Below are 144,179 nucleotides of genomic sequence, written 5' to 3'. Positions count from 1 at the left end.
ACATCAGCAATCGATTGTGTATAAAAATCTGCAATGTATGGGCTTCACAGATCGCAGATTGCAACCAAAAAGTGTTTGGAATTGTTATATCAGATTGTCCAACATGTTGGATTTCACAGATCGATTTGGGCTGTAAATTGCTAGTGTATGGACATGATCAGCAGATTTGCAGACCGTTACTAGTAAAATGATGGGCCTTTCAAGATTGGCAGATCTGTGTTTGCTGCAATCGATCTGCAAATCACTTAAAAATGATCTGTAATGTATGGGTGCAGATTGCTAGATTGGGAAATCCTAAATTCGAGCAATAAATCTTCAAATTGTTCAATTGTGGTTTTCTGATTGCTGATGTATGGGGGCCTTTAGACAATAAGGTTGAGTGGTGGTAATTCATTAATTGAAGCAGGTATTACATTTTAATTGTTATTGTGGAGGGTTATGATGGGCTACGAGAAAATGGTGACTGATCAATGATATAATTCTTCCTATTTGTGAAATGATGCACTTTTTAGTATTTTTATTATGTATAGAGAGTTGTGTTTGATATTTTTGTATTATGATATTGACACTGGGACATTGCTGCAGTTATATGTCAATTTATTCTCCAACCTGTATATGCGATTTTGAATAACGAGGGATATAAGCTGAACTAATCGGAGATAGGCCACATCCTCTGATGGAGGCCGTGTTAACGAAACCTTTTGGGCGTGGTTTAGAGAACGTTGGACGTGTTGATGTCACGAGCCAGGTTCCACCAAGCGGGAGACCAGGATTGTATTTTATCTCGATATATGTGAGCATTATTGCAGAAAGTTAGTGTTTTATACTTTATTCACAAGGTGCGCTCTCCATTTCTTTTTCTATATATATATATGTATATATAATGAAGATGAAGTATCTACACTCTTCTCATCCTCCTACTCTACTACCTCTCATCTTGATCCTCTACCCTCACAAATCAGTAAAGCTCTGTCTCCTGTGCTCTTCCCAACGTTAACTTTAATCTGTAATCTCTCTCTCTCTCTACTGGTATGTTTCCATCACTGCTCAAGCACAAGGTGATTACTCCCATTCTGAAAAAAATAAAATTCTGACCCTAACACTCTCAAATTACTGTCCCATCTCCCAGCTGCCATGCTCCTCCAAGCTACTTGAGAGACTTATCTACACCCACCTCACACAACTTATTGGACCTACATCAGTCAGGCTTTCGTTCCCAACACTCCTGACAGCTTTGACTAAGGTAGTTAATAATCTGGTCACTGCCAAGGCTAAATGCCATTATTCATTTCTTATTCTTCTAGATATCTCTGCTGCTTTTGACACTGTTGACCATTCTCTTCTAATACAAACACTACAATCCTTACGTCTTAAGGACACAGCCCTTTCTTAGTTCTCATCCTACCTATCTAATTGCTCTTTCACTGTTCGTTTTTCTGATTCTGCCTCCTCTTCACTACTTCTATCAGTTGGAGTACCGCAAGGCTCAGTCTTAGCTCCTCTGCTTTTCTTAATCTATACCACCTCTCTTGGAAAATTAGTCAGCTCTTTTGGATTTCAGTACCAATGGTATGGGAATGATACTCAAATCTACCTACCTTCCCCAGATTTGTCACAGTCTGTGTCACTGAATGTCCTTCTGCCATTACATCTTGGATGTCATTTCGCCACCTCAATCTTAACATTTCCAAAACAGAATTAATTATATTTCCACCAGACAATACTAGTTACCAACCTGATCTCTCTATCACTGTTGATAACTCGACCATCCACCCTACCCCACAAGCTTGCTATCTAGGTATCATCCTTTAATGTGAACTGTCCTCTGTTCCCCAAATTTAATCTGTCTCAAATTCATGTCACATACATCTAAAAAACATCCATATTTCGAACATATCTTACACAAGACACTACAAAAACTCAAATCCATGCACTCATTTCCCTCATTGACTATTGCAATAGTCTCCTTACTGCTGGTCTTTCCAAAAACAGGCTCTCACCACTACAATCCATTATGAATGCAGCTGCGAGGCTGATTTTCCTCGGCAAACATTCATCGTCTGCTGCCCCGCTCTGTCAGTCCCTCCATTGGTTGCAGGTTTTCGATTGTATTCAATACAAAATACATTTACTTACACATAAGACTATAAACCAAACTTCACCAATATACATCTCTTCACTCATCTAAAAATATCTCCCAACCCGACATCTCCGCTCAGCACAAGATCTGCATCTCTCATCCACACATATTACATTAATGGTTACAGAACTTTTTTTGCGCTGCATCCACTCTGTGGAATGCTCTCCCACGCACAATAAGACTTTCCTCTAGCCTTATTGTGCTAGACCTTCCAGCGTTCCCTGTAAACTCACCTCTTTAGACGAGCTTATCAGATTCCAGAACATTCCACATAACCTTCATAGCTTCCATATCCATTTACATCCCCTCTCACAGTTCACACATAACCTCACACATTGTCTTTCTTTCACATACTCATGACATTTGGCCAACATTTCTGTGTGACTGGATCATGCAGCCCACCAGGAAACTCTCCATTCTGGCTGGACCAAAATGCAATATATAGCAGCTATTCTTGTGTATCAATGCCTATTTCCCTATAGGTTATAAGCTTGCGAGCAGGGCCCTCTTACCTCTATGAGGGGAATTCAATATGAAACGTAAACTTCGCTGTCGAAGTTTACATTTCATATCGGAGCTTTTACCTGCGTTAAAGTATCGGGCGCACACCCGCTTATCCCCGTATTCAATATGAAACTAACGAAAACGGGAGCCTGCGAAGTGGGATTTGCGTAAAGTTACGAAATTTTCCTTAAAAAAATTGTAAGACCCCCCTAAAGTTGTAAAAACATGGGGGATCACTATGGGTACCCCCGTTTTAGCCTGTAATTGAAAGTCGGGGATTTAAATAGCCGCAGCAGGTGTTTTTTCCCGACATTGAAGAAGTGATGCATAAGAGCACTTAGGTTATTTTTTTCGTTTTTTTAAGTGGTCCCATCAAATTTGGGGTACTAGCATATTTTGATGTCCCTAAAGTAAGTTTTTAAAAATTCTGCAATTGTGCACCTGCCGCTATAAATCTTTTCTAGAAAACACCTGCCGCATACTTGCAGAATAGCCCTGAACCTATTTCCCTATTGTTATACAATTTTTTCCCGGTTTTTTTTTTTCACCCTAATTTTTAAATAAATTTTTTGGGGTGTCCCTATTTTTTTAAAAAACTTTTTTTGACACAGTTCTTTTTTTTAAATGTCATTCCCAGGGGTGCAGGCTATTTTTTTTAAGCCTGCACCCCTAAACCCCAATTCTGCACTTTTTTTCGACACCTATTCAATGGTGAAAAGTTATCCCCGTTTTTTATCAAAGACTTTTCGAACCTGCGAAAAGTCTTTGAAACTGAATACGGTGTAAAACTAAAATCTGCGATAATGACGTCATAGATGCGATATTAACGCAAAAACGATGTTTTCGCTCCCATATTGAGAGCCCCTATAAGTCTGTCTGTTATTACCCAGTTTTGTTCTATTAATGTTTCCAATTGTGAAACTCAATGGAATATGTTGTGCTATATAAGAAACTGTTAATAAATATATAAATAGTGGAGAGTAATATGAGTGCCTAAATGTGTCTAAAGTAAAAAAAAAACATTGTGGGGTGTATATATACATACACACGTGCTTGTGAAAATAATTACAACTCATCTGGTAATGTAATCTTCGGTCAAATGACCTTCATTAGATTCATGGTATATGAAATGAAACATAATAATTGCAACACAGTGTGTACAATTTTCAAGACTGCATACTTAGCATTGGCGGATCCAGAGGAGGGATGGGGGTGGGGGGCGATTGAGGCAATCGCCCGACCTAGCAGACAGAGCAGGACAGCACTCCCCGTCCCCAAAGCAACTAGCAGCCAGTCATGTCACACTGTTGCAGGTTAGTATCAGGGGGTAGAGATCCGGGCACTAGAGCATGAGATAGATCAGTAGCAGGTGTCTTCTGGCTGTGTCTGTGTGAAAGACACACAACTCCCATCAGCCCTGCTCCCGCTTCCCACACCCTCCCTCCTCCATCATTACTGACTACCTGTCAGAATTTCCCTGCCGAGAGCTCCCTGATGCTTAGTGCAGAGACTTACAGAGTCACAGGTCCGTCCCTCCTCCTCCCAGCTCACTTCATTGGCTGGCAAGGCAAGGTGTTAATTAAATTAATTGGAGAGGGGAAGAGTCCAGACTGGAGAGAGGAGGAGTCGGCGCTAAACAGTAAACTGGCCCCCCCTAAAAGAAAAGACTAGATCCGCCACTGATATTTAGCACATGTTTTGCGTATAACCTTTTTAGGAACATATTAGTTCCATGAATAATCCACAATCACGGATAACAAAAGTAAACAAATTTATTACAGCAGCGACATAAATGGCTAAAAAACACACATGTAAGGTGTAAAACATAAAAGAGCTTATCTGTCCATCCTTCAATGGTCAGCCTTCATCAAGGGGATGAAATATTTTATTTTTTATATATATATATATATATATATATATATATATATATTATATATACACACACATACATACACTCATATTTATATAGCACATACATATACACTTACTTTTGGAGCCAGAGATGCTTCAGGAGTTCATTGATGGGTGTGGGGCTGGGCAATTTACATAATGAGGCCCCACCGCCATGGCATGACTAAATTTGCGCATCTATGGGGAGTGGATGGGACCAAAATTATGCGATTCTCATAGAATCCGTTCAAATTGGCTCTGCCCCCTCCCCACAGACCAGCATATCGCGGAATAATGCCACAAGGAGATGGGGCTACAATTACGGTAAAAGAAAATAAATAACTGTTCTCCCGGGAGGGGGAGCGGGGGTTGTTCTGGGTACTCAGAACCCCTCCCTGACACCACAGTCCTTAACATGTTGCAAAATATGCATCAATCACAAAGGGAAGATTTGAGAAAACTTCATAATACCAGATAAAGGTTTCTATATTTCTTCATTTTCTTTTATGTTTATGACAGTGCTCAGACCATGTCATAGCCATACGTATTAAAGAAAAAATGTTACTATTTTTATATTGGAGCTTTTATATAACTTTTCTCAGACTTTATTTGAATTTTGTTGATTTTATGAAGCAGCTCTGATTTGGAAACGCACTTACCATATATGAGACCTCTCAGAGAATTGTGTATTTAATTTGAAATCAAATGAAACATACAGTACTAATTGTACACAAGTGAAATCCAGTAACTTTCCAATTGAACTGACTGCAACCAATATTTTTTTTTATTATTACTTATGTAATAATGTTTTGTCTGATTGTATTTGTGTGCAAAAAAAAAAGCTTTGCTATGAAAAATAATTATAAAAATAAAATTGTAAAGTATTTTCTGTTGCTTGGTGGAAAGAATTCCTAAATAAATTCATTTGGGTCTTTGACATTAAAATATGAAAAATGGGGGTGAATAATTTTTTATAGCCACTGTACCTGCACGTTTCTTTTATTTATAATACATTTATTTTATAGAAATATCCAAATGTGAAAGATAGTTTCAGTAAAGTTGCAGATCACTTGCTACAATTCAATGTGTTATTATTCATTTGCATCCTGGTTTATGTCTGCTTCCTGGATTCCGTTTCCACCCTAAATTAAAACTTCCTGGGTTTCCCACAGGTTAGCATTGCATTGTCCAGACAAAATAACTTGATAGGTGGAACAATGGGTCTGACACAACAAATTTAATATTGTACTTCTACTAGTGGCAGGACACGGGTCAGACCAGGATGTATATTTGAATAATTTTTCTGCTCTTCTATAGCATAGGAATAATAATTTCTCATGGGCCTTTACGAATGTTATTTTAAGTTCTTCTAGAAATGTTAATTCAGTTTGGTTGCTTAATCCTTCTGCTGTTTTGTTGTATCTCAAATGAACCAGCTATTCTTTAACTATTTTATTAATATACTGTATATCAGCAGGGTCCTCATTCCTGAGAATACACCAGTTTATCTCAGTTACATGGTCGGGCCAGCTGCCTTGAAGTTGCATACTTGCTCTACATTTTGTGGATATATCACTAGAAGAACGTCTTTAGTGCATTTCACAATTTATACCCCTTTTCCACCAAAAATCCTGTGTCTGACCCTGGATTTGGAACACTGTTCCAAGCCGGGTCAGACCCAGGATTTAGCCCAATCCCATTGCGGTGTCAACCTGGGAATATCCCAGGTCGACGCCGTTCACATTGCACCCGGGTGCAGTGTCGATGCTTGGGGAAGCTGTCATCACCAAGCACCGGAAACTCCAGCTCTCCCTTGAACACCGGAGCGGAGTGGGCCGGTGACCAGGGCAGGGGGCTGCCATTAGGGAGGCTGCCTGTGACAGCGGTCACCAGGCAGGGAGAGATTACAGCCTCCCCTTATGAAGCAGGGATGGGGTAAAAACCGGAACAGTCCAGACCATACGGGAACGCTGTAATCTCTCCCTTCCCGATGACAGCTGTCACACAGACAGCCTCTCGAATGACAACCAATCACCATGCGGGAAATGGGTCCCCCGTAAAACCCTGCTCGAGACCCAGGAAGAGATGCAGGGATTTTTTCCTAGGACCATTCTCCACTGAGCCGCTACCCGGGTTGACACGGCAATAACCCGGGTATTTTGGCTAGAGAAAAGGGTGTATTAGTGTGTTTGAAAAGGGTTCCACTGTTCCTCTAACAACCAAAAACCGGGAGTGAATAGTGGGATGGAGTTGGGTGGTGTTGGCGAGTGGCAGAACCAATCGCTAATCACAATGAAGAGATTGCGGCATGCAATTGGTCCTCTTGCTCACACACCCACTTTAATATATAGTAGACACCTTCCTGCACTCTGAATCATCCACCAGTGTATGTAGATTTCCTGGAATTCTGATTGGTGACTAGTGTCATCCACCAATCAGCTCGCTAGCAGCTGTCTACTGGGTATAACATTATATCTAGTAATTGGGCCAGGACTACAGCTGACTGCAGTAAAGCTGGTAGAGGATACCCCCAAGTGTTTGGACTGTGTTTATACTAGGGGTGTGCACCGGCCACTTTTCGTGTTTTGTGTTTTGGTTTTGGATCTGGATCCTTCTTCGCGTTTTGGATCTGGATTGGTTTTGCCAAAACCACCCTTCCATGTTTTGGGTTCTGGGTTTTGTGTTTTGGATCTGTATTTTTTTTTTAAAAAGCATAAAAACAGCTAAAATCACAGAATTTGTGGATTTTTCTGCTCGTATGGTATTATTAACCTCAATAACCTTAATTTCCACTCATTTCCAGTCTATTCTGAACACCTCACACCTCACAAAAGTGTTTTTACGTCCAAAAGGTTGCACCGAGGTAGCTGGATGACTATGCTAAGAGATACGAGTGGGCGGCACAAACACGTGGCCCATCTAGGAGTGACACTGCAGTGGCAGACAGGATGGCAGTTTGAAAAACTAGGCCCCAATCAGTACATAATGCAAAGAAAAAAAAGAGGTGCAAGATGGAATTGTCCTTGGGCCCTCCCACCCACCCTTATGTTGTATAAACAGGACATGCACACTTTAACAAACCAATAATTTCAGCGCCAGGGTCTGGCACACGACTGTGGCTCAAATGATTGGTTCGTTTGGGCCCCCACAAAACAAACTGGCTCTACGGAGGCAAGATGTTGTCCTCATCCACCAATTCCTCGCCCTTTTCAGTGTTGTGTACATCCTCATCCTCACAGAGTATTAACTCGTCCCCACTGGAATCCACCACCACAGGTCCCTCTGTACGTTCTGGAGGCTGGTCTCGCTGTAAGAGTTGATAATTCATTTTTATGAACATCATCTTCTCCACATTTTGTGGAAAACAACCTCCTACGCCTTTCGCTGACAAGGTTCTTGGCTGCACTAAACAGTCTTTCGGAGTACACACTGGAGGGGGGGCAACTCAGGTAAAATAGAGCCAGTTTGTACAGGGGCCTCCAAATTGCCTCTTTTTCCTACCAGTACAGGTACGGACTGTCTGACATGCCTACTTGGATGCTGTCACCGATGTAATCCTCCACCATTCTGTCAATGGTGACAGTATCATATGCAGTGACAGTAGACATGTCAGAAATTGTTGCCAGGTCCTTCAGTCCGGACCAGATGTCCAAACTTGGTCCTGCCTGCCCTGCATCACTGCCAGCGGGTTGCTTAGGATACCTAAGTTTCTTCCTGGCAGCCCCAGTTGCGGGAGAAAATGGAGAAGGAGCTGTTGACGTGTCACGTTCCGCTTCAGCTGACAGTGTTTTCACCAGCAGGTCTTTGCACCTCTGCAGGCTTGTGTCGGCCGGAAAGAGAGATACCACATAGGCTTTAAACCTAGGATCGAGCACGGTGGCCAAAATGTAGTGGTCTGATTTGAACAGATTGACCACCCTGGAATCCTGGCAAAGCGAATGAAGGGCTTCATCCACAAGTCCCACATGCCGAGCGGAATCGCTCCGTCTTAGCTCCTCCTTCACTTTCTCCAGCTGCTTCTGCAAAAGCCTGATGAGGGGAATGACCTGACTCAAGCTGGCAGTGTCTGAACTGACTTCACGTGTGGCAAGTTCGAAGGGCTGGAGAACCTTGCACAACACGGAAATCATTCTCCACTGTGCTTGAGTCAGGTGCATATCCCCTCCTTTGCCTATGTCATAGGTGGATGTATAGGCTTGAATGGCCTTTTGCTGCTCCTCCATCCTCTGAAGCATATAGAGGGTTGAGTTCCACCGCGTCACAACCTCTTGCTTCAGGTGATGGCAGGGCAGGTTCAAGAGTGTTTGCTGGCGCTCCAGTCTTTGGCACGCAGTCACTGAATGGCGAAAGTGGCCAGAAATTTTTTGGGCCACCCAAAGCGTCTCCTGCACGCCCCTGTCGCTTTTCAGAAAATTCTGCACCACCAAGTTTATTGTGTGAGCAAACCATGGGATGTGCTGGAATTTGTCCAGATGTAATGCCAGCACAATATTGGTGGCATTGTCAGATATCACAAATCCCCAGGAGAGTCTAAGTGGGGTAAGCCACTGGGCAAAGATTTCCCTCAGTTTCTCTAAGAGGTTGTCGGCAGTGTGCCTCTTACCGAAACCGGTGATACACAGCGTAGCCTGCCTTGGAACGAGCTGGCGTTTCTGAGATGCTGCTACTGGTGACGCTGCTGTTGCTGCGTAAGGTGATACATCTACCCAGTGGGCTGTCACAGTCATATAGTTCTTAGTCTGCCCTGTTCCACTTGTCCATGGTTAAGTGGACATTGGGTACAACCGCATTTTTCAGGACACTGAGGACACTTTTTCTGACGTTTCTGTACAGTCTCGGTATCGCCTGCCTAGTGAAGTGGAATCTAGACGGGATTTGGTATCGGGGACACACTACCTCCATCAATTGTCTAAATCCCACTGCACTAATGGCGGATACCGGACGCACGTCTAACACCAACATAGCAGTCAAGGCCTGAGTTATACGTTTTGCTTCAGGATGACTGCTGTCGTACTTCATCCTCCTCGCTAAGGACTGCTGGAGGGTCAATTGTTTAGTAAAAGTAGTGGTGTTCCTACTTCCTCTCTGGGATGATGAACGACTCCCAGCAGCAGCAGCAACAGCAGCAGCGGCAGCAGGAGGCGTAGCAATGCAGGATCCTCTGGAGGAATCCCGGATAGGAGAGTCAGTCATGCCAGTGACATGGCCTGCAGGAGGACTACTTACGATCCTGACTAAGGAGGAAATTGACGAGGAGGGAGTTGACGGTGTGGTTTGCAGGCGCTTGGATACAACAGGACAACGGGATTAAGGTGTCCTTGGACTGCTTACGGTCTTAGCCAAAGTTTCTCAACTTGACAGTAACTTTTTATGAACGCGCTGCAGGTGCCGTATAAGGGAGGATGTTCCTAGATGGTTAACGTCCCTACCCCTACTTTTTTCACCTTTGCATATGGTACATATGGCAAGACAGTTGTTGTCCGGATTTGGATAGAAATATTGCCAGACCAAAGGTCTGGGAAGGTCAGGCACCGCAACCGCCACCACACTTGGACTCTCCTTGGGGATTTGTGATATCTTCTTAGAATGCACAGTTCTTCGCTGTGCTTTTGCCAGCTTAACTCGTTTGATTTTTTTAGCGGGAGGAGGGCTTCCATCGTCATGTGAAGCTGAACCACTAGTCATGAACATAGGGAAAGACCTCAGCCGTTCCTTGCCACTCCGTGTCGTAAATGGCATATTGGTAAGTTAACGTTTCTCTTCAGATGATTTAAATGTTTTTTTCAAGGTCATTTTCCTGAACTTTGTCATTTGGGATTGTATGTGCCCTCTACTGTGACATTGGGCATCGGCCTTGGCAGACGACGTTGATGGCATGTTATCGTCTATGTCATGACTAGTGGCAGCAGCTTCAGCACTAGGAGGAAGTGGTTCTTGATCTTTCCCTATTTTATTTTTATCGGAGAAAGTTTGGTCCTCCATTCATGTTATATTGATATATATGTGCGGCTAAGGCGCACACAAACACAGAAAATAATTTTTTATTTTTGTTGGAGACTAGTGCACTTTGTGGGTTACACCACCCTTTAAGAAATGAGCCAGCCGGCTCTTTACTTATGGGACACAGGCGCACGCTTGGCTCTGCTCCTTTGTTGATGCACGTGCAGCTACAGCCCACACAATTCACAAAGACAGAAAAAAAAAGAAGAATTTTTTTATTATTTGTGGAGCGCACTTTGGGGGTTACACCACTGTCAAAGCTGGATAATTGGCTGAGACAAGATCAGTTTAAAATTGAAGCGTGCGTGATGTCATCTTGCGAATGGCAGCTAGACTCCATTTTAGAAACAAGAATCTGCAAGACGCCATTTTGCGACCAGCGTCACTTTAAGTTACAACTCACGAGCTAAGAACAGATGGCAATGTTTTTGATAATCTAAATAGAATAGACAATGCACCAGAAACTGTGAGTGTTTTACATACAAATTGGGAATCCCTGTTGGCAATTGTAATATAATCCAGGCATTGATCTACACAATTGGATTTGTCTGAAAACTAAACAGGTTTTAGTTTCACACCCAAACAGAATGGTTTAGCTTCACAGCTGGAGGTCACATTTGCATTGCAGTCTGAAACTGTGAGTGAGGAATGATGTGTGTGTGTGTATGCATGTGTATATATATATATATATATATATATATATGTTAAGTCCATCATAGTTGGAATCTCATGCATAAACACCGCACATTACGCACAATTGAGCTGCTAACATGACACCCAGTAGCGAATGCACAATTATTAGCATCACGCGATTGCATCTTTCACCATTTTACATACACACATTATGCTTAAGACCCCGAATGAAAATACAGTTTAGTAGCTAAATGCGCACGCATCTGTCCCCAGTTAACTAGCGTCTTCATATCAAACCCCGAATACTCACACATTACATATTCACTTACAAGGTTCCATTAGCTTTAAGATATAAGATTTAAGTTTGTTCGGTTAATATAAATGCTGTGAAATAAAGATATTTGGTAACTAAGGTTTTATACATGCTAAGAAAGCCGTGTTTGGTTTTATACTGATGTGTACTCTTTCTCTTTCTCCTGTTAAACACTTTGTAACAGATGGTTCCCCCATGGGAACCAATAGCATAAGCAAGAAACTTCTCTATTGTCCTGTCTATTCTGGGGGAGTATAAACATGTGTGCTCAAACACTGGGTCTTTAGTCTTCTTGCTGAATGCTGATAGACGGAGGTATTCTTTCTGAATGCCGGGATCTGGTCCAGAGCGCATGCGTATGTATACTGTACTTGGGGTCTGTATAATTCCTTTGCGTCTAATTGTGTATGGATCAATAGCGTGTAACTGACTGTACTTTTTACTTGAATAATACTTTGTGCTTCGGAACCACACGTTCCAAGTCTGGAGTCTTTTATTTACTGTATGACTGCGTACGCAAATTGGCGTCATCCTTAGAGGTTTATAGGTGGGATATTAGAAGGTATAGGCAGGGGTATATAGAGGTTCAATTTTAATATCGTCACCACCCTTTAACAGACAGACGCACGCTCGGAGCTACTGCTTTGAGGATGCACGTACAGTGCAGACAACTCACAATCACAGAAGAAAATGTTTTATTTTTGTTGGAGTGCACTTTGGGTGTTACACCACCCTTTAACAGACAGACGCACGCTTGGCGCTGCTCCTTTGTTGATGCACGTGCAGCCACAGTGCACACAATTCACAAACACAGAAAATATTTTTTTATTTTGTTTGGAGTGCACTATGGGGGTTACAGCACCCTTTAACGGTCAAGCCAGCCGGCCCTTTACTTATGACACAGGCGCAGGCTTGGCACTACTTTGCACTTGGGGGGAGCACCCCTGATGGACAGAGCACCCCCTGGACAACACTACAGCACCCCTTTAGGACTGGGACACTGCACAGGACTTTGGAGTGGACACAGCCCCTATGGACAACAGCAGCACAGCACAACACAGCCAGCCCCTATAGACTTTGGAGGAGTGGACACAGCCCCGATGGACAACAGCAGCACTACACTACACTACACTACACTACACTACACAGCCCAGCCCTAACTCCCACCCTCCCTCTTCACTGTCCACAGCCGAGTGAGAAAATGGCGCCGAAGCAGGTACCTTATATAGAATCCAAAACCCGCGAGACCCGGAAGGCGGGATGATGACGTTTTGCCTCGATTTCAGATCCGAGTCAGGCGGGAAAAGTCGAGCCTGACTCGGATCGGCCTCGGATCGGGGGGGGTTCGGATTTCTGAAATCCGAACCCGCTCACCCCTACTTTATACACAAACAGAACAGAACATCAGAGGAGCAGCCTCTGCCTATATCACAGCTGTGAACCCAAAATTGTACCATTATGGGAGACAGACACCTCTCTGCCCAGTCTGCCATTGCTGCCCATATGTAGTAAAGAGAGAGCATTAGAGGAAATTTCTGGTTTAGTGAGTGCATGCAGATTCTTTTGTAGCCCCCAAAATGATTTGATTCTTACATACTAAAATACCACTGATCTTGGCCATTACTTTCACTTACAGGCCTTGTGTACCATCATGACATTTATATGCACACAAACTAATTTAATAAAAATGTATGTCACAAAAATAAATAGACCTGATGACTTAAAAGAAAATGAAATGCCAGCAGCAGAGGATCTAAAAAATGGAACATTTCTAATTAAAAATTATGGGCTCTATTTATTAACATTATTTTTAATGTTAATAAAGTGAAAAGGGTGTTTTCACACGCTTTTCACATTATTTTATTATCACCTAAAGTTACTACAGGACAATTGGAGTAGAATTTGTAAAATTCTACTCCAAGCCCTAATTATCATTTATTTTTAGTAAGCACATCGCATTTCCCATCATTGTAATGGGAAATGTGATCTGGCCAAAGTTACCAAAAATAAATTGTGAAAAAATACCGGGCTTAGTATCGGGGGGCGGGGCTTTAGCGACGGTCGGTGCATGCGTCGGCACTTGTCACAGTATTTTTTGCAAAAATACTGTTCTAAGGCTGCGGAGGGGATTCGCAGGGACAGAGCTTTATCGCAAACTCTGTCCCTGCAAAGGATTTTTAGTAAATCCCTGTGATATTGCCTTGGTAATATCACACTACAATCTACATTACAAATGCGGATTGTAGTAAATAGAGCCATAAGAGTGGTAGTATGCAGCAGGGCTGGATTAAGGACTGTGGGGGACCCTAGGCTGAAACGCTGTGGAGGCCCTCTGGCAAGGCTGGCATCAGAAAATGTGGCCCCAATACAAAAGAAACAAGTAGGGCCCCCTCCACTACGGTCTCCCCCCTCCCACACATACAGAGCAACCAACCCCATGGACACAGAGGTGAAGCGTGCAGTCCTGACCTGCAGAGCAAGTGCATGCACTGAAGCGCCTTCCAAGTACTGATATACTCCTTAAACCTTTCCACATGGTGGAGAATGCAGGTGAACACTCTAAGCAAGGGGTGGGCAATAAGCGTCCTGCAAGCTGTTATTGAACCACAAATCCCAGCATGCCTTGCAACAGGTTTAGCATGGCCAAATAGCAAACCTGCGGCAGAGCATGCTGGGATGTATAGTTCTACAACAGCTAGGGGCCGCTTATTGCCCACTCCTACTTTAAAGCTGGGTACACACTGGCCGATCAATTGATCGGCCAATATATCATGCCCCCATCGGCCAGTGTGTACAGACGATATGTCTGTGAACGATGTCGTTCACAGACATAGCGCATTGGCTGTGCTGCACAGCCAATGAACAGATATGTCGGCAGACATATCTGTCCATTGGCAAGTGTGTACGGGCGATCAGCCGATCGCCCGTACACAGGCGTGCAGAGAGGGGGGTGTCGCGAGCGGGTACTACTTACCCGAGTCCGGCACAGCTCCCCCATCCACAGCAGCCCAGTACACGCTGCTTTGTGCTGGGCTGCACTGGGAGACTGTCCGAGGCTGCTAAAGCAGCAGCCCGAGCAGTCTCCTATGCGAAATGGGGGGAGCGATCATGCTGATCACGCCCCCCCTTTGGCTGTGTGCCGGGATGAGGGGCACACAGCGCCCCCCTCCCCAGCGCCGCAAATGTTTTTTGTTTTTTTTTAAGGGGACATGGCCACGCCTTCCACGATTAGGCCACGCCCCCTACATGCCCTCCCGGTCGCTGGGTCCCGCTGCAGCACAAATGATGGTCGTTCAGTGTGTATGAACGACCATCATCTGCAGATATATCTTTCAGGTGTGTACCCACCTTAAGCACTAAGAACAATGATGGTCAAAACAATTATGATAAACTCTACAATTAACATAGATAAGTGAGGTTCTAAGTACGTTTGGGCAAAAAAAACATGCCCATTCACTACGTCAAGGTGAATGCCATCAGATAGGTCTCCAACATCTCTGATACGGACACATTATATCAATTTATCTAGGACTTGTATATAATCGCGCCCATTCTAATATGTAGATAATGCAAGGACCGGTACTGAACACATTTATCTAAGGGCAGATGGGAGTGCTGCTAGCACACAAATACAGAGGAGAGGTAAAAGGTGTGTGTGTGGGGGGGGGGGGGTCTGTACTGCACACCTTAATTTTAAAAACAATAAGAGTAGCTAACATGCTGAGATGTGGCGGTGAAAAAGGAAGATGCAGACGCACACTCCAAGCACTAAGAATACGGAGAGTCAAAACAATTATAAAACTCTTCAATTAGCATGGAGTATAAATGAGAATCTTAGCACATTTGGCTAAAAATGCTTACCCACCTACCATGTTATGGTGAACCACATCAGATGGGTCCCTCGCACCCCTAATAGGGACACATTCTATTAATTCAGAACTTACCTACAATTGTCCCCATACTGCTCCTTTAAGGCGCAGTAATCAGTATGAATTATATTTGTTTAGATGTCACACTGGAAGTGTGATTAATATTTTAAAGTTATGTAAAACTGTAGAACACACAAATGTGTATATAGTGCCACTGCCAGCAAGCTACACCGGGGCTGATTCAGAGTCACACACAAAGCAGTATTTGGGGGCAGTCACATTTTGCACTAATGTGCCACCAGAAACCTGTGCCGCACATTGATTTTACCGTTATCATTAGTATTAGCACCAGCCCCATGCTATGTGCAAGAGAAATGTCAGTAATACCCCTTTCCACCTAAATTCCGGGTCTGACCCGGAGTTGGAACAAAGTTCCTATCCGGATCAGACCGGAATTTTTCCGGCGCCGACTCAGGATATTCCCGAGTCAGCGCCGCTCACACTGTAGTCGGGTCTGCATAGACCCGGCTTTTGCGGAGTGAAAGTGGTCGCTTGGAGATTACGTCATCTCTGAGCGCCACTGAAGCCGGACCAATCGGCCGGCTAGCAGCGCACTCCAGGTCATCATGACCCGGAGTGCGCTGTTCTCACAGCAGGGATTAGCGGGCTACGCCTGTGTTAAACCCTGCTAGTTACCTGGCTTGGATTGCCGGGTCACTCGACCTGGCGATCCAACCCTCACCCCTTTTACACCATGGAGCTGCCCGGGTTAACCCTTCAAAAACCCGGGTTTTAGCTCCGGTGTAAAAGGGGTATAACAGGCTTCCCTTCCCCGTACACATGACTCTGCATCGCACGGAGCTTAGACACACTCCCATGACACTTTTACAAGTCAGCATGATTCCGTGCGATCACTTTACCATTGGTTAGTTCTCGCCCGAAAAATGATTTCTGGGTGATTTTCTACAGTATTTGGTGAACTACTCTTCAGAAAGTTTATTTACATATTGTTGCTGGATATGGGGATACCTACATATGTCAGCAGAGAAAATCTTGTCATGCAGTATGCAAACAGGGGGATGTAGTTGACATTAAAGCTGTCAGAATGCTATCACTCTGAATGCCAGTGTCAGAATCCCTGCACCAGCATCCCGACTGCCGGCATCCTGGTGGAAGTATCGGGGTTAGGCACTAGGGGGAGGGGTGAAGTGTATGTTTAAGCGGCAGCATTTTGGGGCTGGTAGGTTTAGGGGTAGGTGCTGGTATCCTAACCCTCTCGGAACACCGGTGTCGGGATTATGACCCAGTATCCCGTACCCAACCAGTGAACAGGTACTATATGTCAACAGAGTACATGCAGACATGTCAACACTGCCACAATGCGGACATGTTTGATGAGACTTGTTGATGTGGGTGGGGAGTGTGTGAAGGTTATCCCATCTGGCTATGACAGAAAGGTGACAGAACACAGGGCCTGATTCAGACCCGCTCGTAAGCGGCCGCTCGTTCGCTCTGAGCGATGTTCGCACAACTGCGCATGCGCATGGGTTGTAATGTGCACGCGCAAACCAGTCATTGCGGTCGGAAATCGTGCGCTCGCAAAACAGCGAGGGGCTGCTAATTTGATTGACAGAATGTACAGTTTGTGGGTGGTAACGGGAAGGTGCTTAAAAACGGAGGTGTGGAGATCCGAACGCAGGCGTGCCTAACGGTAAAAAGGGCGTTTAATGGGAGTGCATAATTAGTAAAGGAGCGTCATCGACCACGTCACTTGGTGGTCTTTTAGCCTGAACTGCTCGCAATGATAGCGGTAAGAAAAAGCTACCACAAGCACACAAAGCTACCACATAGCAAGCGCATGTTTCGTTCGCTCGCTCGTTCAAACAGAGGCGTCAACAAACCGCAAAGAGCGAGCGCTCAATTTAAATAGCCGGCCCCTTTTTTGGGACGACCGTCCGTAAATATCGTCCGACTCTGAATCAGGCCCACAGTGCATTGCAGCTTGCTGTGTATGGGGCTATGTAGTGCCCATGCAGTGGTCTTATAAATCACATTTTATATTACATCATGTGGATTGTCGGGTGCCTGTGCATTATTTACCTGGGGAAGTGATAGCACCAGGATGCACTATGGGAAGAGGGCAAGCCGACAGAGACAGTGTGATTGTCTGGGCAATGTTCTACCTGGGAAAACCTTGAGTACTGCCATTCATGTGGATGTTACTTTGACACATGCCACCTACCTTAACATTGATGCAGACTAAGTACAGCCTTTCATGGCAATGGTATTCCTTGATGGCAGTGGCCTCTTTCAGCATGATAATGTGTCCTGCCACACTGCAAACACTGACAAAGACTTTAATGGGTTGACTTGGCCTCCAATTACCACAGATATGAAACCGATCGAGCATCTGTGGGATGTGCTGGAAAATCAAGGCCCCCACCTTGCAATTTACAGGACTTAAAGGATCTGCTGCTAATGTCTTGGTGCCGGATACCACAAGACACCTCTAGAGGTCTTGTGGAGTCCATGCCTCGATAGGTCAGAGTTGTTTTGGTGGCACAAGGAGGACTTACACAATATTAGGTAGGCGTTTTTAAAGTTATGACTGATGGGTGTGTGTAATATATATATATATATACACACACACACACACACACACACACACACACACACACACACATACACACGTTGCTTACAGCTAGCTGCTGCCCGTGGCTTCGCAAACCATAACATTTCTTTTGAAAACTTTTTTATCTGAGGTGTTTCAGTTGTATTGCTTTGCATAGGGACCCTGTCGTGGGAATGGTCCATGTGATCAGCTGCGCTATACAGATTGGTGGCAGCAGTGTCTTCACCCACCATTCACACCAATGTCACAGTGTGTAGCCAGCCCTGGCTACACTGCACATGCCCTAAGTCAGACACAATTCACAATTTTACCCTCAAGTTATTCCAACGGGTCAATGTTTTGTGGCTGTCTGTGGAAATAGATTGACTCACCTGTGCATGATAAAAAAAAATCCACAGAACATGATGTGTTAGTGGTAGAGAGTCCCTGATATAATAGATATTTCTATTTTTAAAAGGAGGTGTGACCCAATCTAATGCTTAAGCAGGGATCTGCAAATGATCCCGATGCAGATAAGCGCTGTAGGATGTGCGGATAGTGTGTAAAAGTTGTTCGGCTATCTGTAGTACACATGAAAGAAAGTAACGATTAGTGTGTCAGGGGACAGTGTCTGCAGAAAAACGCAGGGTAAAAGGTGTAATTTCAAGACAAGGGGGCATGGAAGGGGAGGCGACTTGGAAGGACAAAAGGCTGATGCATGGATCCAGCATCCTCTTTTACAAGAAATCTTTCCGTAAGCAGGATCATGTGGGACAGGATAAGTATCTGGGGCTTTGTTTGGGCAGATTGTTTAAATATCCCCTGTGGGCTTACACTGTTTTCTCTAGGGATTTAATCCACACCTCTGCGCATCTGCATTCTAAGCTGCCCTACGGCGGGCTAGTTCCTAAAGAGGCTCTAGCTGTGGTGGGAAACGCAATTGCAAACTAAATCATAATAAAGTTACAATGATAATCATGTGGTGTGAGGATGATATGTCCTCCGGGGGGCCGCATAGTGATTTTGCAAGTGATTTGGCTCGTCTGCCTAACGACGGGCAGCGGGCACCTATGTTGATGTGACACCTATGCCGATGCAGGCAGCAGTTCTGCAGTGATTGTCACGGCCCCCATTGATATTGAAGATCGTGAAGGCTCCTCCCCAAACGAAGCGGTGCATGAGTCTAGATACGGACCTTACACTGCATAGCAAGGGAGGAGTTTTGGCTGACTTCACGATCAGTGGGATTGGAAGAACCCAATCCGTGGGTAGGATTACCCACTTGGTTGACCAAATTTTGTGTAGTATAGTTCGCAATTGCTTATCCTAGGCGACCAACTTTATGGAAGTGATAAATAAAATTTGGACCAGCTATGGTGTGTAGCGTCTTTATTTTATTGGGTATTAAGAAGTAATGATGAAGAAATCTATAGGTGGCTAACAAATTATGCAAACACACGGAAGCCATCATGCTTAAGCGGCTTATGAAAATAACATTGGCAATAAAACCCACAGTGCAAAGTAAAAAAAAAAAAAAAAAAACAGTCTTTGGCAATGATGACAAAATAGCATCTGCATTGTGCCAGAGTGCTTTTGAACACTCTGGGGCTGATTCTGAGTCTCATGCTGCTGTAACCGCATCTGCTGTAGATGTGTCTGACTTTCTGCTAATGCTAGCATAAGTCCTGTACAACCGTACATCTGAGTGTGCAAGGACTGGAACACCCAATTTGAGCGTCTGCAGTCCCAACAATCGGAAACACCATCAGGACTTGAAACGGCCCCCATGCTAGGTGCAGAATCTCCATCAGAGTATGGCCTCCAGTGTATATGATTAAGTGTCTGAGTTTGCAACCACTCCTGCAATATGTCCCAGACAGAACATATTCATTGTGCCTCTGTTTATCCACTTCCCAGTAACATCCAATACATTAGAGTCAGTGCGGCTCAATCAGTCCTGTGACTCTACACACAAACACCATGCAACTTTTTAGGGATCTTGACGCATGCACAGTCACAAAAGAAATCGCCATCTTACGTGAACATTGGCATTGCGTGTGACTCAGAATCTATCACTTCTTTCCATGGCACTGTGTACACGTAAAGCTGGGTACACATTACCCGATATGTAGTCTGATCTGACAGATCGGGCCAACGTATCATCGACATCAGCAAGTGTGTACGCACTAATGACCAAGCGCGCTCCCGTGTGGTCCTCAGTCGCATCGTTAGATTGACCGTACATGCAGCTCAATCTGACAATCTGGTTGAGGACGACCCCATGCAGTGGTATGCGATTGGTGCTGAAATACAGAAGTGTCCACATACATCTAGCCTCATTGCGCATTAAACAACCCTTTTAGTTGTGCCATGCCGTGGCGTAACTTGGTAGCGCATAGCATCTTTTCGTACAACTTTTTACCTTCCAATGCCACTTTTTCACACTTCTGCTGATTAGAATGATATGAGACATGCCTATATTCTGTGTGGAACTGCGGGTGTATCTGCATACGAAACACTACATTAGTGTGTCACAGCCGCTGTAACGTAGCGTTTCGCATGCAGATACAGTCGCAGTTGCACACAGAATATAGGCATGCCGCTGATAAAACAGGAATATGTGGTAGTACATATTCATTCAGCAAATCACAAATATATGCATGCTTATGTTACCTTTTCTGTACTGCAATTTAAGGCATATGGAAAATTGAGATATTATTTTAATCAGCAGAAGCTGTGCGAATAAGACGCATTGGAAGGTAAAAAGTAGCACGAAAAGTAGCTCTGCGCTACCGAATCACAGAGCACTCACACTTTATGCGTAACGTGACTTGTAGCACAGAGGTAGATGGACACGTATGTGGACACGTCTGTATCGGGCAGTCAGGCACCGGATCATGTAATGTGTACCGGCTGCCCAAGATGTCAGCCCGTCGGTGGTGTGGTCGTCCATCGCTTCCCTGGGTACACACATCTTTAAGCTTGACGCTGCAGATCTCTTGTGTTGCCATATAAAAAAGGCAAATAATAAATTACTTGAGCACATAAAATAAGTCTGTGTTAAACTTGTGGCACAATCCAGCACCCACCAAACTAAAACGTATTTACAGGTCATGCCATATGCTGCACTGCAATTCTTTTTTACTTAACTGGTCAGAATTTTTTTATTTTTTATTTAATAAAGTTTAGAAATTATTTTTAAAAATATATTTAAATATTGAATTGAACAAGAAATATGCCCTGTGCCCCTAGGATTTAAAATCCCTCCATCCCCTGTATTTTTTTATTGGGGTGTTACACCCCCTTTCCCCCACCTCCAGTGCAAATAGAACCCTCCGCCCTCCCCTGTGAGAATTACCCCACAACTACTTGAGGCACTGACCTCTCCCCTAACATGCTGAGCGCAGAGATCAGCCAAATAGTGCTCAGGGTGGGGGGTACTAAGGTCCCCTCCTCGCAATTTGGTCCCCGGGGCATGCACAGCAATCTGGAGCATAGTTCCGTGTAGGGGATGTCGGCGGTCACATAACGCCTCATCACTGCTTGGGGGGCCAGAGAGTCTAGGGACGCAGAAGGCAGGTGCAGTTGCATGGGATGAGACCTTGGCAGCTGAAGCACAGCTAGTTGTGATCGCATCCCATGTGACCATGCCAGTTAAGTGGTTAAAGGCAAATAAGGCACACAGTAATTAAAGGGATAGATGCTCGATCACACCAAAACTGAAATATTGCTGTATCTAACTCTATACAGTATGTGTAGGGGAAGCATCATTCAAAGCTAGAAAACAAAACACAATGATTAAAGTAAAGGCAGCCCCCTATGTCTTCTATCATGAATTATGTATTACCAACTTAACAAAAGTCAGATGACAACTGTCAAATAGGAGGGGGGGGGGGGGCATACAAGCTGAATGGTGGCTTTAAATTTGCAAATACAGCGGTTGCATCATCATCTCTATTAATACAGAAGCATTTGCATGAGCCATTCAATATTATTTATATTTTTTTTACTTTTGTAAATGAGAATTTTCCAAGACAGGAAATGTATGTGATGCTATCTAATAGCACATAGGAGGGGTTGGGTACGGAATCAATGTGCTCAGGATCCCGGTGGTCAGAATCCCAACAACGGCATCCCATCAGAAATAGGATACCGACACCTGTCGGGCAGGATCCTAACCCTCCCCCTTCCTACCCGCTGCCTAAACCTAACCCTTCCCAGCACCCTATCCCACCCACTTTAGTGTCTAACCCTAGCCATCCTTTATACCCAGTACTTACTGTCGAGATGCCTGCACCAGGATTCTGACAGGTGTCGGGATTCCAATGCCAGCATTCTAAGCACCGGGATCCCAACCGCATCCCCATAGGAGGATACTTATCGAGTCCTCTGAATGGCACCTTTAAACCCTATTACATTTATTCATATGTATTAAAACAAACGTCCAGGCAAACTGAGATTGCAAAATATTAAAATGGGGTAGATAATAAGATATACTGTAATACACAAAGGAAAAAAATATATAAAAATAAAATAAGAACCTTAAATTTAACTGTAAGGCAGCTGGGGGGCACTAATTGATTGGATTCCTAAATTCTATAACACAAGTAATGTCTGCCTTTAATGGATGTATCAAATGAGTTATTACCTTTAGAGATTTGTATTTGATAAGGCTAAACATGATTTTTCCAAATGGTAGCAATAGAATCTACTACTGAAAAATAATAAGAGTCATGGTATAACATACCTTGGAACTTTTTTTTTTTTTTTCGAAGTCCATAGGGTCCACAGGAATTACCATGGGGGGTATGAAGTTGGAGCGATCCAATGCACCAAACAGCACAAGCTCTGTAGCGCCCAGCATGCACTGGTCCTCCTTCCTATATACCCCCGCCCTCAGCCACAGGCATTCAGTTCGTAACCAAGTCTAACGGCAAGAGACGGAGATAGGAGAAGGAAGTACAATGTACACAAGAACACGACATACGAAGAGGGAATCTGTGATCCAAAAAGGCTAAAGAACAGATCCCAACTGAGGCCAGGTGCGTCAGGTTGGGCACCCTGTGGACCCTATGGCCCTCAAAGAAAAATAGTTAACCAAGGTATGTTATACCATAACTCTTATTTTCTTCTTTAGGGTCCACAGCAATTACCATGGGGACGTCCTAAAGCAGTTCCCTTATGGGTGGGGACGATCCTACGCAGAGAGGAGAATCCTCCGCCCAAAGAAGCATCCTGGGAGGCAAAGGTGTCAAATGCATAGAATTTGATAAAGGTCTGGACGGAAGACCAAGTGGCTGCCTTGCACAGCTGTTCAGCAGAGTTGCCATGTCTAATCGACCATGATGGTCCCACAGACCTAGTGGAATGTGCGGTCACCTTGTTAGGGACAGGGAGACCAGCTTTTGTATAGACCTGAGATCCACGTAAGTACGAAGGGCTCGAACCACATCCAGGGAAGCTTCACCTGTAGACAAGTCTGGAGACTGAAAGGCCGGGACTACAATTTCCTCATTTATATGATAACGGGAAACAACCTTTGGAAGGTAGCCTGCCTTGGTATGGAGAACAGCTGTATTCTGATGAAAAATCAAAAATGGAGAACATGACATGACAGTGCAGCCAAGTCAGAAGCCCTGCAAGCTGAAGAAATAGCAAGGAAATAAAGTGTCTTCGATTGCAGTGCCCTGCGAAACAAAGATAAATCCCACGGTGCCACTTGTGGGAGAAATGGACGTTGCAACTGAAGAACCCCCTAAAAGAATGTTGTAACATCTGGCAACGGGGCAATCTTGCGCTGGAACCAAACTGTCAAAGCAAAAACCTGGATTTTCAAGGTAGCCAGGCGAAGACCTAAGTCTAATCCAGCCTGACGAAAAGCCAGTACTCTTGATACCTTGAAAATCTTAGGGTCATATTGTCTGTGAGAACACCATAAAAAAAATGAATGCCAAATTCTGTGATCGATGCGGGCGGAAGCAGGCTTCCTTGCCCTCAGCATCGTCTGGATCACAGAGGCAGAAAAACCTTTGGCTTTTAAGACGGTAGACTCAAGAGCCATGTCGTCAAAGCCGAGGTAAATCCTGATATAGGCAGGGACCCTGCATTAGCAGGTCTGGTCATAGAGGAAGTGGAAATGGAAGGTCTATGGATAGACAAGTCAGATCGGAGAACCAATGCCTCCTGGGCCAGACAGGTACTATTAGTATCATCCTGCCGCCTTCCTGCCTGAACTTTCTGACAACTCTGGGAAGGAGAGAGATTGGAGGAAACCGGTATGTCAATCTGAAGTTCCACCTCACTGCCAGAGCGTCCACAAAAGCGGCTGAGGGGTCCCTTGTTCTGGACCTATACCTGGGGGACCTTGTGGTTGTGACGTGATGTCATGAGGTTTACCTCCAGTAATCCCCACCTGTCCACCAGAAGTTGAAACCCGTCCGGATGAAGATCCCATTCTCCGGCGTGTATGTCCTGGCGACTTAGGAGGTCCGCTTCCCAGTTGAGTACACCTGGGATGAATATTGCCGAGGTAGCTGGAAGATGGCATTCTGCCCCATAGCAGAATCTTTGCCACTTTCTTCATGGCTGTCGGACTTCGTGTGTCTCCCTGGTGGTTGATGTTGTCGCATTGTTGGACTGAACGTGGACAGGCCTGCCCTGTAGGAGGTCCTGCGCCAGTATGAGTGCTCTGTGCACTGCACGAAGCTCCAATATATTTATTGACAGGTGACTTTCCTGGACCGTCCACCTTCCCTCAAAAAGGTGTGATGACCTGTTACTGCTCCCCATCCTCGAAGCATTGCATCCGTGGTGAGGAATATACACTCCAGCATCCATAACGGACGACCCTCGTTTAAATTAGTCATCTCCAGTCACCAAGTGAGGGAGAACCAAACCTCTGGCGAGATGGAAATCATCTGAGACCTTAGTCGATAATACTGACCAACCCAATGAGCCAGGATCCAATGCTGTAGGGACCTGGAGGGGAACTGGGCATAAGCCACCAAGTCGAATGTGGCTACTATGGAGCCAAGCACCTGCATCGCCAAGTGAACTGACACTGTTTGCTTGCTGAGTAGACTGCACACAAGATTGTAGGGTCACAATCTTGTCTTCGGGGAGAAAAATCCTCTGTCCGAGGGAGTCCAGCAGCACCCCCAATTGTAGCATCTGCTAAGTTGGAGAAAGAAAAGACTTCTTCCAATTGATTACCCAGCCGTGCTCTTGTAAGCAGACAATGGACATCCTCTCATGACATTGTGCCAATATCAGGAGGTCGTCTAGATATGGCAGTATCCTGACTCCTAGTCGCCTGGGATGAGCAGTCATGACTGCCATGATCTTGGTAAAGTCCTGAGGTGCTGTAGCTAGACCGAAGGGTAGAGCCTGAAATTGGTAATGTTGTTGATCTACCTCCAATCTGAAAAATCTTTGGTGGGATCCTGCAAGCAGGACATGCAGAAATGCATCTTGTATGTCCAAGGAGACCATGAAGTCTCCAGGCTCCATCGCCAGCATAATTGACCGTAGGGTTTCCATACGGAATTAGGCACCTTGATGAATTTTAGATTCAGAATAGGGCGGTGTGACTCATTGAGTTTTTGAATCAAACACAAATTTGAATAACCCCTTCCCTGTTGCATCATAGGAACGGGGACTATAACTCCTGATTTCAAGAGGGCCCCAATAGACTCCCGGTAGGCTGAAGCTCTGACCGGGTCTGCAGGAAGGGTTGTACCAACAAATCTCTGAGGAGGCTGCCTCAGGAACGTGATGGCATAACCATGAGAGACCAGCTCTTGCACCCAGGCATCTGTGGTCATCTGATGCCAGGCCTCGGCGAACTGTAGAAGTCGACCTCCATCCCTGACAAGGGGGAGGCCCGTCCCATCAGACAGTAGGCTTACCGTCTAGCTTGGAAGCAGGATGCTTGGTTGACCAAGATTTCTTGGCCTGCAGTTTCCTGTAAGAATGACTGTCTGGAGGAAGACTGTTTCTTGCTCCACTCTGTGGGCGAAAGGACCGAGATGACGACTGCCTAACTTAGAGGTAGCGATGGCAATTCAGCAGACTTCAGTGTTGCCAAGGAAGTCATTATGTGATCCAGCTCTGGTCCAAACAGTACCTTCCCCGCAAAAGGCGAGGATTCAAGAGTCTTCTTGGACCTTGCATCCGCCTTCCAGGTATTTAGCCAAAGTGATCTACAGGCTGCAACTGAATTTTCCCTAGAAGCCAACATACCTGCGTCAATAACTGCTTTCCCCATATACACAGCTGCTTCTCGCATCTGACCGAGAAGAGATAGTTGTTCTCTGGTTGCATCAGGCATAGTGTGTTCCAGAGATTTTGTCCATTCCTCCATAGCCTTGGCTACAGCCATAGCTGGCCTGGTAATAGCTCCAGATAATGAAAACATTGTTAGTAAATAATTATCCAGTTTTCTAATTTGTAACCTCTTTCAAAGAGGATGCTGCCGGAATGGGTAACGTAGCGCTCCTGATCAATCATGTGACATGAGCATCTACCGTTGGGAGAACTTCCCATTTGCTACACTCACCAAGTGCAAATGGGTATCGAGAGGTTATATTCCTTGTAGCATGAAAATGGTTACTAGGAGTTCCCCATGCATCAGACATGAGATTAGTCAGTTGCTTAGACTGAGGGAAATAATCCTTAGCCACTTTTTGATGTCTAAAGACCGGAGTCTTATATGTCAGTGAAACCTCCTCTTCCTCTATACGGAGGACAGCTCTCACCAGAGAAAGGGGACATCCACAAGGGACTGATGGTCTTCTTCCACTGACTAAGACCCAAAACTGAGTATCAGAGTCTGCTGAGGAGGCAGAGTCAAACTCTAGAGCCAACGACTGATGAGAACATCTTATGCCCCTGCTTCTGCAGCCTTGTCTACTAAGTATGACAAAACCTGATGCAATATGGCCACCCAGGGTGGCTCTAGTGCTGGTGGTGTACCTGATAGCCCAGGTGTCTCTTTACAACAGTTACTACACAATCTTGTATAAACATCCTGCTCCGACAAGCCTGCTGCACAGGACTTACAGGTCTTCAACACTGGCGGTACATCCTTCTCACCTCTACCTTTAGACATGACAAATGTGTAAATGGTATAAAAGGTGAACAATGTTATGTGACTTTTTATCAATGAAACCCCCCTCACACCTCTCGGAGGGATGATAGTTGTACACACAGTGATAGTTGTAACTGGCAGTTTAAATAAACAGGCAGTATACACACAGCAGCTAGCATACAGTCACATACAAATGCATAAATACGCACAATTGCTATTGCAAATGGACTATAAACTAACCAGCCCCGAGGGGGTTGTGGGAGGATGTAGAGTGCTATATACCAGACCCAGGGAAGAGGTATACAGAGAGACAGACCAACCTCTGAGACCAACAGCTACAGCAGTACTGCACACAAACGCTAACTGCGAGCGTCTCCTTACACGAGGTGGTCAGATATAGTGAACCAGATGCGGGAATCCGTACCCGGAAGTTCGCGCCTGGCGGGAAGGAGTGGTCGAGGGAGCACCCATCTCCCCATGCCTGCGATTTTGACGGCCAGGTACGCTGACCTCGCAGTAGCAAGACGTTGACTAGTGCTTCTTACCACCCGTCCCCGGTGACAGGCGATATGGCCCGGCCACCTTAGTGAGGACACGTTACAAGAGGCCTTCACCTGCAACCGCCTCCAATGCATCTCTACACCGAAGGCCAGGACTGCTGCGCACTATTCCCCAAGAGGAATCGCTTAACTGACATCTCCGTGATCCGACTGCAGTCCAGACCTCAGTTAAAGCAGCTAGCTAAGGCATGCCGAGAACCTCAGGGCGTATATCAGTACTGGTGTTTCGGCGTCGGTGGTGGTAGGAGTCGCGGTACTGTGTCATCATGCGCGCCAGGTACTGCTAAACTCTAAGCTTCAAACAAATGAAGGTAAATCATAAAATAAAAAAGCCTGGGACTACTAGGTAGTCCTGCTGTTATAACAGGTGCGACTGGTCTTGCCGGGCACCACACAAAAAAACTGAATGCCTGTGGCTGAGGGCGGGGTATATAGGGAGGAGGACCAGTGTATGCTGGGAGCCACAGAGCTTGTGCTGTTTGGTGCATTGGATCGCTCCAACTTCCTAGCCCCCCCTCCCAATGGTAATTTCTGTGGACCCTATGACCCTGAAGCAGAAATATCTATATATGATTAAGTAAAATTGTCAACATTTACCATGTAGACATTCATAATGTAAACATCACAATGTCAACATTTTTTTAAGTCAACATTGCACATGTCAGCATATGCCGAAAACATATTACATTGTAAGAAATGTGCTAAAGGTTTCATTTAGAAGGGTCTGTGTTTAGAAGGGCCTGTGTTTAGAAGTGTCTGTGTTTTGACATTTTCTTGCAGTGGTGTAAAAAAGAGCCATGGAACCCAAAGTAAGACCACAGTACTAGTGCAACACCATTGGAAGGAGAATGGCCAGCATGTAGATTGCCTGGAGAGCCTGCATGGGTAAATTGAGCTGGAGGATATTTGTGTGATGGACTATCTGTAGTATCCTACATCTGGTATCCATAACAAATATGTCAAGCTGCTATGCATCAGAGTACTTACATGTATGAGTTGATGACAAACATCCATCAGAACTCTGGAGTGACAAATTAGTAGTCCATGTGCCAGGACAGTGAATAACAGCTACTGAGCATACACAAGATGGTGGCCTTATCCTCTGCAATAATGTAAAGCACTTTTTGTCATATTGGGAGAAATTAACTACATAAATAATTATTACTTAGTTGAGTGCTATAGATATATAGAAATAAAATCAATATGTCAACAGATGCAGCGAATGATGAGCCATCAACTTCAGCCTACAAAAGATTTAGGTGGAAAATGCTCAATGAAAATAGTATTATTTAGTATGGTCTATTATCCACATACATAGCACATCACAACTGCCTTTCCATTTTCTATTCATCAAGTAAAAATTAAACATTTACAGACAATGCCTATTAGCAAAATACCAGACCTCACAGATAGCAGTGTAGAGTTCCAGCAATACCATGTAGCAAAACAAAATGTTGGTACACTTTTCTAATATTTAGTCCTTACCAGTAGACTGTATTACGCCTGTTACTTGTGAACCAAGCCTGCCCCCCTCCCTCGCAGAGGTTTCTACCTCCTGCTGCAGTGTCTTCTGAAGGATGGTTCTGATCTTCACTAGTGCTGCTAGCTGTGGAAAAGAATTGTGTGCATAGCATCACTGATTCCCATTGATGGTTCCATCGGTGCTCTGCACAGCCACGGTCTGTCTTTTGACAGCCGGCATCCCATCTGCCGGTCTCCCATACACAACCCCTTGGAGCAGTAGTGTGACCTGTGTAGTGCAGTACTTTGATCCCTTCTCCACCGTTCACCTCATCAGAGTAAGAGCAGCTGACAGGGGCAGTTTGAGAGAGCAGCATGAAGCAGGACAAGCCTCCTGACTATCCTTCAGTCCTGGAAGCAAAGCAATGATTGAACACTCTAGGCCTCCCACATCCCAGCATTAGAGCAATAGCACCCACATGTCATAAATAGACCTTTTTTTACACACAAGTAACTATCATTAAATTATTATTCCCCACATTAAGTACTAATAATGTTAATTACTCGACACTTACTTGATCTGCAGACTGCGGTGGGAGACTCCTCTGTCTGCTTCCTGCAGAGTTACTGGAGTGGGGGGAAGCTGGCCCATATAGAGAGGAGGAAATGGAAGATGTAAAACAGAATTAAAAGGAGAAGTAGCAACAGAAAAGAAAATGTAGAGGACAGCTAGCTTGATAATTAGTGAGGAGGAGCAGAACAGGCTCCAGACTGGCATCCTGCCCTAGGCTGGCAGACCGGGAACTAAGCCAAATCAGGGCAAGTTGCTGTAAGCAGGACATTTAATATGGAGGCTGATCCCTGAGGAAGCCAGCAGGAAAAATAAAAAAATGCCAATAAGCTTAGGCCAGCCATACCAGGACTCTGGGCCACTCTCATCATGCCAGCAGAACTATATGTATAGGGTGGACCTGTAGTTCAATGGGCATGTGTAGGTCTGCCAGGACTCACAGAGCTGTGTGCACCACACACCCTGCAACCATAATACAAAAGATCAAACTAATATTTGTATTCGTCAATTCCCCCCAAAAATTAGGAGAGACTAAGGGGCTGATTTGGAGTTGCACACAGCTCCGTATGTGGTCTCATTAGCTAAATTTAGGAAACTGGCCATGTGCCATAGCAAACAGACACATCTCTGAGTGATTCTGAGCCAGACAGATCTCTGCCTTTTCTCCCCATACATAAAATAGGTGTTTAAAACTGGACATTTGTATGGAAGACACAATGGGGCAGATGTATGAAGCTCTGGAAAGTGATAAAGTGCAGAGTGATAAACGACCAATCAGTTCCCAACTGTCATTTTTCAAACACAGCCTGTAACATGACAGTTGGGAGCTGATTGGTTGGTTGTTTATCACTCTGCACTTTATCACTTTCCAGAGCTTCATACATCTGCCCCAATGTCATGGGAGTGTTGTGGGCGTTTAACCAGAGTTCTGAGACATACGTCTCTCTTGTAACTACAGACTCCAGCCAGAGGTTGGGGCTTGTGTCGGCACACAAAAATGGTGCACAATGAATGCCTCAAAGCAAAAGGAAGCTGCACATAGAAATTCTGGAGAAGAGGAAAATGCTGCATGCTATTTAACACTTTCAATGTCAGAAGAATCTCAATGTCTTTTTCTAAAGTCTGATCTTTAATGGAATTCATAACTTGGCAAGTGAGCAGCAATAGCAGATCTGTGATGGCAAAATACGTTGTGGGAATAAATAAATTTAAAATACTTTTCAGCATTTCATGTGAACAGGAAATGACAACAGTTTGACAGACTATTTCAGGTATCATACAGTATCCATTCAAGAGAATGGGATTTCCACAAAGTACTGTTTCAGCTACAGGTCAAGAAGACGGCAACAAGTGAGAACCACAAGGCAGATGGGTACTACTCGCATAACAAGAACGTTGGTCCTCTAACAGTGGGGTGTGGTATGGTGTGTCGATATTTAGAATGTCAACAGGCAGAATGTCAGCACGTCATTAGCTCGATAATCCATATGTAAACATGTATTAAGGTTGACTTGGCTAAAATGTCAACATCTAACATGTCAACAACAAACGGGTTAACGTTTTAACCATGTCTACCTAAATAGTTTGGTCATTTTGTGGTCTCTATCAGCATAATATTGCAGGGTCTCCTGGAGCTGTGTGGATCATGTCAGTGTTCCACTGTGGTGCTCTTACACAGTGACAAGATGGCGTCTCGCATGCGCTGAAGACTAAAAGGGCAGCTATATTGGTACAGGAAAGAAGCTTCCCTAAGAGAACATCATGGAGACAGCGCAGTTGTGCACTCCATATTTTAAGACTTTTGTGGCACCTTGGAATCACAATTTTGTCCAGGCTGGTTTAGCATTTATTTCTGTTGCCACTTTAAATCCAATGGTCAAAGCAGTTTATCATCGGCGGCTTTAAAAAACCATATACAGTAAATCTTCCCCCTGGACTCTCTAGTTTAAAAAACTACATGTTTTATGGTGCAAGGAACAATTTTCAAATATTTATACTAGAAAAGTATTACTGCAAATGCAATAAATGCAAATGCATTACTGCATTATTACTAAAAGTCATTTCCATTTGTTAGTGAAATGAGGAGATTTATTTCCATCTCTTTGCCCAGACCCACCCAATGAAAAAATTATTGCATTCTGTTGACTTTGCCAGGACAATTTCCATTTACCTCTTGAAACAGAGAAAAAGGATTCAGATTTTTGTCCTCGACTCGTCAAGAACATGCTCCATCCAAATATTCTCTTGCAAGATGAATACAAGTAATAATCGCTCATGCGGGGATGAGATGTGATGTCCCTGAAATTCCGAGAGCACATTCTGCAAGGGAACTGGTGACCTCATGAGAACCCAGAGTTCATGTCTCATTGGACAATCAAAGCAGCAGCTCATGTTATGTTGAAGTGACTTGTGCACATCCCAATGGAGTCTGAGGAGGAAATAAGCCAATTATATTTACTGTTACTTTGATCGCTTTGAAAAGCTCCACTGCAGTTCATATAGTCCCACCCATGTTATCTGCTTATATTTTTCCATGACTGGTTGGGAAGTTAATGGAAGAAACCTAAGTAGGGAGGAGTGGCATTATTCCCGTCTCTACCCAACAAACCATGGCAGCCCTAATGAATGAGTAAACTCCTTGGAGTTCTGTGGTAGAATGTTGTGTTTCAAGGCATTAGTCAGCTGTGAGTCTGATCCTAACTCTAAATTTTCACCAACCAACTTCCCATTTTATAGAATTACAGAGTTATACTTAGTCACTCAGTTATATTTGAAGGGGGATCTACAGGTAAAAATAAAAACCACATGAAATGTTCTCTGTGCAACTGAATTCTTTAATCAAGATGAAAAATACAAAGAATATTCTTGTTTCAGTTTCTTTAAGAATGACGCCAACAAACCAATGAGAATAACATACAGTACAGATGCTACATTGCATGGAGTGACTGACTGAAGCTGTCAGTCTAAATAAATTCACCTTGGTAAAGTCTCAGCTGCTAACCATGCGGATCAACAAACAAACTTGATGATGCATGAATACTAGTAATTACTTCATTTTCATAAAAAAATGTTTTACCCGCCTATAAATACAAAAATACCATCTAAAGAAAAGGATTCATACGTGCAGAAACATTTGTACAGAGATCTTTCTTGTTAAACCTCAGCTATCACGAAAAACACATTAAACCTCCTCTTTTTATTTTTGGTCTACAGCAGAGGTAGACGACCAGTGGCTTGTCAGCACTTCTGGAACTAAAACACCCAGCATGACCGGACAGTGCGAATGCATACTAGTGAATAGTAGGCATACTGAGTATTGCAGTTTCACAAAGGTCTGAAAGTACGAGGATGCTCAGAGTTGGTTTACATGGTCAGCTTGATATAGATATTATGCAACTAGGCATAATGTAATAGTTATTTGTAAAAGTACATTCTGTACTCTATGACCTGGAGAATGTAGGATTTAAATATCTTGAAATAAAATGTTACACAAAACACATAGCTAAACGTCATTTTTCCAAACAAGAAATTCTAGTCTTTATAAAGACATTTTTTCCATAAAATCACAACAGGTAAATTAACTTATTAATAAATTAAGCTGTGCATCACAAATACATTATCAAGGTGAAATACAGGCACTTGACAGTATAATGTGCAAGGCAAATACCCTTTACTGATAACAGCATAAGGCAGTCTAAGTTACAGCCAGTGTATACATTCACTATGGAATTACTGGGTTTTTTTGTTGGTAAAACCAAACTTTCATTTCATTTTTCAGAGCGTAACGTAGGCACAATCAAGGGTCACCCTAACATTTCGCAGATGGATGTCATTTTTGTTTTTGGAAAGAAGAGTGATCTATTTTTTATTTAAAAAAAAAAAAAACTACGAGTGCAAATTTATTCTTGAAGGTCTCATTTAAATATAAAAGTACATAGGTATACAATACGTAAGATATTTTGGTATAAAATGACTTGGAATTCATGAAACCTGCTACTCTTAGAGAAAAGATATTGCATATTGTGAAACTGCTAAGATTGTCATTCTAACTCTTCCCAATTCTCTGTGAGGTTGCCTTTGCTTCGCCGTCTAATGCTAACCAGTTTGCCGGCTGATTTAATACTCCACCTAGAACTGTTTCCTGAACTTGTCAGGTTTGTATATTTAGAGGTTCCTTTGGTTTCATCCTCCCAGCCTGGCCAGGAATGGTTGTCATCATCTAGTGGGCCTTCTGTAAAGGATGGGTGCTCTTCTACCATAATTTGCGGGGGCTCCCAGCCCTCAATCTCATCTGCTTTCTTTGGTTGAACATTCTGTTTTATTGCCAAACTGTCCCAAAAACCAGTTTTTTTCTCAGTCTTCACTTCCTCTTTGGTCTTTCCAGAAGGTCTGCAGATAATGGGAATATACAAAGTGGTTACAAAAAGGCTTGAGACTATGTAAACAATTATACTCTTGATGACAGTCAGGAGTGGGTGCACACAGTGTCTTTCAAATGTAATGGTGGTGTCAGGCACTTTCTGCATGCAGTGCATAATTGTCACAGGAACCAAGTGTTTATCATCTCTTTACACTTAAACAATATCTGAAATACATAGAATGAGCCGTACAGTGACAGAAACTCATCTTACACCACTGCAAACCCCCAGCAATTCAGACAACCAATTAAAACAGTTCACTGGGCATATGAGCCCTCAGAGAACAGTGATTCTCACCAACATCTGACTGGGATACATAAGTTGTTCTTCAGGAATAGAGTAAAATGTGGTTAGCGCATTCCTGCAACCTAGCTATGTAGTTAAGGACTTTGTCCAAATGTGTTCCATAAGGCGATTGGTCATTTTTGCCAGAACTGTATGTATGAGCAGCCTTACAGTCAGAAAGTTTGATGTGCTTCGAAAAAAAGCTTCTCAAATCACATGCTTAATGTAAATACATTATATATATATATATATATATATATATGTATATGTATATATGTATATATATCCCCAAGACATTCTTTTTTTTTTTTTTTCATCATTAAATTTTTATTGAATATAGTACAAAATTTTTATGGGGTACAGAAAGAGAAAAAAAGAAAAAAAAAAAGGGGGGGGGAACATACATAAAATAAAAGGATGTGGCAGTACACTTGAAGACATCAAACAAACAAACAAAAAAAAAAAAAAAAAAAAAAGGAACCAATAAAGGAACCATAGCTGCCTGAACATGTACTTAGATGTGCTAGTCCCGCTCTGGAGTCTCATTTAGATTAAAAGGAGAGGCACCCTGAGGAACCGGAGAGGGTAGGGATAGGGGTGGCGGTCCTCCATTTGTGACATACAGATACCAAGGATACCATTTTACAGTAGGGGATGAAATAGTCACAGAGTGAGGAGCCTCCCTCGTCTCCATTTCAAAATGGGATTGTGTTTTAGTTATGACTTTGGCAAATGGGGGAGGGGAAGGGGATTTCCAACTCTGAGCGATAGTAGCTTTAGCAGAAATCAGAATATGGCCAAGAACATATCGGTCAGATTTGGGTACAGAGATTGGGTACCAGTGGAGAAGGGCGAGGGAAGGATCTGGGATTAAGGTGAGACCCAGGACATCTTTAATAAGATTGAACACTTCCTCCCAAAAGGGGCGTATTACAGGGCAATCCCAGAAGACATGAAAAATAGATCCTTCAGAATGACAGAGACGCCAACAGAACTTTGAGACTGTAGGCCAAATTTTATGCAATCTAGAGGGTGTCAAATATAATCTATTTAAAAGTTTTACATACATCTCAATATGGTTAGTGCATTTAGATATAGAGAAGGTAGAGAAATAGATAGTCTCCCATTGGGAGAAGGTAAAGGTACGTTGAAGATCTGCCTCCCACCGGAGCTGAGCAGGGGACTTAACCGTCGGGGCTATGGGGGAGAGTACGGAATACCAAAAAGATATTGCACCCCTAGAGGAGGGGTTATTAAATTTACTCAGAATTAGATGTGGTGGAGTCTGGAATACGGTAGGGCCGGTGTTCATCAGAGCATACCAATGTGTGAGTTGGAGATAGTAAAACCAGGCTGATGATCCCAATGGGTACTTAATGCACAAATCTGTGTATGATATTAAAGAGGACGGGGAAAGAAAGTCTGCGAAAGACACCATGCCCAAGGACATCCAGTAGGACAAATTGAGATTAGGCAAGATCCTGCTCAGCGCCCGAAGGGAAACATTTCTGGTAGGTAAGGCAAAATCGAAATGGGCCAAGAGACTGTTATCCCAAACTTTTAAAGTGTCCAATATTGTTTTAGGGAATAAAGGGGGTTGTGGTCGCAATCTATAAGGTATCCATAAAAGGTCAGGGAGGGGAAAGTGCCGCAGGAGTGCATGCTCCAGATCAACCCAGGGTTTGACTGCAGGAGGGAGAGACCAGTCACATATTTGAGAAAGAAGGGCCGCTTCATGATATCTAGTCAGGTCAGGGAGATTAAGGCCTCCCTGAGGTTTAGGACGAACCATGCGACTATAGGCCATTTTATGAGTTTTGCCTTTCCAGATATATGAAACCATCAAGCGGCGCATCTGTTGCAGTAGCCTCCCTGGGACATCATATGGAATAGCACGGAATAGGTACATCAGTTTTGGTAAGAGCATCATTTTGAACGCCGCTATACGGCCCAACCAGGAGATCTCGTGGCTCATCCAGGCAGTGGCTAGAGAGGACAATTGCAGCAAAAGGGGAGCATAATTTTCAGTAAAGACACCATCAATAGAGGAAGGTATATTAATTCCCAAATAGGATAGGGAAGACTTTTTCCAAATAAAAGGATAATGACTCTTTAATGATCGTAAATAAGAAGGTGAAATATTAATAGGTAAAGCTTCAGTTTTTGTAACATTCAATTTATAATAGGATGCTGCGCTGTAAGTATCTAAAATGCCTTGGAGCGATGGCAGCGAAATCTCCGGGTCGGTGACAAACAACAAAACGTCATCTGCAAACAGACATAACTTATGGGAGGTATCATAAACAGAGAGCCCTGGGAACTCAGATGATTGTCGAATCTTTTGCGCAAGAGGTTCTATGGCCAACACGTATATTAGTGGAGAGAGTGGGCACCCCTGTCTTGTGCCGTTAGAGATTGAGAAGTGTGAGGAGAGAAATCCATTACTAAAGACACGAGCAGAGGGATCAGAGTAAAGGGCATTAATGGATCGGAGAATATCGCCCCGAAATCCATACCGATGTAAAACCTGACGCATATAGTCCCAGTGAAGCCGATCAAACGCCTTCTCAGCGTCAAGGGATAAAAGAAGGCATTGTCCCTTATTGAACGATACCCATTCCACTAAATCCAAAACCCTTCGGGTGTTATCAGGAGCCTGGCGCCCATGGACAAACCCAACTTGATCAGGATGTATCAGACGGGGGAGCAGTGGGTTTAAACGATTGGCGATTAATTTAGCAAAAATTTTCACATCCGTATTAAGGAGCGCGATGGGTCTATAATTTTTACACTCAGAGGGGTCTTTACCAGGCTTCGGGATGGTGACTATTTGAGCTTCTACCATTTCGGGTGGGAAGGATCCAATATCGGAAGCTTCCGTAAATAAATTTAGCAAAATTGGGGAGAGGGCTTCAGTAAATACAGAGTAAAAGGAGTTTGAAAAGCCATCAGGACCAGGGGCTTTGCCCCTGGGTAGTTTCTGAATGACTTCCTGAATTTCCTTCAAGGACCAAGGGGCGTTCAGAGACTCCAGGTCGTCCGCATCCAGGGAGGGAAAAGATAGGTTATCTAAGAAAGAGGATATAACAGTAGCTGAAGGTTGGGGGATTGAGGGATCCTCACGTAGATTATATAATTTTGCATAATAATCCGAAAATAAATTGGCAATGTCAAGAGGATTAAGGCATTTCGCTCCCGAGGGGGTTAATAAACATTTAATTCTATTGCGAGCTTGCTGGCCCCTCAGCTTCCGGGCTAGTAGGCGGGAGGCTTTATTACCGGCCGTATAGAACTTGTGTCGTAAACGTGAAAAAGCCGCCTGCATACGTGAGATAAAGAGCTTTTGGAGTTGCGTTCGCACTTCTTGGAGTTGTTTGCGCAATGCTCTAGTGGGATGATTTTGATTTTGGGACTCTAAGGACCGAAGGGACGTTTCCAGATTATTCTGTAATTCACGAGAGCGAGCCTTAAATTGAGCTCCTTTTTGAATGGAAGTACCACGGAGTACTGCTTTTAAGGCACACCAATGTGTGAAAACAGAAGTATCGGTAGGGGAATTAGTTTGAATATATAATTTAAGAGAATCTGTTAGGGCCTGCCGAGTCTCTGAGTCTTTTAATTGATACTCAGGAAGGCGCCAGGGACGCTTAGAGGAAATGTGTTTGCCTATACTCCAAATCCACAGGACAGGCGCGTGGTCAGACCAAGCAATAGGGAGGATTTTAACCTTTTTAGTAGATTGTAGAGTTCGTTTATCCAGAAGGACTAAATCGATTCTGGAGTAACTATTGTGGACCGAAGAGTAAAAGGTATAATCCCTCTCATCAGGTAGATAAGTACGCCAAGCGTCATACAAATCATATTCCGCCAATAATTTCTTAAAGGCCAGCGATGGGCCCGTTACACGAGGGGAAGAGGAATGTCCCTGCGGCGAGGACCTGTCTAGTTTAGGATCGAGGACTAAATTAAAGTCACCCAGCAAAATGAGAGCACCTTGTCTAACTTTAGATATTTCCTCAAAGGTGTCTCGTAAAAAGGGAACCTGTCGGGAATTGGGGGCATATAAAGATACTAAAGTAATTAAAGTCTCCTCAACTTTCCCAATGAGAATAAGAAACCTGCCATTCCCATCTTCCACTTTCCTATGTAATTCAAATGGAGTGTTAACATGGAACAGTATAGCAACTCCATTACGTTTGAGAGGGCTTTTAGCAGTATAACATACAGGGTATCTATGATCCTTAAATACGGGGGGGGCTGAGGATGAGAAGTGTGTCTCCTGGAGAGCTACAATATTAGCCTTATGATGATGAAAAGTAGAAAGAGCCAAGCGTCTCTTTTGTGGGGAATTAAGCCCCTTGACATTTAGCGAAAGAACCTTAACCATTGGGACATTGAAAACAGTGCATAATGTAAGCTCCTCCAAGTATACATGTCAGACAGCAGCAAAACAAAAAGGAAAAGTTACAGATGTACATAAAAAAAAAAAAGAAGAAGGAGAAAAATAAAAAACTAAGGTAAAAAAGAAAAATAGAGAACCCAAAAGGCCCGGTATATCGGGCCACAGTAGTTGCCGTGAGAAAACAATACGGCAACATGGTTAACATGTGGGGCGGGTCGTGACAATACCCATCCCTGAGACCTATTATGAGACATAATATAAACATATAATGATATAACATATTTACCTACCCCTCTCCATCCTAACAACAGGGAGATAGTCCCAATACATATTATGATGGAAAAGAGGATAGGAGGAGGGGAAAGGGATTATTGTAGTCAAACAGTAAACCACTTATTGTAAACAAAACAATACACAGAAGTTGTAAATAAACAACAGACCTTTACACCAGTAAGTTCTTATGAAACGACATAACATGAAACGACTGCAAAAGAAATCCAAATCTGTATCTATGAAAGAAACAGAGTTCTGACGTTGGGAAAAAAGAAAAATGGAAGGGATTTCAGAAAAGGCAGCAAAAATCGGCTTCATCCCACTCGAGACCACTCCGATTGGATAGGGAGAGCTTGTGAAGGTGTAGGGATCGAGACCGGAATCTCCCATTCTGCTAGTAATTTAACGCCAGCTTCCGGGGAAGAGATTACAAATGTCGAGCCATCTTTTCGTACTAGGAGCTTCACCGGGAACCCCCATCTATACTGGATGTCGTTATTCCGAAGCGCCTTCGTAAGAGGTTGGAATGTCCTCCGTGTATTTATAGTATGAATCGAGAGATCAGGAAACAACTGTAGGTTATTAAGGACTTCCACATCTGTCGAATCACGTGCCGCCCTGAGTATCTCTTCTTTGATGTGAAAGAAGTGAAGTCGCAGGAGAACGTCTCTGGGAGAACCTGCTGGAGCTGAGCGGGGCTTAGGTAGGCGATGAATGCGGTCGATCAATAAGTCCCGAACTTCTACAGATGGCAATAGCTTCTGAAAGATATTTAAAGCAAAGGACTGAAGTTCTGAATTTGATACCGATTCCGGGACGCCTCTAATTTTAACGTTGTTCCTCCGGGATCTATCTTCTAAATCTGCCAATTTGTTTTTGACCGCCGTCAACTCCGTAAGGACCGAATTGTGAGAGGTTAGAAGGTCATTATGCGAGGAGACTAGTTCTTGCATCTTAGTCTCCAAGTTATTCGTGCGGTCTCCAATACCTGTCACTTCAGTAGTGAGTTGCTTAATAGACACTTGAAAGTCAGAGGTAAGGTCCGTGCGGAATGCCTGAAGCATTTGGTGAAGAGTGCGGACAGTAAGCGGAGCATCAGCAGAAATATCAAGGTTGACGTCAGGGACAGGAGAAGGAACAGCCTTAGTTGTCAGCGGAGATTTCCCAGTAGAAGAAGAATCGGTGGTTCTCTGTGCTACAAATTTAATAGGAGGCGCGAGAGTAGACAACTTGCCTCTTTTGTTGGGCATACTGGCGTCTTCGTATAGCAAATATGGGAAGATAGATGGTTACTGTTACCAACAGTGTAGTATTAGGTAAATATGGGCTGTGGAGGTCTCATAGGGATGAGAAAGTAAATCACTGAAAAAACATGACAGCAATGTATGCTATTATCCTGGTATGAGGAAGATATAGAGGAATGCAATGTTCATCCAATAGGGGGATTGTAGTATTGGAATGGATAGGGCATACAGAAAGTTGATAAGTGCAGAACCAGCAAGAAGCAAGTATGTTATGGGCATGTAGTCCTGATCCAAAATGGCGCCCTCGGCCTCCTCAGAGGCGTCTAATGGAGTCTGGTCAGCAGCAGCCCTGGGAGAGGAGAGAACCGGCACAGCTGAGGAAAGCAAGGACCAGGGGACGCACTCACCGCGACCAGGAGCGCCGGGCAGCGCCCGTTACAGCAGCGCCACGCGGGACCCCGCCGGAGCTCCAGGCCACGATCCGCGGCACCCGGATGGTAAGTAGATCCACTCAGAGGGATAAGGTCGGCCGGCGGGGGACAGCGGCTAGTAGAAGGCGACCCGGCATCCACGGCAGCCGCAGGGCAGCTCCGTGTGGAGTTTCGTCAAGCCGCGCGGCACTCCACGATCCGCCGCGGGCAGATGACCCAAAATTTAGGCCGCGGCTTCTGGCGCGAGAAGGCCTCTGGTCTCCCGCCTCCGCACCAACGATTCCGGGAAGGCTAATTTCACTTCCCCTGCACCTAGCTCCACCACAGCCAGTATGTGGGGGAAAAAAAAAGTCCCTTTATATGCTGAGGAAGGGGTTTACAGGCTTCCTCGGACGGAGCTCCCGTACAGTGCTGCCACTCAGGTCTGCAGTCAGGCCACACCCCCCCCCCAAGACATTCTTGAAATATATAGGACGGTTAAAAACTATACGTCATAAAAAGTACATTTTGTTGCTGTTCTGTGAGAAAAATAAACACAAAGACCGGATTACCAAGATTTTCTACTTACTGTTAGTAAGAAAAAATAGAACAATTTAATAAGCAAGGAAACACCAATCTAATCTCGCTCTATATTTCTATTTATCTTTATCTATCTCTCTCTATGGGATGAAGGCAAAATAATGGCAAATGGTAGGGTGGGTATGGAGCGACAAGGACAGAGCCATGACAGGGGGGAGGGCGCCGGGAACGGACAGAATGGAGGTTGGGACAGGACAAAAGTGTAATTCAGCACTCAATCTGCTGATTTATGATGCTTTGTGTACTGTCCTGCAGCATATCTCCTATATCTTCGAGTGTAGCAATAATCCACAAAAAAAAGGACACCGCTCCTGGGGTAAATGTACTAAGAATCGAGTTTTGGTCGCAAATCTACTGAGAAGTGAGTTTAGCTGAAAGTGAGTTTTCCGATGGTGAAGCAGATCGAGATTTCTCCCCCTATTTGCGAGTTTAGGCGAGATTAATCACTCGAGATTGCAGTGTTTTCTCTCTGGCAAACTCACCCGGAACAAGCAGCCTGCACATATCAGTGGGATATGTGTAAGTGGCTTGTGTTTTGCACCTGTAAAAAAATTGTTTAAAAAAAAAAAAAAAGACGTGAGGTCCTCCGCCAAAAGCCTAACCAGCTCCAGACTTGTCAGCCTGTCCTGGTACCTACAATTATGAGGAACAAAACCAGTATGGTTCTGCCGTAAATTAGGTACCAGCACAAGGCTGCATGGCCAGTCCTGGTTTTAATTATAGGGGGGTAAAAAATGCGTAGGAGACCCCCTATAATTAAAATTAGCACCGGACCCAAAACGACTGGGGTGTAATGCCACAGCCAGGAGACCCTTTTACCGGGTCTCCAGAGCCAAAGCATTCTCACCCCAAGTCGCTCAGGCCAAGCCGGGGATCTCAGGGGAGGTGGGGACCCCCAAAAAAAGGGGTTCCCCCACTCCCGAAACCCCAGGCCTGGTCTGAAGTCCGGGCTCTTCCCCGCACCCCTGGGATATGGGTACGGGGGTAATAAAGTGTTAAATTTAAAGAAAACTATTGTATTTTACAGTGGAACTACAGGTGCCAGCATGGCTGCCCTTTGGCACTTGTGGAACTATAAGTGCCAGCAGGCGGCCAGCACCCGTGCCTACACTGTAAAATAAATAGTTAAATAATGACATAACACAAACACACACCTTTTTTTTTCTAATCTAGGAGCCAGGATGAAAGTGTAGGAGCCAGACCACCGTCCCCCACAAAAAAATTACAGGAGTGAGTAGACAGCTATGTGTGTTATGCAACTGTTATACACACTATACTACTCCACAAAATAGTCACAGTTGAATGGTTACAGTAAAATGGAGGCCCCCTCACTGCTCTGCGCAGCTCCCCTGCTCCACTCCACACCCTCCATTAATAAAGGACCACATTTCACATAAAATAATGGTGCCAGAAAGTACAACAAAACCCCCCTCCCCTCATGGTCATACCATAGACCCTACTACCGGAGAGCTCTATGCAGCCGGAGATAGGAGACAGACAGCCGGGACCAGTGGCGGATTTACCGCTAGGCAACACAAGCGGTTGCCTAGGGCCTGTCGAGTCCCAGGGGGCCCGCTGACAGGGATGTAAAATAGACAGCATTTTTTCTTGCCCTGGGCTTGTTATATACTTCCGGGCCCGACAGGCTGTCAGTGCATTGATTGGACAGCTGCCAGGTGCCGGTTCTCTAACTCACGCCGCTCTATGGGAGTGAATCCCCCGCTGAAGCAAGCTGTCATTGCTGCCTTCAGGAAGTTGGGGGGGGAAAGTGGTGTGGGCAGAGTTACCAGCAATGATGGGGAGTTGTGGGCGGGTGCAGTGATGAGTGATGCCCGCCCCCTGCATGGATACCTGTGCTGTGGATCTCTCATCAGCCCATCTCTGCCCTAACCCGGGCCCCGGCGTTGTGACTGCTGCCTGAGATAGAATAGTAATATTGCCCGTCACTGATGCGGTGCTCGGCAGCGGGTGCCGTGCTGCTCTGCCATCACTCTTGAGTCAGCACAGCTCATGGTACGTGACCTGTTCCTCTGCCGTCCCCGGTGCTCCCCATCCCCCACCAGAGCCAGTCCCCCTCTCCTGTTATTCATGTCAGTTATCCTCCCTGGTGCAGTGTGTAAAGCTGGCCACACACTAGACCAACTTACATCCAACCAGCCAACTTGTTGATTGGTTGGAATGAAAATCTGGTAACGTATGAGAGTAAATAATGATCAGCAATTTGCTCCTAAATGCCAGAAAACAGATGAAAATGGTAATTCAAACAAGTTTGTTAAATGTTTGATCTAAACTATTTGTTCAAACAACAGTTTTGGTCCATTTTCCAGTGTTTGGGAGCAATTGCTGATTGAATTCCTTACCAGATTTTCATTCCAACCAATCAACTAGTTGGCTGGTAGGACAGATAATCTTTAGATGTGTGGCCAGCTTAAGGCTGCTGTGATAGCAGTGCTGTCAGATGGGAGAGAGGGGAGCTGACTTCTTACAGTAGCTGTTTCTCTCTGGGGACTCACTTCCTAGCTGTCTCTCCCTAGGGGAGCCCTTCCTAGCTCTCTCCCCCTAGGGGAGCCCTTCCTAGCTGTCTCCCCCTGGGGGATCCCTTCCTAGCTGTCTCCCCCTGGGGGATCCCTTCCTAGCTGTCTCCCCCTGGGGGATCCTTTCCTAGCCGTCTCCCCCTGGGGGATCCCTTCCTAGCCGTCTCCCCCTGTGGGATCCCTTCCTAGCCGTCTCCCCCTGGGGGATCCCTTCCTAGCCGTCTCTCCCTGGGGGATCCCTTCCTAGCCGTCTCTCCCTGGGGGATCCCTTCCTAGCCGTCTCTCCCTGGGGGATCCCTTCCTAGCCGTCTCTCCCTGGGGGATCCCTTCCTAGCCGTCTCTCCCTGGGGGATCCCTTCCTAGCTGTCTCTCCCTGGGGGATCCCTTCCTAGCTGTCTCTCCCTGGGGGATCCCTTCCTAGCTGTCTCTCCCTGGGGGATCCCTTCCTAGCTGTCTCTCCCTGGGGGATCCCTTCCTAGCTGTCTCTCCCTGGGGGATCCCTTCCTAGCTGTCTCTCCCTGGGGGATCCCTTCCTAGCTGTCTCTCCCTGGGGGATCCCTTCCTAGCTGTCTCTCCCTGGGGGATCCCTTCCTAGCTATCTTAATATGGGGACTCTCTTCCAAGCTGTTTGTCTCTGTGAGGCTCTAGGGGCTCACTTCCTTGCTGTTTAAATCCACAAAACTCCCTTGCTTAACTCTCCTTCAAAGGTAGGGATGGACAGAGTGGTTTATCATCGGTGGGGGCACAAGTGTGGACACTTAACCTTGGAGGGATAATCAGAGATGGAGGGTGGGACTAAGAGATGGGTAAAGTGCATTAACATCGGAACTCAGCCATGAATGGCGGAGAAACACTGGAACTCCGCCATTGATTGCAAAACATTGACAATCAGAATCAAATCATCAGTATTTACTAAACAACACTGGTCAATGGGCGCGATTCACCAAGGAACGCAGAAATCGAGAAGCGGTCGCAGGCTACTTGCACACAGGAAGTGGCCCATATGCTGAATGAAGTCAGGTCAACCACTATTGTGCGTATGAGTCCGATGGTTCTCGATGTTACCGATGTTTTCGCTGTCTTGCTAACTTCTCAGGCTGAGTACAGGAAAGAGGGTTGCATTATATAGTGCTGGGCGTCTGCATCTCGTGCTACGGCGGCGGTGCGTATGCATTCATTAGCATATTTTTCACAGCGACCCGGAGTATGCGTGTGCAGACTTGTGATCCGTGCTGAATCGGGCCCAATATCCTTAGCTGCCTGTATCTGGGGGGCTCCCTTTCTACCTGCTTTCTCTGGGGGGACTGCCTCTCTAGCTGTTTATCTCTAGAGGGCTCCCTTCCTTGCTGCCTCTCTAAGGGGACTTCCTTCCTAGCTGTCTCTTTGGGTGAAAAACCCTGTTGGCAGTAAAATATGGCAGATTTGGCCAGTGAAGCTACCCCATATGAACAGCACCGGTATTATGGCGGTACTTATATCACCACAGTACCTGTTCTTTCAGCAGATTAACATCCTTTATGTCAAATTTTTTTTTTTTTTTTCTTGTAGGGACGGGTGAGGGGGAACCCAGACCAGTAACTTGCCTAGGACCCCATGAAGTGTAAATCCGGCTCTGGCCGGGACATACAGGAGGATCAGCGTAGACTGGGACAGACAGCAGGGATCAGAGCAGGCCAGGATGGAGAAGAGTCGTCAGTGCAGGCTGGGACGGACAGAGGCACAGCAGTCACCGCAGGTGACACTCAGCACATGCACTCCTGTGCATGATATGAACACCGCAATACTATAAGCACAAATCTCCGCCGGAGCTGATGAGGATCTGCTTCCTCCCTCACTGCAAAATCTAGTAGCAAGGCAGCAAAATCTGCTAGCCATGGCGACCTGGCCCCCAGGATTTGTCGAGCCCTGCCTTAGACAGTACAGCTTTATTACACACATATATCAATCACACATACTTACCTGTACAGCTGGTCTGCCCACTTCTCCAAGTAGATATCCGTGTGGAATGACCTGCAAAAAAGATTGTATACTCATCCTCGCACTGGTCTCCGTAGCATCCAGGGGGGTCTTTGCAAAAAAACAGAGTACCCGATCCATATACTTACCATTAGCGGTGTATGTGTGTGACCACATACAGCGCTAACTGGCTCCCGACTGAACAGTGAGAACAGTCAGAGGCCGCCAGCCAATCAGCGGCCGCTAACGGTAGAGTGGCCGCTGATTGGCTCCGGCTCCTGACAGTTCCCACGTGGACAAGTCAGTTGTCTGAGCCAATCAGCAGCCACTCTACAATTAGCGGCCGCTGATTGGCTGCTGGCTTCTGACTGTTCTTACTGTTCAGTCGGGAGCCAGTGAGCGCTTTATGTGGTCACACACATACAGCGCTAACGTAAGTGGATGGAGCGGGTGACAGTGACTTCCCTAGATGCTACGGAGACCAGCGCCAGGATGAAAGAGTATAGAATCTTTTTTGCAGGTTAAATTCCTTATGGATTCTACATGGGACAAGTGGACAGTTCACCTGGCAGCAGGTTAGTATGTGTGAATGGGTAGGTGTATGGAATAAAGTTTTATTAGGCACGGTGTGTGTGGTGTCTTTATTTATTTTACAGTGGGGGTACGGGTACCAGCCACCTGCTGGCACTTGTAGTTCCACAAGTGCCAAAGGGCAGGCATCCTGGCACCTGTAGTTCCACTGTAAAACACAATAATTTTCTTTCTATTCTTCACTTTTTTACCCCCGTACCCACAGCCCAGGGGTGCAGGGAAGAGCCCCGGGCTTCAGACAAAGCCTGAGGTTTCAGGAGAGGGGGGACCCCTTTGTTGGGCCCAAGTGACGTCAGGTGAGAATGCTTTGGCCCTGGAGACCCGGTAATAGGGTCTCCGGGCTGTGACATTACACCCCAGTCGTTTTGGGTCCGATGCTGGTTTTAATAGGGGGACCCCTATGCATTTTTTTTCCCCTATAATTAAAACCAGGACTGGCCCTGCAGCCTGGTGCTGGTACCTAAATTACGGTGGAACCCTACTCATTTTGTTCCACATAATTTTAGGAACCAGGACTGGCTGGCAAGTCCGGAGCTGGTTATGCTTTTGGGGGGGGACCCTATGTAATTTTTTTTTTATAAAAATACTTCATATTAGGTATACAGACAGAAACATACACAAATCACACTGATCTGTGTGTGTTTCTGCCAAACTCGCAGCTCAGGAGGTGAGTGTTTAAAACTTCAATTTTACAGTGAGTTTGCTAAAATCTCACACGAGATTGGAAACTCTATTCTTAGTAAATTTTCCGAGTTGCATCTTTTTCGTGTAAAGTACTTCCTATTTTGGCCGATGGTGACTTTTTTTTGTTTGAAAACTCACATGAGTTTTAACAGTGAAAAGAGAGAACACTTCGAAACTCACTCGAGTTTGTCTTTAGTAAATTTGCAAAATGAAAAAAATGCCTAAACTCACCCAAACTCTATTCTTAGTAAATTTACCCCCAGGAATTTAACAAAGTATATTTAATAAATCCGCACTACATATACCACCAAAGTTTCAGTGTTAGTACCTTCTTGACTGTCTTCAGGGTAATGCACAAAATTACATAATACAATGGTGTTTTTTCTTTGCAGGGTTTTTTTTCTAACCATGTTTAGAAAGCATTAAAACATTGTTAATCAAGGTTTCTAATACATGGCAAATTTTCATGAAAACATTAATGCAAATAAAATTGGTTTAAAAAAATTTAAAAATAAATAAAAGTGTACACCAAAAAAAAAAAAATCCAACCCTGCTTCTTTGTATTATAAAATAAAAACAACCAAAGAAAAACAAACATTGGCAGACCTGCTTGGGAGGACTAGTGACTTTGGTATCTTTTTCTGTCCCCACTAGCCCTGTGCAGTACAAGAGAAGCTTTGTGTTGTGCGAGTGCACCTGCCAGAATCCAGCATGTACCTGACACCATACATACATTAACATTTGAGAACCGTAAAACTAAATTGTATCTTCTTTTACCTGGTCTTTTAATTCTTACCCTTTAGATTTAGGAGATTTTGATCCTTTCAACAGTTGCTGTTCATCATCTTTGTTAAATATGGATGTCACGTCCTTCCAGCCTCGAAAGCTGGCGCCCTGAACCTGGAGAACAAATAAATACAAATGAGGTTATTCAATTGTACTAGACTACAGGTTCTCAAACTCGGTCCTCAGGACCCCAAACAGTGTATGTTTTCCAAGTCTCCTCACAGAATCAAATGTAATATAATTATCTCCACCTGTGGATCTTTTAAAATGTGTCAGTGAGTAATGACTGCACCTGTGAACCTGCTGCGTGACCTGGAAAACGTGAGCTCTGTACTAGACAAAGAAAAATACACAGGCGATATGTATCACTACAGAGAAAAGGTTAGAAGTATTTCATTTACACTTTAAATATGAATTCTGCATACAACTCATTTCCAGAATCAACAGTCAAACATTGAGCATTTTAGTCCACTCTTTGGAAATGTATCAGTCTGAACGTAGCACATTTTGCAGCCTTCTGGAGAAGATATCAAAATTATATCATAACAAATCTTGATTAATTTCAAAAGTTTAGTACAATTGTTTATACAGTCCGGACTGAAACTTGAACTCTATTTATATTGGAAATTACAGGTTTATTTGTTCTGTACTCCTCCTGCATGTACTTTCATTTACCCCAGGACAGTGGCAGGTGGGGAGTTTGACTGGGGTGGTGCACCTGTCAAATCGTAACGCAGGTGTCATAAAGCGAGCTCAGGGAGGACAGAAACCTCCCGTGGAGCAGAAGGGCTTCTACTCCACGGGAGGTTTCTGTCCTCCCTGAGCTCGCCCAGGAGTGAGCAGGCAATGGCGTGGCTTTAAAGTGTAGACAGATGAAAGAAAGGTTTATATTTAGATTTTACTTTTTTTATTATGCATTTCCTTTTAAGGAGTTAAGAGGACTATCATTTCCATTAAGAAGAAGCAGCTAAAGGTACAATATTTGGATGAGGAGCGCTTCTGCTCTGCCTGTCCACACTACGTCCAGGTAACTGATCCGGCAGTCTCTAGGACCTGCCAAACCACAGCCGCACATGCGCACCCTGCTGCTGCGTTTTTCCTCACTAGTGTTCCAGGTTAATGGATGCGCCCGCCAAAACTCCCATAACTAGAGCCTGCAGAGTACTGCCATAGAGGAGCATAGTGCCACTAACCACTGGGGTTAGTATCATCATACTGCCTGCTGCACTACAATGTCCTCGCGCTCCAGGCTGCTCTATACAGTTACTATACCTGTATATCCCGGTCTCTCTAGGCAACATCTTGTTTCTACCTAGTAAAATAAACCTAGGACCTGGTTAAGCTGTACCATATGTGAACTAACCGCCACCAGCATCAACATACTGTGTAACATGCTTAACACCATTATACACTCAGGCCAAGTGCATTGTTTGAGCAAATATAATTGCACCCGGTGTGCTGAACCCAGACACGTCTTCCACTGTGACATAATCCTAACAGGCTACACAGTCCAGCAGCCACAAGTTAATAGGTTGCGGATTCCAGCGCCCTACCCCAGCTGCGCAGTATTCTGCCAATAATAACACATTATTAAAGGAAAAACTAACATAGGTTATAATAATTTCCTGTGATGTTTCTTGCATCTATTACTTAATTGTATACAGAGACTATTTTAAGTGCCCTGACTTTCCTACTCTCTTTGCAGGTAAAGCTAGTTGGTTTGCACAATGCACAGACTGACGCTATAGTGTTCATGCCCCTTAGTCAAACTTATTTACTTTTTAATGCTGTCCACTGGAAAATCAGAAGGGACCAGATCAAGTTGGGAAAAGTGCGGGGGTATAGTACAATAAAAAACAATATCACCGAAATGCATACTGTGGTTATTGAAAGAATTAAGCTAGGGGGACCTTATGACAAGATTCACAGGAAAGGACGTCATCATAATTCCTCGCTCCTCCCACTTCACTGCAGAAGTAGGCGGGATCTGGGAGGTTTGTCCACTATACCAGGAATTCCACAGTTCCCCAGGTATTTTGACAGAGTGGGCAAGTATTCCCTTTACAAATAATAGTTTATCATTAGCATATGTAAAATCACACATCCATGGGAATGTTGACCATTCAAATATACTGATTGTGTGGTCCTTAAAATATGCATAATATAAATTGGAAATGACTTGTTAAGCTTTAAATAATAAAAACAAAAACACATGAAATGGAAAACCTGCTGTATAAAACACTAAAGATCTTCTCCAGCAGATACATTTGACAGAAGCATACCTTTGTGACTCATTAAGATTGCATGTGTGGGTCAGTTTGGCTGTCTTAGCTATGTTGCTCTCTTTGTTAAATGTGAGCCCAGGATACTTCCTTCCTTTACTTCCTGCAAGCAGCGGAAAGCCGACAATACAGGATAAATCTCGTGTGAGCTCACTCCTGTTGAGAAAACTTGTCTCTACATCTCTTGCCAACTGTTTGATTGTTGCATGCTGCGAAAAAACAGCACCCACAATGGTCTGGAAATAGGAAAGGGCAAGAAGTGATGGAAATGGCCAGAGCACTTTCCAGGAATTCACAGTATTACGGTACAGTCAGGCACAAGATTTAAAAATATAAAAAGCAGGACTGCAACATACACAGATCAATGTTCTCTTCAATAGAACTAATAAATGCAATATACAGAACAAACACAGTCACAAATAAAAACCACAGTAGTTGTCAAGAAGGGAGCAGATAATAAAGTAAAAGAGGAACAAAAAAATAGAAAGGTAAAAGATCTGTGCCATCTACAGACTGGCAGCTGCGATGCTAATGGAGGAGGCTGCAGTAGTTACAGAGTAGGGAATATCTATTAGTTTTACTTGGGTAATAAAGGCATGGATCCCAGCTATATTTTGAAGATGGAGGTAACATAATGGGTGGAATCAAGAAGGACGCCAAGGCAGCAATCTTGGGAGACTGAGGAAATGTTGGTGTTCTTGATGGCGAGGGAGAATAGAGGGAGGAGGTGAGTGTGGAAATAGAGGAGATGCTTGGTTTTGAATATATTGAGCTTTATGTGGAGATAGACACATAAGAGAGTAGAGAAGAGGAGGATAGGCAGATTTGAGATGGTACTGTAGGACGAATGAGTGAATTATTTCCCCAAAAAAACTTGTGCAGTGATAATAGCAAGGGGCCAAGAACAGAGATTTGTGGGGCCCTAACACAGGACATGTTTTAGATGGGAAGAATGTGCTAGAGAGAAACTGAAGGAGTAGTAGCATGTAGTATCATGTGATCTTATAAAACATATCTATTAATTAAAAACGTAATAAGTTCAGAGCAGAACCAGATATCTGTATTTTGATCTGGATTGGGCAGATTTAACGTGGTATATAGAAATATATGTGCCCAGATTCCAACTAACATTTAAACTTACTGCGAAGTTTCTGTTTGCTCAGGCTGATGTCCTGCATAATATATAGCAAAAATACCTTTCCTGCTGTGAGGACCTGGTATACAGAATACAACCACAGCTGGAGAGACACAGGATGTCTACCTCTGTAGTATAGCATTAGTGTCTGTGTAATACACTCAGCAGCTATGGATACACACAAAAATGGAACATGAACCATTTTTCAAAGTAATTTTGCTTTGTCAATTGTTGCACATGACTTTTCTGTAGAGAATACCTTGTTTTTGTTCTAATTGACGGCATTAGTGCGAGTAGAACATGCCATGTAATACTATGCAGTGAGAAAATGAAATCTATAGAAAACAGTGTCACCAACTGGTCAAATTATAATCAAGAATCAACTATTAACCAAAATCTCTACTATTGTATGAGAATAGAAAAAAACGGAGTCTATCTTTGTAGAGCTACAAGTATGCAAAGTACAGATGGAAAGTATAGAAAACAACTTGAAGGGAGTATTAGAGACACCATGGACCATATCCCTAAATTACACCCTCAATACTTATGTTAGTAGCATGTATTCCTCTGGGCCTACTATTTTATCCGTAACCTGCTCTCGCTTCAAACTATGAGTTAACACAGGCGACTGCAACAGCAAAGCTAGAAGTAAATTTACTGCTTTGAGCCAGTACCACTATGCAGAAGATTACGTAAAGGAAGCGTTACAAAAAATAACCTTATAGATCACCTTGGCATTGTATATAGTATTAAATACTACTACAAGCATTGTACAATGCCTGGGCTTGGGCCTACATGTTATTTGGCCCTGTCCAATACTGCATCAGATTTGAGTACAGATAAGTAGTTTTCTTCTTAACACAATAGGGTATCTCTTTATTTACATAATTTGAATACTGAGACAAACGTCTAATAAGAACCTAAATGAAACAAAATGTCTTCAAGAAACAATATCTTACATCAAAGCACTTACAATTGCAAAATCAAGACAAAAAAAGACCTGACCCTGCTATTGTTGATTAACATTTATTTATATAGTGCCAGCATATTACAACGCGCATTACAATTTACATCACTGAGTAATAACAGAGGAAAGAGGGCCCTACTTGCAAGCTTACAATCTATAGGAGAGTAAGTATTTGATACATGAGGATAAAGCTGGCCATACATCTACAAGCCAATTCCCAGTTCTGTCGATCCGCTATGAAATATTAGGACATCGAAGATCGATAATTAGGAAGCGGATTGAATGTGGGAAACAAAGGACAATTCAGAACCAGCGCACTTGTGGAGTAGGGTTGATTGTTGTGCTTTCAACATAGATGGAGATGTTCAGAAGGTTACTTCTGTTGACTGGTGGGATTATTATTAGCCATGTTTTTGATATATTAAAGTTTGAGGTAGCGACAGTACATCCAAGATGACCAGTCAGTGACACCTGCCATTTAAAAGATCTGGAGAGGATAAGTAAACGTGTATATCATTTGAATAGAGATGATACTGCAATCCAAATAAGATGATCAGCTTTCCAAGAGACAAGGCAAAGAGAAGAGCTTAGGACTGAGGGGCCTATTCATCAACACTAAAATAATGTTTTTAAGGACATTTTCCTTAATTACAGTCATTTTAGTATTCATAAACACACTTAGCACAGGAGATAACACTGATATCTCCTTGCTAAGTCCCCCTGCGTTAATTTCCACATTCCCCATACATTAGTATGTGGATATGGAAATTATGGTATTCATCAAATTCCGAAAATTATGTATTTTCGGAATTTGATGGTGTTACTATACGCCACTGTGAGGTGGCATATAGTAGGTGACACTTACCTGCTTCCAGCTGGGCAGGTCTCCCGGCGTTTCCCTCCGGCGCTCTGGTCTCTCCTCTCCGTCTGCTATGCTGTCACGTGTTCTCCCAGCAGAACACAAAGTTTAGAAAACCCCCCCCCACTTTTTATTTTTTTCTAAACAGTACTGTGTTTTGCTGGGAGAACATGAGACAGCATAGCAGACGGAGCCGGAGGCTGCTGCGCGGGCAGGTAAGTGCTGGACGGGGGGGGGTGAACAAAATTACCGCATCTGTAGGCAGTGCTGCGCATGCGCTGGCTTTACAGATGTAACAGCGCATGCGCAGCTCTGTTTCCAGCTGCGGTAAGTTGGAGCAGGCAGGGAAAAGTATCTATTTCCCGAAAAGCTGTCATTGTAAAAATGACAGCTTTTCGGAATAGAGAGTTATGGAGAGGAGGAATGATGAATTCCTCCGGTAATTAGGTAGAACTCCATGCGAGTTCTAAACCTAATTACCTCCAGTTTAGGTATGATGAATAGGCCCCTGAGCCTTATGGTACTCTAACTTGTAAAAGAAGCGGAGGTGAAAAAAAAAGAAAGGTGGTGGATCCAGAGAAGGGAATACTGAAAGCGCAATCTGGTAAGTAGGATGAGAACTAGGAGAGGAAAGTGTCCTGGACCTAATGAATGCAAAGTTTGTATGAGATGAGTGTGTCCAACACTGTCAAATGCAGCAGGGGGATCCCAAATAATTAGAAGTGAGCAATGGCCACTTGATTTAACAGTGATCAAATCATTGGCCACCTTGGAAATTGCAGTATCAGAGTGTTAGGAACAAAACGTGATTGAAGAGGACCAAGTAGATTGTGTGAGGAAAGAAAGCAGGTAAGGAGAGGGTAGGCAAGTCTCTCTAGAAGCGGAGGGGAAGTGAGATGGTATGGTAATCACTGCGTGCTTGAATAATGAGGTGAAACTACCAGAAGTTTACAGATTTTAGTTAAGGTTGCGATTAGCAAAGGGGAAAGGCGCTGACAGATTTGTGAGGGTATAGGATCAAGAGGAGAGGTAGTAAAGTAGGAGTATAAGAGAAGAGTAAATACTTCACATTCATTTATGGAATCAAATGAAGAGGGGGTATCAGATGGTCTAGGGATGGATTTGAGCAGGCATCTGATTTACCCACATCCCAACCATGACCTGTACACAACTATACCTCAGTTTCAAATAAATGCCATCTGGCACCACCAATCAGGACAGTACCTCACGGCTATTGCAATATGCTAGGCATGAAAATGTAACAAAAAATGTGTCTCCTCCAATGACCCCACTTCAAGCCACTGGCTTCATGTATGTCATTTCTTCCATCACACACAAGTTGATTTCTATTACATGAATGTGTCAAGATCAATATATATATCTATATATCTCTCTATCCCAATGCCTGCCAGAATTTAATGGTATAATTCTCTAACCAGGGATTTTCCGCCAGATAAAATAGCTCATATATATTGAGATCACCGCTTTTACATTATAAAATGTCTGAAAATTCACTGAGATCTGCAAAATGTAAGTGATAATGCTCCCTAATTATTTCAGTTTGGTTTTTTGGGGGGTTTGCAAAACAATTTGAGGGAAAAAAGTGGGAGGTGTGACAAATGCCCCATATTATAGGAAATTCAGGTGAGGAGATCCATAAATGACAAATGTGTGTAGCATAATATGGATGAAAGACTGAAGAAAGATGCAGTAAATAGGAAAATGTACTTCTTTAGAACACCCATTATTTGTAACCTGCAAATGTACAATGGTTCTCTTTTCTACAACATTAGACACTCCGCCATTGTTGTGCAGGCCTGTATCACATCCAAAATGTAATTTGACAACTATAATTGCCAAGCATTAGACGCTTGTCATTTGAAATAAAATCACTTTTATTTAATGTAACTAATATTATGATAGGTGTTCACCTAGGGCAGTGGTTTCCATTCTTAATTGGAGTGGGAGCTACTTCAGAAAAATGAGATGTCTTGAAGAGCCACATTATATTTTTCAAAACTAAAATAGCCAAATTTTTCATAGAAAAACAAATGATGCATGTATTAATATAGAGATAAATATCAGTGTATTAACAAAGGCATTGTTGTGGTTATTAGCCAGATTTTAGTTTTCAAAAATAAAATGTGGAGAGCAGTCAGCGGGGAGCAGGGGGCTGCGGGTTGTCGGGGAAGGGGATTGTGGCAGGGGTTTGTGCAGACGGGACAGTGGATGAATAAGATACTTACCTTACCTCCCTTCTGTTCTGGCTGCTCTTCCGTCTAGAGTTGTTGCTAGCCTCAGTCCAGTCCTCACATGTCGCTGCTCCTCTTTCAGCAGCCTTCATGATGTCATGCACGCTGGCTCACAACAAGTAAAAACCTTATTGAACGGGCCGGCCGCGGCAGCCTAGGTAAGTGGCAGAGTGGGAGGGCAGGATGGAGCGGAAGGGCTGGTTACTTCTATTGTGCAGCCGTGGGGGCAGGAGCGGACCTGTCACAACAAGGGTATAATAATAACCGGATTCGAGCCACCATCCTTATGGCTGCGAGCTATCGGTGGCTCGCAAGCAACGGGTTGGCGACTGCTCACCTAGGGTTTGGGAGTTAAGATCATTTAGCTTATTTTACACTTTACAAATAATGTGGCTTTGTTTTGGTTGTAGTGTTAGTATAGGGCGAAAGGGTCAAGGGTAAGTTAGGCTTTTAAATACATTATGTGAAGCCTTGCTGTAATGAAAATTACATGACCACGGGACAAGGGTGGATCTAGAATTTTTACCCCCCAGGACTGTAGCTATGGTTATTAAATGCATCAGTGGTTTCTTATGCATACAGTATATATACACACAGTATGTGTACAAAAAACAAACAAACATTATATATATATATATATATATATATATATATATATATATATATATACACACACACACACATATATATACATATACTGTATATGTCACGTCTGATCGCTGACTGGCTCTTGGCCGGGGTATGACATGCTGAGGACACTGGTGGAGGGTGACTTGAAGAACCCCCACCTAGCCCCAGGAGACAGGCTCCTAACAATCCGCACACAGAATTATTACCTGGTTGGGATGAAGACTATCTCTGCTGCCTGCCTCACCCGCAAAATCTGCCTGAGCATCGGGAACTTTGAGAACATCATCTTCCATGTCAGTGGAGAAGTGGCGCTAGCAACAGAAGGTCAATAATGAGTAAGAGTGAATATGGTGACGTCACTAGGAGATTCCTGATGGTAGTGGTTGCCTGGGTTGTTAGTCTACCTCAGACGTGTGCCTCAGGCTGACTGGAAGGGAATCAGTATGAATGACCCGACGCCGAAAGATCGGCAGGAGTGAAGCTCCCGACAGGGTATTAAGGCATGTAAAACTAAACCTACTTCCCTTCCAACCCTCCCTTAGGGGTACATAACCCTAACCTCCCCCCAAGTGCCTAAACCTAACCACCCCGTCCTCGCAGCCTAAACCTAAGTCTCCCGGGGGGGTGTCTAACCCTAACCTTCCCCCAGGAGTGCCAAACCCTAACCCCCCTTCCCCTAGCCTAACCCTCCTGGGGGGGGTGCCTAACCCCAAGTTCCTTCCCCGGGAGCCCCTAACCTAACCCTCCCCCCCCGTGGCTGTCCGCACCCGCCGCCCGCCTTACCTTCGTTCGGTATGACGGGTGTCGGGCTCCCGGCGTAAGTCTAATGATAGGCGTCGGGATTTCGATGCCTATCATTAGACCCCTGCCGGGATTTACCAGTCGGGAAGCCAGCGGCCGGCATTTTGACCGTCGGCTTCCTGACTGCATCCCTACTGGAAGTACCTGCAGCTCACTCCTCTGCACGGAGCTGCAGCATCAAAAGTACAATTCAGGGTGATCGCCCCACCTGGATCTACCACTGCAACAGGAATGCTTGCCTTTTCCCAAGTGGTAGACATGCGTCTAGTGCACAGGGGAAGGGGAGGGTTTCTGTACTAGAAGTCCAGAAAAATGTATAGAGTATATTTATTTCACCCTAAAATAGTTTACAACTCCTTAGTGTCTCCAGGTGTTTCAAATATTAGCATTAGAACTGTGGTACTGCAGTAGCTGTAATTCCCGTTAATATTGCCCTGCGTTTGTAAAGCTCGAAGGGTATTTGGCATATTTTCATATCAGCTGTGAAATACATGTCTTGCATACAGTGTAATTCTTTAAGAGCTGATCACTGAACGGTACTTTGACAGAAAATGAATAACTCTCTCTTAAAAAATGCACTATGAAGGGTATGCAGTTGGGAAGCCGGCGGACATAATCCCGTCTGCCGGCTTCCCCGACTGTCATATCCCGGCAAGGGTCTAAAGACAGGCGTCGATATGCCGATGCCTGTCATTAGACATACGCCGGGAGACCAACGCCCGTCATCCCGTTCCAAGGGACGCCGGGCGCCGAGAGCGGATAGCCGCCGCCTGGGTGGGGTTGGAGGGCTAGGTTTAGGGTTCCCGGGGGGACTTAGGCACCCCCCGGAGGTTAGGTTTAGGCTAGGGGGGTTAGGAACCCCCGTGGGGGGGGGGTTAGGCACCCACCCGGGGGACCTAGGTCTAGGCAGCGGGGAAGGGGGGTTAAGTCTAGGCACTTATAGGGGGGGGGATTAGGTTTAGTGGGTAGAATTAGGTTAGCTAATACTTACCTGAGGACAATCAGGATTTCCACTGCTGCCGGGATTCCAACCGCTGGACATGCGGCCAGCGGTAAATCATACCGTTTCCCTATGAAGGGATCTCACAAGTCAGAAAAATGACCAATAGGTCAATGATTGTTTTTCTTTTTTAGAGAAATCAAATCTTTAAAACGGGATGGGTATGGGATGACGGCGCTCGGTATCCCGGCTGTCAGAATCCCAACACCGGCATCCCGACAGAGTTAGGATACAGCCACCTGTTGTTTGGTATTCTATCCCTCTCCCTAGTCCTAACCCTTCCCGGTGCCTGAACCTAATCTCCCCCCCCCCCCCTCCCTAGTGCCTAAACCTAACCTCCTCCCCCCTTAGTGCCTAACCCTCACCTTAGTGCCTAAACCCTAACGCTAACCCTCCCCCTAATCCCGTTACTTACCTTTGGGAATCCGGCGGTTGGAAAGCTGGCACTGGGATTCTGACAGGTGTCGGGATTCGGGAGCCGACATTCTGACTGCTGTAATCCCCGTGGTCGGGAGAATGACATCATCTCCTTTAAACACCGTCTGAAAAGCCACCTCTATATTACAGCGAATCCTACTCCCAGCTGTACTGTGCCAATCTTTATTTGGGCCACACTCACTCCTCTTATCTCAGCTCTCTCTTTTCCCACTAGACTTGAAACTCTCACAACAGGGCCTTTTACACTGATTTTATAGCTGCTTTTATTTGATCTACCTTACGTCACGGTTTTAAAATTAATTGGGAAAAATCAACCAAACTCAATAACAGGACACTCCCAGGATATTCATTTTAATCCATGAAAATGAATAGAAGACTTTCAATGTAACACGTAAATATTAAGCCAATTAAAAGAACATTTCCCAAATTTAGTTTATGCTGCTCCTACCCGTGGTTGGGGCTGTGAGGTGCACATTACATACCCATTTAGAGGGTGCAATACTGATGTCCCTCAAACCATTGGTCCAAACAAGATGGCCCATCGCTTGTTAGTTTGTATTCACGACAATGTTTCTGTACAACTACAAGTGTCATAGACAGTACTCCTTTGCCAGTAGTGTTCTCATGCATTACAAATGTGAAGCGACGTGGGTATTTATCTGCCGCTTATATAAATAAACAGCATAAAAATAGTTGGATAAACGGGAAACCTGACAGAGAAATGCACTAAGTACTTATTATAGACACTAACACCCAAAGTGTTTACATTGGCTTAGTCATTAATGGCCACTTAAAATTTGGAAACGTTGCAAGAAGCAAAGACAATATACAAAGCTTCTTCCAAACAGAGCAGCTACGGATGCACATGTGGATGACGCTGATTAGTCTCCTTTAAAGTAGCTCAACTACAAAATACCAGAGATAAGTTACTTCCAGAAGCCTGTAAAAATAATTCACTCCAATTTATTTAAATATTAAGTCATGTTAAAAGAGGAAATAAATGCAAGCTGACGTGAAATTACAATCAACATGGAGCAAAGAATAGTTAAATAAAATTAACCCTATGGAATAACGTTTATTATTACCCATTTCAATTACACACTTTCCAGGCATGGCTGTTTTACTTCACAAGATCCATATCAGACATACACAGTTTTCAAACTAAATACATTTTCCTGGATATACAGAACTGATCAGATAATACCACCATCTAAAATCACACGGTCTTGGAAGGATGAAACTTATAGCCCTGAGCCTTGCAAATACCCTATATAAAGTTTAATTTAAAAATGGTCATTTAATACATACGCAACCGGCACCAATGCATTACAGCAAGGGCTAGGTAGAGTACAGTATGAAAGTACAACCATCTGGTAGATTTGAGTGTGGAGTTTTAAAACATCACATAACTGACCCCAAGGGTGACATATTAGCACAGTTTACTTCATTTAATTTTTGCTGAATTTCTCAATAAGAAACTTTTAGCCCAGGGGTGGCGGGAAAAAAATGCTGATACTCTAGGGTGCTGTGATTCAGCAAGTTGTTTTTTTTTTTTTACCGTTCTTGGATAAGCCAAGACTGCCCATGGGAACAATACCTGTGTGTAGAAACGTATCGCAGAATAGAGGTTAGGGGCAGGAGAATAACTTTTGTGTGCAGGGATGAAGATGTAACTGTTCAGGATACTCGGCAAGACGTGGAACCACTTTTAAAGGGATCTAGTCTGCATCCTGGCGTGCGGGATGCAGACAGTCTAAATATCGGCACCGAAATTCCAACAGCATCAGAATCCCGGCACCAGTATCCCGACCGCCGGGATACCGAAGGTAAGTAGCGGCAGTTAGGGGAAGGTTAAGGTTAGGCACTAGGGGGAGGGTTAGGGTTAGGCACCGGGGAAGGAGTGTTAGGTTTAGGGTGCATGGAGGGTGGGTTAGGTTTAGGCACCGGGGAAGGAGGGTTAGGGTAAGTGCTAGCATACTTACCTATGGGTGTCAGGATTCTCACCAGCGGCATCCCGACCGCAAGCAATTTATACCCAACCCCTTCTAACATATATTTGGTCTTGTCAGAGAGATTGGGAAATGACTGTACACAGGATAGAGAGGATGTAGCCAAAAGCTCGACAGTAGCAGTTTAGGTTATGCAAACATGTAAAATGTATGATAAACAAGATCTGAATATATTTTAAATCCAATGTGGGGAGCAGACTCTTGTAACAATGTCACATATTCCACTGTTTATTTTAACAGTTTGAGAAAAAAATCAAAACAAAATTATAAAAAATTGAGCAACAAGCTCATGATTTTCCTAAATCAAAGCATTAAGGGGCCTATCCATTAGCAGATAAATTGAACAATATATCGTTTCATTTATCTACTATGTATAGGCCCTGAACAATGACAGATGTGCACTCCCACGGCCCATAAATTTTATCTTTCGTCTCTCCAGCATGTTGGTGAATTATCGCATATCGCTGCCAGATATTAGAAATATCTGGCAGTTCATATGCGGTAAACGACGAAAGATATTAGCAGCAACTACAGAGCACTGGAGAGAAATAAATCCACTCCCTGAATGATGTCATGCGATATCGTTCATCGTTTGTGCTGAATGATATCTGTCATGTACATGACAAATTTTGGCAGTCACCGGAATTTTCAAGGGATATCTTTTCTTTCATCGCTCAAAAAAACATCTGCAGATGGATAGGCACCTTTACATGTTCCCTGTAGAACTACACTTTTTTATATTAAAATCTGAAGAAAGATTACTACTATGTAAACACTGATAATGGATAGCATTATTGGGGGATATACTCTGATTCTCTGATGTATTTATACATTGTATGGAACCGATAGAGAGTTTTTTCACAACTGTTTAAAATACATATAAAGCAGATGTCAGTTGTGAACAGTTCTTCTTTACAATGAAACAGAGCTTTGGTCTGCTATTTGCTAAGGTATGTCAAGAAATGGATCATCATCAAGCAGTAAGCGTGGGATGATAATGAATGTAAACATCTGCAGTGAGATTTGGTTTCAGCAGTTAGTGAATCTTCTCTAGATCATACCTTTTGCAGGCAAATACCAATAAGGACCTGCCATTATTCAGACATGACCGTGATCAGACTTCTCTATGCATTGATCCCCATTTATGCAGTACAATAATGTTGAGGCACAGTACTACTTTGGATGTTCAGTGGCACAAATGTGGTTTATGGAAGCGCAGGACGGCAGTGCACTAAGCTGCTGGATGGAGTTGGTTGTAGCAGGGAAAAACAGATTTTAGTTTGAGGGCGCATATTTACTGATTTTCAGTTTGGAGAACACAAAGCAAATTTGAAGTTCGCAAAGGGACTTTATTTTTGCAACAGCTCTGAGCTTGCAGAAATTAGGGGGTCTATTTAAGAAGCCCTGGAAAGTTTTTTCTTCTCTATTTATCAAAGGCTACAGCAGAGTATCGCCAGAAGCAGCCATCTCTGTTGATAGCTTACACATGGTTTTCAGGGGCAATTTGTTTTCCTTCTACCTGTTTATATTTCTAAAAGAATCGGGATCAGTATGATTTACAGCCGGCTGCATGGCTCAAATCCCGACAGCGGCAGCCCGGCAAGGGTGAAAATCCTGATCGTTAATTAAGGTAGGTATCGCTAACCTGATTCCCTCCCTCCCCCCCCCCCCAAATCCTCCATTAGGGTTGCCTAACCCTAACCGCCCTTCACCGCAGCCTAACCTTAAGTCTCCGGGGGGTGCCTAACCCTAACCTCCCCCTGGGGCTCCCTAACCCCCCCCCCTTCCCCCATCCCAACCCTAACCTTCCCGGGGGGGTGCCTATCCCTAAGTCCCCAATCTCTTTCAGTCATTAGACCGTCGGAATACCGACTGCATACCAAAGAATCTGCTACTGGAAGCCCAAGTCTGTACTTCCAGTGAAAACTCATATGTGACCCATGAATGCATAGAGAACCCGGACTGGCTGTTGAAGTGGTAGGTCTCTACTTATGGCTGCCAGCCATTGTAGCCAGGGAGCTGAGCATTGCTCAGATACCTTGGCAAAGTTTTTCCAATAAACTGATTCGATAAAGATCATCACTGCAACAGAAAATTGATGATAAATAGGTATCTAGGTCTCATCATGTACTTCCAATTGGATGTGTCTTTTGCCTTCCAGTTGCACCTTATGTGGTGTTAAATAAGGCTTTAAATCTGCAAAAATGTCATATATACTGTAAATACATATTTTTCTTCTAACTGTCCATATTGGCAAGCCTATGTGTAGTGTAGTCTGTCCTGTTCTCAGCTGCCAAGAGTGACACCGAGATTACCGTTTTAACATGTATTTACATTATTTAGAAAATGACTAAGGAGTTGATTCTGTGTGGCAGGCAATGTCGATGTTCACGTAAATTAGCATTTTTTTTGCGACTGTGCAAGCATCTAATTGGATGATTTGTCGTTTTGATGGAAATCGGAACATCAAATGGTGCATATCGTGCAGTGTGTATTCCTGATAACGCTCTCCTGCAGGTCACATGCGACATCGTGCGATTGGCCGTACTCCACAGCCAATCACATTATTGCGGGCGGGGCTGTGTAGTTTAAGGATGGAACGAGTGATCGTTCCGTACCGGCAATCTTGCATGGTCTGGGCAAAGGTAAATAGACGCGACCATCGGCAAGACTGCAGGTTGTCTAGTGTGTACCCGGACTAAGTATCTAAAAGGTTGCGCAGTTCATGCATCCCACGATGTCTGCTTACAGTCGTAGGACCAATTAAACCACACTGACTCTGGAATGTATTAGCTGTTCGCTAAACAGATGCACAAAGATATTCTATCTGATGAGCGTTTATGGGAGTGTCACAGGCGTTTTGCAGGAGTAGTTGCAGACTCAGGGCCTCATTTATCAACGAGTTTTCACAACGAGGGATAAAAATTGTTGCGTATGATAAATGGTGCTTCAACCAATCAGCTCCTAGCTGTCATTTTTCAAACAGATGACAGAGCCGACTGGCTGTAGCAACATTATCATATGCAACAAGTTTTATCCCTCGTTGTGAATGATAAAACTAGTTGATAAATGAGGCCCTCAGACGCATACATTGGAGGCTGTACTCTTACGGAGATACTGCACCTAACATGGTCTGAACTGGTGCAAGTCCCGATGGCGCTTCTGATGGCTGCTACTGCAGACGCACAAAGCGGGCGTCCCAGCCCATGTGTAGGTAAACACTTCTACACCAGGGGAAGTCTTATACCAGCATTAGCATAAACTCACAGATGCGACTACAGTAAATGACGCATACAGGGTCGCAGCAGTGTGCGACCTAGAAACAGCCCCAGAGTTTGTACTGTAATGCCCATGTATTTCCTCTGCAGTAGACTGCTCACAGCAGTGAAATGAACCATGATATATAACTTTATATACCGTTAAAATAAGAAAATGTTCTTTCTGTGATGATTGGTGAACACAAAGCTAGGGCTCATAATTTATAGCAACCCCAGACCAAAGCATTTTCAAAAGAAAAATAAAATAAACCATGGATACAATATTCCCATAAGGAACTTGATCTAGTAAGAATAAAATTAACACACTTAACACAATGTCAGGAAAGTTAAGGATATATAGACTACAAAGCATTAACTCATTAGGAGGACACAACCTTGACTGTTACTAGGGAACGTAGTATGTCTCCTCATTATATGACATTCATATTGGTTCTAAAATGAAAATGTTATCCGGACAGTGTGTTCCTCAATCTTTATTTCCAGATACTGAACGAAAATAAAGCAGAACAGCACAAACTGTTTACATGATGTTCCAGCATCTATGTTGGTATTTCACAAAGATAAAATTCCTTTCTACAAGTCATGTGTTCACCTCACCACCAGAAAAGAAGCTACTTGGAGCTGCACTTTCCTGTTATGTTTATGGTTGTGGACATGAAATAATAGTATACCTTTAAATGAGTAAAGAGTGAGGGGCTGCTGTAAAGGAGCTGGTTGCATTAAATGTAAATAACAGAAGCATACTGTATAACACATGCCCTACAAAAACTAAGCATTTTGTGCATAGTGGCTAAATCTGCCATAGGTGGTAATTACGATAATTATGTAGTGTGGGAGCAAATGATAAATCAGCATTTTCTCCAACACAGCATGAAATGGTTGTTCAAACTAATTAGTAAAATCAAACTGGTTTGATGTGAACCAGGGGCGTAGTTAGAACTTAGTGGGTCCCATAGTAACATTTTAAATGGGCCCCTTCCAAATGCTTCTAGAGAGACACCTCTCTCTTCAGTGGTTGTTCACTTTATGTCCCATATTTCCCCCATTTAATTTTATTACCATCCTTAATTTATATGGCGCCACAAGGGGTCCGCAGCGCCTTACAAAGTACATAAACACTATGAACATAAGAAAAAGTGAATACCACTTTCAGATATACGACCCGGGAATTACCCTTCTCAGCCCCGGGATTTTCTCCTCTGCAAAATCCCGGGTTTTGGTCAAGACCCCCTTTCACACTACACCTGAGACCCGGGAAATTTCCATGTCGACCCCTTTCAGGCATAAGCAGGGTTTTTTATTGTTTTACACAGTTTTGTTATAAGTGGATGCTTTCACAGGTACCTATTAGAATAAGGGAAACAGTACAGCGACTCCTGAGACACTACAGATAAGGTCTTGTTGCAGCACAGCTACAGTCCACCAAGTGGTGCATGACATACACGTTCCCACCGCAGGATTAAAGCCCACACACACTGTACGCAGCAGCCACCCAGGCACCCAACACACACACACACAGACACTATAGGCAGCACCCGCTGGTAGAGTGCACACACACGTATCATTGCATGTGCGGAGTCTATCTCCCTCTCCGGTTGCCGCTGATTAGGTCATTAGCAGGCAGTGCTAGCCGGCCAATCAGAAACTGCTAGGTGCAGCCTGGGAGTAAAATGTCGGGTTGCACCATTCAGACTTAAGTCCCGGGAAGACAACCCTGCTCAAGTCCTGGGAAATACCTTGGTCATTGGCACGGGTGGCAATCTGGGAACGTATTCCCAGGTTGGTGCCTTTTAGACATACGCGAGACCCAGGAATTTTGGCTGGGGCAGCCCAAAAAACAAGGAATCTCAGTATGTCTGAAAGGAGTATTGCAGTACAGAAAATGGTTTATAAACATTTCTGCATCAGCAGTCATAATACCCAAAAAACGCAGGGTGGCAGAGCCCAAGGCTTTTGTTCTGTAGGTATTGGGGAAAAGAAGATGGTATAAGTGAAGGAAGAAAAAGCACAAGAGGGAAGAGGGCCATGCTCGTGAGAGCTTACAGTCTAATGGGAAGGGGCAGACAGGCAAGGATGACACAGAGGGTAAAGACAGTGAACATGGAGCATGGAGGGTTAGGATGAAGGCTATAAAGAAGTGGGACTTGAGAGCCAGTTAAAAGTTTTTTGGAGAGGTGGAGAGTCTGATAGGGAGAGAGAGTTCCAGTGCTAGGGAGCAGCACCGGCAAAGACTTGGAGTCGGGAGCGGGAGAAGGTAATCAGTGGGGAGGAGAGGTGGCAATCATTTGTGGAGCGAAATGGACAGGAGTGTGAAGGGAGAAAATGTCAGATGTAAATGGGAGAGTATTGGGTGAAGGTTTTGTAAATGATTGTGAGAATTTGGTTATGAAGGGCAGCCAGTGTAGGGCTTGTAGGAGAGGGGAGGCAGGCATAGTACATTTGGAGAAGAAAATGTGCCAGGCAGCAGCATTAAGGACAGGTTGGAGTGGAGAGATGTGGGAGACAGGGAGGACAGAAAATGTTACAGAGGTCCAGTTATTATTTATTTTCCTTTTATTGTTAAAATAAAAAATACTATATAAGTAGGCAGATTCTTTGAATGGTTTGATGAAAATGTTTGTTAGATGTAGAACTTCACCAAGGACAGTTGGTTAGTCGGATGAAGGTTGGTCTAGTGTATGGCCAGCTTTAGATGCGTAATGTACTAGGTAATAAATAATCATCACCGTACAGCAAAGAAACACCACCAAGCATGTAAATAGTGCATAATTGCTGGTCTGCATGAGCCCTATTTGCGTAAGTACAACCTCACTGTACCTTGTCTAAGCAAGATCATCCCGTTTCCACCACCATTCTGCCTCCCCAGCCGTAATATATGCAAAATATGTACAGATTTGCCATTGCGCATATGCATGCTTTTATATCCGCAAGTTGCCTAGTGCAGTCTGATGCATTGCCATGAAAGACCATGAAACATCCCTTTTAATAGACTTGGTTTCCACATACCTGTTACAGATATACCGTTTCTAGTATCACAGTAATGTGATGTACATACTGAGGGCCTGATTCAACAATTATCGCTATTCTGTTGTTACGAAGTTGCTAATTTCAGCGGTGAAATGCAAATGTTTGCAATCGCATTACGATCACAACCTAACATAAGAACGCCCACTTTCCCTTACTGTCATCCGAATACTTGGGCAACATAGCGAAATAATCAGTAACATCGAGTAACATCACACCCATACGCACAGTTAAGGCAGGTCTGACCTCCCTCAGGAATTCCTAACTTCAGCACATGCTATGAGGCCTCAGGAGTGGATCATTTATGCACACCCCTGCAACGGCGTTGCAATGCACTGGCACGTCTGCATTCGCCGACCACTGCCCACAAATGGCACTTCAGGTCAATCACTCTGCTCTTGGTCTGCGTACCCTCTGCAATCGCAGTTCGGATTGCAAATGCTAGTTCGTGCATGCACAGTGCAAATTAATCTACCGATTGCGTGCGTATTAGCATCTGCGTTCCTTGCTGAATCAGGCACACAAATTCTCTTTTCTTTGAGCTACGTCTACATGGTATTTATTACAGAACGCAGTATCAATGCAGCAATGTTTTGAATACAAGTATTGCTACTACAAGTATTGCCACTTGCTTTTATAATGTACATTAAAGCATTGTATTCACAGCCCAAAATGATAAGCCTATAAAGGTTGTAGATTCATGCTAGGTAACTCAGACTTTAATTTAAGTTAAATATAGTCCATGGATGAAGCAAGAAATGTTAATTCAAAGGCATCTGCTGCAGTCAAGTAAGGTAATCATCTTATCATATAACCTGATCTTCTCAAGCAAGTTGATCTGACTAGATCTTTTGGTACAGCAAGAAATCTTTGAAACAAAACCTGAAGTCTGATATGAGATAAACCTATCTAGGAAGACGCTTTACCTAATCCTCTAATCCTTAGTCATGCAGTTCTCCCTAAAGCAAGTGAGAGGGTTTAAGAAGGTACTCTACATAGCAGGATGTGAATATAAATTTGACTCACTCACTTTATACTGATGTTCAGGCTAGCATGTTCTTGAATTGTCAGTGCACAAATACAGACATTTCAGCACGGTTCAGAAAGATCTCAGATAAATGATAGACTGCACACATGCATACAGCAGAATGGAAAACAAAAAATATTTTATGTTGCAGGGATAAAAATAACAAGAGGTGGGGGGTGCTGTTTTGTTATCCATTTCCCTGTATATGAAACAATACAAGTGGTCATATTTCTTTGAAAGTATGTCCCACATCACTAATCACTGAAGTACAGAAATAATTACTTATAATAAGTATAGCAGACTCATATACACACACACACACACACACACACACACACACACACACACACACACACACACACACAGAAGGGCAGAACTATGGGAGACTAGGGAGGCGCCTGCTGCCAGTTCCAGCCCTGACGGAGCACCTCCTCCATTGCCCACAATATATTCGCCCCACTTAGGGCTATAACTATGTCCCCAGAGTGTACCGTCACGGTTGCCCAATACGTGGTACCTCTACTCAACACCTGAGAAGCCACTATACACTAGTGGAGAGCTCCGTGTCAGACCATCAGCTGACGCCACTATATATCTATAGCTTGTCCATACTCATTGGTGTTGCTCTCCTCAGTAGCTTCTTTTGTCAGAGTGACACGTTCGGTTCCCCCCTCATCCACAACTTTCTGTCTCACTCCCCCAGCCATGCCCATATTCTGTGTGCAACTGCAGGTGTATATGCTTGCGAAATGCTATATTACAGTGTCAGCGGCTGTGACGGAAAGGGGGGGGGGGGTACCAAATTATAACTTGCCTCTGGAATGAATTTACGCCACTGCACACACAGCAGATAATCTGTGGATCGGGCCGATAATTGCATAATGTATGCCCAGGTTAAGATGACAAAATGGTGAGAATAAAACATTTGCTTTCACAAATGATTGGATTGCTTACATTTGGGACATTTGCATTCTAATATTTTGTATGTTTATTCTTTTTGGGTGCCAGACTTTATCTGTAAGTCTATACTTAGGAGGAAATGTCACATTCATGGCCTGATAATACATAAAATAGCAGTGATGTCATTCAATGTTATACCAGAATCAGAGATAAAAGAAATATGAATAGGTCACTTAAAATAAAACAACAAAAATAAGAAAAAGTGTCACCATCTGTGTTGGTCCACATTACTGATAGTCTTACTGCCACTTCATCTTGGATGTCATCTCGGGCACCTGAAACTTAATCTTTCAAAACAGAATGAATAATATTTCCACTGGCCAATAGTAGTTACCAACTTCATATCTTTATCACTGTTGAGAACACAACAGTCAACCCTACCCTTCAGGCTCGCTGCCTAGGTATCCACCATGTTGCGGATCAACTGCGTGGACATTGGACATATGCATGACCCAGAGGCCGGTGTGTACTGCTTTTTACACATATAAACTACACAAACACACATCTCTCTCTTACCTCAAAATATCTCCCAGCTCGATCACTCTATGCAAGATATGTATCTCTCATGCATAATCATTACCTGCTCCCATTCAAGGTTTATGGGCTGCACCCACTCAGTGGAATGCCCTCCCATGCACAACAAGGCTTTACTCTAGTCTCTAAACCTTCAAGAGTTCCATGAAAACTCACCTCTTCAGGCAAGCTCATCAAATTCCAGAACATTACCTCCCTTCTACACAGTCCTTACATAACTAAGTATTTTCACTTTCTTCACTCACATATCCTGCTGACCTCAGGCCAATATTTCTGTTTGACTGGAACATACAGCCCAGCCCACCAAGAACCGCTGCAATCTGGCTGAAGCAATATCTAACACTTATCCTTGTGCCTATAGAAGTGGTTCCCAAACTGTGCGCCGTGGCACCCTGGGGTGCCTTGGTTGTGACACTTGCAGTGGTGTCAAATTATTTATGGTCAATGTAATGTAAATATATATACAAACAGAAGCGCAAAGTTGTCCACCACCACATACCTGAACCTAAGGATGACAGGTGAGCACAATTTACATTACTTTACAGCTTTTCTGAATGTTTCAACAACAAACTTTTGGCTTAGGGGTGCCGTGAAAACAATTTTTATATTCTAGGGTGCAGTGGTTCAAAAAAAGTTTGGGAACCACTGCATTATAGCTTGTCAGCTAGGCCCACTTAACTCCTTTTCCATTCTGTAATTACCAAATACTGTGTTGCTACTGTTTTGTACCCAATTATAGTGCAACAGAAAATTCTGGCGCAATATACGCAAATGTCAATAATAGTAATAAATAGATCTTAGTTTTATTATATAGTACAGCGGCTTCCAAACTTCCTTAAATCAAGCGCCCTAGAGTACAGTATCTGCATTTTTTTTCACGGCACCTCTAGACCAAAAGTTTATTTTTGAGAAATTCAGTAAAAATTATTACATTGAGTAAACTGTGTTACTGGTCATCCTTAGGTGCAGTTATGTGATGGTGGTCAGGGTTGCGCTCTATTTGTTCACATATTTTTTTGATAGGCAAAACCAGTGCTCGTGGATGTCAATTACATGGACCATACTTGCCTACTTTCCAGAGACAGCCAGGAGTCTCCAGAAAATTGGGTGGCGTTCCCGGATGCTTAGAAAAGTGGGAAAGTTTCCCAGCGGCTGCATAATCCTGGACCTCCCCACCCCCGCACCCACACAGTGCGGGTGGAGATTATGCGATTTGCATTGAATCACATCATTGTGACCCTACCCCCTGCTTCACAATGCCAGTAATCTCAGCATTGTGCAGCAGGGGCAGGGCCACTAAGAACTGATCGCATGGTCACACCCCAAAAAACGCCCCTAATGCCAGGTAGTCACCGGCCACGCCCCCATATGCCCCATCGCCCCCCCCACCTTGTTGTGCTGGTCTGGCTGCCCCAGACTGTCAGCAAGTATGGCATGGACCATATATAAATTGATTTGGTCCTGGTACATCAGCCCGTGGCACCCCTGCAAGTGCCCCATAGCATCCAGTTTGGGAACCACTGATATAGTACATTTTGGTACACGATTTACAATGCATCCGGAAAGTATTCACAGCGCTTCACTTTTTCCACATTTTGTTATATTACAGCTTTATTCCAAAATGGAATATATTAATTTTTTGTCCTCAAAATTCTACACACACTACCCCATAATGACTTGTAAAAAGTTGAGATTTTTGTAAATTTAATTTAAAAAAAAAAAAAACTAAAGAAATCATATGTACATAAGTATTCACAGCCTTTGCCATGAAGCTCAAAATTGAGCTCAGGTGCATCCTGTTTCCACTGATCATCCTTGAGATGTTCCTACAGCTTAGAGTCCACCTGTGGTAAATTCAGTTGACTGGACATGACCTGTCTATATAAGGTCCCACACTTGACAGTGTATGTCAGATCACAAACCAAGCATGAAGTCCAAGGAATTGTCTGTAGACCTCAGAGACAGATTGTTTTGAGGCACAAATCTGGGGAAGGGTACAGCAAAATATCTGCTGCTTTGAAGGTACCAATGAGCACAGTGGCCTCCATCATCCGTAAATGGAAGAAGTTTGATACCACCAGGACTCTTCCTAGAGTTGGCCGGCCGTCTAAACTGAGCGATTGGGGAAGAAGGGCCCTAGTCAAGGAGGTGACCAAGAACTCGATTGTCACTCTGTCAGAGCTACAGCATTCCTCTGTGGAGAGAAGACAACCTTCCAGAAGTACAACCATCTCTGCAGCAATCCACCAATCAGGCCTGTATGGTAGAGTGGCCAGACAGAAGCCACTCCTTAGTAAAAAAGCAGATGGCAGCCCGCCTGAAGTTTGAAAAATTGCACCTGAAGGACTCTCAGACCATGAGAAACAAAATTCTCTGGCCTGATGAGACAAAGATTGAACACTTTGGCGTGAATGCCAGGCATTATGTTTGAAGGAAACCAGGCACCGCTCATCACCAGGCCAGTACCATCCCTACATTGAAGCATGATGGTGGCAGCATCATGCAATGTTTTTCAGCGGCAGGAACTGGGAGACTAGTCAGGATAGAGGGAAAGATGAATGCAGCAATGTACAGAGACATCCTGGATGAAAACCTGCTCCAGAGCACTCGACCTCAGACTGGGGCGACTGTTCATCTTTCAGAAGGACAACGACCCAAAGCACACAGCCAAGATATCAAAGGAGTAGCTTCAGGACAACTCTGTTAATGTCCTTGAGTGGCCCAGACTTGAATTCGATTGAACATCTCTGGAGAGATCTGAAAATGGCTGTGCACAGACGCTTCCCATCCAACCTGATGGAGCTTGAGAGGTACTGCAAAGAGGAATGGGCGAAACTGCTGAAAGATAGGTGTGCCAAGCTTGTGGCATCATATTTAAAAAGACTTGAGGCCAATTTTTGCTGCCAAAGGTGCATTAAAAGTATTGAGCAAAGGCTGTGAATATGTATGTACATGTGATTTCTTAGTTTTCTTTTTAATTAAATTTACAAAAATCTCAAAAAAAACTTTTTACACCTTGTCATTATGGGGTATTGTGTGTAGAATTTTGAGGACAAAAATTAATTTATTCCATTTTGAAATAAGACTAACATAACAAAATGTGGAAAAAGTGGAGTGTTATCAATACTTTCCGGATGCACTGTATGAATAGCAGGTAAATTAAGAGTATAATTTTTAAAGTCTTTAAAGAGTTAACGCATGTAATGGAGTTTTACTAATACAAATGAACATAATCCGACAAAGTTAGTTGTTCCTTCAAAGAGATTAGTCTAGTGCTTAGCACCTAATTGCACCACAAGCTAAAATCTTTACTTCTGGCACCACAAAAAATAGACCTGAAACATTCCAGCTTCAATAGATCAAACCCATCTACTTTTCACGTAGAAAAACAAAAGATTACACAATAAATTCCTATACAGTATTCTCCTGCCAGAAAAGTCAGCAGTGCAATGATTAATATAAAAATGTTTATAACTAAAGCCTGCATTTGATTTCTGAATTGGTGATTTTTTTGTGAAATGCTTTTTTTCCCTGTCACTAAGTCATGTGTTGGTCTATTTTTAGGTGGGAAAGTTGAAATTATTGCCCGATAATACACAAAATAGCACTACTATCTTTCAAGGTTACACCAGAATCAGCGATTAAGTCAAACGTCACTTAAAATCAACAATAAAAAATTAAAATTTATAACAAAATAGGTCTTTGCACTTTGGCCACCATTCCTTACAAATCTCCTGCCTTCTCTACAATAGTACTACATTGGGCCCCTCCCCTGGAATTTGATGTACTTATCAAAGTCTGTGTACTTCCCCACACAGCTGTGACCTCCACTGCTCAACTTCAGTTCCGCATGGCTCTCTGGAGCTTTAGAGATCCCAGCAGTTGCAGAGTCACCATTGCAGATGGTACTATGGGACCCAGTGGTGAGTGCTGCCTGGAATGTTGGCCCAACAGTCCCTGCTCTGGTTGTCTGAGCAAGCAAGGGGGCCCGGCACATATACAATGAAGTCCAAAGAAAGGCCAAATGGGGCTTCAATGCACATGTGCCTTCACCAGCATATACTCAGTGGTGCAGAGCAAAGGCCTCTGGTTTTCCCTGACAAATTTTGAAATGAAGCCTAGTGATTATTATTACCAGTTCTTTATGTAGTGCACACATATCCTGCAGCACTTTGCAGGGAATATTTGGCCATTCACATCAGTCCCTGCACCAGAGGAGTTTACAATCTGTAGTAAGGTTGCCCCCCCCCGTCCTGTATAAAACAGTATCGTCCCTGATTTGAAAGACACATGCTACATCCCAACAATTGTTCTAAGAAGTAGTGGCAAAGTAAAACCTGCGCCTGACCAGCAGCCTGTGACCATAAAGTAATAAGTGTCACTCACACTTCACCAACAAGTTCACACAATAAAAAAATAGTTTTATCAAATAGATCTTTAGGTGCTATACTAAAATTCATCCTTATAAACGCTACAGTTCAAATGGATGATGACCTAAAAAAAACTCAAATGAGAGAAAAAAATCCAATAGTGTAATAAAACTTCCAATTCCCACACTAAGTTATTTAGGACTCGTACCAGAAGGGTTGCTCTACTATAGATAAAGTAGACAAAAACGCATAGATTAAGCTCCAAATAATATAATTCTGTTTTAATTCAGATATAGACAATTCCATTAATATAGTATACGGGGAAACAAATGGACTCTCACCAGACTGTAAGTCCCCCCTGGGAGCCCTAAACATAACCCCACCACCTTCGTTCGGTATGCCGGGCGTCAGTCTTCCGGTGGACGGTTAATGACAGGCGTCGAGTTTTCGACGCATGTCATTAGCACCACGCCGGGAGTAGAAAGTCTGGAAGCCGGCATTAAGACCGTCGGCTTCCAAACTACATCACCCACCACACACTGACAGCGCTGCTCACTTTTCCTGTTAAATAACATCTAGTTTTTTAATGTTTATGGGTGGCTATGTGATCTTATATACTTTCAAATTGCACTTGTTTCCTTACTTGATAGGTATCACACCTTTTGTTAATTTACAAATCATTTTCTTAATAATTCAGTGAACACTAAAATTATAGCGGATTATGAAACAAGTCAACTACCAATATATATCTGTGGCACTTTTGTAATGTTAAGAAGCAATTTTACTATATTTCAAGTGCTACTTTATAGACATTTGTTCAGGATTCATTGTAAAAATCTTTTTTTTATTTGTTCTTCAACCTTTTTTTTTCACAAGATTACTTTTTGATACTTCACATTAAATATGTTGCACCAGTCCTAATTTAACATTGTGTGGCATATATGGGCAAGTGGCATCTCTAAAGCATATATAGGGATATAAGGGGCCTCTGATGGCATATAAAGGGTCATGACCAATAGTAACCCTATTTTGGCCACTCCCATGACTACACCTCCTGATCACGCCCCTGGCCTGTTTTTTAAATGGAAAAAGGTGGTAACCCAAAATCTATAGTCCCTATCTCATGTACATACGTTCACATATACACAGGGCTATTTTTCAGCCGGAACGCTGTTCCTGAAGCTCGTTTGATAAATGACATCAGGAACGGCTTTCTGGAGCTGCCTGTCAGCAGGTAGCAATGGAATGCAGGCTGCAGCGGTATGGATTTGCAGCTTGCGGACCAGCAGTCATTGAGACTGGACACAGCGTCGGCATTTTGAATTTAGTACTGGTCGCGAGCCAGCAGCCAACCCCCATACAGCTGCGGCCTGCCACCCAATGCTTTCCTGGTGTGCAATAAAGGTTTTTTTTTTTTTTAACTTGCAACGTAACATCATGCCGCGCGCACTGAAGAGGTACAGAGGACTAGGGACTAGAGCCGTGGAGCGATGGCGCGAAGAGGAGGATGAAGACCCAGGGTAAGGTAAGCCACTGTGGGCTGGCTGGAGGATGACACACTGGGGTTGGCTGGAGGGTGACATCTTATAATGGGATCGGTCAAATCCCGACAGGAGAAAACCAACAGAAGGTGATCCCGATGCCGGCTGGCAAGTACCCTAACCCTCCACTCTCCCCCCCAACACTCCCTTAGGGGTGCCTAACCCTAAAACTCCAGGGGTGGTGCCTAACCCTAAGTCCCACCCGGGGGTGCCTAAACCTAACCCCCCCTTCCCGCACCCTAAATCTAAACCTCCCGGGGGGGGGATCCAACCCCTAACCTACCCCCAGGGCTGCCAAACCCTCCTCCCTAGGGGTGCCTAACCATAATTTCACCCCTAAAACCCAACCCCGCTACACTCCCTAAACCTAACCTCCCCCCCGTAGCTAACGCAAAGGACGCACCGGGCTTACCTCGTTCGGGCTGGTGTCTTCCGGCATTCCGGCGTCGGGATTAAGATAGGCGTCAGTATTTTGACGCCTATTTTAAGACCCCGTCAGGCTTCTCCTGTCGGGATATAGACCGGCAGCATTTAGTCCGTCGGTCTATAGACTGCATCCAGTTATAATAACACCTACCCCCACAGGTGAATGTCAACCAGACTGATATAAACATAAAATCTGTGATAATTACAATCATATCACACCTCAAACATTACTCACTACTAATGGATGAGGAACTAATTAAGCATCATTGCATACAATTATATATACAGTCAGGTCCATAAATATTGGGACATTGACAGAATTTTCAGACTTTGGCCTCTATTCACCACCACAATGGCTTTGAAATGAAACAAACAAGATGTGAATTAACTGCAGACTTTCACTCCATGACACTACCACCACCATGCTTCACTGATGAGGTGGTATGTTTTGGATCATGAGCAGTTCCTTTCCTTCTCTTCCCATCACTCTGGTACAAGTTGATCTTTGTCTCATCTGTCCATAGGATGTTGTTCCAGAATTGTAATGGCTTTTTTAGATGTTGTTTGGCAAACTCTAATCTGGTCTTCCTGTTTTTGTGGCTCACCAATGGTTTGCATCTTGTGGTGAACCCTCTATATTCACTCTTGTGAAGTCTTCTCTTGATTGTTGACTTTGACACATATACATCTACCTCCTGGAGAGTGTTCTTGATTTGGCCAACTGTTGTGAAGGGGTTTTTCTTCACCAGGGAAATAATTATTTTGTCATCCACCACAGTTGTTTTCCGTGGTGTTCCGGGTCTTTTGGTGTTGCTTAGCTCTCCGATGCGTTCTTTCTTTTTAAGAATGTTCCAAACAGTTGATTTGGCCACACCTAATGTTTTTGCTATCTCTCTGATGGGTTTGTTTTGATTTTTCAGCCTAATGATGGCTTGCTTCGCTGATAGTGACAGCTCTTTGGATCTCATATTGAGAGTTGACAACAACTGATTCCAAATGCAAATGTTACACCTAGAATCAACTCCAGACCTTTTACCTGCTTAATTGATAATGAAATAACGAGGGAATAGCCCACACCTGTCCATGAAATAGCTTTTGAGTTGATAGTCCCATCACTTTTGGCCCATTAAAAAGTGGGAGGCACATATTGAAACTGTTGTAATTCCTACACCGTTCACCCCGATTTGGATGTAATTACCCTCAAATTAAATCTGAAAGTCTGCAGTTAAAGCACATCTTGTTTGTTTCATTTCAAAACCATTGTGGTGGTGAATAGAGGCCAAAATCTGAAAATTCTGTCAATGTCCCAATATTTATGGACCTGACTGTATATGTAAGCTGATCCCTGAACAATTGGAATTTTTGAATGGAACAAGAAATCTCTGTTGGCCATACCTGCATCAGTTATATCCAACCCATCCTCTATTACATCATTCCCTAAAAGAGCTCTAGCCCTGAGCCAGAATATTCCCCTTCAGCAATTAAATTAATGTAGAAACTCCCTAATCCAGCACTTCCACTGATGAAGAAAATCTTCTAATCAAGCACATGCCAGATCCCACTTGGCTACTTTAGAAGCTAAAGTAGCCAATGTGGGACCTGGCATGTGCTTGATTAGAACTACAGTTTCTTCATCAGTGGAAGTGCTGAAAGTTTAGCCTGTACAACCTTTTATACACTAGTTTCCTTTTAGGTCCTTCCTAACCATGCTAAAATCAATTTATTAATAAACAAATATTAATACAAAATAGCTCCTTTCCACTATATTCCAAAAGACTGCATATTGGTCATTTACCTGCTCGTAAAAGGACAAAACTGTTAGCGGTTGTAGAAATTAAATAACACAGAAAAAAATAAAACTGATGTACCTCTATCACTGTAAAGCAGTTTCTTAAACTCAGTCCTCAGGACCCCAAACAGTTCACATTTTCCAGGTCACCTAGCAGGAGCACAGGCGTACTCATTACTTACGGACACATTTTAAAAGATCCACAGGTGGATCTCCGTGAGGAGACCTGGAAAACATGCACTTTTTAAGGTCCTGAGGACAGTTTGAGAACCTGTGCTATAAAGAAGAGACAGGCAAGTAATGACGGAACTTTTAGTTTCGTCACTGTAAGGTGGCCTAACTGTGGTTTAGAAGATCACTCATGCCCTGTGGGCCCTCTGAGGAAAGGGACGATGAAAGATCTGTACAAACAGTAACCTTAACTTGCTAGAGGATAATGAAATATCTACCTGTTGTGCCAAATTGGCTGCAATTTCATTATAGTCCATTGTACACCAAATGACAAGTTAGCCTCAAGGTAATATTGCAAACAACACATATAAGCCAAGTGACCTAGAAATGTATGTGTCAGACATTATAAATGGCTCCTTAAAGACACAGTAGCTAACCCATTGTAATGAAAATCCCAACAGTGCAGGTTTCAGGATGACAAAACAAGCACAATTGAGGCACTGAGTAAATTGATCTTTAAGAACAGAGGACTCTCTATTCATTTGTATCAGCTCTAGGAGGGAAATATTGCACAGCTGATGCAGGGCAAACATCAATAAATACTGGGGGGGAGGGAAATCACCATTTGTCTCACTCCACATCCACTCAGTACAGAAAAAAAAGTGTAAAGAATCCTAAACGCACTACAAACAAGCAAAAGCCAGTGCTACTTTATTGATATGTAAAGAACAGCTAATAAAATGTAATGAACGGAACAATAGCTCAGTTACTTGAATGTAATCAATACTCAAAGAAGGTCCCAAGTAGAAATGTTTTATAAACTTATTCACAGGATGTATTATTTAACCCCCGACAGGCTCCATAAAATCTGGCCTTCTCTTCCTAACCAATGTTGGCACCAAAGCGGGCAAATTGGGGATATTTATCAGGTCTTCTGGGCATGTCCAAACTTGAATATATTGTGGCGTCAGGTATCTATGTTAATCTCCAAGGTGAATGGGATTACTATACATCATCCAGATCCCTTTTTAGCATTATTCCATGTCTATTATGTTAGGGGCATATTTTAATTGCCACCAAGGGTCAGATTCAATTAGCGGCAAAAAGCAGAGATAAGCGATAAACGCGAAGTTTTCACCTACTTACACAATGTGCGCTCCCGCTTTTCGCCCTATTCAATTGCAAAACAGGCGATAACGCATATGTGTGAATGCAGCGAATAGCGAAAAGCAAAGGACGCCCCGGACTTACCTCGTTCGGACTGGGGTCTTTCGGTGTTCCGGCGTCGGGATTAAGATAGGCGTCGTTATTTCAACACCTATCTTAAGACCCCGTCGGGATTCTCCTGTCGGGATATAGACCGGTGGCATTTAGTCCGTCGGTCTATAAAACTGCATCCCGAATAACACCTACCCCCACAGGTGAAGGTCAACCAGATTGATATGATTGTAATTATCACAGATTTTATATTTAGATCACACCTCAGACCATACTTGCCTACCCTCCCGATTTGGTCAGGAGCCTCCCGAAAATCGGGCGCCGCTCCTGACCTCCCGGGAAGGCAGGCAATCCTCCCGGCTGCCAACCACCCCTCGCAATTACCTTAGAAACCCCCGAAGCGGGGGGGTAGGTGACGCGATTCAGGCCGATTCACGTCATTTTGGCTCCGCCCCGCTTCACAATGCCTGTAATATCTGCATTGTGTAGTGGGGCCAAAATGACGTGACTGCCTGGCCCCACCCCCCCGCTCCACCCACAATTACATGTCTGGCCGGCCCTGCCTACTCGTGATGGCCGCGCCCTCTGTCATGCCAATCTGGCTGCTCCCTCCCAAAAGGGGCAGCCAGAAAGTCGGCAAGCCTGCCTCAGACATTACTCACTACTAATGGATGAGGAACTAATTAAGCATCATTGCATACAAATATATATGTATGCGGATCCCTGAACAACTGTAATTTTATGTTTTATTGCCTAATTAGTAATAAGGTGGGGTGTCAAAAGGGTCCTGAACCAAATCCCCACATTTTTAGGCAAAAATAGGGATTTTGCACTTCTTTTCTCCTGCCTTTGAGTGGAGAAACTTGTTTGCCTGTTTTTGCCTATGGAGTTTTCGCACAGGCGAAAACGTGCTGGAATTGAATAGGTCGATACTTTGGAATGTGGCAAAAACATCGCATCGGTGAATGTTTTTCGTCGATCGCAGCTTCTCACCTCTAATTGAAGGTGCAGATTTAATAAAGCTTGGAGAGATAAAATTGGAGATAAATAGCACCAACCAATCATCTCCTAACTGTCACTTATCAGGATGTGTTTAAAAAATGACAGTTAGGAGCTGATTGGTTGGTTGGTGCCATTTATCTCCAATTTTATCTCTTCCCAAGCTTTATTAAATCTCCCCCTAAGGGCCGTATTCAATTAGAAGTGAAAAGCAGAGATCCACGAAAAAGTATAGTGGATTGCATCTTTTCACCACAGATCCCCAATATTTCTGCATCTTTTTGGGGGCTCAGGCTGATAACCCCGATTCGGATACCACTTTTCGCCTGTTCTGACTTAGCGTGTCATCATTTTCGCGTACTTTGGAATTGAACAGGGTGAATAGCGGGGACGCGCAAGATAAGTTTCCGTGGCCAAAATACGCGATGTGGGCGAAAAGTCCGCCATGCAAAACTTTATCACGGGTGCAAAACTAATTGAATACGGCCCTAAGGATAAAATACAAGCTAATTGTGATTTTGAGATAGCGGGAGTCTTAATACTTCACCTCAGCCAATAATCCATTAATGATATGGTTCAGTTGGAGTGAATATCGAGCAGAGTCCTGACGCACTCAAAGCACTACTAGCCTTATTTTACATGATTCTCAATTATGGGAGTTTATGTATGTGTGTTTGATATATGTTTTGCACTATATTGTTTATTTGTAGATGATTGTATAGTATGTTTACAGTACTGTATTGATAAGTTTATTTAGATGAACCCTGGCACTAGGGCCAACTTTTTCCCTGTTCCTATCCTGTTTATATTATTTTATTGCTTATTTTATTGTATGTTTTGTCAAATATATTCTGTGACGGAAATCAATAAAATAAGAATCTAATATTGAAGAAAAACAAAAAAGACTGCTCAAAGAATGCAAGGTTCCTATGTCAGATGAGCTGCTGCACCTTGTAAGTTTACAGCATTCATAACCCTTAACAGTTACCAATAAATGCTGAATCTTCAATACAGTACAATGCTAAATGCAGGGATCTAATTGGGATAGACTGTCTGACATTAAGGGGAAATACTGTCTGCTCATATATGTTGGGCTTATGTTATATTTCTGTAACTGTTAAATACACTTTTCAGCTGATTAGTCTTAACATACAGCCTTATGTTTGCCAGCATTTATTGGTAGCAGTGTAAGATGCTATACTGCTTTCTTTGCAAATGTACTAAGATTTGAATCCTGCTGCTATGTTTACTAACGTACTTTGCAAATTTAAGTCTCTCTCATAATAACCTAGGTGTCACTTATAATAAAGATTGTCCTCTGTTTAGTTTCAGCTACATCATACAAACAGAGGACAATCTTTATTATAAGTGACACCTAGGTTTGTTAAGTTTTTACTACATGGTTCAAAGTAGAGATAAGCGGGCTCGGATTTACTCTGTTCTCAAAACGGCATTTTATTGGCTATCGGCTATCACGTGTCTTGGATAGCCAATAAAATAAATCAGAACTAATCCGAACTTGCGGTAATGTGGCGATAAGAACTGAGTAAATCCGAACTCGCTCATCTCTAGTTCAAAGTGTGCTTAAAAATGTACTTTCATATAGGAGTGCAACTCGAAGATGCAAAATACATCCCATTAAAAGTAAAGAGCACATCCTTAATTCATGATATAACTTGATTTTTCTGTTTTGTATAGGTCAATACTTCAAGAATTATTTGATATTTCCGGAATTCTGATGTGCTTTGGGGTACATCCAACGGTGGGGAGGAAGAGACTGTACACCTCTCACGGCAAAACAAAATCTTAAACTACCTTAAGTACACATTATACAATTATTGGGCCATTTGCGAAGAATCGGGTGATCGGCTTGATTTATTGCATAGTGTGTATGAACGATCGTTTCACCAATAAAACGGTAATAAAACATTCACAAGCGCATTCTTTCTATCATCTGATCTGATGGTCAAGAAAGAAATCTCGGCCTCAATTCCCGATATGGAGCAGTGTGTGAGCATTTTCGATAATCTGTCCATATTTCCTACGTTCTCCTGTCACTATGTCATCATACTTGTGGGTGGACATATGCAAAATCAGTGTGGTGTGGTGACAAATCTGTAGCTTCTATGGAAAAATTGCATAAGGTGTAGCACCGATATTGGGGCTTTTAATTTTCAGAAAAATCGTCCCGTTCCTTGTCCTGATTAAAAAAATCTTACAGTGTGTAGTTATCTTAAGCTTTGAAGACTAGAACTGAGAACCACTGGTCTACAACATACTCAGCAAGATGTCATATGTCCAGTACCATGCTTTATTAAGATGTTAAATGCTTACTACCATGAAGTCTGATGTGCAATGTCCATTACGATGTAAAGTGACCTGTATAATGTCCAGTACAATATAATGTGGCCAGCACCATGCCTGGCCAGATATGCAGTGCTAATTCTCTGAAGATCAAATGTCAGTGTCATGTTCTATGTCAGATGTTATTGCCCACTACTATGTCCAGCCACTCGTAAAGTGCCCAGTGCCATACAGCACCAGCTGGGAAATGGGTAGTGCCATGCCCCATCAGATGGGAAATGTCTGCTACCATGCTCTACAAATGTTTACTTACCTGAGCCTCCTGTTGTGTCCTGCTTCTCCCAGATGCAGCCATATCTGCCATGTCCAAACTCCTAGCAGTACACTGCTTCATTCAGTAGTATACACCACATAACAATGAGTATAATGGTGCTTATTGCTGACTACTGATTGACATGTTATGTACAATACTACCACAAGAACAGGGTTACGGTCAGTGAATCCAGATGGTGCTCGAAGGAAATATTACTTCTGACATTAATCATCATAGAAATGTCAAATTGTAGTGTAGAAGGTGATATTATATTAATATATATATATATATATATATATATTATATATATATATATATATATATATATATATATATATTTTTTTTTTTACGCCAGTAGTGAAACAGACTGTCTGACATGCCTATTTGGATATTATCCCTAAAATAGTCATCCACCATTCTCTGAATGGTGACCGTACCAGACAAAGTCATGGTAGACATGTCACTCATTGTAGGCAGTTCTTTCAGACTTAAACAGATGTCATTAGGTTTTGCTGACTGATCTGCATCACCAGCAGTGGGTCTCTTAAACTGGGTACACACTGACATATATATCTGTCTGGTGGGAAGGAAAATCTGGTAAAGTATGGGAGCAAATACAAATAGAAATTTGCTCCAAAACCATGGAAGACAGACCAGATTTTTCTTTCCACCAGACAGATTGGACAGATATATCTGTCAGTGTGTACCCAGCTTTAGGAAAATTTAGCTTTTTCCTGGCAGCCGCAAAAACTGAAGGAGGAGATGCTGCCATGTCACGTGCCGCTTGAGCGGCCAATTTTTTCACCAACAGCTCTTTGCATCTCTTCAGATTTATGTCCGTCGGAAAGAAAGACTCAAGGTATTACTTAAAACTAGGCTCAAGTATGGTCGCCAAAATATAGTGATTTTTAAAAAAATGTTGCACCACCAAATTAATTTTGTGAGCAAAACATGGGACATGTTCGAATTTGCCCAAATGTAATGCTCGCACAATATTGGTGGCATTGTCAGAAATCACAAATCCCGAGGAGAGTCCAAGCGGGGTAAGCCATTTTACAATGATTTCCCTGAATTCATCTTAGAGGTGCTCAGTGGTATGCCTTAGTGAAACCGGTTATACACAGAGTAGAATGCCTCTGAATGAGCTGGCATTTGTTAGATGCTACTGCTGCTGTTTGCACTGTTGGAGGCAATACACATACCTAGTGGGCTGTCAGAGTTATGTAAACTTTAGTTTGCCCTGTCCCATTAAGTCCACATAACTGTGGTTAAGTGGACAGTGAGCACAACGGCATTTCGGAGGACACCAACAAGGTTTTTTTTAATGCCCTTGTACAGACTGGTAATTGCTGTTCTAGGGAAGTGGAATCTAGAAGGGACATGGTAGTGGGGACACAGGACCTCAATTAATGGTCTAAAACCCACTGCATTATTGGCGGTTACTGGACGCACAACTAATACCAGCATAGTAGTTATGGCGTCAGTAATCTGCTGGGTGACTGCTGTCATACTTGTTCCCCCGTCCAAAAGGATTTTTTGAAAGACAATTGTTTTGTTAAACTACTAAAAGTAGTCTTCTTCCTGGTACCCTTCTGGAATGAAGATCCACTCACAGCAGCAACAGGCCTAGCACTCAAGGATCCTTTTGAGGAATCACAGAGAGGAGAGGAGGCAGTCATTCTTATGAAATTGGATGCAGGACTACTTCCAATCACGATGCAGGTGTTGGTGATGGAGATTGCAGGCGCTTGGAGCTATCAGAGAAGGGAGCAGCTATGTGACACTGGACTGTTTTTAGCCAAAGTTTCTGAATTTGAAAAACATTTTAATTTGATGAATGCGCTGCAAGTGATGTAACAGGGAGGAGGTTCCTAGATGGTTAAGGTCCTTACCTCTACTCACTGTTGCTTGGCAAAGGTTACAGATGGCTTTACAACTGTTGTCTGGATTTGGGTGGAATAATTCCACACATGAGAAGTGGATTATTTTGTCTTTTGCCCCGGCATGACAACAATGGGCTTTGCCTTTTTCCTACCATGGGCAACAACTGCTGCCTGACTTACACAATCATCATCCTCGGCATCAACATCCTCATCATCCTAGTTAGCGCCAACTACAGAAATATCCTCCTCATCTTCCTGGTGCAATTCCACAGCCTCGATTTCTACTTCAACATGTTGACTTGTGATACTCATTCCCACATTTGCAGAGGGCACACAAATGGTGGAAGGAGGATCCTCTTCAAGTACAGTACTAGAAAGGTCAGGCTCACACATGGCAACCGTGGACACACTTTGATTCTCCTCGGGGATCTGTGACTTTTCTGAGCATAAAGTTGGTTCATGTGCCTTAGCGATTTTAATATTTTTGAAACTTCTACAGGGAGAAGGGCTTACATTATCATAAGATGCAGAACCAGTCATAAATAAAAGGCCAAGGCCTTATCCTTTCCTTGCAACTTTGTGTAGTAAATAGCATATTTCCAATTTTTTTGTTTCTCTGCAGCTAACTTAGCTTTTTTTTTTCTTTTTAACACTGTAAAACATTGCTTGTTTCATTTTGACTTAAGCCCTTGGGCATCGGCTTTCGTAGATGACGTTGACGGCCTTGCATCGTCATCATGACTGCTGGCGGCAGCTGCAAGACTGGTATGTGGTTCCTGCTCTCCTCTCATTGGATCATCCTCCATATCAACAAACTTACACTGCGGTCTGACCGGCAGGGTCACCGAAGAATATATATTTTTTTACACTGGGGAAGAGCACCCCTGAATGAGGCAGCAGCCCCTTGTTGAACAACAAACAGCACCCCTTTTTGATGGTCAACAAAGCACCCCTGCCGAGTGCGGACAGACCACCTGCAGAGTCACTAATATGTGGACGATAAACTGCGGCAGTATTACCGTACAATAATAGCGCAGCTAAGTTGCTAAGGTGCACACACAAAAAAAACACCTTTTTAACAAAAAAACACACTGCGGAAAAAGGACCCCTAATTGACAGAGCACCCCCCTTCCCCCCTGGACAACACAGCACCCCTTTATGGACTGCAGCCCTAGCCCAGCACCCCTTTATGGACTGCAGCCCTAGCCTGATGGACAGGACAAAAACACAGCAGCAGCCAGAGTTAATTGACAGGACAAGTGACACAGCAGGTGCAGCACCTACTGAAGGAAGTCCCCCTTTATATACTGCAGCCTAAGCCCCTTTATAGACAACACAGCAGCAGCCTTCAGGCCAAGACCACGACTGGACACACACTGAGTGACTGACAGTGACCAACTACGTCTGCTAGCTTCTCTCTCTACAGCCGGAGTGAATATGGCGCTGATCGCGGGGACCTTTATATAATTAAAAACCCACAAGAATTCGACAGCGGGAGGATGACATTTTGCCTTGTTTTGAGATCAGAGTCAGGCGGGAAAACCCGAGCCTAGCTCGGCTCTGAAAGTTCGGGTGGGTCCGATTCTCAGATAACCGGACCCGCTCATCTCTAGTATAAAAGTAGCAGATTAAAGTAGCAAATTTTAAGAAAAATCACAAGGCGTGGCTAAGTCACAGAGTCAATGGCATGGCAAATTTGTCCATATGACTAGATTTTAGTAAAGGTGTATATTAGATATCTATCATGTGTAAGACCAAAAAAAAAAAAAACCTCAACTACGATTCAGCCCATAATCACTTTAAAACTGGTGTAACTATGGTCAATGGATACATTCGGATTGTGAATCATCCTCATAGAGCTAAACAATGATACAGTGCATTCGGCCACTGCACATTCAGACAGACCGTGCACTATATATTTTAGAAAAGTGTTGAAGGTAATGGCTGAATTGAAATGGGTGTGGCATAAGAGATAGACAGTAATTAGTTAGACAATGTCTAGATAGACACCAGATGTTAGTCAACAGATAGACAGGGAAAAAAGTTAGACACAAACAAAAGTCAGATACATTAAAGTTAGACATGTAAAAAGTTCAACAGGTACAAAAAGTTGACAGGGTCAAAAGTTCAACATGAAAATAGTCGACACAAAAATGGTCGACAATTTTTTATTTATTTATTATTTTTTTAGCCCTAATCTTCACCCTAACCCACCCTTTGGTGCCTAACCCTAACCCTCCCTCCTGGTGCCTAACCCTAACCATCTGGGTAAGTGCCTAACCCTGACCATAAAAAAAATAAAAAATTGGGTGAAGCATTGTTGAGTCGATCTTTTTCATGTCGAACTTTTGACCCTGTCGAACTTTTTACATGTCTAATATTCTGACTTTAACCAGGCTGTAAGTGTAAGGCCCCTGAGATAATTCCTCTGTGTATATCTGTATTGAACCAGTACTTACACCAAGGGACTTTGTCAGACAGTGTCAACTCCACTAGTAATACACGTATGAAGAATCCAGATGAAGGTTTATTTCAAGCTGATATTCTTTTAATTATGCATAGCATAGTAGGTGAAAAGATGATAATTTGCCAGAACTCAAGTGCAGCTTGACACACACACAGAGCTACAGACAAGAAGAAATGAAGGCTGATGACATCGGACCCTAGCTACAGAAAACCAGGAAGGACAAATTTAACAAGATGCAAAGCCTTGCAACAACAACATAATAGAAAATCAGTATATGAAACACATATCGTGGGACATTACATCTAACTTTATTGTGTCTGACTTTTGTCTGTCGAACTTTTATCCTTGTCTAACTATTAACTGTCTAACATCTGGTATCTATATAGACATTGTCTAACTAATTACTGTCTGTCTATAGTCCGGGACTCAATTGAAACTGGATTACTTCACTGCAAGTCCTGGGACACAAATCACAAACAGATCAGCATGTTCATATAGATGGCTACTTTATGGTTTTCATTTATCATGCACAAGCTGACCTGTGATTATGGATCTCCTCTTGTATAGATCAATTTAATCTGTTTTAGATCGTGTATTATTATTACACTGCCAGCAGCGCCGCTTCAATTAGTATTTGTTTCAGCCAATGCTCCAATTACTCGCCTTTATCATAATTAGTTTTGTTACTCCTCATTTAAAAATTTGCTTTGCTATTTATTGAATAAATAAAATAAATTTATTGAATATCAAAGGGGGATATAAAATAATCCTCTAATTGTTTCTTTGGGCACTTTCTATTTATTGGATAATGTTCTTCTTCTTAAAGATGTCAACAAATGTATTCTTGGTGCCTACACACAAAGCGATATGCTCACAATCCCACGATGTGTACGATTTCCCCCTGAACTCTCCCCGGGAGCTCCATGGCAGTCGTGGGCACAATTTGGTCTGAAAAAGCTGCCAATTTGACACATGATCTATCGTGCCTCCTAAACTATCCAGTGCATCGTGACTTGAGATTGTTAGATCTGCCCTACAGCACGACAGATCTGAAGATGCGATGTGTGACGATTGCATCGTGATCGTGAGTGGGGACTCACGATTTGGGCATATTTTACACGATCTGTCGTTCGATGCGTCGGAATTGGCCAGATAGGGTGAAATATCGCCATGTGTGTAGGCACCTTTAGTATCCAGTTATACTTTCCATAAGACAACATTATTTAAAATCAATACACTATATATCTAACTGAATATTATGGAACTGTAACAGTAGAATTAGGCTGGGTGATTGCCCTGCAGTATTTGCTTTCCAGCCATTCTTGTGCCAGCGCAGGGCAATCACATAGCCTAGCGATAAAGTTAATTCATTAAAGCAATTATTAAAACGACAGTGGGAAAAAAACCTCAAGCATAAATCTAGCACAGACTCTTTACGAAATTAGGCATTTCTTTAACAATTACTTGGTATAGTTGACTTTAACTTCCTTAAAGAGCCAGTACTACTCTCATACCAGCATCTTAGGAAATTTACTATGTTGCCTTTTAAGCAAACTTTGTTTACCAGGCTCTCTAAAACAAAATCTGGGTACACAAATACTATCTATTGTGCCACATCGGAACAGTATATTGTACACATCATATAGTGTGTATGCAAAAATACGACATTCATTGAATAGTCCCATCTGCTGTGCTGAACATCAGATGGGACGATTGGACGGACGACGCGATGTTGTTACATGCAGCATGTTACGATACATTGCGTTGCCGTACGCTGGATTGCGTAATGTGTATGGTGACACAATGTATTGTTACATCATATTGCTGTGTTGCACCATCGTATAGTGTGTACCCAGCATTACATGGATGGCCAAAACGGAGATCAGAGTGATAACCTGCCTCACAGAAAAATATACTATACATTGGGTTATCTGTTGCCCTAATACTTGCATTCAGTGTGTATCCGTGATGGTCAGTCCAGTAAAAGCCCAATTCAAACTGAACTGCATTTATTCCCACTCAATGAAGGTTCCTGACCAGTCTGGTATAAAACTACCAGATTAGTCATTGACGTCACAGAGCGTGGGCACTTTAAGGTCACTGGCATAATGAGCTAATCAGATAAGTTCATAAATGTAAATTACTTTCTTACATAAACATAATTAATCATGAGAAAAATAAGCATTTTGCTTGTCTACGTATTTTGAATATAAAATATGATATCTTCATTCAGATCAGGATCCAGTGTTTATGCATCATTTACTCCACAGTTCATTCCCCCCATCAGGAAAAATAAATGTAAATTACACAGGGCAAACAAACTACTAGCAGGGAGGTGAAGGTCGAGTTCATCTGATCTACTAGATTCACAAGTTTTAATTAGGTTTTAGAGCTATATTAGAAAATGACCAGTCATTAGAAATGTAATAAAGAATAAGGGTAGATTAGGTATATCCTGCGGGGAGGGAGGCTTGGGTTTAGTGGCAAAGTACTTAGTGGCAGATGTCGGTATCCGAACCCTGTCGGGATGCCGTAGTCGGGATTCTGAGCACCAAGATACCATACCCAACCTGTACCAAGAGGTAAATAAATTTGCACTCTTCATAAGTGAACACTTGCTTCCCCTGTATGGTTCCTGAAGATCAATACCAATGGTGGGGGATATTTTATGCACCTGTATAAGCCTATAAATTGAATTACCAAAGTGCACTTTGTAAGCCACAGTTTTAGAGACATATATGGGATCAGTAGCTGGGAGGGAGTGCTGGTACTTCTAGTGCCCTATTGATGAGTTTTGGGGTACATCCAGGTCAATTTAAAACACCTGAATTTTCAAGAGTTAGGACTACTCTTCGCAGAAACGCCTTGATGCACCTTGTGGCTATTCATATGTTTGCAAATGTGTATCTGAGTCTTCTGCATTTCATTTACAGATAGATTGCGGGCCAATCGCAGGGTGCTGTGGGGGAGGATTCTTTTGGCGTGTTTTTTTGTTTTCTAGATAAACCCCTCCTTACTATCATCTACTTTAAACTGATAAATTAATAGGGAAACTTGTATTTTATGTTGTGTGGCTGTGGGGGTTGGTAGTTGCACAGCAATGTGGCTGCAGAGGTGTCCTTTGCCGGGGGTATCCCCTTAGTGTTGTGGCTTTGAGGTTTGGTTGCTCAAGGGGTAGGTGCTCAGTAATATGGCCCCGGGGAGGAGGGATTTGCTGGGGGGGGTTGTACTTTTGGCACCATTTTTTATGTACAAATGTGGTCTGTTATTTTGTTATTTGAAGGCAAATTAAGAATTACACACTCAGAAATTGGATGTGTTTGATTGAAGCTTATAAATTCCTATACTGCTTAACCGTGTGCAAACACCACTCCCAAATGGATATCTTGAACTACAGCACCTGGTATTCCCTGGAGGTCACCCTACCAGGTACTGACCAGGCCAAATGCAGTTTAGCTTCCAAGATCAGACGGGATTGGGCAATCACGCATAGTATGGCTGTAGATATATTAGGGAAAATAGCACCATTATCAGATCGAAGCAGTACATATGTAATCTACATAATTTGAGGCTTTGGCTCCCCCCCGCACACTTGACTACCATTAACTTACACAATCAGGCGAAAATGGAAGCCCCATTTATATTTGTAGCTGTGGTCACACAGGATCTTGGTAGTTCTCGTAGATCCCTGGTGGGGGCAGACTGAACACTCATAGTAAATTACAAAGACTTGTGTCTACAAAGTAAAAAGAACTACATTCTTTAAAAACCTTTATTAATTGTACAACATCCTATGTTGTATATGTCCTACAGTGTGACTGTGGCATTGCAATATCTGGGTCGTACCACTTGCCCACTTAAACAACGCTTTCTACAGCATTAGCGCAATATTCTTGATAAGGTAGTATCTCAGTGTCTCACGCCGCTTTAGAGACTACCCTTAGCCATCACTTAACCTGTTCTCGCTTATCTTCGTTCGAGATGCCGGCTGTCGGGATGTCAACGCATCTTTAATCCCCAGTCAGGTTTTTGACGGCCAGCATCCTGGCTGTCGGTAAATTAACTACATCCCCTTTTAGAGGAGGTGATAGATTTAGGAGGAGATTATGTGTGCAGCACATAGGATTCATGTTAGGAGTACATTATACCCGGATGGTCTGAATGAAGTAGTAGCCCATGAGTTTCTATAAACCCCTTACCTAATCTCCCCTCTCCCTTTTTCCTTGCCTAACGTGTTGGATCAGATGTAATTCAGCTCCTTATGAGGCAGATATTATATTTTGGCATTTATGATGATACAGTCAGGTGCATAAATATTGGGACATTGACAGAATTTTCATATTTTGGCCTCTATTCACCACCACAATGGCTTTGAAATGAAACAAACAAGATGTGCTTTAACTGCAGACTTTCAGATTTAATTTGAGGGTAATTACATCCAAATCAGGTGAACGGTGTAGGAATTACAACGGTTTCCATATGTGCCTCCCACTTTTTAAGGGGCCAAAAGTAATGGGACAAACTAAACAATCCTAAATCTAACTTTCACTTTTTAATACTTTGTTGCAAATCCTTTGCAGGCAATTACAGCCTGAAGTCTGGAACGCATAGACATCACCAGACGCTGGGTTTCATCCCTGGTGATGCTCTGCCAGGCCTCTACTGCAAATGTCTTCAGTTCCTGCTTGTTCTTGGGGCATTTTCCCTTCAGTTTTGTCTTCATCAAGTGAAATGCATGCTCAATCGGATTCAGGCCAAGGGATTGACTTGGCCATTGCATAACATTCCACTTTTTAGCCTTAAAAAACTCTTTGGTTGCTTTTGCAGTATGCTTCGGGTCATTGTCCATCTGCACTGTGAAGCGCCGTCCAATGAGTTCTGAAGCATTTGACTGAATATGAGCATATAATATTGCCCGATACACTTCAGAATTCATTCTGCTGCTTTTGTCAGCAGTCACATCATCAATAAATACAAGGGAACCAGTTCCATTGGCAGCCATACATGCCCACGCCATGACACTACCACCACCATGCTTCACTGATGAGGTGGTATGTTTTGGATCATGAGCAGTTCCTTTCCTTCTCCACACTCTTCTCTTCCCGTCACTCTGGTACAAGTTGATCTTTGTCTCATCTGTCCATAGGATGTTGTTCCAGAACTGTAATGGCTTTTTTAGATGTTGTTTGGCAAACTCTAATCTGGTCTTCCTGTTTTTGAGGCTCACCAATGGTTTACATCTTGTGGTGAACCCTCTATATTCACTCTTGTGAAGTCTTCTTTTGATTGTTGACTTTGACACATATACATCTGCCTCCTGGAGAGTGTTCTTGATTCGGCCAACTGTTGTATGAGCATATAATATTGCCCGATACACTTCAGAATTCATTCTGCTGCTTTTGTCAGCAGTCACATCATCAATAAATACAAGGGAACCAGTTCCATTGGCAGCCATACATGCCCACGCCATGACACTACCACCAACAGGCTTCACTGATGAGGTGGTATGTTTTGAATCTTCTCTTGATTGTTGACTTTGACACATATACACCTACCTCCTGGAGAGTGTTCTTGATTTGGCCAACTGTTGCGAAGGGGTTTTTCTTCACGAGGGAAATAATTCTTCTGTCATCCACCACAGTTGTTTTCCGGGTCTTTTGGTGTTGCTGAGCTCTCCGGTGCGTTCTCTCTTTTTAAGAATTTTCCAAACAGTTGATTTGGCCACACCTAATGTTTTTGCTATCTCTCTGATGAGTTTGTTTTGATTATTCAGCCTAATGATGGCTTGCTTCACTGATAGTGACAGCTCTTTGGATCTCATATTGAGAGTCGACAGCAACTGATTCCAAATGCAAATGTCACACCTAGAATCAACTCCAGACCTTTTACCCGCTTAATTGATAATGAAATAACGAGGGAATAGCCCACACCTGTCCATGAAATAGCTTTTGAGTTGATCATCCCATTACTTTTGGCCCCTTAAAAAGTGAGAGGCACATATAGAAACCGTGTAATTCCTACACTGTTCACCTGATTTGGATGTAAGTACCCTCAAATTAAATCTGCAAGTCTAAACATCTTGTTTGTTTCATTTCAAAGCCACTGTGGTGGTGAATAGAGGCCAAAATATGAAAATTCTGTCAATGTCCCAATATTTATGCACCTGAGTGTATATAATTTTCTGGTAGTGGTAAAATATATATTAATTTAAAGGTCTTTTTTTTATATAATCTTTGTATGGATGAGATTATTGTATTTTTTATAGATTTTTTTTATTTATAATACTGCTGCATTGGTATCATTTTATGTTGTCTTTATAGAAAGTTTATTATATGATAAATGATAAGTCTCATTTAAATACTTGTGGTAGAGAAAACTGAGAATGCAGGTGATCACTAATTAAGCAATTAGCCCACAAGAGCATTGATTGGATCCTTAAATACCAAGATTTAGGAATTGTGGACTTAACTTACTGAAGAAACTTTCTATATAAAGAGAAACGCGTCAAGGAGAGGCGTATCCTGCATATCACCCGCTAACTGGGTACTAACCTTCCATTTTGAATATACCCAAAAAAACACTATGGGCATGTGCTGCGCTCCTATCTTAACAGCAGAAACTTCCAGCACGCAGCCGCCGAAAGCAAGGGAGAAAGTCCCAGCACACAGCTGCCGGCAACTACAGGAGAAGTTCACAGCTCCACACAACTGGCAATGCTGCAAAACCATCACTGGCACTGTGACTGGCAATGCTGCAAACCGTCACAAAGCAGTGTTTTACACCTCATGCAGCTGCGCTGACCCACTCCAATGGCTGTGAAAACCAGCTATCGGCTTTTGGCTACAACACAGCAGGTATGATATCAAATTGTTGCTTTCTAGAACATACACATTTATTAGAGACATTCTGCATGGTGGTTACCTTGGTATAATTATTAATTACCTACCAGATGGTGTTTGAGAACCTATAAAGGCATTACAACCAGTGGTTCCATTGGGGTATATCAGCTCTATACCAGAGCTCCGCTGAATAATTATTTGAATACCACTTTATCCTTCCTTGGATATACATTATATTTGGAATGTGCTTATACAGTTACACAGGTGTCTATGACATACATCACAATTGTTATGATTGTATCTGGACTGATTAATGGTGAGCAACCTTGGAAAATTGAATGAGAGAATATATATATATTAGCAGTATATTACATGTCATTATATGGTGTTTATTAAAATTTAGAAACCTAAAGAATATATAAATGAGTTGGAGTTTAGGAGATATATTCAGGGTGTTGGAATGAAGGCGCTACCTTTTTTCTTATAACTTTAGGGCAATTGATTTGCTATGGTAAAAACCCTTGGTTAGCAGCCATTCCACCCCTTTTCTTCACTCAGAGCGTGCTGAATAGTTCCTTTTTATATAGTAATTACAAAGACACTGGAAAAGTGGGCGCGTGGAGAAGTTTCCCATAGCGACCAATTAGCTTCTAGCTAGCATTTATCAAGAACAATATTTAAAAAGATAGGCAGAAGCTGATTGGAGAAGTTGCCCATAACAACCACTCTTATGAATGCTTGATAAATGTTCCCAGCAGTCCTTAAATAATTTGAATAGTGAGTCACTAAGTATATACTGGAACAATGCACAGAAAATAAGATTTTTGGAATTTACCGTTAAATCTCTCTCTGAGTCCACTTCATACGTTAATTTTTTGTAGTATATAAGCTCCTCCCTTCCTCAGGATAAACATAAGCTCTGAGGATAGTTTAAAAAATAACATCCTTCTCACACACAATGAAGGGACCGTTGTGTTCCCCAGATGGACTCTGAGGAAGAGATGTAACGATAAGTACCAAAAATCTTATTTTCTCCTTCCTCCATATCTAGGGGACACTTATTGAACATGGGTATGTACAAAAGCTGTCCCTAAAGGAGAGTATGCCAAGTCTTTGCTGAACAAAATACTTTCCATCCAAAAGAAGCATCCCTGGAAGCAAAGTCATAAAATCTGTAGAATTTGGTAAAAGTATGAACAGAGGACCATGTAGTTGCTCTACGGAAACTCCATGCCAAGCTGCCCACGAAGTCCCAACTGAGCGTGTGGAATGAGCAGAGATCCTAGCTTCCTGATACACATGCTGAATCGTGGCCCTAATCCATCTGGCTATAGTCTGTTTGGGAGCTGGCTAACCTCTTTTCTTAGTGCTATAAGTAAACTATCACTTTTCCTTATACTGGCTGTCTACTCCAGATAAATTCTTAACACTCTCGCCATATCTAAAGCTGGGTACACACCTGGACGAACAAGAGCCTCACTGTTTCGATGTAACGATATATTGCATCACTGTACACACTGCATGATCCATTGTACGACGGTGTAATATCTCGTTACATGTCTAATGTAACTCTACCCCATTGGCTGTGGCATCGTCCCATCTGATGTGCAGCACAGGATACACACTTTACGATAGTCGTTCCAATACATATACATGTATAGTGCGGACCCAGCTTAACAGAGACAATCGACTGATCTGTTGTTTCACTTGATTTAGCAAATGTCATTGTTACACTATCTTTCTTTAAACCTAAAATGGTGTCCACATTTTATCGTAATCAAGAAATGGTCTGTAACACTGCCCTATCTTTTTGAATCCCAGAAATGGAGATCTACAAGATGAAGCACTAAATTTGGAAACTCTTCTTGCTGATGATATAGCTAAAAGAAAACATAACTTTCAAGTTACCCACTCCTGTGAAAGTCCAAAGTGTGGTAACTGAATGCTTTGTGGGATGCATATATGGTGGCTGGACATGTAATATGCCCTGCAATAGGTTACTTCTGGGATCAGAGAATCTTTTTTTCTTTTCTTTTTTTTTTTTTTTTAAAGGGAACCTAATGAAGCCCCAAATCTAGGCCTGTCTGAAGAACAGAAAGAACCCTTGGCAAGAAAAAAAAGAGAAAGAAGAAACTCATCTTCAAATTATATATTTCTAGGTCATATATTGCTGACACGTGAATCTCTTCTCAACCTATAGATTGTAAGCTTGCAAGCAGGGCCCTCTTACCTATATGTCTGTTTGTTATTACCCTGTTTTGTTCTATAAATGTTTCCAATTGTAAAGCGCAACGGAATATGCTGCGCTATATAAGCAACTGTTAATAAATAAAAAAATAAATAAAATAAACATAGGATCTGAAAAGATCCTCTCATTGCCAGGTAACTTTATGTCTCATCCTGATAATTTGTGTATGCGACTGCTGTAGCATTGTCTGTCTGGATTCTTATGGGTTATCTCAGGCAGTGCATAGCATCCAAGATTAGAGGAGATTGGGCAATTCCAGTGTGGTGTGGATGTAGGTCTGAATAAGAGAGAGTGCTTCCTTTAATGTGTTTAGAACAGCTCTTGGTTCCAACACATTTATTGGGATACTTGTTCCCTTTCTGGACCAAAGTCCCTGAAGATGATGGTTCAGTATAGCTGTCTCCCATCCTTACCAACCAATCCTGGGAGAGAAAACCCCTGCCTTTGTTCAAGTTTTCTGACTTGGTCCCAAACACTGCTGAGACACAGTCTTGTCTCTTGTGAAAGAATGATGAACTGGGCCAATAATCAATGGTTAGAACGCAACCAACTTCTTAGAATGTTTAATTGAAACAACCGGGAATGCGGTCTTGCATATCTGAAGAAAAGCAAGCACCACCAGTAGTATGTAAATTACCATGCGACACACAATAAAATCACTGTTGTTAATGGTTTGTATATGAACGGACAATTAAATTGAGTCAACTAGAAGACATACCTTTGTAGCAAGCTGTGACACAGGGGATTGCAGGTCAGCCTGGAGCAGCTGCTCTTTACTCTGTAAAAAAAAAAAAAGTTAAGCAGTCATACAATTAGCAGATCATTCCAAATAAATACATTCCGACCATGCTGTTAATCCACTGTAAACATTTCAGTAGGCACTAATTTTACTGTTAAGAATGGCTACTTTTTTGGTGTTGGGACATCCTTACAGACAAATACCTCAGGATGTCTTTTTGTCACAAACACATGTTAAATACTGTAAAATATAAATCCTGTATAACAAAAATACCGTTATGTTTGAAAACCACAATAAATAACCATTAGCATCTGCAATTAACCATTAGCATCTGCAATTAACCATTAGCATCTGCAATTTCAAATAAAAACAGTTATTATCTTGTGAAACATCTGTGGTGACATATCAAAGTGTCCTGACACTCATTAAGAATCACTCATTGATACCCCCTTTCACATCGCAACCTCTTCTCTGACCCGGGATTTTAAAGAAAGATCACAAAAGGGAGGGATGGGGACTGCTCACAGCATTGCAGGAATCATGGCTGATGGAATTCCACTATGCAGCCCTGAGTTCTTGAGTGTTTGTGCTTTACTGCTATTTGATTCAGCCAGTGAGAGCATGATGCAGCTTCTGACAGCATAGTGTACAGTTCACTTCTTCATCATGCCAATAAGCCATCACTGTAATGACAGTAGTGGTATTAACCCCATCCAGACTGCCAGAATACTGCCTCTGCTGTTGTCTGCAGTGTACTGCCTGTGCGTCTGGCTGCTGACATCATCAAGTGAGACCCAGGAACATCCAATCAGTGGTGTTTGCTGAGTCCCGGGTTGGATAACCCAGGTTGGACCTGTTCACACTGCACTTCAACCCGGCTTGTTCCAGAGTTCAACTCCGGTCGATTGCAGGGTTGAAATGCAGAGTCGCCGGACCTGACAATTTTTCTGATGGCGCGTTCACACTGCACCTCGACCAGGGTCGACCCAGCAATATACCGGGTTACTTTTGCAATGTGAAAGGGGTATGACATTCCTACAGTTTAAACATAGAATTTGATGGCAGATAAGAACCACTTGGCCCATCTAGTTTGCCCCATTTCATTTATCCTTTTGTCATGTTAAAGTTTTTTTGTGGTTATTCCTCTTTTTAATTAATGCCCTCCCTTTCTTGTTGGGCCAATGGACATTTACAGGGAGTCATGTAGGGTTGGGTACGGGATGCCAGCGCTCAGAATCCCGACACTTGTTGGTCAGTATGCTAACCCTCCCTTACTGATGCCTAACCCTAACATCTCCCCCCTTAGTGCCTAACCCACCTCCTAGTGCCTAACACCTAAACCTAACCCAACCCTGCCACTTACCTTTGGTATTCCGGCGGTTGGGATGCCGGCACCGGGATTCTGGCGCTGGTAATATAAGCGTCGGCACCCCGACCACTGAGATGCCGAATATATCCCGTCATGTAGTGTTGACAAGTCTAAATCAGTTCACAAAACTGCCCAAAAACATCTAGGGGGAATTAATTTTAGGTGTGGAATTCGCTGCACAGGGAAAAGCTCTGGGTCTCACTCCTTGAGCCATTCAATTAATCAGTATTTTCCCTGCACAGTAAACCATGGAGATGTGAGGAAAAATCTGCATTAAAATGCAGACTCCGCATTTTAACAAGCAGAGAAAGCTATAAAACCCAGGACTTTGTGAGGCATCTGTTGCTCAACGTGCGTTAACCCATGGTTTACCATAAGGGACAAATGCTGATTAATTGAATAACTCCATGTGTGAAACCCAGAGCTTTTCCCTGCGCCTAATGGAATTCCCCAGTTGATGTCTGATTTAATAATAAATAAGAAAAACACCAGTTCTATTCCATATGAAAAGTGTGGTTCTGCTGTTGGCATTCTCTGCCTAATGATAGGGTCTCCAGGGTGCCTGTTATAAGTCATTGGCATTCAACTTTATTCTGGGTGTGCAATAACATACATGGTAATCAAATGTATATTAATTATACTTGTCATGTCTATAGCTCAGATTATGAGTGGCAAATAAAAGCCAATTTATTAAAGCAGGTCAGAAAGAGAGACTGCCCATTGGGGTTTAGTAAAGTGTGCCTAGCAAGGATGTAGTTAATATACCTACGGACACGATGCCGCTGGTCTAAATCCCGACTCCTCTTGCCCAACAAGGGACTTAAGATGGGTGTCGAAATGCAGACGTCAATGTTAATCCCAATGCCAGAAGAACGACCCCCACCATCCCGATCGTCCTCAGACGGGTAAGTATAACACTTAGCCCGGGGATATGGGGGGGGGTGGGGGAGGTTTAGGGACCCACGGGGGGGGACTTAGGGTTAGGCACCCCCCAGGGGAAGGTTAGGGTTAGGCTAGGGCAAGGGGGGCTTAGGGATAATCACTAGGGAGGGACAGTAGGCATCCCTGGGGGGGGGGGAGGTTTCAGTTAGGCACTAAGGGGGGGTGTCAGGGTTAGGCACCCCTAAAGGAGGGCTATGGATAAGAGGGGGTTAGTGTACTTTTGCCTGTACCTGTCGGGATTTAGACCCGCCGGCCTCCCCCTGTTGGTATTTGATCCAGCGGCCAAACAGCCGCCGGCATTACATACAGATTCCTGTGCAGCAAGCCACTGCAACATCCCTCATGTCCTTCCATTCTGTAACCTGCACTAGATCCAAACTCATTTCAAGTAGGTTGTAAATGTTCCTGCACATCAACACTTTGTAAATAAAATGACCCTCTATAGTTTGCTTGCAAATAATTAATGCGATTTAAGAAAATAAAGTGCACACAGGCTTATTGTAGACTTACAGATGTCATGCAAAAATTATGTTAAGAAAACAGCGTTGCATTGCTGGCAATACATTTTTTACATAGCACATTATGCAAGTGTACAACTTTTATCATATGATCTTTTTAATGAGCATAGAAAAAAAAGCAAGTGCTATGTGTAAACATGGCATAGACAACTTTATTTTTAATACCCATTTAAAGTACTTGGAAAACAAAGCCATGTTCTTTTTAAACTACAGAGTGAGAAAGTACACTGCACTTACCAGGACACCACAAAAACAGTGTATGGGAAATGATCCACATGCAACATGTGATTGTCATTGTGTTCTCAGTCTGCTACTCTTTTCCCATGAGTTCAGTATAGGTTACTGTATGGGTAAGTGCTTCTGTGCTTTCAGCAGTCTCATGGGTTACTAAAATACAATATCACTGATGACTCTGATGTTTTTTATGATCACCACTAATTCTTGAAACTCATCGAGCTGCACAGTGTTCCTAAATCAGTGACCATTAAAACTTGTTTACTCTGGTGACCGGCTGCTGCTACTCCTAAGCTTATTTGGGTAATCATGTGCAATGGAAAAAGAGCATAATGAGAATGTCACCATTGTGTACCATGTGTTCCCTTTAGAGACACATACCCAGACATAAATCAGATTTCATTCAAGAACACATATCCTATTTCTGTAGTACTTATAACTACACACACAAAGATTATTTGTAGTATTATTTGTGGGCCTTGGACGGGGAACGCACATGGGCCCTTCCTCTCTTAAGACACCACTGCCCGATGGTATGTGTTCAACCCCTGAAGGGGAGAGATCTGCGCATGCGTATGATCAATACTGAGCATGTGCAGGTCTCATTCTGCAAGATTGCTTACAGTGCCCCCAAGCCACAGCATGATTCACATGCTGTGGTCATAGCTGATAACAGAAGTTTGCAGGAGCTGCTGTGTACATTGCATACAACTCTGAATCAGACCCTAAAGGTGGGTACACACCTGACAGATATATCTGCAGATCGAGTGATACACACTGAATGACCATCATCTGCTGCTGCAGCGGGTCGAGCCGGACTGGGGCTGGGTAGGGGGTGTGGCCTAATCAAGGTAGACGTGGCCACGCCCCCTTCGAAAAACAAACAAAACAGCATATGATCGCTCCCCCCATTTGGCATGGGAGACTGCTCGGGCTGCTGCTTTAGTAGCCTCGGACAGTCTCCCAGTGCAGCCCAGCACACAGCAGCGTGTTCTGGGCTGCTGTGGATGGGGAGCTGTGCCGGACCCTGGTAAGTAGTACCTGCTCGCGGTTCCCCCCCCCCTCTCTCTGCACCCCTGTGTACGGGCGATCGGTTCATTGCCCGTACACACTTGCCGATGGACAGATATGTTTGCAGACATATCTGTTCATTGGCTGCGCAGCACAGCCAATGCGATATGTCTGTGAACGACGTTGTTCACAGACATATCGTCTGTACACACTGGCCAACTGGGGCACGATATATTGGCCGTTCAATTGATCGGCCAATACATCGGCCAGTGTGTACCCAGCATAAGTGTACCAGGGATGTACAGTCAGGGGAGATAGATCCTCCCCTGTCATACTCCCTGTCAGACTGCAGAGTTTTGACTATAAAGATTATTAGAATAATACAAAGAAGATATTTATAACTTATAATCATGTACAATGGTAAAGAAAGCATAATGAGGCATTGCACACGATACCTTTTTCGTAGTATTTTGATAATAGGCAAAACTCACCAAGATTGCAACACTCTCTGGAAATATAGGGAGAGACTACAGATGAGGCAGTAAGAGCTCAGCCTCACCTCTGACACTGCCTGGAGCTGGGGACTGGGCCACGAAGCAGCCAATAAAACACAGAGAAAAAGCGCTTATGGAGGCATGCATCATTGTGAGGGCACACACCTTGAGCTCTGATGGACACCTCTGACAATCAGGTGACCAGTCTAGGAAGTACTCAGGCATCGGAGCTCAGCAGCAGCACTGAGGAGGGAAGGAAATTGGAATATGCAGACAGAGGAAATACACAAAGGAGAAAAAGGTGAGGAGGGTCTGCTGTGAACACCACCACACTGTCTGGGGGCTTGTAAATCACTGTGTAACAGGATAGGGGGGTTTCCCTGCAGACATAAGTAGCTGGCACCTCATCACTATGCAGGGACTAGCACCTTCTGTGTAAAACTGTACACAGGACATCGCCCGGATACTAGCCAGTACCTCCCCAGCCATTGACCTCACCGCACGTCTCTGAAATTTACTGATATCCAACTATAAAAGTAAGAATCAATTCCTAAACAAATTAACATAACACCCTATGGCAACTGGCCATTAACAATGACCTCCATGGCAGACGTAGAAGGGTGGGATATATTAGGCAGCAAGTGAACAGTCAGTTCCTGAAGTTGATGTACTGTGGTGTGCTCAGTGCTAAAAAAATAAATAAATAAAACAAACCATACCTGCTGCCAGTGTGCCTCTTTACTCCTCATGGCTGCTCATAGCTGGTAGCAGCAGATCAAGTGTGCATGAGTGGGCCCAGCAGGATGAAACGTCATTCTCGCTTTACATTCATAAGGCAGCAGCGACCAATCGATAGGCCCCAACACCCTTTTCCACTCTCCAGCCTCATGGGGTCCTGGGAAAGGAAACCTGGTTCTCTATTGGTCTTTTTGCAGTCTGCTATTGGGGCAGCCATTTTCCATTAGCCCCTGCTGCTCTGCTAGATCTCAATCACTTGGCCATGGATCACAAAAATTGTGTGTACTAGTCCGAGCGATCGGGAAGTGCTCACTCGCCCAGCAAAGACAGCCCAGTGGAATGAGTGACAGGAGAGGCCGTTTGTTGGTGGTAACAGGTGCAGGCCACTGGAAACGGGGGAGTGGAGTTGCAAACGCAGGCGTGCCTGAGCATCTTAACACCGTTTCAGAGGCGTGCATGATTAACAGGCAGTGCCATAGTACATGTCACCTGGCTGGATTATACACTGAAGTGCTCGCAGTGCTTTCGGTAGGGTACAGTCAATCGCAAGCGCTGCGGTCAGTTCCGATGAACCCCGATGTACCGATGGTTGCATACACTTCCTGGAGATGACTTGTGTAATTGGGAGTCTTATGAATGGCTGGTGGGCATCAGCATACACAAAGTGATCGCTCGCCAAAACATAGTTGGTGTGCTAATACCTTGCCATGCGATCGCCTGCCTTGCTGAGCGTGCGCTGGATTTGCATACGCTGGGAGCGAGCGTCCACATCTAGCGAGTGGGTCTGAATCAGGTACTCAGTCTAACACAGATATACAAGTGTCACATTGAATTTAATGAGTGCAGTCTTGTGAAGGGGTTTGCACATCCGACTTAGATGCATTTTCAGCCGAAAAAGATGCGAGAAAGGCTCTCGGCGCGGCTCACTCATGCCAGGCGTCTTGCACCACATGGCGTATTGAGGTTAGGTGTATGAGAACACATCTGTATATCAAATACGGGATGTTGGCAAGCCATAATGAGAAAGAATGTACAGACCACTTATTTTCTTTTAGTAAAATGTAGGTCTTAAAATGATGTACATAGGGAACACCCACAGAAGGTGAGGACTGTAGCTTTGACACAACCACAATGGTAATTAGCATTAATAGATAAATCCACAGAGGATGTGTAAAATAAATAAAAAAAAAAAAAAAAAGCTGATGCGGGAAGAAATGCACTGTAGCACTGAAAGAGATAAAGCCTCATTTACATGCAGATACTGGGACTTACTGGAGCCACAGGCAGTGAAACTGCAGTTGAGGGCTATTAAACAGGAATTCCCATTACATGCTCATTTTGTGTACAGACCAGCATGTAAATATATACATTTGAGAAAGGACTGTGGGTTAAACCTTAATGGCAAAGGAGAAATCATCCAACCATAGTAAATATTTACACACATTGCAAGGAGCACATACGTTTAACTTTACACACTGACAATATATGTTTTATAGATTCGCACTAAGTATTGTAGTAGTGCACAAAGTTATATGGTACTTTTTTTTTGTAGAACATGCAGGCCACACATTACGTTTTCTAACAAACTAGGCTATGGTAGCTCTCCATAGTCCAAGCCTTGTTACGGTTCTCGCACAATTGAGAGAGACCACAGGACTGCTGACCGAAATATAGACAGAGTTGAGGAGTGGCAGTCCTTCCACTAAAGGAACTAACTGGATTGAGGCTGCAGGTGAAAGGATACTAGAGCAAATGTAAGGACACAGTACACTAGCAGCGGCAAATGATGATGGTCTCGGGTGCGTCTTAGGGCTATGGCGCAGCTAGGCGGCCAAGCAGGGAGCGGACAGAAAACGCACACAAGCTGCGGGGCACGAGTGACCTGGACTGTGAAACTACAGGATTTACAGACAAGGACTTAACAGTCAATATACAAACAAGGACCAGACAGAAAAGACACAGACATGGACAAGACAGGCAATACACAATAATGTGGTAGGACCACAAGATGAAGGAACAGACTAAGTTTAAGGTGCGGCCTTGAGGGCCGTGGTGAAACTGGAACAACTCAATGCAGCCTTGAGGGCCAAGGTGCAAACTTGTGGGCTGAGGTGAGATAGGAACAGGACGGAGGTGACAGGAACAAGACAGAGTGGCCTTGAGGGCCGAGGTGTGACTAGAACACCACGATGCGGCCTTGAGTGCAGAGTTGCGACTGGAACAGGAAGGAGTGGCCTTGAGGGCCGAGGTGTGACAGGAACAAGCTGGTTCGGCCTTGAGGGCTGACTGGAACAACACGATGCGGCCTTGAGGGCCAAGGTATGGCCCTGAGGGCAGAGGTGCGACTGGAACAACATGACAAACAGTTGAACTCAGGCACAGTAGGAACGGTAGCAGAGAGGTAGGCCACCGCTGCAGAAGTTACTGCTGCGGGAAGTCCAAACAGCAAAGGTGTGAACAGATGGAACCACAGCAGATGACAAACAGGCGACTACAGGTCAGGCAGACATGCAATGGACACAGGAACTTCCGAACTAGGTAAGACCAGCGAGAACTCAGGCTTCCGAGTACAGGACAAATATACTCAGGATGTCAGACAATAGAAGTGTAAGGCTGGCTGTAACCTATCTGGAGCAGGGACCAATCAGAGCAATCCCTGCAGAGAGCCTCCCTAATGACCAGATTGTGTGCCTTGCCTAACTGGATATGAACAGACAGGAATGCAGCAATGAGCTGCATACAGAGCAAGACAGGATTTCAGCTGCCTGCAACAGCCGGAACATAGATCAAGACATGATGCAGTGTCTCAGTCGCAACTATGGCTGGGACCTGCCACCAAGATGATCCGCTGTTGCGAATACCAACAGGCATCCACAGAATGCCATGTGAGAATAAAGTAAAATGTAATGTATTATAAAAAATTTAGCCTAAAACAGCATTTACACAAATATTTACATTTTACTTTATATAACAAGTACATTTTAAGCGTGTATTTCATACATTTTTTAAGCCATTGTCCTACAATATCTCCTTTTTAAAATCTTTCAGCTCTCAACATGTGTGTCATATGACGAAAATGGGCAGGGGGGATTTTACACTACACAGATTGAGCTCAGTGGTCTTTTCCAAACAGCCTGTGCTCACTACATCAAGTGCTAGGTGACTGTGGTTGCCATAGTAATCACCTGGTGCTGTGCAGCATTATAAAGTATTTATAGAAGCCGGAAGAAAAAATGTAAATAAAAAACGGTAATTACCAAGATTCTTTTTATAGTCTACCACAATAATTTATGCTACAAAAACTCAATGGTTTCAAGGAATTGCTGCTTTGAGTCAAATGTTAATAAATGTCTAAATGGATGCATCCCTTCTCTAGCCCATAAAGAAATCCTGCGGCATACTACAGCCATGGCCAAAAGTTTTGAGAATGACAAGTATTGGTTTTCACAAAGTTTGCTGCTTCAGTGTTTAGACCTTTTTGTCAGATGTTACTATGGAATACTGAAGTAAATTGACAAGAATTTCATAATTGTCAAAGGCTTTTATTGACAATTACATTAAGTTTATGCAAAGAGTCAATATTTGTAGTGTTGACCCTTCTTTTTCAATACCCCTGCAATACGCCCTGGCATGCTGTCAATCAAGTTCTGGGACACATACTGACTGATAGCTGCCCATTCTTGCCTAATCAATGCTTGGAGTTTGTCGGTTTTTTGTTTGTCCACCCTCCTCTTGAAGATTGACCACAAGTTCTTAATTGGATTAAGGTCTGGGGAGTTTCCTGGCCATGGACCCATCATTTTGATATTTTGTTGCCCGAGCCACTTGGAGCACCTTGCCATAAGGCAAAAGTGATAACTATCTGCTGGAAAAGGCATTGTCACCAAACTGTTCTTGGATGGTTGGGAGAAGTTGCTCTTGGAGGATGTTTTGGTACCATTCTTTATTCATGGCTGTGTTCATAGGCAAAATTGTGAGTGAGCCCACTCCCTTGGCTGAGAAGCAACCCCACACATGAGTGGTCTCAGAATGCTTTACTGTTGGCATGACACGGGACTGATGGTAGCGCTCACCTTTCCTTCTCTGAACAAGCATTTTTCCAGATGCCCCAAACAATCTAAAAGGGGATTCATCAGAGAAAATAACTTTACCCCAGTCCTCAGCAGTCCAATCCCTGTACCTTTTGCAGAATATCAGTCTGTCCCTGATGTTTTCCTGGAGAGAAGTGGCTTCCTTGCTGCCCTTCTTGACACCAGGCCATTCTCCAGAAGTCTTCGTCCTGTGTCATGCCAACAGTAAAGCATCCCAAGACCATTCATGAAGTATCCAAGTGGAGTGGCATAAAGAAAAGGGAGTGTTTAATGGACGATTGGTCATAGGAGTCTGAAATGCGGATTTTAACAAGAAGTCTCTTCCTACCGACTATTGATACCATTGATGCATGCACTTTCTGACCGCTTCATTGCGAGTCTATACCCCAACTAGGGGAGCACAGAAACCCACCTTTGTATATTTGACGCATAGCAGTGATTGGTGTGTTCCACTTTAGGTTTTCAGTAGCACCCTGTTTTAATAGTACAACTGGTATACACCATTTTTGTTTTGAGTCCTCTAAAAGCTTTGCTGCCACCAGCCAAACTCTATGCACCTGAATGAAAAGAGGAGGAAAATCGGGCAAGTCCTCACCACCCTTTTCAACACACCAATCTGACTATTCACTTCTAAAAAGATATAATAATGTTTTTGCACATAGTACTTCTGCCAGCAAATTAACAGAATGTGTTGTGTGGGATTTTCTCACAATTCCTGAAGCTGCAATTTCAAAACATACAAATGTTCCTTGGTTGGCATCCTGCTCAAGAGGCAGAAGAACCTAAAGGAACAGAAGACAGCATTTGGGGTTCCCACCATTCTTCTAGTTAGAATAGGAGAAAGATATGAAAAATATCTGAAGGGAACCTTCTCTTCCACTTTCACAGACAGACAAAGGCTATTTCCACTTTAAAAAAATTGGCTTTGAAGAACAATTTCCTACTTATATCCCTTTCAGACATACGACCTGAGAAATTTCCTGCTCAGACCCGGAAATTTCTCCTGTGCAAATTCCCGGGTATTTGGTCGAGACCCCCCTTTCACACTGCAGCTTCTACCTGGGAAATTCCCGGGTAGACCCCTTTCAGACATAAGCAAGGTTTTTCTGTTTTTTACACAGAAAATCACAGTTTTCTCATTTACAGTTGACGTTTTCTGGCACACATTAATGAGGTCATGTAACAGTAAGTCAAGTTAGTGGTGTAACTTAAAAAAAATGATGGCATAAAATTTGTGTTTTCAAAACAAAGTTTTATTTAATAAAGGCCACTCTTCTCCTGTGCCCTCTCCTCTCCAATTCCAGATCGAGGTTCTGTTGCAATATGTCTGGCATCTCTCCTGACTCTCTCCGGCTGCTGCTGATTATGTCATCACCATGCAGCAGGCAGCCATGGCCGGCCAATCAGGAGCTGTTTGGTGAAGCCCGGGAGTAAATTTCCGGATAGCACCATTCAGACATGACTTAAGTCATGAGAAATTCCCTGGTCGATTGGAGGGTCGGCTACCCGGGAACAGAGGTACCTTTCAGACATACGTGACATTCCGGGAATTTGGCCAAGGCAGGCAAAATTCCCGGGAATCTCAGTATGTCTGAGAGGGGTATAAGTAACCTCAGTAGTGGGGACCCAGTCTTTGGTGCCATGGGGCCTCTCAAACAGTGTGCTTCCCCAGAGAGGCTCCCATTTAGTAGAGCAGGCAGAACAGAATGTAATGTTTGGAATGGCTTCTGCGGCTTCAGCTCAGTGGCCTAATTACACTTCAAAGTTCTAGCAGCAATAGTTCCTTCTGGGATTTTCAAATGTAAAAAGGAAATGAAGAAAGTTGAAAGGCTAAAGCATCAGCATGCCAGGAGGTGGGTTTAACAATCTTTTGTGGAATCCTGACTGGGGGTAGCAGCCAAGAAGAGAAGAGAACGATTCCTTCCACCACCCAGGTGACTGAAATGAAAGCATATAATTAGAACCGTATATTTGAAAATCACCCCTGCATATTAAATATGTCACAGACTATTATAGCTGGGTTGTGAACGTGTATATAGGGCCTCAAAACAGCAAGTGTACGAGTGATCCATAATTCTGGGGTTTCAAAAATAATCGGAGAGGAAGAGAAGTGTGAGGTTTTCTTCCTCTCCGAGCAGAAAGTGCAGCACAGAGCGGAGCACAGCAGAGGAAGCAGCCTGCAGGTAAGTGAAGGGAATTCAGGGGTGTCCCTTTCTAGAATCCTTGGGTTGTCCCTTCAAAACTTTAACTTTGGGTTCCTCAAAATCCAAAGTACACCCTGCATGTATGTATTGTATACAGCATTTATATAGTACAATTAAGCTAACACTCTTACTATAGTACATTTGCAGATATATTTTGTATATTCATCTTGCTCAATCAAAAGCTATACACTGCTTTGGCATTAGCATTATACAGTATAAGGAATGCTAAATATTTCAATTATGTTGCTAGTTTAGCTGGCAGTAGAAGAGATTAATAAAGAACTTTAAAGGCACACAATGGGAGTATTAAAAACCATGAGCAGAGTGACATTATTTAAGGCAGATTGCCACACTTTCCATTTTCACATTCATGCTCTAAAACTGGCACCACATACTAATACAATGTTAGCCATGACTGACCGACATGCGTGTTGATTTTGTCAATTGGCTGAATTGCCAATCGAAGTGATCTTTAAAACACAAATGTAAGTGACCATGTTAGATCCAGCAATGACCAATTACATAAGAAACAATGCAAGCTAACATTTGAACTAACCACAGCATATGATATATTGTTAATTCAGTAATTAAAAAGACTTCGATATTGTGAGCCTGCTATAGTGGCAATGTCGGAATCATCTCAAGCCTCACACACACAATCTTCATTAAAAATACTTGCGGTGCTCAATCATAATGGTACAGCAAAATTACCAGAGACTGGCACTTAGGATATTATAAAAACATTTTTTTAAGCTTATTGACATAAATTGAGGCCATTCACATCATCATGCGTGATTTCAAACATTGGGGGAGATGTATGAAGCCCAGAAGCGGTATCAGCACTGTCCCTGATGCGGCTGCCGGCTCCACACGGGGATCTCGCGATACTTGCGAGATCCAGCGCATGCTCAGTTGAGCCAGCTGGGACAGAGACACAGGGCATCAGCACTAGGCTTATGCGCTGTGATCTCTAGCGGGTAGCGCCGGAGGGGGGAGTGAACGCTCCCCCTCTCCGGCCGATGAGATGTTCTTACATCTCATCGGTAGTGCTTCCTGCTTCGCCTCGGTAAAGAGGTGAAGCGGGAAGAGTTATAGCGGCACGTTAAGTGCCGCTGTCATACATCTACCCCAATGTCTATGTGTGTGTGTGTGTGTGTGTGTGTGTGTATATAATAAATATATTTTATCTGTCTATCTATAGATATATATATATGAAATCTATATCACAACACAAGTACGGATCCTACCTCTGTTGTCTCCTCAGCAGGGCTCCTGCCAGGTGCATGGCGCGTGCACAAAACGCACACTTGGAGCATGTGCAGAAACATCGGCTTCTAGAAACTGCATTGGCTGCAGCCCCTAGTAGCTGGATAGGGCTCACAGCAAGGCAGAGAAGTGGCTTCCTTGGAAGAGCTCTCTCTGCTAATTGCAGTCCGTACTTGCAATCGAAAAGGGGAGAGAACACACCGTCCTGGGATTGGCTGCGATTAACAGATGGCGCTTCTAAAAGAAAGCCACTGCCAGTAAATACTCACTGGGAGGGTAATATAATACAAGGAATATACAGTATTTCAAATTGCAATAAACATGTTTATTTTTTTGTAGAAGTGACATTTCGGAGCTATTGTGATCCATTGGCTTGAAAAAGATCTGAATTATTGCTTCTGCTATTAAATAAACTAATATATTTAGTTCAATCTGCTTGAGCGCTTCTATTCCTTGGAATGTATGCCCAAATAAGTGAGCACTCACCAGCTTGTAGCCAAAAACACCAGGTAATTTAATTTCAAATGACAGGTTACTCACACATAGTGGTCACCATGTGAGAAAAACGGGATGTAGTTGGCATCCTGACGGTCAGAATGCCGATGCCAGAATTCCGACCACTGACATCCTGGCAGTAAGAATTAGTGACAGGCTTAAGGGTAGGCTGCAGGAAGGGAGAGTTAGGCTGCAGGAGGGGAGGGTTAGGTTTAGGGTTAGAGTACTTACCTAGGTGTCGGCATTTCAAACCAGTCTAAGTTCCTGGATTTAGAGCGCCATTATTGTGTGCCGCTAGATCTCGTACCCAACCCGGGAAAAAAACGGTGAGTTGGAAAAAAACAAAAACAATACCTGGTGTCTTTGGCTACAAGCTGGTAGGTGCCAGTTTCTTTGAACTTTCTATGTGTGAATCATACAGATCTTTAATTGAGTACCACCATGATGATTTCATTTAAGCAGGTAGTAAGTGCAGACTTTTGTGGAATAATATACAGTACTGTGCAAAAGTTTTAGGCAGGTGTGGAAACAATGCTGCAGAGTAAGAATGCTTTCAAAACTATAAGTGTTAGTTTATTTGTATAAATTAACAAAATACAATTAAGTGAATGCACAGAAGAGAAATCTAAATCAAAATCAATATTTGGTGTGACCACCCTTTGCCTTCAAAACACCATCAATTCTTCTAGGTACACTTGCACAGAGTTTTTGAAGGACCTCGGCAGGGAGGTTGTTCCAAACCTCTTGGAGAACTAACCACAGATCTTCTGTGGAAGTAGGCTTGATCAAATCCTTCTGTCTCTTCATGCCATCCCAGACAGACTCAATGATGTTGAGATCTTGGCTCTGTGGGGACTAGATAATCACTTCCAGAACTTCTTGTTCTTTTTTACACTGAAGATAGTTCTTAATGACATTGGCTATATGTTTAGGGTCGTTGTCCTGCTACAGTATAAATTTGAAGTCAGACACCTCCCTGATGGTATTGCATGATGGATAAGTACATGCTTGTATTTCTCAGCATTGAGGACACCATTATTCCTGACCAAATTCCCAATTCCATTGGCTGAAATGAAGCCCCAAACATGCAAGGAACCTCCACCATGCTTCACTGTTGCCTCCAGACACTCATTATTGTACCGCTCCCCAGCCCTTCAGCTCAGAACTGGCAGAAACCAGTGGGACCCAGGACCAGTGGGACCCATCTACTGTTCATAGAAGTCTGGCCAGAAGTGGTCTTCATGGAATAATTGCGAATACCTTAGACATGGAAACAAGGCCAAGCAACTCAACTAGCAAGAAAACATAGGAACTGGGGTGCAGAAAAATGGCAGCAGATGCTCTGGACTGATGAGTCAAAATTTGAAATATTTGGCTGTTACAGAAGGCAGTGTGTTTGCCGAAGGGCTGGAGAGCGGTACAATACTGAGTGTTTTAAAGGCAAATGGTGGTCACACCAAATATAGATTTGATTTAGATTCCTCTTCTGTTCATTCACTTTGCATTTTGTTAATTGATAAAAATAAACTATTAACACTTATAAATTTGAAAGCATCCTCACTTTGCAGCATTTTCTCCACACCTGCCCAAGAATGTTGCACAGTACATATACACATATATATATATATATATATATATATATATATATATGGTAATAGAAAAACAGAGGCGGTCTCATTATTTTTCAGTCCCAGGTAGACGTGGCAACGCGATGCTAGTTATTGTGAAGCTCATACATCGATGTGTCTGAACCTGCAATTGGACTGCCGTAGTCTTCTTTGTTTGGTCACGTTTCACATGGCGGATGAGGAAGAAGTGTCTGTGAGATTACATCAGAGATGTGTGATTGAATTTTGTGATAAACTTGGAAAAAGTGAAAATTAAACTCATGAAATGTTACGGCAAACATACTGTTGAGAAACAATTAGCCGTGCTGCAGTATTTTGGTGGTGGAAGCACTTCAAAGAGGGTGACTTGATGAAGCGCGTTCTTGGAGACCATCCAACGCGGTTACAGATGTCAACATTGCCAACGATGTGGAGATGTTGCAAAAGGATAGAAGGTTAACTTTACGCGAACCTTCAGCTTCACTTGGCATCTTATTCGAAAGGGTTAAGCATATTGTGACAATGGAACTTAAAATGCATTGCGTGTGTACCAGGTGAGTACCCAGAAATCTCCCAGAAAAGCAGTTGCGACGACAAGTTGAATCATGCAAGAATTCTGTTCGAATGTCGGAGAGGATGCCAGATTTCCTAACATCGATTGTGACAAATCGTGGATTCATCATTGTGATCCGGGATCCAAACAACAGTTCAGTGTATGAATACACGGAAATTCGCCCCAAAAATTCTGTTTGATTCCTTCGGCGTGTAAAGTCATGATTCTGCCGTTCTTTGATGCTCACGGTATGATCCTACAGTAAAAACTATTTGCGTGGAGCTGAAGAAACAGTGGTTTTTGCTCCAAGATAATGTTCGACCACATGTTACTGCTGTTGCGTTGGCAGCACTAACTGAAATTAATGGGACAGCACTGGAACACCCTCCATATAGCCCAGACTTAGCGCCCTGTGATTTCTGGGCATTCCCAACCCTGAAAAACAACTGTGCGGAAAGATGTTCTCAGATGATGAAGTGAAAAATGCCACAGCTGCAATACTAAAAGTAATGTCACGTCTTTGAATTGTTATTGAAACGCTGCAAAAAAAAAAAATTACATTTATTGAATGTGAAGGACGCTACTTATCAGATCCTGTGGAGTCATCTGATTATGAATTAAAAAAATGATGTCTTGTTACTTTTCAATCAGAATATCTATATATGATATACATGCACGCACACATATACACACACTGTATATATACACACATGTATCTATGGCAGTGCTAGTAAATCACTATTTCCTGCAACTTTCCTGTTTATTTACATTTCCATAACCCCTTCTGTCAGTCTAATTGAGGTGTGACATTTCTCTCTCAGTACAACAGCAGAGGCCATTATTTATTGACAAAACAGGTTTGTGACTTCATATGGGTATGGCCAAGTTTTGTCATCTTTGGAAATAGTACATAATGCTAATCGAGTGCACAGGGAGAATAAGGCATGACCAGCATATACATTTCTCTGTGCTAGCTACAATTTAGTGCCACAATAAAATATTTGACTATAACTGCAAGAATGAAAGTGACAGCAGTATGAAGGCATAGTTCAGTTGCACTGCGTTGTATTCTTACCATATATAGTTTTTTTTTTTTTTACCAGATTGGGAAAATTTTATTTTTTATGGACCATAAGAAAATCAATTGGAGATTGCAACTTTGAAGGAGTAAATAAAATCTACAATTCACAAAAGATTTATGTAACTGTATGTGTTCAGGCAACTTAAATCCGCAAGCTGAGAGGATAGCATCCTGATTAAAATACACTCTTTTTTCCTTTTTCTTTTTTAATGTAAATAAAAATGTAAGGGCGTCCGAACACAATGGCTAAAAGGAAGTTAAAATGTATGAAACTGGTCTTTGAAGGAGGGGGTAACATGTTTGTGCATCTCCATAGTCTCTACATGTCTCAACACTTCCCCTATAACCAAATACAATGTTGGACAGATCAAAGTAAAACTTCAAAAAGGGAAAAACTACTTAGAAGTAACAAGAAATAAGCAGTGCAAGGTTTTCTTTTCCTTATGTCAAGAGTTTATTATGTCAGAGCATTTCTCAACCTTCATTTTGTTTTATTTAATGTTTGACTTCATCTATAGATTGTGAGCAGGGCCTTCCTACTTATATATCCATCTGTTATTACCCAGTTTTGTTATATTAATGTTTCCAATTGTAAAGCACAGCGGAATATGCTGCGCTATATAAGAAACTGTTAATAATTAAATAAATCTCAGGATGGCTAGATTCCTATGGTAGTTCTCTGACATTAGCTGCCTAATTTTACTAAATGAACCGATTTTTAGATGGGACATTACAAATGTCACTTAATAGAAACACTTCAACACACTTATGGTATATTTACTAAAGTGCAGGTTTTTAGAAGTGGAGTTGTTGCTCATAGCAACCAGATTCTAGCTATTATCTTCTAGAAGGTGCTACATAATTAGAATCTGATTGGTTGCTATGGGAACAACACCACTTCTAAAACCCACACTCAGGTAAATATAGCCCTTACGACATCTGTAGGCAATTTTCCACCAATATAATAGAAACACTCCAACATACCTAGCCTTTCTATGATAAAGTGCTAATGAAAGATGCAGTTTATTCAAAGTACAGGTCGATGCCTAGTTTCCATCCTAAATGGACATGTGGCATTCAAGTTCTTCTGTAGGGAGAAAAAAAAGCTCTGCATCCGACTACTAAGCGGGCAATGCACCCCCACCAATAAACAAGAAATATCCCCCAGACACTAAGAAGAAATGCACCTCCCACCACCACCAAATGTGCCACCCCCCCACTTCCACTACTAAGCTGGGAATGCCCCTAAAGTTACCTTTTCCACTCTTTTCCTCATTTACAAAATCTCCTTCTATAAAATGTAATCTTATTTTTTGAATTTGGGTTCATAAGTAGACGCATCAAACCATTACATGAACATCTCCCATCCGAAAATTGCAACATTTTACACACACACAGATGCTGCCTCATGATGCAAAATAAGGATATTACAGCTTATTCGTCCTCTTTGTGTGGTTCTAATCTAAACAACTGAAACAGAAGAGCCCCAAGAAGAATGGTATCAGAACGTAGATATCACACCCCAGACTCCAGTCCCCTGATACCGGATCAGGCAACATTGGAGGCAAACCCACACTTATATGCCGCCTGCCTGGGGGGTGCCGGGTTGGCATCCTCCAGCACAGTTCCAGCACTTTTGGATCATAGGTGCTGCCTTTTCGGACATAGTACTTGTGGGAGGTAGTCATCTCCTCCAGGGAGTATCTTCTATATATTCTAAGACCTCATACGTTGACTTAGAGATCGGCCGTGTATATAGACCAAACCATACTGGTTCGTTCCTACAGAGATTTATTGCTATCAACAGTGATTAAATGTCAATAATGAATACACTATAGACCCACTTACTTTGTGGTCTCATCACACAAGATACACACACAACCCACTCCAAACTTTATGATACAGTTACATGTTATCATTCATATTGTTGTAGCGCCCCATGTGGGAGGCCGGAGAATTTGGGGGAAACCCACGCAAACACAGGGAGAACACAATCTCCATACAGTTAGGGCCTTAGTGGGAATCAAAACCAACACCTTAAGGCGGGCATCCACTCTCCGATTAAACAGAGCGATTGAACGATAACGACATCGTTAGCGTACAATCGCTTGTTAATCTGTCACAAATCGGGCAGTTTAATGTCCAAAACGACCAGCGATTGCGCACTCCCGCTGGTCATTTTTTAAATCTATCATCGTCTGAACATGCCGGTCAACCTGCCGATAATGGCAGATTTGCCATGTTCGGGGATGAGGGAGGGTGCCTACACTAAACGACTGTGAAATTACTGTACGATTACAATGTCGTAATCGTTCAATCGTTTCACAGTCTGCTAGTGGATACGCACCCTTAGAGCTGAGAGGCAGGAATGCTAACCGCTATGCCAACCATGCTGCCCCTTTCCAAATTCTAGTTAATTTAACCTAGAGTAAAAATCATAATTTATAGTAGGAGTGGCTGAAGAAAAAGAAAACAAAAACACTATCAGGTACAGTTTTTTTGAAACATTAGAACGACCTTCTTCACATATGTAATACCAGCCATTTACTCCATTGGAATAGTGCCATTAGGGTTTACATAACAAAGACAATTGGAGAAGAAAGATATTTGCTTGGCTTTATCCAGCAATAACTTCTTAGAAAAGCCATCTAGCATCTCCCAGAAAGTTTTTTTAAATAAGTAATTTTACACAGTAATTTGTTTTAACTATACTGCCCTCACTGCTACATAAACATGTGTCTAAATTATTAACTACGCATGTCATTTTCTAAAATGTTGAAGACTCATATTTACTTTCATTGTTACTTGATGGGATACAAATAATAGGTAGATTACACAACAATAAGAGATTAAGAAGTGGCCAAACAATTCATTACAACAGAACAATTAAAAAAAACACAATTACTTTTTGCTACAGGAAGCAAATAAAATTAGTGTCAAAGTATAGTGGACAGAATTACAAACAAAACCAATTGTGTCTGAGTGTGACTATATGTGTGTTTAATGTATAAAACGTCTGATAGGCAAAATGGCAGTATCACCACTACATGGAATCATTGTTGGTTTTTATCTGGTTTTCATGTCTGCAAGTACAGTAATAAGACTTTATGAGTAATGCTTCTAATTGAACACCACAGAGACTATGCTCTTGTTTTGCTTCCACAGCCTAACTGGTGTTAGATCAGTTAAATCACAGATTTATATGTGTACTATAGAAGCAGACCAAAGCAAGACTTAAGCCGCAAATCCACTTGCAAGATTAAAATGAGCAATTGAACGATAACGATATCGTTCATTAATTGTGCATGAATAGAGCATGAAAATGTCGAAAATGACCAGTGATGCATGCTCCAGATAATGACAGATTGACCATGTTCAGAGATGAGGGAGAGTGCCTACACTGAATGACATATCGTTCAGTGTAGGACACTGCAGGGGAAGAGGAACGGCTGTACGATTAAAATGTTGTAATCATACTGTAGTTCCACTATTTGCTAGTGGATATGCACCTTTAGAACAGATAGTGATTTATGGCATCTGTTGTGTGTCTGAAAAGCCCCATAGTTTGCTAGTGTCACCAGCGGATCTGAAGCTGTGCGAGTTGGAAAACTGATGAATGCACCAGAGGAAGGGGACGCCTGGCAACATTTGGCTGGAGGGGCAAGTGAACAAGTGAAGCCCATGAAGCATCAGTTCTGGGCTGTCCCTAAATGCAAAATTAATGTAGCAGATGGACGGATGTGACCCATATACAACTGCAACAGATTCCCTTAATGCTACAGATGCGGATTACATTTTCAGATAGAGCCTTTCCAAAAAATCTGTCCAAACACAAACATGCAGACAATTAGGTCAAGGTCTCACCTGCTTCCCATGTTACCACCACAATTACATACATCTAATTTCTGTGTAACTTAAGAATTAAATATGCATTGGGGGAGTTCTTGGTGTTATTACATAACATGTAGGGCCAAATATAATAGGGTGAGAGTTCAGAAAATGTTCTCACACTTTTTAAACTTGGCCAATGTAATAGAGTCCGAGAACAAAGCAACAGAGCAAACTTGCATGTTTTTCAGACTCAAAAAACTCACAATTCAAAATATCATTCAAATTTTTTCCTATTTTGAAGATACAACTGGACCAATGCGAGAGGTTACTGCGACTCTAAACTCTCACCCTATTACATTTGGCCCGACAGACCCGACAATTTATCAGGTGGCTCAGGCACCAACTTCACAAAGAGAAGAACCAATAATCATTGCCCTGTGATGGGCATTTCTGAGCGGTGACAGGGAGGTGGCTTGCGGGTGCACAGAGATGGTCCGTCTTATGAGCGTGTTATGGAGTGTCGTGGGTGCATCAATGAAAGTAGTTGTGTACACAGATGCTCAACTGCTCACACAATAGACAATACACAGATGGAGAAACTGCGCCTGCCATAGAGCTGGTGCAAGTTTTCATCTGTCTTTTTGCGCCTACGGATGCTCACAGTGGGCGTCTCACTTCTTGCACAGCCGGATGCACACCAGGGAAAGTCTTTGTAACAGCATTTGCATAAAGTTGCAGTCAGGCAATAGATACATACACGGGCGCGTCTGCGTCTTTATATATACAGTAAGTATATATACACGTACTGTACATATGTGTATTAAGGTTTATGAACTGGCAATATTTTCTGTATTATGGCTGCTTAGTAATGTAAAAGGACCCTTTTTGTATACTAAAAAGTGAAGATCCTGAGACTGCATTTGCTACCGTATATTATAAACATTGCAAAGAAATTCCAGGAATACTGTTCTACCAGGCAGGTGCTTAACATGTCACAACAACTTGCAAATCAGCGACAGTTGTCAACAATGCCGGAATGGACAATTAAAACACTACCAGTTATTTTGTTTTAGTTCTCCAACTTACCGTCAGATGGTGCCTTCTTCATCATCTATGTTGTATAAATTATTAAACCAACCCAATTGGTAAATAATTAACAGAAGTGAGCTAAAGAAAACCAGTAATGGTGATGTAAGCTCATGAAGCATCAGAAAACCATTTTTATGGACATAAATTCAGCCCAGAGGGTAGAATGACATCACCTCCTTGTTATGCGTGTCCTTGATTGCAAGAATAAACATTTTCCATTTAGAGGTGGTGTTAGAGACAATGGACTGCAAACAATGTAAGCAAAATACTTTTAGAATGCTACCCAAAGGCCATACAGAACATCAAAATGGGGTTTCATCTAAATCCCTTTTCTAAAGGCAATTTGGGGGTTCTCCCCTTTGATCCCCACTATTCACAGTATTTAGCAGGGTCTGAACAATAACAGAGACCTCTGCACATTACATTTTAGTACAGCTTTTTCTTCCATAGGAGGAGCAATGCAGCATGGGATGTACTAAGCAGCGCATCCACAATGTGGTACATCCCGCCTCTCTTTGTATACATACCGCCGGTGATTACCGCAGTATGTACCTAGAAATGTGGTGTACATCTCAAAGAACAGCTCTCCCGATAAGAGCGGTCCTTTACGATGCCCCCAGACAGAGGTACTTCCGGGTTTCACACCCAGAAGTGCGTCTGATGTCCTTCTGCGCAGAAGGATGCGGACCGTGGGGAGTGATCCGATTCAATCCCTCTCAGTGGGAGCATCCTGGAAAGAAGCCTATAGGTTTCTATTGGGTAACGCCACCTGTAGATGGCGTTACCCACTGGAACGAAGCACCGAAATGGCTTTGTACATATGGGTTATGCAGTAAAATCCCTGAAAACTGCGTTCTCGCATTATCCACTTTAGTACATCCCGCTCATAAACCCTAACCAAACAATACAGAATAAATGGCGATAATAAAACTAGATGGGATGTTATGGAATCTTGCGGATTGTAGTGGATGGTTGACTAGACTTTTAGACAGTGTTGATCTTGTAACATGCAACATATTTTGCAACCAAACCTGCTGCAATTAAATAAGGCCTAATTGAAGAAATAACTATACATAGCATTGTCAGTTGCTTTAATACAAATACGCAAAACTTCTTAACTGTTGAAGTGTATTATGGTATAATACCCTCAACCCTCCTAAACAGGTAGCTTTACAGGGTGACTTTTCACACCTCCCCCAAATCTTACAAACAGATTTGTTTTCATCTCAGCTAACAAGCAGGTAACCCTAGATAAAAAAAAAAAGGGCTTTGCACAGTCAGTGTCACATCACTAAAATGGTAATATACGGTTATAGTATTATATGTAATGTTTACAATCTTCCATTCAACTTTTACTTTGTGTACTTATTTATTAATTACTGTAGGTTTGTGTTTTTTCCAGCAAATAATGAGGAGTTTGCAAATTGAATATGAGGATAAGTGAAAATTGTGGCAAAAATTACGTAATCGGCGATAAATTATCGTCTTTAATGGACTTTTCGCTTCTAATTGAATATGGCCCTATATCTATAAAATTTAGTGTCACGTATATGTGGATATCACTCTTCGGTGTGTTATGGCACAAAAATGTATGCGAATCACTGCTTTAGTGTGTGGTGCAGTTTGGAAGGAACTAAATAATGCTAATTGTGTCCTGTGGGGAAAATGAGGTAAAGCTTGGATATCTCCTCATACACGCATCCAATAGTGCATCTGAGAAGGTGTGTATAGGACAGAGATCTGTAAAGCCACTGAGGATGCAGTAAGAGAGTCAGCTGTAAATCTCATTCATGAAATTTCATGTGTGTTTTCTGTCCATTTATTTGATTTCATTTCATTCCATGTAGTTATTCCATCCAAGCCTGTATTTTATTTGTCAAGTAATGTTGCAGCTGGAGAAGGATAGATATAAAGATCTTTCATAATAGAACTCAGTCAGCACAAATGAGACTAAAATAAATAAATGCTAGATTAGACAAGGGTAGTGCTTCTTTCATAGTGGGTCTGTGTAGCATATAACTTAATGGAAAGCTCGACAAGGCGACTTTCACATAACACGTACAATATATAGGCTTTGAGCTGTGTAATACAGTTTCATAGGCCTTAGTGTAGTGCTATGTAAATATGAAGAAAATAATGTGAGTCTATCGTGTGGGTTTAGCTGGAGTAACTTCTAGGCTTCCTGCCCACAGGAGAAAAAGACATTAAGGGTAGTGTAATCTGTAATACAGCCAGATCATCCATTGAGCAACCAAGGCCCTCATCTAGTGCCTAGATCATTTTTTTCCAAATGGAGTGTGGGAGGGCACCAAAATCAGTATACTACATATGGCTCCATTCAACCTTAATATTTTAAGCAGCATCATTCAGCAGATAACAGAGGTCTGAAAAAGTTTCCCCACAAGCTTTAAACCAGGATCAAAAATGAGGAGCCAGCAATTTTGTGACAACTTGTGAGTCATGTTTCATATAAGCAGGTAATATAGTATCATACTTGTCAGTAGCGATCACACTTTTTGACTCAAGCAAGAAACCCAAAAGTGACCTCTTCGGTATCCTCTGGATTTTCTCACTTTCTAGTGCATCTTTCTCTAGTGTCCCATATGTCACACTTTAAAAAAAGAAATCTGTAGCTGTGTATCTTTTAAGTTTTCAACATAGGTTCGTAAGTTAAATTATAGGGAATATAGGGAATAGCCCATTACACCTATGCGATAGGTGAGCATCATCCTGCACCCATTAAAGATACCTCCCCATCTTCCAGTGTATCCCTTAGGCTTTTTTTCTTTTTGTATCTGCCTACCACCCTTACGCTAAGTACACACTTTTTGATATATCAATTGAATGCATCGGCAGTAGTGTACACCCAATATGTCTGTGAATGACATTGTTCACAGACATATCAGGCTGGCCCTGCGGCACAGCCGATCCTGATATATCTGAAAGATATATTGGAGCATCAGTATGTGTGTACGGACAACCCGCCGACCATCTGTACAATTGTGGCAAGGACAGCCGACACAGACATCTCAATTGGAAGGGTAAATTCAAATATCTGCCCAGTTGTGATGTCAGCCAGACACATCATAGCCTGGTTGGCAAGTGTGTATCGCTTACCAATCGGCCACTCTGACAGAAGAGCGGTACTGACCGATCCGTTGTCCTAGTGTGTACCCAGCCTAATTCTAGCTGGGTACACAGCTGGTCAATTGCAGGATTGCGGACCCTGGACACCGACCTGGGTAATTTCTGATAACATATAGCCAAGATCTGGGTCGATGCCCGTGCACAGGAAAATAAAAAACACATGTTTTTATGCGTGTGTGAGAAAGGGGTATTACAGATCTGGACTTTAGTTGGGAAACTGTCGATGTGATATGTTACATCACTTACAATAGAATAAAATGCATTTACTAGTCCTAGCTCTCTGCGGCTATTAAAGGAATATATGCAAATGTTTTCGAGCATTTTGAACTACTTTTATGAAGATCACAATTTTTCACAATTGAACTACTACAGGGTGTTCAAAAAGTTACGCAACCGTATAGGGAAATGAATGTAATTGTTTTCTTCTTTCCCAGGTGGTGAAGAACTTTGAAAGCCAGAAAAGGAGGACCCAAGTGGGACATATGGCAGCAGTGTATATTAATTTTCACGCAGTACATCTACTCTGGCAGTAATGCTCGGAAGCAGAAGACCATCACAGAATAGTACGGAACAGTTGCTCCAAACAAACCCTCCATCAAGCGGCTGTAAGACAAGTTTCAGAAGACAGGGAATGTTGCAGAAGCAGCTAGAAGTGGTCATCCGAAGGTGTTAAATGAGGAAAAGCGACGATACAAGGATTTGTCAACACGTTGCCGGCAGAGAGATTGCAGAACACGTGGTTTCCGCAGGACAATGCCACAGCCCATACAGCCATTAATTGCAAGCAAACATTCAGAACTGTGTTGATGCAATTTCCCGGGAAACATTGCAAAGGGTGTTCAAGAACCATTTGGAACCATTTATGTGAAGCATAGAACAGCAGCCACTTCCAGCACTTACTGTGAAATAAATAGTTTCCCCATACAGTTGCGTAACTCTCTGAACACCCTGTATTATGTAGCTCTCAAATTTTAGTCAGCAGTGGATATAACTGATGGTGATTAGTTATTCACCAGCTAATTAACAGCTATGATCAAATACCCACTATCAAATTCTTGAATATATAGGTTCCAATATGAAAGAACTGAATTTTCTTTGAATACATCTGATTAGCATACTGATGTTAGAATAAGGAGAAGAAAGACCAAAATTTTGGCTTTCAGGTACAAGATTCCCTAACATTCACCGGGGTAAATCAATTCAGAGCGATATTGGGTGAATATGGGCAGCAACGCACATCGCCGATACTTAAGGTAGTCCTACATCAGTCATTATACTGATGCAGTTATGATGTGCCACCATTACGAGCGTTGTCTCAACATTCTGACAGCAGATAGCCAAAATTTCTCTGAACTGAATTGCAAAAGTGGATATATACAGAGCAAGTTATATTAATATATAGAATCTACATTAACATGTCTTAAAAGTTAACAAATGCTAGTGACGAAGAGCTGCAACTGTAGGCGATAAAAGTAATATATTTACAAAGAAGTATTTGCAGAAATAATCCGCACAGGAGAAAGGTTATATAGTATAAATTAATAAAGAAATAAACTAAAATATAGATTGTGAATACTTGTAGATATTGTGGTCAGGTATAAATCAGAAGAGCCTTGAAGTATTTATTAAACAGAACGAAATGTGGCAAGCTTTCAAGAAATGTTTTGAATGGCCAAGTTGAAAAGTTAAAAAATAAAAATGATAATGGCTAAAATCCAGAGTCCCAGCCTTATCTGCTAACATTCCACATGACCAAATATATAGTTTTAAATTTAAAGTAAACAGATTTTTGCTGGTTTTCAATTGTACGCATTAAAAGCACCTCCGCTCATACAAACTTAGAGGTGGTCTTGCTGCATCCAACCTGGAATTTTACCAATTTGCCAGCTTGCTGGCGCAATTATCTTATTGGCTTGTTCTCGATTCTCCTAAACCCTGGGTGGATATTGAACGTTCTCAATCTGTTGACATCCCTTTAGAGGATCTCCTCTGGTTGGACACTGGACATAGGCCGGTATCGAGATCTCTACTAAGAAGCACTTTAGATTCTCTACGAGTTTGGGATAAGTTGCTTGATATTACAGGAATTATTAAACTTCCATCAGCCCATTTATCTCTAAAAACGGTATCTAAACTTATTCCAGACCTGTCCCTGTCTCTCTGGTTGGATCTAGGCATGTCTAAATCTTTTGGATGATACTGGTGTCAAGACTTTTTCACAACTCCAGTCACAATATGGTGTCCCTACCCACGACTTTTATAAATACTTGCGTGTCCGTCATTTCCTCCAATCACTTTTTATAAAGGACTTGGCTCCACATCAGTCCTTCTCCTCTATTCTTTCCATTTTACATACCCCTTCCCTGAAAGGTGCTATTTCTGTATGGTATAAGATTCTTTTAGCTCCGGGCGAAAGAGATAGGTTGTCAATCCAAGCTAAATGGGAAGAGGATTTACATATTTCCCTTTCTGATCAAGAGTGGGACAAGATCTTTCAAAATATTTTTTAAATGTCTCAATGTGTTAATCATTCAGAAATGCTGGTTAAATTAGTACAGAGGATTTATCTTACTCCTGAACATTTGTGTAAATTTTGGCCGAATACTTCTCAACTCTGCTGGAGACAATGTGGAGAGGTAGGCACTCTCCTTCATATTTTTTGGTCTTGCCCAAAAATTCAAAGGCTCTGGCATGATGTAGTCGATCTTATAGATACAGTAACTGGTATTAAGTTACCACTACGACCTGAAATTCTTCATCATCATTATCCGCCGTCTCTCCAAACCCATTGTAGATATGTCACAGGACATATCATTATTGCTACTATATCAACCATAGCTCAACTTTGGAAAAACTCTCATCCCCTGTCCCTTTCTAAGATTGTAGGATATGTTCAAAGGAGTTATGACATGGAGACCATTGGTTTAAAATACTCCACATCTATTACCTCCCCATGAACCAAGTGGCGATTGTGGTTTGAATACTATTCTACCTGTAAGTAGTTTCGAAGTCAGGAAGGCAATTTTATAAAGACAGAGATTTTTGATTTAGATTTTATTTACAGAAATATATGGGATTTTGTACTTATTATAAGATGATTCAGGATTGTACCCCTGACCCCTTTTCTCCCCTTTGTAATTTTAATACATTTTTTCATACTGTATTGTTGTTGTAATTGATATGAAGATTGTCTATTGTTGTTTATAATTTTTTTGTATTTGTGTATAATATATATATTATTACACACACATACAGTATATTTGTGACTTCTGGTTGATGTATCTGATTGTCATTTCAAAAGGTTTAATAAAAAAATTTCAAGTTACAAAAAAAAAAAAAAAAAGCACCTCTGCTCATACACAAACACTAATTAATATAAAATGAAGTCTATTTACAGTATACTAAAGTTTATTTAGATAGCATCACCATATTATACAACGCTTTACAGATATAGTGAATAATTCTCATCATTTTGTGCACCAATGAGCTTACAGTCTAAGGGGCTAATTCAGCATTGCACATACAGATGTGTCCACATCTGTATGTGCGCTACAAGTCGCACTACACAACGTGGGAGCTCCGTGTGACTCAGTAGCGCCGAGCATCTTTTCGTGCAACGTTTTACCTTCAAATGCACAAACAGTTTCTGTTGATTAAAATGATATGCAGCATGCCTATGTTCTGTGTGCGACTGCGGGTGTATCTCCATGCGAAACGTTATGTTACAGTGTTGCAGCCGTTGACAGTATAACGTAGCATTTCACATGCAGATACACCCGCAGTCGCTCCCAGAATTAAAGGCATGCTGCATATCATTTTAATCAGCATAAGTTTGTGCTAACTATTCGCATCACTGTGCGAATATGACACATGTGAAGGTTAAAAAGTTTACACGAAAAGACGCTCGGCGCTACAGAGTCATGTCGAGGCATGGCACAACTAGAAGGGCTGTTTAAATAGGCTGAATGTATGAGGACACATCTGTATGTGCAATGCTGAACGCAGATTGGTGATTATCGAGAATCTGCGCGTGCGCAGGACCTGTTCGGTGAATGTGCAGAACGGGACCTGCGTGATCATACGCAGCCCCTGCAATGCCTCTGCCCGATTGACAAGCAGGGGCGGTATGGGGATGGCTGGCGTAACCAGAAATGGGGCATGACAGCCCTGTTTTCCGGGAGTTGCAAGGCCAGGGGCTGCGTCCACAGATGCAGTTTCCTGGCCTTGCAAGTTGGCCAGACTGAGTAAGCTGAGGCTTACTCAGCTGGCTGGTGCCCGGAACCGTCCACCATCGCAACCAATGGTCGTTGCAGTGATGGGATTGCAAATGCAGCAGGGGGTGTCATACACCTGCTGCTGCATTTGCATATTAAAAAGCACGGAATTGCAAAGCTGCTTGCGTGCAGTTCTCCAATTCGGTCCTAAACTGAATCACCCCCTAAATTCCTTACACACTCATACACATAAGGTCAGGAGCCAATTAACCTAGTAGTTTGTTTTTGGACTGTGGGAGGAAACTGAAGTAGTACAAAATACGAGAAAAGAAACAATACATAGAACATGGTTGACATGTTACATAACACAAATAATTTATAACTTTAGTGTCATTTATGAAACAATTTGTATTTTTGGTTGCACTACTACATTACAAAGGTTGTAGCTATTCAGTTTTTTAGCCAAGAAATGGTGCCTAGTAGCGAATCTTTTTTTTCACAATCATACAAATCGTTAAAAGCATGCCTATATGTGATGTATAGGTTCGGTGTATTATGCTCACCATGTCAATATTCATATATATTTTGTCAGCAGAAAACATGTAGACACTGATAAAATGTTGACGACGTCTATTCCAGGTTAGGCTTTATGCTAAAAACAACACTAACACCTATAGCGAATGCTAAGGTCAACATTTTCACTATGGACATTCTGTCCATGTTAACATTATCCAGATGACGAGATTTTGACCATGCTGATATCATAACTGACATAGCAATTGTTGTTTTAGTCACTGCATATCGTAACAAATGCCTAATGTAAACCTGGAGCATATGCTACTGGTGCTAACCTACATGCATCTTGTGATAGGTGCAACAAGGCATATAAATTCTAATATATGAGGCGGTCCTCATACAGTCCTCAATGAGCATTATAAACAGAACAAAGTCAATACCTATCAAAAAGTTATATATCACATAATGACCACATTTACTATTAAAAAGGGGGGGGGGGGGAGGTAGAGGAGTGGCTGCGTGGGAGACTGTAGTGAGGAAAAGGAGAGTAAGAAACAAAGAAAGTAGAGGAAAGAGGAGAAATACCTGGACGGACACCAGACTAAAACAAAGAAAAAAAATTGATAAGAAGGGAGAAGAGAAGGCAAATTATCCTATTTCAAATTGAGAAGGGGCAAATGGAGTGAGGCGAACTAGGGGCCCTAGACTTTACTGAATGATTTAGAGGAATTATTAATAATACTGGTTATTATGTGTTACGTACGGTACAGATACGGGATAAGTGAGTGCAGAGATGGGGGAAGCAGATTGCTTCCAATCAGCGGCAATCTGACAGGTGGTAGCAGAGGCAATGTGACGTATTATTTATTTTGATACAACATGGCATATTTCATTGTAGAAGATTAGATGGAATACCTATGGCTTGTGCTACAGCTCTGGAGGTTCTTCACTTCTCAGTCTCCTTATGGTTACTTTAGATAAAGGCAGCATCCCCGGGGCACAATAACAGTAAACAGTGCTATTGCTATTTTTCACCAGGAACCTCTCATTAACTAGAACAATCAGAAACTGCGTTCCTGAACCTGTCCTGGGTCAAAATGTATTTTCCATAAAATATGTTTTATTTTAAAGTCCCTTTTGCATGCCAACTTTACTTAATAATATCTATCATGTTTTTTTTTCCTTCTCCCCCAGACCTGGCGTTCCTGTACCTATTCTTCCAGAAATATAGCACTGACCATAAATACAGAAAAGATCGGAAGGAAAAGTAAACAGCAAAACTAGTAAAATAAAAAGGGACCTGCTAGGAAATAGGGTGGTCCTGGTTCAGCTTCCTTTGTGGTTGTTATGAATGATAAGTTACAAAATAAATAACCGTCTAGAAAAGTGGTGTCTCTGTATCATGGTCCCAAATCTTTCACTGCAGTGCAGAAATGTGACTGAACTTTTAGAATAACCACATGGAATCTGAACTGGAACCGGCACTACTCCAACGTCCTATTAGGCCTGCGGGAGGGGACCCAAGAGCCAAATTTAGCAATACTAAAACCATGTGACTTTACATCTTCAAATGCTGCAGACATTTCATTGCGCAAATACTAACAAAATACATTATTTTAAAGAATTTTTTGTTTTGCTAAGCACTTGCTTATTTCTAGGTTTATTGCCATTTATATCCATATCTACCTCTTATACCAAACTAATTTCAAAACCTGGTAGGTGATGTAAAGGATGAAACTTCTGTAGGAATGAAGCTGCCTATTGAAATTTCTGTGTCTCACAGAACTCAAGTAATACAATATGTTATAACATACTACAGGGTTCAATAGAAAAGATGCTCAATTGATCTAGTTAATTAATGCTGCAATGAAGGTTGATCTATGTGCATGTATAGAAGACTATGCAGGGATTCTTGTACTTTTCAGAGAAACTGTGTTCATGTGTTTGGGGATTAAGGGCCTGATTCAGAGTCGGACACTCTGACCAAAGCGCTCGCTCTGAATCAGGGCCCTCCTCCATTAAAATGGAGCGTCCTCCTGGACGCTCGTATAGCTGTGGGTCACCACCCACAGCATATACGAGCGTCCAAAAAGATGGTTGCGATGGTCTTGACCATCATGACCATCGGACTTGCGATGGAAACCCTGCGGTAGGGTTTCCCAGCCACAAGCCCTGGAGTGATTTTGGCTCTATCAGAGCAAAAATCACTCCCACTGACATCACCATGGGAACGCCTCCGTCTGGCAGGCACGCCCCCGGCACGCCCACCAAAGGGGCGTGCTGTCAGTCACCATCGACAGCACGCCCCCTTTGGTGCGAGACCCGGAGCGACAGCTTGGCTGTCGCAGTCCGGGTCTCGCGCATGCGCACGACGGAGCTCCCTCCGTCGTGCGCATGCGCAGTGGGGAACATCGACCCACTTGCGAGCGTACTGCCGCTTGCGAGTGGGTCTGAATGACCCCCTAAGCTTGAAGCACTAAACGTCTCTTATCACGTGGTCAAATAAATAAAATAAGGATGCATATAAAAATGTACTTAGTAGACTGTAGAGGAATTGTTTACTTTAAACAAACCTCATTTGTAGCCACCGTTAAAGTTCAATATTAATCACTATGTAGACAAAAGTGATCGGTCACTAACAGCAAATAGATCAATGAGATTTTATGGATGTCAGTACTTTGTAGGGTATACGTTTAGGATGCCGGCTGCCGCAATACCGACCGTCGGCTTCCCGACTCCTCAATCCCGGCTAGGGTTGAATGACAGGCATCTAAAATCTAGACGCCTGTCATTACCCCTACGCCGGGAGACCGGCACCCGGCATCCCGATCGAAGGGATGCTGGGCGCCGCGAGTGGACAGCCGCGCGGGGGGGGGGGGGGGGCGGGGGTTAGGTTTAGGGCTCCCGTGGGGGACTTCAGGTTAGGCACCCCCCCTTGAAGGGTTAGGGTTAGGATAGAGGGAAGGGGGGTCAGGGTTAGGCACCCCCCCGGGGGACTTAGGTTTAGGCACTTGAAAAGGAGGGTTAGGGGGGTAGGTTAGGTAGTACTTCCTGGGGACAATCAGGATTTCCAGCGCTGTCGGGCTGCCGGGATCTCTTCCTCTGTCGGCCTGACGCTGCCGGGATTCGAACTGCCGGCCATGCGGCCGGCGGTGTTACATACCGATTCCCTTTGTAGGTCCACCACGTGCAGGGATTACTGCAGACACCCTTCTTGGAAGACTGTCCACAAGCTCCAGGACAACAGCAGGTGGTATGTTTTTGCCATTCCGCCTTAAGTACAGTGACACTCAAGAAGGTTGAGTTAGCCTAGAACGTACCCGTCGCTCCAATTCGTCCCAGAGGTTATCAATGGAGTTAAGATCTGGACTCTGAGTCAGACCATCCGCGTTACCGAATCTTCTGTATACCAGTCCAGTGTCGCCCTGGAAACATGACAGGTGGCATTGTCGCCCTGATAAAAACATTTGTTGTTTCCGTAGAACCACGTGCATGGGCCTCCCTAAAAAGTGTTCATGTATAAACCGCCACATTAGGGGGCCATTTGGAACTTGTGTGCAATGGTATGTATTTCACTTGCGCAGGAGTGTTCAATCACTTTTGTCTACATAGTGTAGCACAGACAGCCTGTTATCCGTAATAACGATATCAAAAATTATAGTTTTCACATTTTCTATAGAAACACCTTATTAATTTTAGCACCGCAATTAAGCACTAAGTGATGTAAGGCACAGATAAAATGTGGTTATTAGGGTACTATTGCTAGTTAGATCTGATAGTGCTGGATGCTGTATCTGAACACATTTTAAAGCAGCTGTCCATAGAGTTGTTAAAGGTCTGAGCACTTTATGGCATGCAAAATTTGAATTCTTCCTTTCTGTTATACACCCAGTCCAATCATCCAAATGTTCACAGCAGCTCAGAGTATTTCAGCAAGTATGCTTATCCTGTTCACGCATGGTAATGTCGACAAGGACAGCGTCATATTTTGATTTGGGTCATCAAATAGAAGTTTTACAAGACAGTTAAGTCATAGAAGCGCTCCTAGCAGATCAGAAATGGAAAATATTATTTTTCTAGGCCAATTACACCACATTTGTGATCATTTCTAAAACAAGACATCTCTTTCCGTAATCCTTTATTGTAGGGATCCCATCCCTCAGACCACTGTACCCTGCACAGTGTGGGTCTTTCATAAATAACTACCATGTCCACAACGCCTCCTTCCTTGTCACCACACCAACAACTATTAATTCAAACTGCATCTTTATAATAATAAAAACGTGTGTACCTGATGGATTGTTGAATAAAAAAAAGGAAACCACAGAAATTTAATTTAAAACACTTTTACATTTTTGTCAAAAAGACTATTTACTGGGATTGATGCACAGTTGAACGTAAGTCGGCCGTAATTACTTGCGCATTGCATGCATGGAGCTAAATATATATTCTCAACCAGATGCAGAGTTGTACACATCTCCGCGACTGGACCACACTAATCCCTAAGCTTGGCTTTTATAGTCGTTAGCATTATCAGTGCACACCTGAAATGTCCTGTCCTTCTTGCAAAAATCATGTGCATTTACACATACATACAATTCTGTCAACCACTCTTCTCTGAACCTTACCTACAAGAGAACGTTCCGTTTACAGCCCATTTATACTTAGTCGCACGAGGAGTTTCATACAACATAGCATTGCCTGTAGTTGTGTGTGCTCGGTACCAGAGCATGTGCAGCATGGTTTCCATACAAGATACACTCACTTGTGCCCAACTTAGTCTCAGCTCCATTTTGTTTATGGATATCTCTAATATGCATCTACAAAGATGCTATCTAATAACTTGCATTAGTAATACAGCAATGCATCATTTTAATGTAGTTTATAAGCTAGTAACAAGGGCCACCTTTAATTTACAGTACATCCATTCCTGCTAAGGAGGTCTTCTTACCCTCTCATTTACATACAATGCCACAGGCAGGAAATGACAGCAAAGTAAAGGGAGGACAAGAAGTGAAAATAAATGGGACATGTAACTAACACACTGTAGTTCTCAAAAATTCATTAATTCCAAATGTCATTGCAAGGGGACATAACCATTTTAATCATGCTTACTTAAAACAAGTGTACAGCGTCCTTTAAAGTAACAAACGTACATATATATATACATATACACACACACACACACACACACACCCCTGTTCTCAGTCATGTATCTATGGGATTTCTAAATAAACAAATCTTATATGCAATATGTTCTGTGCAGAGTTAATGCAGAAGATGTTGCTTTGTTTACAACATCGGGCACCACAGAACAGCATAGCCATGTGGCACAGATCCTCTGGGTATTGTTGGGGCTGATACACAGTACAACTGATGATAACACTTTAGCTGCCAGCCAGAGATAAGCTACACTGAGAAAGTCATCATCTGTGTGCCTCAGGCGTCACACCAAAGCATGTTCTGGGACGCACTCCTGCTAGCAAAATACTATACACAACTATTTATACTGTAAACTACACAACAAGAAAATCATTCAGAGAACTATGCTGGCTGGCTGCGTGACAAGCAGGATAAATATAGCACCACTGTACATCTCTTGTGACATGTAATAATGATTATTCCATAAAACGTGTTAGATGCACACTGCAATTATTCATGACCATCTTGTATGTGTATGTACAGATTAGGAAAATCATTGTAAAAGCTTCATATTATAGTTGTATGTACAAGACACGTGTGAAAATAATATATATTACATTGGATAGGAGTAGGCTGATTAGTGGGAATAATTGCCATTAAGTTGCCGGCCCCAGCATAGAAACATAGTAATAGCATGTTGTTACCTGGGGTTCTGGCTGAACCTGGACCTCTTCATCAGGAGAGTCTTCTATCAGAACTTTGCTCTTGTTCAGTTTCCACATATCGCCAGGTGCAGAGATGCCACGGCCTGCGTGGGGGGAGAGTGGGGTGAGTGCTGGTCTGCGCAGTCACACGGGCAGAGTTACACTTTATACAGACAACAGTAACTTCATCCTAGTAACAGGAGACCTCCAGCGCCTGCTCCGCTTCTCTAATGGAACTAATCATCCTGAAGAGGAGGAGGGGAAGTGCACTGCTGCTGGGACTGAGAGGAGGAGGAGGAGGAGGGGGGAAGGTGGGGATAGGCAGGACAGGAGGGAGGTGCAGATTGGGAGAGAGAGAGGATACTGCTAACCAGATACAGAAGCAGCAACAATTACTAGTAGAGGGGAACAGGCAGAAGCACGTGGGGTGCTGGGGTCCTAATGCTGCTGTGTAGGTTATATGGCTCTCTCTGAAAAAATGGCGACTGTGAGAGATTACAATCGCAGAACTGCAAGAAAATGAGGTCAGGAAATTAGGACGTGGAAACCGATCCTGGATGGGTGCATAGGAGATAGGGCAGAGCAGTGTCTTATTTCCCTCCTGCATCATGTAACTGAGCCCATTGCCTGTCTCTTCATAAACGGCTTCCTATACAACAATGACAGTATAACGATGAGAATAAAAATGATATATATATATATATATATATATACACACCACTGGGACAGCTACGTGTAAGGCAGGAACACTGTATTCGTGGTGGAAGTAGGTGCACTGCATCACCCCAGAATAATACCGTTTTATGTTTTTGCTGGAGGTGGTGTTGCAGCCAGGAGAGCTTTATACAGAGAATATAATGGACACCTGGGATATCAGCTCCCCCTGCATCACTGGCTGACATAACAGCTACATTCCTTCATACCTGCTGTAAAGCAGGATAGTAATTACCTACTACAATAGTGCTTCTCAATCATTTCTCACTTGGGTACCCTCTTGCAATATATACCATATGCGGCATTTGTGTACCCCACACATTTGCAAAGCAATACATTTGTAATGAATATAATTGCTAATAGATAAAATGTTTAAGCGCTGCTCTCTCATATATATATATATATATATATATATATATATATATATATATATAAGTAGTGCATGTGTGTGCTATAAACATAAAATGACAGAAGAATAGAATGAATTGTACATATATATTTCTCACAAATTACAATTTATGAAAAAATTTGAAATTTACAGTAGAACTAAAGTCCACATATGGTTTGTTAGTACTTTTTTAAAAGCTAGATCATGTTCTATCAATTGTTTTTTACAACTTTATTTTGAATTAACTATGAACTGTTAAAACATACATTAACATGCAGCATCAGAGGCTTATATCTGTCACAAGTTCAGATATTAGTGGAGTGATCTGGATTTCACTAAATCCAGATAATCTCTTTTATGCATGAAAGTTTCCTGCATGAAAGGGATTATCTGGATTTAGTGAAATTCCTGATGAAACACCAGTGATCATGTCACTGAATTTTCTTGTGTGTTATGAGGGATTGGTGATGATGCTTTGGGGGAATGGGATTGAAATGCCGGCGGCTGTATACAAATCCCGACAGCGCTAGCCCGACGCGGAGGAAATCCCGACAGCGGAGGTAAGTATCAAACTTTCCCCTCTTCCCCCCTAACCCTCCTTTAGGGGTGCCTAAACCTAACCTCTCCTCCTAGGGCCTAACCTCCCCCCGTTAGTGCCTAAACCTAACCCCCCTCCTGCACCCTAACCCTCCCCTCCTAGTGCCTAAAGCAAACCCCCCTTCCCCTAGCCTAATCCTCCCGGGGGTGGTTGCCTATCCCTAAGTCCCCCCGGGGGTCACTAAACCTAACCCCCCCCATCCCCGGCTACATCGCTACTTACCTCCGGCGCTGGACGATCGGTTCGGGGTCCTGGCGTTGGGATTAACATAGGCGTCGGTATTTCGACACCTATGTAAAATCCCCTGCGGGATTGTAGTGTCGGGTTTGAGACTGGCATAACTACATCCCGCTTTGGGGTAGAGATCCCACAATAGTGCTTTCCCTATGTTACTAATTATCAATTCTACAGGATTGCAATCCTGCGCATCTGCACAAATTAAGATAGTGTGATAGGATCACTGGTAAAGTGGTCTGTGGCAGGTACATTTATCCCAGATTCCTGTCTTTTGTGTTTTAAACCCCCAGGAGAAAGTCTGCAGTGTAGCAGGCTTGAGTTTCGGCTTTTTGAAAAGCCGGTTTGGGACCTGGGGGTTGTGGGTGAGAGGGAGGGCTCCACCTACGGCCACTCCAGGTTTTGGTTCTCGCAGCCTGGTAACAGGATTGTTAGTTTTCCACCTGAGAGTGGCAAATATAAGCCTAGTTTGTTTAGGGCTGATTGTCTCACCTGGGAGAGCAGACAGGGAGTTTGCTCAGAGACACTTGGATACCTAACTGTGAGTGTTGTGCTGTGCTTTTGTTGCTGGCGAGGGCATTAGGCCCTGCCAGGTTCTGGTAGTGAGGGAACTACCTGTGAAGTTAGTGCCCCGACAGGGCTAGGATTTATATTTATGTTTTCTTTGTTTCTGACATTGTACAATAAAGACTGGCGCCGACCAGCTTGTACTTGCATCCAGACTGGTGTGCTGCTTCCCTGCTGCTGTGTGTGTGTGTAAGGAAGGAGTCCTCTACCCAGGAGAGGGACCCCCTAACCTAACTGTGTCACAATATGGTGGAGAATGCGGGCACCCACACACACTGAAGTTGCAGCAAGAGGAAAACTTTCCATTTAAAAATTAAAGGGACAGACACCCAATTTGTGAGTGTGGAAATAACACTGTGTCTTTGGAGTCCCATAGAGGAGGCGTCAGCCAATGCTCAGAGAGGCAAGGTTCAGCTTCCAACCTACACCCCGGGACAAAATGGAGGACATTATTAAAGCCTTGCTCCAAGCTACAGCAGCTCAGCAGGAGACAAACAAACTTCAGCAGGAAGCTACAGCAGCTCAGCAGGAATCTACCAGGGCTCAGCAGGAATCCACCAGGGTGCAACTGTTGGCCTTGGAGACAGCCCAGAGGCAACAACAGGTCGCCATTGAGGAAACCCGCCAGGCCATAAGAGAGGTGGTACAGCACCTGGTCGCCCGGCCCAGAGATGTTAATACTGGTCCTCCCACCACCACTCACTCCGTACGAGCCAGTCACTTCCTCCAAAAGATGACTTCGGGCGATGATGTGGAGGCCTATCTCGCCGCATTTGAAAGAACGGCCGAAAGGGAGAGTTGGCCCAAGGAGCAGTGGGCAAGTCTGGTGGCACCTTTTTTGTCTGGGGAGCCACAAAAAGCATATTTCGACTTATGCCTGGCTGATGCCAAGGACTATAAAAAACTAAAACAGGAGATCCTAACTCGCTTGGGAGTCACCACCTTTGTTCGTGCCCAACGGGTCCACCGCTGGGAGTTCCATAAGGACAAGCCTCCACGTTCACAGATGCATGACCTCGTCCATCTGTCCTCAAAATGGCTACAGCCCGAGACGCTGACGGGACCACAGATCGTGGAAAGGGTCGTGATGGACCGGTACCTGCGATCATTACCTGTGACTCTGCGCAAGTGGGTGAGCCATGCAGACCCTAAGTCCGCGGACCAGTTGGTCGAGCTGGTGGAGAGGTACGTGGCGGCTGAGGAGCTGATGAGTATGCCACACCGAGCCCCGATGGCGCACCGGCGAACTCCCAGAGACACTGGTAAGACTGTTCCAGGGGAGAAGGGTGCTGGGCGGTGGAATATACCTAAGACTGAGGGTGTAGAACCTGGAGACAGGCCTGCCAGGCCAGGAAGGTTCTTGCCCCGTAAACGACTAGACATTAATATGACTCAGTGTTTCCGATGTGGTGGCTTCGGCCATATTGCCGCTAATTGTTCACTTACAACTGAACCTATGCAATGTGATACTGCTCATGTCTACCGCAGGGGGTCTTTCTTTGCACAGATAGCTTGTACGGCTGACCGGCAGGCTGAGACTGATAAGCACATGTGTGTACTCACTGTAGATGGCAACCGAGTAGAGGCACTGTTAGACTGGTAGCTTGGTGACACTTATAAAAGCTGAGCTGGTGAACCCCTTGAGGCATACAGGGAAAACTGTTGGTGTGACCTGCATACATGGGGATACTCGATATTATGTTACGGCCGAGGTGAACATCGAGATACCATGTGGCTCTGCTATAGTTTCTGTGGGTTTGGTGCATGGTCTGGTGTACGATGCAATATTGGGGAGAGACTTTGCTCACTTCTGCAAGTTGTGGGAAAGCTGTTTTGTTCCAGAGGTGAACAACCCCGATCCATTTGAGAAGGTTGTCGATGTAGTGGAGGAGGGAGTTTCTTCTGAGTCAGAGTTATTCCCTTTTTCTACTATGGTTGGCGAACTAGAGAATGCGGAACTTGACGGTGGCCCGCCAACTGATGTGCCTCCCATTGAGGTGGGAAGTGTTGTTGGGCCAGGTGATCGTCTGCCTGATTTAGAGGTCAGAAGAGAGGTCTTTGCCGTCGAGCAGTTGAATGACCCTACTTTGGTAAAAGCCAGGGAGAATGTAAAAGTAGTTGATGGTAAACCCGTAGACCCTGATAGTCCTTTGTCCTATCCCCACATGGCAATGTGTCAGGATTTGTTATATCAGGTGACTAAGAAGGGAGAAGATGTTGTGGAACAACTAATAGTTCCCAAAGCCTACAGAAGAACAGTGTTGGATCTGGCCCATGGTCATATAACGGTAGGCCATCTAGGGGTAGAGAAAACCACTGAGCGAATAATGCAGAGGTTTTTCTGGCCCGGGCTTCATAAAGAGGTATCTGACTTTTGCACATCCTGCCCTGAGTGTCAGTATCATGCTCCCAGGCCACATTTTAAGGGTCCACTAGTTCCATTGCCTATCATAGAGGTGCCGTTTGAAAGAATAGCGATGGATTTGGTTGGACCCTTAATGAAGTCTGCCAGGGGACACCAGTATATTCTGGTCATAATGGATTACGCTACCAGGTACCCGGAAGCGATCCCGTTGCGCAATACGTCAACCAAGACCATTGCCAGAGAGCTAGTTCATGTCTTTAGCAGGCTGGGTATACCTAAGGAGATACTAACTGACCAGGGTACACCGTTTATGTCCAAAGTCATGAAAGAGTTATGCCGCCTGTTCAAAATCGAACAGTTAAGAACTTCGGTTTATCACCCCCAAACCGATGGGCTGGTCGAGAGGTTTAACAAGACGTTAAAACACATGCTTAGGAAAGTGGTCGACAAGGATGGTAGGGATTGGGACTACTTATTGCCGTATTTATTGTTGGCCATAAGAGAAGTTCCCCAGTCCTCCACCGGGTTTTCACCCTTCGACTTATTGTATGGGAGACACCCAAGGGGGTTACTAGACATTGCCAAAGAGACATGGGAGGGGCAGTCTAGTCCTTACAAAATGGTGATTGAGTATGTTTCTCAAATGCAAAAGAGAATTGCTGCGGTAGTGCCGATAGTGAGAGAGCACCTGGAACAGGCTCAACAGGCACAGCAGAGGGTATACAACCGCAATGCTCGGTTACGCAGCTTTGCTCCTGGGGACAGAGTGTTAGTATTGGTTCCCACTGTGGAAAATAAACTTTTGGCTAAATGGCAAGGGCCCTTTGAAATCTTAGAAAGAGTGGGGCAGGTCAATTACAAAGTTTACCAGCCGGGGAAAAGAAAGCCGGAACAGATATACCATATAAATCTGTTAAAGCCCTGGAAAGATAGAACGGTACTGACGGCCGTCCGAGACCCTCCAGTAAGTCTAGGGCCCTTAGTTCCCGAAGTGACAGTGGCAAAAACCCCGTCGGCAATTCAACAACAAGAGGTCAAGGAGTTTCTGATTAGAAATAGGGTGCTGTTCTCTGACGTACCTGGGAAAACCTCGGTCATTAAACATGACATCATCACTGACCCAGGGGTTAAAGTTAATCTAAAGCCCTATAGGTTACCAGAAGCACAAAGAGAATTGGTGTCGAAAGAAATTAAAAATATGCTAGAGTTAGGGGTTATTGAAGAATCACATAGTGAATGGTTAAGTCCCATTGTGTTGATTCCAAAGCCCGACGGGAGTGTGCGTTTCTGCAATGACTTCCGAAAGTTGAACAGTGTTTCAAAATACGATGCCTACCCGATGCCAAGAGTGGATGAACTGATTGAGAGACTAGGGACGGCAAGGTATTTAACTACTCTTGATCTAACCAAAGGGTATTGGCAAGTACCGTTAACCGAGAGCGCCAAACAAAAGACAGCTTTTTCAGCGCCAAAGGGCTTGTTTCAGTACAAGATGTTGCCCTTCGGGCTACATGGGGCACCTGCTACCTTCCAAAGAATGATGGACAGGGTTCTAAGGCCCCATAACCGGTATGCGGCTGCTTATCTGGATGACGTGGTCGTTCACAGTCCTGATTGGCAGTCTCACTTACCCAGGGTGCAAGCAGTGTTGGACTCCATCTATAAGGCAGGTTTGACAGCCAACCCAAAAAAGTGTTGTCTAGGCATGGAGGAAGTAAAATATCTGGGATACACCATTGGCAGAGGCCTGATAAAGCCTCAGCTCAATAAAGTTGATGCCATACAAAACTGGCCACGGCCTCTGAATAAGAAGCAGGTGAGAGCCTTCTTGGGAATTACGGGGTACTACAGGAGGTTTATACCCAACTTTGCCACCATGGCAGTCCCACTGACTGACCTGACCAAAGGCAAACAAAAAGTCATGGTAGAATGGAGTCCTGAGGCAGAGAAAGCTTTTCAGGAGTTGAAAGTAGCGTTGTGTTCCCAACCAGTCCTGATGATTCCTAATTTTGAAAGGGAATTCATAGTACAAACCGATGCATCAGAAGTAGGTATAGGAGCGGTCCTGTCCCAGAACAAGGAGGGTGAGGAACACCCTATTTTCTATCTTAGCAGAAAGTTGAATGTACATGAGAGAAACTATGCCACAGTGGAGAAGGAGGCGTTAGCCATAAAGTGGGCGTTAGAGGCTCTCAGATACTACTTGGTCGGAAGAAAGTTCAAATTGATCACTGACCATGCCCCTCTGAAGTGGATGTCTGAAAATAAGGACAGTAATGCGAGAATTACAAGATGGTTCTTGGTGTTACAAACTTTTAAATTTTCAGTGAAACACAGGCCAGGAAGCCAGCTGGCCAATGCTGATGCGTTGTCACGCGTTCATTGTTTGGGGGCTTCAGTTGTTCCGCCCCACAGGTCGAAACAAAGGGGGGGGATATGTGATAGGATCACTGGTAAAGTGGTCTGTGGCAGGTACATTTATCCCAGATTCCTGTCTTTTGTGTTTTAAACCCCCAGGAGAAAGTCTGCAGTGTAGCAGGCTTGAGTTTCGGCTTTTTGTAAAGCCGGTTTGGGACCTGGGGGTTGTGGGTGAGAGGAGAGGGAGGGCTCCACCCACGGCCACTCCAGGTTTTGGTTCTCGCAGCCTGGTAACAGGATTGTTAGTTTTCCACCTGAGAGTGGCCAATATAAGCCTAGTTTGTTTAGGGCTGATTGTCTCACCTGGGAGAGCAGACAGGGAGTTTGCTCAGAGACACTTGGATACCTAACTGTGAGTGTTGTGCTGTGCTTTTGTTGCTGGCGAGGGCATTAGGCCCTGCCAGGTTCTGGTAGTGAGGGAACTACCTGTGAAGTTAGTGCCCCGACAGGGCTAGGATTTATATTTATGTTTTCTTTATGTTTCTGACATTGTACAATAAAGACTGGCGCCGACCAGCTTGTACTTGCATCCAGACTGGTGTGCTGCTTCCCTGCTGCTGTGTGTGTGTGTAAGGAAGGAGTCCTCTACCCAGGAGAGGGACCCCCTAACCTAACTGTGTCACAATAGCTACACACTGTCAGATTTGTTTTAATCAGGACAAGGAACGGGACAATATTTCGGAAAATTGAAGCCCCAATATCTGTGCTACACATTATGCAATTTTTTCATAGAACTTAGCTATAGATTTGTCACCACACTGATTTTGCATATGTCCACCCACAAGGATGATGACATAGTGACAGGAGAACGTAGGAAATATGAGCAGATTATTGAGAATGCTCACACACTGCTCCATATCGGGAATTTGAGGCAGAGATTTTCATTTTTGACCGACAGATCAGATAATGGAAGGAATGCGCTTGTGAATGTTTCTTACCGTTTTATTGGTGAAATGGTGAAACAATCATTCATATACACTATACAATAAATCAGGTCGATCACTCGATTATTTGCAAATCGGCCCAATAATTGTATAATGTGTAGGTAGCTTTAGCAAACTGGCCGGCTTCTAGGGAGTACATTGGCTGCAGCTTCGAGAATTCGGGAAGGGCTGGCATGATAGCAGGGGAGTTGCTTCCGATGGGATGCACTCTCTGCTATCGCAGTCCAGACTGGTAGTCTCAGCAGGAGAAAGCACCTCCCCCTGGGACGGTCTGTTCAGCTGTGATTAGCAGGGATTGATTCCAAAGGGAGTTCACTTCCAATCCTAGCAATACAGCCCTTCAGCTCCTAGGTAAAGTCCGCCACTGCTCCCATCTCATAATCAGACCCTAAATGTTGAAGTTTAAAGTGTGTAGAGTTCATAAAACACATATATCTAGACTTAAACTTGTGCACACTTGTGAAACCAAAACATAAATAGAAATATAACACTAAATTATAATCCTGTCCTTTGCTATTTTCACATGATTATTGTTACCATAAATATATACCCCTAAATTTAGTCTGTAGCCTCTTAAGCTGCGTATCCTCTAGCAGATACCAGCACAACAGTGCAATTACGACATTGGAATCGTACCGTCGTTCCCCTTCCCCCTGCAGTGCCTACACTGAACGATTGATCGTTCAGTGTAGGCACATTAATCATCTCTGAACATGTGAAATCTGTCGTTATCGGCAGATTGCATGTTCAGTAGATAATTGATGTCGGAAAAAAACAGCAGGAGCGCATATCGCTGGCCATTTCCGACATAATAGTGCACGACTTGTGCACGATTACTGAGCGATTGCACAATTACGGTGTCGTAATCCTGCAGTCGCTCAGTAACATCGTGTACTGGATACGCGGCATTACATTTATAGGTATACTAGATATTTATGGAGGTTTTGTCTAAATTTATGGGGCATATTAGTATGTCTGTGTATTTTCTTTGTATTGTTTTGTTTGTAACTTTTTTTCCCTTTTTTATTTATTTTTATCTACCTCTCAGGGAAGGATTAGATGACTAGAATGTTCACACTGGGCTGTAGTATATTATCAGGGGGCAAAATCTTCCCTTCCTCATATAAATGACACAAAGCTAGCACCTATTTATTTCAGGAGTGAATAGACAACCAGAAGATGGTCCTTTCACTTCCAAAAAGCAAACATGTTAACCCATGGCACATGAGCAAAAAACCACTGAGCCTGGAAATAAAATTATTGGAATGGTCATCCAATCACTTTTGTATAGTGAGCTAACTAATACCCCTTTTACACTGGAGCTAAAACCCGGGTTATTGCAGGGTTAACCCGGGCAGCTCCTTGGTGTAAAAGGGGTGAGGGTTGGATCGCCGGGTCGAGTGACCCGGCAATCCAACCCAGGTAAATAGTAGGGTTTAACACGGGAAACCCTGCTGTGCGTACGGCGCACTCCGGGTCTTGATGACCTGCAGTGCGCCGCAAGCCGGCCAATTGGTCCGGCTTCAGTGGCGCTTGGAGATTACGTCATCTCCAAGCGTCCACTTTCACGCCGGAAAAGCCAGGTCTGTGCAGACCAGACTGCGGTGTGAGCGCCGCCGACTCGGGAATATCCCGAGTCAGCTAAATTCCGGGTCTGATCCGGATAGGAACCCTGTTCTAACTCCGGGTCAGACCCGGAATTTTGGTGGAAAAGGGGTATAATCAAGGCAGTCCATGTTGTTGAAGCCAACCACAGCCCTAAGTAAAGCATATAATGAATCTCAGCAATTGTCATTTACAAACTGCAAGGATTATATTTATTAAAGTACGGGTTTATAGAAGTGGAGTTGTTTCCAATAAGCGGCCCCGCAGCTGTTGTAGAACTATACATCCCAGCATGCCCTGCCTCACTTTTACTATTTGGCCATGCTAAAACGTTTGCAAGGATGTGTAGTTCAACAACAGCTGGAGGACTGCTTATTACCCACCTGTTTCTAGAAGGTAATAGCTAGAATCTGAATTGTTGCTATGGGCAAGACCTCCACTTCTATAAACCCGCACTTTAGTAAATATACCCCCCAAAAATGCAAACCTGCACTTCTTTATGTGCAGGGCTGGTACAAGGTTTCTTGGTACCCTAAGCAAAATTTCAGCCCACTTGCCCCTCCCCCCCATTACCCACTTTCCAGCCAGCTAGGTGAAAGTGTGGCATCTTATAAGTTCCAAAGCCACCTGCCACCATAGAGCACACCGGCCGCCGCTAGGCTAGCACAGTGCAATTTTTTTATAAAACAGATTCAGTGGCGGTGTGTGGCGCACTACAGTGGCTGGCGCCCTTAGGTAGTTGCCTAAATGATGGCGCCGGCCCTATTTATGTGCACACTTATTTCTCCATTTCAGTTTTAATGCCAACTTCCTGTCCTTGGAACCGTCCCCAAAAATTAATCTATGCCTAGTTTTTCAATACACCTGAATGTGCATAGTAGAAAGCCTGAATTCTCAGTTAGAAGTCTGGGAATATATATGTTACACCGCTGGGAATACATATGTTACGCCGGCAGCGCCAGCCCGACGTGGAAGGAAATCCCGATCGTGCGAGAGGTAAGTATTTCCTAACCTAATCTACCCCCTAACCCTCCTTTAGGGTGCCTAGCCCTAACCTCCCCACCTGTGCCTAACCCTAATCCCCCCTCTAAGTGCCTAAACCTAACGTCCCCCTTTCCCCGCCATCTAAACCTAAGTCCCCCAGGGGGGTGCCTAACTCTAAGTTCCCCCCCGGGAGTGCATAACCTTAACCCTCCCTCCCCGTAGCCTAAACCTAACCTCCGGGGGGGGGGGTGCCTAACCCTGAGTCCTCTCCCGGAACCCTAAACCTAACCCCCCCTGCGGCTGTCTGCGCTCGGCGCCCGGCATCCCTTCGATCGGGATGCCGGGCACCGGTCTCCCGGCGTAGGTTAATTAATCCTCACCGGGATTCTGTAGTGGAGATGCCGGCGGTCGGCATAGAGACCGCCGGCATCATAAACGCATACCGAAGTCTGACCTACTAACACTTTAGTACCATATACTTTATTCATTTTTACTGTTCCTTTTTTCCTTTTCAAACATAAGGGGCATCTTCAGTTAGATGCGAAAAGTCGGAAAGGTTTTGCCTGCCGTACTTTTCGCAGACTGCGTGTTTTGAAGGTGAAAACTTTTCATGCGTGGCTCTGCTATTCACCCCATTCAATTCCAAAGGACGCGAAAACAGAACCCGGGAAAACTCAAACAGGCGAAAATTGCTGTCAGATTTGGGGAAAACAGCCGGACACCCCCCAAAAGATGCACTAACATTGGGGATCAATGTAGTTGCCCCCGAATAGCTCTACTGAAGCTATTTGGGGTACTCAAATGCTCTCAATAGCTGCTAATTAGCATTTTTGCACAAGTGGTGAAGAATAGTATTTAGCAGTTTTTTTGGGAGAAATTAATGAGTCCCAGCAAATTTGTGGTACATGAAAATGGGTGCAAGCATGGTTAAAAAAACGCACCTTCAGCAAGCACTTGCAATCAAAAAAAACCTGCCTCATACTTGCAGACCCCCCAAAAGCTTATTTTGCTAGTTTTTAAGTTTGTACCTCAACTTTGTACTTTTTCGCCCGCTTTTTCAGTCATTTTTTGGGGTGTTCTTCAATTTTTGTACGATTTTTTTGACGCAGTTAACCTTTAGGGGCCTGTCCCTAGGGTGCAATGTGATTTCCCCACCTTTGCACCCCAAAACCGCAATTCTGCACTTTTTTCTGCCTGCTTTCATAGGCGAATCTTTTTCGCCTATGCCAATGCCATGACTTTCCGCTTATGCAAAAAGTTTTTGGAATTGAAAACGGGGATAAGTTTACGCCTGGCGAAATTACGTCATCGGCTTATCGCAGCTAATTGAATATGCCCAGTCTGGTTTAGCACCACCGATTCCACAATGCTGTACAATTAACAAACTATAAACATAACAAAAGACAAATACAGTAAGGGGCAAGAGAAATAAAAGTGCCCGTAAAAACCAATACAAGATGAGATAAAAGGGTACAGATTATTATTATTTGACAAAAGGGGTCACAGATTAATATCATTCTACTAAAAGGGGCACAGGTTGTTATTATTATTTGACATAAAGGGTGGACAGATTATTAGGCTAAAGAGAGACAGATATATACTAAAGAAAGTTTGTAATGCACCACGGTGCAACATAAATAATGGGTCAGATGCAGCTTTTTATACAGTCACAAATGGTGAGCGTTAGAAAAATGTTCATGTGCAGAATCTAATTGACACATTTTTGCCTATCTTCGGCCAATTCTTAGTCAGAGGGATCTTAGCCTGATCTCTCTTTGCATGAAATGGGC

The 144,179-nt window shown here is 43.2% G+C and overlaps 1 protein-coding gene and 1 pseudogene across 1 annotated transcript; both read right to left on the bottom strand.

The window, feature by feature from the left end:
* Window positions 1-32,453: 32,453 nt before the first annotated feature.
* Window positions 32,454-131,992, bottom strand: TDRP (testis development related protein). Its single transcript, XM_088479760.1, has 4 exons — window positions 131,573-131,992; window positions 96,306-96,365; window positions 47,834-47,937; window positions 32,454-34,029 (listed from the first exon to the last, which is right to left on the bottom strand). Exons 1-4 carry the CDS (start codon window positions 131,648-131,650, stop codon window positions 33,681-33,683), a joined length of 591 nt encoding a protein of 196 aa, XP_088335886.1. The 5' UTR covers window positions 131,651-131,992; the 3' UTR covers window positions 32,454-33,680.
* Window positions 89,889-90,006, bottom strand: LOC148516667 (5S ribosomal RNA; annotated as a pseudogene).
* Window positions 131,993-144,179: the final 12,187 nt, after the last annotated feature.

The sequence above is a fragment of the Taudactylus pleione genome, unplaced genomic scaffold, assembly GCF_031769625.1.
Source record: "Taudactylus pleione unplaced genomic scaffold, aTauple2 ptg000244l, whole genome shotgun sequence".
NCBI classification, from domain to species: domain Eukaryota; kingdom Metazoa; phylum Chordata; class Amphibia; order Anura; family Myobatrachidae; genus Taudactylus; species Taudactylus pleione.
Note: the sequence above shows the minus strand (reverse complement) of the source record. Positions and strands in the feature narration are given on the sequence as shown.

What these genes read in the sequence shown, in the direction of transcription:
- TDRP (XM_088479760.1), bottom strand. Translation starts at nt 131,650, where the DNA reads ATGTGGAAACTGAACAAGAGCAAAGTTCTGATAGAAGACTCTCCTGAT. An exon ending in AGGTTCAGCCAGAACCCCAG is followed by an intron (nt 96,366 to 131,572) that starts GTAACAACATGC and finishes TTTTTTTTACAG; the next exon opens with AGTAAAGAGCAGCTGCTCCA. An exon ending in TGTCACAGCTTGCTACAAAG is followed by an intron (nt 47,938 to 96,305) that starts GTATGTCTTCTA and finishes TTTGTTCTCCAG; the next exon opens with GTTCAGGGCGCCAGCTTTCG.